Below are 144179 nucleotides of genomic sequence, written 5' to 3'. Positions count from 1 at the left end.
TTACTTCGATGTCGCACAATTTTAGGCATAACACTTCCCTCTTACGGAAAGTTATGGGGCTGTATCCTCTCTATTATGTGCTATCAGCGTCATATGAAATGTGAACAGCCGAGAGCGTGACCCAAAGATAAGTGAAGGTATAGTGCGCGCCGCCCAGTCAAGGCCGCTGACAGGCGCGCATATTCGATTTAGCAGCACGGCGCTTGGTAGGGAGTCAGAGGAACAACCAAACGTGCTCGGCCCGCTAGTGCGGGGCACAGTCGCGGCTGCCCGCGATACCACGATGGGCAAGTTCACCATTTAAATAATTAATATGGCGCACAAGCCACAAACCACGTGAGCGGATCTATGACGTTGACGGTGCAAGCTCTACCATGCGCACCGCTGTTCGTGCTCATACCATTTGTGGTTTTGGTGAGCTGCGCGTCAATACTCGCCGTAAACTGCAAACCTTGTGTTCTTGCAAAGCAAGAACAAAAGGGAAAATATATCAGTAAAGCGAGATCAGGCGGTGAGGAAAACCGGATGTGCGTTCGTCAATAATCATGACTGGACGGCGCGCACTACACCTTCACATATGCCTGGGTGACGCGCTCCTCTGTTCGCCTTTCATCTGACGCTAAAACTACATGTGTGTGTGCGAGTGTCTCTGTTTATGCGTGTGTATGCTTGGTCAACAAGCATTACGAAAGCTTCGCACACAGCAACGCTTGCGTACAAGATCGCAGCGGGTCGTGAAAAATTCGAAGTTAATGGAAGTGATGGTCGACATTTAACACGTGTGAACGTTTCGATGCTCGAAGAGGATAACATCAAGCGTATCATGAAAGCAACTGAAGACGACAGGCTCAAATATTGCTATCGAAGAGTCCTCGCACCGTCGTCGAAGTCATTGAGCTTTGACAAAGCTGCGACGGCTTCCGGAGGCAACGTGTATAAACCAGATGCCCTCCTTGTCCAGATCATGGCCTACTAAGCCATGGCAACGCAATTGACTACACGCACCTACTCTTTAAAGATGCAGGCGTTTGTTCGCACAGATGTTGCTTGCCAGCTATATGAGGACGGCGTCTTTTGCATGCCGCCATCCTCATACTCACTGAAACCTACGCTCCACAGCATGAACCTAAAGCAAGTGTCTCAAGCCATGCGCCATGTCCATGATCCATTATCAGTGACTGCATTTCTCACGTCAGTTTCTGCACCTAACCCTACCACCACCACGGACTTTCTCGCCGCTACATATGTGGCTACCAGAACGGCCGCATTTCCGTAACTTCCAGCCGTGAGTCGGAGCATACTCAGAAGTGGCGCACCTAGGATTGTCATCCGATGTGCTTTGGTTGTGGTTGTGCAGTTCACGTGACGCGCCACTGCTGCCGTCGCCTGCTCCCTTTTTTCGAACATGGGAGAGCGCCACCCTACCCCAGTCGCTCAGCTGTTCCTACCCGTCACTCGCCATGTCCACGTCGGCCCTCGCTTTCTTCGATGAGTCGCCGTACCTAGTAACTGAGCAGGAAACCTGATGGACAAAGTTCACTAAGCACGAACTTTGACCTCATCGTAAAATAAAAGTCCTCGGTCCTCCCTACACAACGTTACTGGTGCTCAGCAAAGCAGTCATCGCCCTTGTACTTGTCGATACCGTAGCCGCCGTATCTGTCATGAGCGCTAAACCAAGTCTCTTAATTCGCAAAGTTTTGACGCAGTTGCTGGACCTACTTCTTCGATCGGCGAGTGCGCAAAAAATGACGCCTCTGGCTGTCTGTACTCCTGGACACGTCATTCAAGGACTTCCGTATGCCACCCAGTTTACCGAGGGGCGCTGGTCCTCCCACGATATTATTTTAAGTTGGGACTCACTTGCCAACCACAACGTCACTACTGACTGTTGCCACGCCAAACTAGAACTTTCTGCGCACCGCGACGTTAATGGTGTCTACACCCATCCTGTTCCTGATAACCTCCTTGAATATGATGACACCGCCGTTACCCAGTGCTGTTCCGTCCTTCTGCCTGTGTCATGTGTCGCTACATCAAATGGCACTGTCCTCTTTACACCCTTCGACGTATTTATTCGCCGCAATCGTTCTGTGCTGCTCTTTGCTCTCCTCATTCTTCCCATTGAGCCCTGAAAATGCTAGTAACCAATATATTTGCGTGACCTCTAACTTTATGTCATGGGGAATGCATCGATCGCGTTCAGCGCGTAGACAGCCTTTGCATCTACGACGTTGCTGCCTGTTCAACGTCTGCGGACACTGGCACACTTGTGACCCCGCCGTATACCAGTCGCTTCTCCATGCTTTTCATCAATACATCGACGTCTGTCTTCTTCTGAACAGAGTCGACTTGTGACCTTCCTTCAGTAGTCTAGCGCTTTCTTCGACAGCCGTACTTAAGTTTGGGTCGCAGATTTGCCGTTTCTCATGAAATTGACATGAGAAGCCATGCACCTCAACGACAATTTCCTTATCGTGTGATTAATGACCAGGTTTTCGAGATGCAGAAGCGGAGCGTTGTGTGATCTTCAAAAAGTCCTTGGGGTCACCAGTCGTTCTTGTTAGAAAAAAGGATGGTTTCATTTGCTTCTGCGTGTGCTACCAACGTCTGAACAAGATCACACGCAAGGACGCTTATCTGCTGCCGCGCATCTATGACGGCCTAGTTTTTTGCAGGACGAGGAGTTTTTTCTTTCTTTTAGATTTGCGCTCCTGATACTGTCAAGTCCCCATGACACCATCTATTCGACCGAAAGTAGCACTTTCGATTTGCAGCGGATTATACGAATTCACCGTGATGCCTTTTGGAGTGTGAAATCCTCCGACCACTTTTGAGACCGTCATAGGCAATATTCTATGGGGCTTTAAATGATACAGTTGCCCCTGCTACCTCGATAAGGTATTGATGCATTGCATAGATGCCCACATACATTTCAGCCATCTAGGCCATGTACTGGAATGCCTCGTTGAAGCGGGCCTCCAACTGAATTGAACAAAATCTCATTTCACTGCACTAGAGCTCACCATTCTTGCTCATGTTGCATTGCGAGGTGGCATTTCCTTACGCAGCCAAGCTTCGCCCAGTTGCTGACTTTTCGAAACCAAAGAACCTAAAGGAACTTCTAAGCGTCGTCCACTTGTGCTCATATTTTGGCTGTGTTATTCTAAATATTGCGTCTATACGAAATCTATTTACCACCCTATTTCGCGGCAACACAGATATTTCTGCTTGGTCAACAGCTTAAGAAGATCACTTCACAACACTGTGTCGCGTGCTGACGTCACCATAGAACTGGCGCCATTTGGATCCTGTAGGCACCACGAGGTCCACATCGATGCCAGCGGCGTTGGACATGGTGCTGTCCTCGCACATTGGAAATCATAGCTCAATGAATATGCCGTTGCATGTGCCCGCCGCACTCTCACTGAAACAGTTTAATTACTCCGTTTCAGAGAAAGTGATTTGCCGTCATTTAGGCTCTAGGTAAAGTTTGGTCTTATTTGTACGGTCGACATTTCAACCGATCATAAGGCCCTTTGTTTGTAACCTACCCTCAAAGATCCATCCGGCGGCTTTTCCCGCTAGGCCCTGAAGCTACTGGAGTATGATATCCGCGTTTTGCCTTCGTCCTGCCGCAAACACACACATGCCGACGCACTCTCACTGTCAGTGGTATCGGCTGACAGTGCTTACTTCTCCATCCTTGAGCCTACAATTTCCTCATCTGTACTACTTAATATGGCTCCGGAGCCGCGCAAAGATCCTTGGGTTAGTCCTCTCCTCAACATCCTTTCTCACCCCTCAACCGCTTCACCGTTCAGCTCTCTTTGCCGTCAGGCTAACCACTTCGCCATGCACGATGGCCTTCTTTGCCGTCGGAAGTACTTATCTGATGGCCGTTAGAGGGTGCTTGTGGTAGGCCACCGCCTTCGTGTCAATATATGCGCCGCTGTTCACTCCGACCCCCAGTGTGCACATTCCGGTCTCTGCAAGACCTGCGCTAGACTGCGCCTGCGATTTTATTGGCATGGCATGTATAACAATGTGCAAAGTTCATTCGTTCCTGTGCAAAGCGCAAACTCCTGAAACCAGTTTCCAGACAACGTTCTCCGCCAAAGCCCCTTCTGTGCCCTAGTCGAACCTATGTTGGCTTTCCAGCAACATATAAGGCCCACTTCGATCAACTCCAGCTGGTAACCGCTGAATTATTGTCGCGCTGCCTCACTTGCCCCGATATCCGGAAACAATCGCTCTAACGTCTGCCACTGCCCGTGGCGATGAGTGGTTCATCTTACGCTATTTCGTTCTGTACCATGGTGCCCCTGGCGAACTCCTGAATGGCAGTGGCTGTGTTCTACTTTCCGATGCTTTGAAGGCCTTACTCGACGTATGCCCACTCTAGCACCGTACGAGTACAGCATACTCTTCCCAAAGCGACCGCAAGGCTGTGTGCTTCAAGTTCACTCTTGGAGGTATGCTGTCAATGTACGCCACGTCTGACCATTCTACTTGAGAGCAGATTCTTCCTTTCATAACATTTCTACAATACCAGCACTGTATCTAAGCTTGTGGCCCTAAACTAGTGCTATAATTGACAACTTTTATATCCAAAGGAAAGGCTTTAGGCGGATAAACGTGGCGTGAGCAGGTTTGGCCAACGTGAAACTTTTCCAGGTGTCTGTGCATAACCTTTACATCTCATTGGTATTCGCGAGAGTTACACGTAAGCCCACTTCACTCGCATGCGTAAAAATAACCAGTGGGTTTAACGAGCGGGGAAATGACCTTGACTATCTACATGTTCAACATGTTGTCGGTATTCGAGAGGATGTCGGATGTCGGCACTACTGCACCAGAATTTTAGAGCCTTGTATTTATTTGACACTAAGGTGGGCACTTGTGCTATCCGATGTGGCTCCTCCACTACATATTGCATTTGTACCTGAATATTCTCAAACTTGTGTGCCTCTGTATGATCATTGAACTATGTTCCATAAAAACTGCTTAAGTTTTGGAACAATTAATTGTTTGCAATTCCCCCTCATTCTATCTTATCTCTTCCTTACGTTTTCATTCGTCATAGGAGCATCACGAGATATGTTCAGCATTGAGACACTGCTATTAAACATTTTATTTCGGTTCATATTTTCCTCTTGTGCATTCCCCCCAATCCGGTTGCCCCAATATTCGATACGTACCAGTGACTAGCATCACCGATGCTGCCGAAATAGAGATGGCGCCAATACTTTGCTGAAACAAGAATGGCGAAAAATGAACAAACAAATACAGTGTGCAGGCAATAGTTCGGCTTATTTTGCAAAAGAGATCCGCTTAGGTCTTGAATCAGTATTTCGTTTGCGTGTCATTAGGCTTTGCGAACCTAAGACTTAGGAGCATGTGCGACCTTATTCCATCGGGCACGTTTGAAGTTGGCATCCAGTTTGTTTTTGTATGCTACTCGCCTTTATGCATGCAAAGTTTTGAAACAGAAGGGCCACTGTACATCCTTACTGAAATAATGCGTTCATCGAGACTTATTGAGGAAACGTGAGATTTTATTATTCCATTATTGTTGACATGAGCGCGTTGCTACAGACGAACCCACAGTGGTTGCTTAGTGGCTTGGTGTTGGGCTGCTAAGCAAGAGGTCGCGGGATCACATCCCGGCCACGGCATACGCACTTCGATGGGGCCGCAATGCGAGAACATCAGAGTACTTAGATTTAGGTGCACGTTAAAGAACCCTAGGCGGTTGAAATTTCCGGAGTATCCACTACGGCGTGTCCCATAATCCTAAAGTGGTTTGAGTGCGTAAAACGGCATACTATATTTTAATTTGCAATAGAAGAATATGATGGGCGCCGATTTTTTTCGTCCTGCGTAACGTCTATACAGTGCAAGTTCAACGATAAGAAACAATGATCGATGCAAAAAACGCAAACTATTGAGGCGTTGTTGCTAGTGTAACGTTCAATCACATGTAAAGAGCATATCAGCGTGAAAAGCTGCTGAGAAAATTTATTTTCTGTTTTTTTCCTCTCAGTGTACCATATGCGAAATGAAAATGATTTTATCTACTTACCGTGAGAAAAATGTAGATTACACACGCCGTCAGAGAAATGGCTCTGTTGAAGCGCCAACAAATGTACTGCATAAAAAGAGTGTTGTATTAAATATGTAAAATTAAGAGATAATTAACGATATTTGCATACGTTTGCGCCCCACGAAGAATACCATCTGGAAGGCTCTGCCTGCAGCGTTGTCTGAAGGCACGTGAGAGTGTCAAAGTGATTACTTCATTTTACCTCGGAACTTAGGTAATGAAGTTTGCCCGGTATTATCGACAACGATGCGAAAATGTTATATGCAACAACAGCTAACATCATATTCACAACTTTTGTGGTACTTGACACACACAAAAAATGTTGCTGCGAACGGCACAACAGATATTTCATAATTATTTATAGAAACCATGAAACATTACACATGCATCATATTTATTGTCATCATGAAGCGGTTTTTGGATCGCAGCATCATGAGAGCTGTTATTAATCGTACTGACGTATAACTTCTTTCAGCTCAATTTTACCTTCGCAGCCTCGAAGACTAAATGTGATATTGTATATTAACCACCTTAGTTAGGCCCTACAATTTAAATCTGCGTAATCTCCATGTCGACCTAATTCGTAAATTCTACACAGTTTCAGCTGGCCAGGTCTGCTGTTATCGTGGTTCCAAGCACACTTCTTTTTAGGAACCAGAGTTTCGCCCGAAGAACTCACCACCAACAGCGACAGCAATGTGTTACGATAATACGCGCAGAAGAGCTTGTAGTATTGGGGGTAGCATGAATTCCATTTAACATTTGGCTACCGATTAAATATGCATATATCGAGCGCTGAATAAAGCACGCGGAAAAAGTTCTCTAGAATAGCCGCAGGTGTTCCTGGTCATCTAGGGCGGTATCCTCGGGCGATCACTTTCAGAGATACTTTCACTTTCACGGGATTTTCACCGAACGCGCGCGGCGTCGATGGCCAACAGCGTTTTAGCCCCATGCGAACTGTGTTAGACGCCTGACAGTTCCTCACGGAATCAAGGAGAAGTTAAAATATATCCGAAAGTGATCGCCAGAGAATATCGCCCCTACAGCTACTTGCTATTCCGAAAGTAATGTAAAGGTTAGCGTGAGAAATGCGATATTCGAGTTGCTTCTGTTCGGATGAGGCACAACCCAAGTGTTTGCAGCTGGACCAATATATAGACCAAAGCTTCTCGACTCATATTTTGTCGGTGAACAGCTCTACGCTGTTCATAAAGCGGACAATCCGGCCTTCGGTATCATTAAGGCCTGCAGCCTTAAATACAAGCGAGCGCTCACAGTAATGCAGTTTGTTCATTTGCACGACTGAACAAAGGCGTGGAGTGGAGGTGATTAGTATTCGCTGATCATACCAAAATTATTAGTTGCCCAGATCCAAGTGAAGAATGTTCCAGATTACTCATTTGTTATCGCGAACGTCTCTTATAACAGAGCACAAAAAGTCTGACCTTTAAATATCGCTTATCGTGAAACCTAATTGTTTGTTACAATGCTGTGGTTTAAAGGGTCAAAGGAGCATAAATGCTATGAGCTCTGCAGGAGGGCACACAACGCAATGTGACCATCTAAGATTATTATTGCGATAGCCGCTATGGGGACAATCCCCGCCCATTTCTGCCGTAGGCGTCACCGTCGCGTGAGGTTCGGTATCAAGTCGATGATGCATAAAATGGTCGCCGAGTGCCGTATGTTGCATGTGTCAAGGAAAGCGTGAGAGGGTGAGCCGGTTATTGTGGCTCTATCTCGCGAATGCAATGCAGGAAAGCGAGGAATAAGCGCGCCGTCTTCCGTCGCTTGGTCGGTTCAGGAGGGAACGTAGGGAAGATAGGCGCATCCTACCCCGGGCGGCAGGGGCGACCGCGCGTGCACGAGCGGACCGCTGTATCTAAAAAGCCATCTGCGACGGGGACAGAGTCTGCCGCGCGCTGTAAGTTCGCGGCTTAGTTTGCATTGATGCGAGATCAGCCCGAAGGCCAGTTCCTTCGCTGCTGCTGCAGACCTTCCTCACTGCAGCGTTTTAACAACGAATTTCGGTGGTCATCGAATGAGATGTGTTCGTAATTGCTTGCGCCCGTGTGACACCGTGCTGGTTAATTTAGTTATTATGTCTATGTTTACAACTGTATATGTCCGATAAAACTGCTATCTTTAGTTTGCATAACTGTCCACTAATTTGATATCGTGCTCGATGCTTCACCGTTCGGGAAAAACAGCAACTTTCTAGACGTGCGCGCAAATCACAGAGCACGAACATTTTTTATGCGATTAGTATACTGGCGACACTGCACACACTTTCAGATATCCACCTACCTATCTATATCTATCACCGTTTTCACGCAAACATGAGTCACTGCGCTGTACCTGGACTATTTTGTAGAACATCGGGCTGCTATGCTGAGGGAAAAAGGTTCGAAAACAACCGTTAGGCCAACTTGGACTGCGGATTATGTGTTGCTTTTCACCAAAGCTCTTTCATGCCAACTTTGATCACTGGGTATGCGCCACACTTCAAAGATGCTGTGCGAGGCTGACCTGGCTCACTAGGTAACTACTATTTTTTCTCGGGGGAAGAAGAAGAGGTGCCGAGCAGTGCAGACGTATCCACGTCGGCTCCCGCGTTCTTAAATATTTTTGGGCGTCTTTCCAAGAAGAAGCCTGGATATATATACCTCATCGGAACCGCCAAGTTTCAAGGAATCCACCGATGCCAGAGTTTTATCGGTGGGTGGACTTTTCGTCATATTCTGAGGCTCTTGCTCTACGATCACGCCGACGAGGGAGCTAGCCCTAACGGGCACAGCCTGCTCTCGGCGCGGCGGTGCAAGCAGGCCTGCCTGTAGAGGCAGTCCCACGCTCGCGTTTTCCCGTCTCTGTGCGCGACTGAAGCGACGACACGTGCGTTCATCGAAAGCGACGCAATGCCCGAAGTCGTAACTGTGGAAGGCATGGACGTAACCCAAGAAGATCTCAACGGTGCGGGGTGGATCACTGCCCTCAGCAACCGTAAAAAGCAGGAGACGAAGAGGCCGCCATTACGAGATGGCCAACGTGGTACCGTGAACAAGACGGCTGGCTACCGCACTGCCAAGGGACCGGCTAAAAGTCTGTTGTCGCAAGTAACGGTAGCTTCGCGACTTCCGAAGCTCCCGAAGGAACATATCAAGGTTATCGTGCGCCCCAAGGGAGGCCTCGACGTATCAAAAGCCGACGTAGTACTGCTCGCTCAAGCCCTGGCCATGGCGGCGGCCCTGCCTGAACATCAAACGAAGGAAGACACCGTGTGCCCAAACAAGGTACAGAATATTTTAATCATCGCCACTCCGCACGCCTCTAATGCGAGGGCCTATGCGAGACTAAATAAGATCCATACCAAGTACGGCGCCTACGAAGTCTCGGCGTACGTCGCCGCCCCCGAAGATACGTGCAAAGGCGTAATAAGGCACATCGACCCCTGTCACGATGAAGGCACGCTTAGAAACATGATTGTGAATGAAAGAAATCCCACGGCACTAGAAGCCAGACGAATCAAGGACTCGCACGTAGTCGTGATTTTATTCAGAGGCATGCGCGTGCCCAACCACGTGATCTGCGGCACAGCCTTGTTGCCATGTTCTTTATACCGACGCCAAGTCGACGTTTGCCATGCTTGCGGCCACGTAGGCCACCGTGCCGACGTTTGCATCAGCAGCGAGGAAGAGAGAGGTAAATGTCGCGGTTGCGGAAAAGCAAAATCGGACAACGAAGAACATCAATGCACCCCCAAGTGCGAGGCGTGCGGCGGGCCCCACGTCACCGGAGACCGAACCTGCAAAAAGCGCTATCAAATCCCATACATCGTACGATGCCGACGCCGAAGACGCCGACAAAGAGCAAGGAAGGCACAACTGGACGAAGAATCTGACGTCACCGAAGTAATTGGCGACATCTCGTCGGCTGCACCAGCTGCGCGGAGCGGTTCCATCCTAGGTACCCGATCTCTATCCGGAGGGCGCTCACGCTCGAGAAGAAGAGAACCCAAACCGAGGCAAGGCTCCTCCAGATCGAGATCCCGGTCTCGCTCCCAGTCCGTCAAGCGGGCCACGTGGGCTGACAAGGTCAAGGGAGCGACACAGCCGTCTGGGAAGAAGAACGCATCAAGCAGAGAAACGACAGGTGAGGCACAGCCAGAGCATAGGATCGATCCCCGTATCCAAGCGCTCGAAGCAGAAAATAGGGAACTTAGACGCGAGCTCGCAGAGCTTAAGGAATCTTTTAACAGCATGAAAGGAAACCTTATAAACCGGCATGAGGTTAACAACAGTAACCCAGGCCCGTTAGCCGGGCAGTCGAAACGCAAGGCGCCCAACCCGGAACCCTTTAGCGACACAGAGGAGGAAGAAGAGGGTGACATAACCGAGGTCAACGAGACCCCGTCCGCCGCCTCGGCTTCCCCCGTCAAAAACGAGGGTAAACTGGAAAAGACCCTGAGTAGGATTATGGAAATGCTCTCCGCCATAGAGTCGAGAGTAACGCTATTAGAAAGACCTAGGGCTCAGCCCAAAAGTAGACAAACAATACCTACTGAACCGCTCCCGACCGGATCAAATACCGACGGGGGCGCCAAAGGTTTCTAAAATTTCACAGTAAACAAGATGGCTATCACAAATAACAATACCGTTAAAATTTGGCAGTGGAACTGCGCTAGCTTCCAGAGGCGCAAGGCTCCGTTAGGTCAGCTCGTCAGATCGGTGACAGACAAGCCACAAGTCATTTTACTGCAGGAGACGCTCGCGGAGAAGGAGATTACTCTGTCGGGGTATCGTGCAGTAGCGTACAAAGGCGAAACGGGGAGAGGCATCGCCGCCTTAGTTAAAAAGAGCGTTTCTTTTGTGGAGCACACCGTTCCAAAATATCGTAGCGGACTAGAAGCACAGCTGATCGAGCTCGTGCCCAGTAGATCGAGCAACGCGAATGTCTTTATTCTTAACGTCTACAGTTCGCCTGCAGATAAGAACAGGGACTTTAATGCACTATTCCATTCCGCAATCAGGACAGCCAGAGACGCGCCCCTCTTAATTGCGGGGGACTTCAACGCTCCGAACACGGAATGGGGATACGGGTTTAACAGCAAGAAGGGCACTAATTTAGCCGCATGTGCAGCCTATTTTAACCTCACGCTTGTAACAGATCCTAGGTTTCCCACTAGAAGGGGTAATTCGGTCAGTCGAGACACAACGCCAGACCTCACATTCTTCCGAAATATCGAGGGCACGTGGGATAATCTCCAAGAGGACTTGGGTAGTGACCACTACGTTCTCGATATCGCGGTGCGGGTCAAACCCAAACCTCCGGTCAAATACGAATACGTCGATTGGGATCTTTTCCGGAAAATTCGAGCCGAAACCGCCCCCTCAAGCGAATCCTACAAAGAACTAATTACCAATCTTAAACAGGCCGTCAAAAACGCGACCAAAGAAATTAGCACAGAACTGGAGGTCCCCAAAATGGACTCGCGGTTAGCGCATCTCCTGGAGGCTAAACACGCTCTTAGAGAGAGGTGGAAAATGCAGAAATTAAATCGCCGACTGCGAGCAAAACTAACATCACTAAACAAGGAAATAGAGTGCTATTCCAAGCAACTGGCCCTGCAACAGTGGGACGAAACGTGCAACGAAACGGACGGTCGCATGAGAAGAGGTAGTAAGTGGAATCTGCTTAAAAGCCTCCTAAACGATAAACAGTCCCGAAATGCGCTAAATCTCGCCGTCGATAGGGTCATACATAAACAGGCCACCTCGGGCCTCACAAACGATGTAATTGTCGACGACCTGGCGCGAACTTACCTACCCGTCAAGGAAGGAGATTCGCAAGGCATAAGCGCGAGAGCGATGTACACGGGGCTACACAGGCCAGAATTAGACGAACCTTTCACGATTTCAGAAATCAGAGACGTACTCTTCAACCTAAATGGAAGATCGGCCCCGGGGCCAGACGGGGTCACCAACAAGCTCCTCCGGAACCTGGACGACAAGGCCATCGAAACCCTAACGGCAGAGATAAACGAGGTGTGGAGCTCGGGGCAGGTCCCGTCGGAATGGCGCACCGCAAAGGTGGTGCTCATCCCCAAACCGGGGAAACCTCCGCACATAAATAACCTGCGTCCCATCTCTCTAACGTCGTGCATTTGCAAAGTGGCAGAACATGCAGTGCACAATCGAATCGTCGAACACGTAGAAAACCACGAACTATTTAGGCATAATCTAATAGGTTTTAGAAAGGGACTCTCGACACAGGACGCAATGCTCCTCCTGAAAAGATCTATATTCGATAACGAGACGCGGGACGTACGAGGTATCATTGCACTCGACCTCGCTAAGGCCTTTGATAGGGTGGCTCATGAACACATCCTGACCGAAATTTCCAATCTCAACCTAGGGAGGAAATTCTTTAATTTCACTCTCTCGTTTCTATCGGAAAGGAAAGCGTTCCTTCGACTGGGCACGATCTCGGGCGGTCCTTACGAACTGGGCAACTGCGGAACCCCTCAGGGCTCGGTCCTATCCCCGCTGCTATTTAATATCGCCATGCATAAACTGTCCGAAAGGCTGGCCGCACTCCCAAAAATAGGACACGCAATTTATGCAGACGATATTACAATCTGGTCCCCGGGGGGATCTCTGGCCGATCTAGAGCAATCTCTCCAGGCGGCCATAGATGTAACGGAAGAATTTCTTACAAACACGGGCCTCAAGCTGTCACCGACCAAATCCGAACTCCTCCTCTACAGACAGTCGAGGCAGGGCGTTAGGAACCTCGAGCCTCTGGAAACGCTGCCAGTCAAAATTACAACACGAGAAGGGCACCCCATTCCGAGGGTGAACTCCATCAAAATTTTAGGACTTCTAATCAACGCCAAAGGCTGTAATGCAGAAGCTCTAAACAAGCTGGGTGCGCAGGCGAAAAACATATTAAGACTCATAACTAGAATAGCAAACAAAAGGGGGGGACTCAAGGAGGACAACCTACTCAGGGTCTTCCAAGCTTTCTTCATCAGTCACATTACTTACACGGCACCGTACCTAAAATGGAGCAAAATTGAAAAGAACAAACTCGACACGCTCATCAGGTCCGGCATCAAAAGAATACTCGGTATCCCACAATCCGCTAGCACAGTAAAACTACTTCAACTCGGAATTCACAATACCACTGACGAATTAATTGAAGCGCAGTTTATTGCACAGATCTCCAGGCTTTCGTCAACTAAGCCGGGAATCAAAATTCTCGATGAAGCTGGTCAACTCCCTATACAGGCACCGCTCGACAGACACCCCCTGTCTAAATTAGCCCGTGAAGGTATAAAGGTTGAGCCCATGCCGAGGAACATCCACCCAATATATAACGAAGGTCGCAGAAGAGCGCGGGCTAGAACCATCCTTCGACGAATCGATCCTTACGGGGCAGACGCATTCTTCGTCGACGCTGCCAAATATGGCAGCGAAGACAGGTTTGCAATCACGGTCGTTGACGCGCGCGGGACACTTATCAGCGCCGCATCAATTTACGCTAAACACGCGAATGAGGCGGAGGAAACCGCGATAGCCTTGGCTCTTCAAGCCGCAAAAGGCCCGGCGACCATTTTCTCCGACTCGCGCACGGCGGTTAGGGCTTTCTCGTCCGCTCTAGTTTGTAAACACGCAGCCGACATCGTCAACAGATCCTTACGTATTACTACGCGAGAAGACATTGGAGGTCATACATTAGCATGGTTCCCGGCGCACGTAAACGATGTAACTAACCAAGCGGGTTGCAACCCTAACGAGCGGGCCAACTGCCTGGCGCGTGAATTCACGAACCGCGCCCGAGATAACGGTCCGGCTCTCCCGCAGGATTGCCCCTTCAAAGATAATCTTACGACCTTTCATGAAATTACATCACATTACAGACAAAGCAGGAGAAAATTCCCTCCCCCCAGCCCGAAACTGAACAGGGCTCAGGCTGTTACTTTCAGACTTTTACAGACGAGATCCTACCTAACCCCTAGAGCGCTGAGTTGGATAGACCCGAACTTTCCGCAATCGTGCTCCAAATGCGGTCACGCGTGCTGCTCCTTCGACCACATGCTCTGGCTGTGCCCGTACAACGCGGGCTCCGACTTTCATAACAAGTCCAAGTGGGACGCCTTGCTGAAGAGCTCGGATTTCACAAACCAACTACAGGCCGTCCAGAGGGCCCGCGACGTCGCGGAGAGTCACCACCTCCCTGTCCCGTCGTGGGCGGAGCCAACAACTTGATCGGGGAGCCTTCGGTCTCCCAATCGAGTTCCTCAGGACACTTAATAAAGTTCTTGTCACTGTCACTGTCACTATTTTTTCTCAAAACCGGGGTCTTACATAAGGGGAGGAAGGAGAAAAGCAGAAGGCAGGACATTAATGAGTGGGTAAGAATCATATACATAATAAGAAGAAAGACGAAAAAAGTGGTTAGTTATTACATCAAAATTGATTACTTACTTATATCCGGGAGCGATGATGTCTGATATGGCCGAACTAAACTTTGAATTCTCCTTGATAACAACAACTGCGTCGGGAAGGTGGTTTCATTCATGAGAGGCCACGTGAATAAGTTATTCGCAACAGGTTCTGGCGTCGCGGCGAATTATTTCAACGTTATGGCTTTGATTGTTGCGAGAGAAAATGTAGGTGGTAGATGATATAAGGTGATAGCGCAGGTATCGACTGTGGAAATATACTTTTTTATATAGAGCAAGGCGAAAGTTCTCACACCCGGCTGTGACTGGAGGAAGTAGCACGAAGATTCGCATTGAACTCACGCTTGCTGTGCGGCTATATTTACCATAAATGAAACGCGCGCCATTGTTTTGGATTAGATCAAGTGACTAAATAAGGATTCCGAGGCGCGGGTCCCAGATGAATGAGGCGTATTCCATCTTACTTCTATTAAGATTTTTGTATCAGATTAACCTTGATAATGCGGAAGTAGGAGAAGCATTTCGGCAAATATGAACGTGTGGTGTTCATTCGCGCAAGGGCCAGGTATGGCCACAGAGTGCCATGACCGTGATAGTGAGTTCGCACTGTAGTTATGAGTTCTATGAAGTTGATGTGACGTGACTGTAAAGGGTACTTAAAAATGGTCGCCCTAAGGTGCGTAAAATCAATCTCTAAGAAGATTACGACCATGACAAATGACCTTTACTAAGAGCATTAAAATGCATTGCGGAAGAATGATACGATATACAAAATATGTTAAATGCTAAAATTGCCTAGAGCACTACTGCCTTGTTAGAGCCCTTGAAACACAAGGGACTCGAGAATGTGCTATCCAAACCAATTATCAGACCGGCATCCTCTGGAAAGAGGATGCGCTATGAAGTTAATGGACCTATAACAAGTAGGATAAAATTATTCAAAGAACCGAGGATTGCTTTGGTTTTAAAGAGCGGTTATGACCAAGAAACATAGCCGGGTGAAGAAAGAAATAATAGCTGTATGCAAGAGGAACATCTTTCTTTCTGTCAGCTTCGGCCCCGCAACATTCCAGGAGGACGTGAAAGAGGGTCAGCCTCTCACCACATCTAACACAATTTGACGATTCATTTCCAGTAAGTACATAATTCCTCCTCATCATCATCATCAGCCTGGTTATGCCCACTGCAGGGCAAAGGCCACTCCCATACTTCTCCAACTACGCCGGTCACGTTCTAATTGCGGCCATGCTGTCGCTGCAAACTTCTTAATCTCATCCGCCCACCTAACTTTCTGCCGCCCTCTGCTACGCTTTCCTTCCCTTGGAATCCATTCCGTAACTCTTAATGACCGTTGCTTATCTTCCCTCCTTATTCCGTGTCCTGCCCATGCCCATTTCTTTTTCTTGATTTCAACTATGATATCATTAACTCGCGTTTGTTCCCTCACCCAATCTGCTATTTTCTTATCCCTTAACGTTACTCCTATCATTCTTCTTTCCATAGCTCGTTGCGTCGTCCTCAATTTAAGTAGAACCCTTTTCGTAAGCCTCCAGGTTTCTGCCCCGTACGTGAGTACTGGTAAGACACAGCTGATACAAACTTTTCTCTCGAGGGATAATGGCAACCTGCTGTTCGTGATCTGAGAATGCCGGCCAAACGCACCCCAGCCCATTCTTATTCCTCTGATTATTTCAGTCTCATGATCCGGATCCGCAGTCACTACCTGTCCTAAGTAGCTGTATTCCCTTACCACTTCCAGCGCATCACTACCTATTGTAAACTGCTGTTCCCTTCCGAGACTGTTAAACATTACTTTAGTTTTCTGCAGATTAATTTTTAGACCCACCCTTCGGCTTTGCCTCTCCAGGTCAGTGAACATGCATTGCAGCTGGTCCGCTGAGTTACTAAGCAAGGCATTATCATCAGCGAATCGCAAGTTACTAAGGTATTCTCCATTAAATCTTATCCCCAATTCTTCCCAATCCAGGTCGCTGAATACCTCCTGTAAACACGCTGTGAATAGCATCGGAGAGATCGTATCTCCCGCCTGACGCCTTTCTTTATAGGGATTTTGTTGCTTTCTTTATGGAGGACTACGGTGGCTGTGGAGCCGCTATAGATATCTTTCAGTATTCTTACATACGGCTCGTCTACACCCAGATTCCGCAATGCCTCCATCACTGCTGAGGTTTCGACTGAATCAAACGCTTTATCGTAATTAATGAAAGCTATGTATAAATGTTGGTTATATTCCGCACATTTTTCTATCACCTGATTGATAGTGTGAATATCGTCTATTGTTGAGTAGCCTTTAGGGAATCCTGCCTGGTCCTTCGGTTGACGGAAGTCTAAGGTATTCCTGATTCTATTTGCAATTACCTTAGTACATACTTTGTAGGCAACGGACAGTAAGCTGATCGGTCTATAATTTTTCAAGTCTTTGGCGTCCCCCTTCTTATGGATTAGGATTCTGTTAGCGTTTTTCCAAGATTCCGGTACGCTCGAAGTCATGAGGCATTGCGTATACAGGGTGGCCAGTTTCTCTAGAACAATCTGCCAACCATCCTTCAACAAATCTGCTGTTACCTGATCCTCCCCAGCTGCCTTCCACCTTTGCATAGCTCCCAAGGCTCTCTTTACTTCTTCCGGTGTTACCTATGGGATTTCGAATTTCTCTAGACTATTCTCTCTTCCATCATCGTCGTGGCTGCCACTGGTACTGTAAAAATCTCTATAGAACTCCTCAGCCACTTGAACTTTTTCATCCATATTAGTAATGATATTGCCGGCTTTGTCTCTTAACGAATACATCTGATTCTTGCCAATTCCTAGTTTCTTCTTCACTGCTTTTAGGCTTCCTCCGTTCCTGAGAGCATGTTCAATTCTATCCATATTATACTTCCTTATGTCCGCTGTCTTATGTTTGTATATTCGAAAGTTTTGCCAGTTCTATTCTAGATGTAGGGTTAGAGGCTTTCATACATTGACGTTTCTTGATCAGATCTTTCGTCTCCTGCGATAGCTTACTGGTATCCTCTCTAACGGAGTTACCATCGACTTCTATTGCACACTCCTTAATGATGCCCACAAGATTGTCATTCATTGCTTCAACACTAAGGTCCTCTTCCTGAGTCAAAGCCGAATACCTGTTCTGTAGCTTGATCTGGAATTCCTCTATTTTCCGTCTTACCGCTAACTCATTGATCGACTTCTTATGTACCAGTTGCTTCCGTTCCCTCCTCAGGTTTAGGCTAATTCGAGTTCTTACCATCCTATGGTCACTGCAGCGCACCTTGCTGACCACGTCCACATCTTGTATGATGCCAGGGTTAGCGCAGAGTATGAAGTCTATTTCATTTCTAGTCTCGCCGTTCTGGCTTCTCCACGTCCACTTTCGGCTATCTCGCTTGCGGAAGAACGTATTCATTTTATTATGAATACCTTCTTCGAATTATGAGTACAAAAATCTGTTCCGGACGGCCCAAAACGTAACTGCGGCCTTATCACGTCCAGCTTACTATTTCTTTCTGCGTCGCACATGCGTTGCCAGTGGCTTAGAAGTTTATCTCGTAAGGACGACTTCAGATCTGTGACAGGGACAGCGGCCGTAGGATTAACAGCATGCGATCCAATTAACGTGGCCATCTCGTCCGCCAGATCGTTACCCTCGATGCCCTTATGGCTAGGCACCCAGCATATAATGATATGCTGATTAGATTAATACAGTTTGCACAGGTAGGAATAGAGTTCAGCAAATACTGGATTTTTTGTGCTTACAGAATGACATCAACCACTTCACGACGCTTAGGGAGTCTCTATGTACAACTGCTTTTTAGAGTTTTGATTTCCTTACGTGCTTCACAGCCGACAATAGTGCGTAGGCTTCTGCAGTAAAGATACCTGTTTCCGGATGCAGTACATTGGATTCAGAAGGATGGAACTACGGCTGCATAGGACACCCCGGCACGTGACTTGGAAGCGTCTGTGTTGAACTCTGTGCCCCAGTGCTTGTACTGGGGTTCTAGGAAATGCATCCGGATTTCGATCTCTGGAGCGTTCGTTGTAACTTCCAGAAAGGGTATGTCACGCTCTACCACCTGCTACTACTCCCAAGGAGGTAACGGCTTGACTGGATGCATTAAGCGGTGCTAGAGGATTGGGAATGCATTTCATCACTAAGCCCCCTCACACGCAGTGAGAAAGGCTGTCTTACAGAGGGATTATTGCGGAAAAGTAGCATACGTCAGATCGGTAACGGTATTAAAACACGGATGTTCATGATGATAGTGTATTTTTAGAAAATATGTTAGGCTGATGTATGTTCGCCGGAAGTGGAGTGACCACTCATTTGATTCAGCGTACAAGCTTTCAATCGGGCTTGCCCTCAAAGCGCCAGTGGCTAGGCGGATACGTAGATGGGGGATAAGATCTAGCATGTTTAGCGCGCTCGGGGCGTCAGATCTATATATAGGATGGCACGATAGCCCAATCGTGACCGAATTAGGCTCTTCTAAAAATTCATTAAACAATTCCTGTCACCACCCCATGTTGTGTGGGATAGAAGTTTCAGTAAGGCCATTGTTTTTCGACATTTTTAAAGATATTTAATCTGTGGAATGAAAGTGAGCCTGGAGTCAAGTATAATACCTAGAATATTATGCCCTTTGTTGATAGGTATTTGTTGCCCACACAGTTCTACAAAATGATCCGGAACGAGGCCTCTCTTTCTTGTAAAGAGAACACAATCACTTTTGAGAGGGTTGATTTGAAATGCATTTCTGTCGGCCCACTTAGATACCTTGTTCAATCCATGCTGTTTCTGTCTCTCGCACATTGCCACGTTACAGGATTTCAAACCTACTTAAATGTCGTCCATGTAGACGGAATAAAAAATGGCCGGTGGTAGTGAAGTACGAAATGTGGTCATATTAAAAGAAAGTGTGCAGCTGAGCACGCCTCCGTGGGGTACATAAATTTTCTGTATAAATGGACGTGACAGTACATTTGTCGATTTTTACCCGGATAGTACAATTGGACAAAAATCTCTCTATTAGCTTTAGCATATGGCCATGAATGCCCTCTTTGGAGAAGTCTCTCAAGATTCCCTAGTGCCACGTTGTGTACTACGCCTTCTCCACATCGAAAAATACGGATAAGAAAAACTGCTTGTGGACAAATGCGTCACGGATGTTTCAATGCGAACAAAATGATCGGTTGTGGATCGCCCTTCTCTGAAGCCCCACTAATGGGGATCAAGCATTTTGCTCAGTTCAACGAAATGGATGAGCCGCCGATTGATACTTTTTTTAACTACATAACAAAGGCAACTTGTGAGAACTATCGGGTGGTAACTTGCCACAGAGCAAGGGACCTTGCCCTGTTTCATGACAGGTACCACAATGGCTTCTTTCCTTGCCGTTGGAAAGTACCTGACAGTACAAATAGTGTTCAAAAGCGCAAGTAGTGTAACTTGTGTGTCAGCGTGTAAGTTTTTCCTCATTTATTACATGACTGTGTCAGATCCCGGTGCGGAGCTCTTACATGCGATCAAGGCATCTCTCAACTCGGCAATACTAAAAGGACAATTATAGGGTTCATACTGTTGGTGTGATGCAGGTTCTTTTGTTCAAAGGTTCATACGGTTCTCTGAGGCGGAGCCTCCGAGAACCCAATTGAGAACGAAGCAGTTTGTTTAAAAAAGCACACAAATTTTAAATAAAACTAGAACGAAGATAAAAACGAGAAAATAAACATTCAAAGAGATATCACGGCAAGAAACGTGCTTAGAGCTAAGATGGTATTAAGAGTACGCGAGTCCCGGCTGACCACGACTATGAGGGCACATAGTAGTCTCGACATGGAGAAGCGGAGACAGGATGACCAGAGTAGTGGTGTCGGTATCACCAAAGGTCGGGGTGTTGGACCGTTGACCGGGCGAGCAGAGCGTGGCAGCTCTGGCTTGGAGAGGGAAAGCAGGCGGCTTGGTGGCACGAAAAGATGGTGACGGCGTTCTGGCCAGGCAGCTGGACGTAGAACTGGGGCCCGTAGCTGGACTGGTCTCGTTCTGCCCACGGGCGCTAAAGCTCGCCGGCCTCGGGCAGCAGTTCACGATCGGGTAGAGTGGCGACGAACAGGAACGGGTTGGCAGGAGGCCCCGGTCGGGTGAAGTCCTGGTGGCTCGGGTCTTGAACCCGACAGCCTGTCTTCAACTCCTGGTGCGGTTGCCGACCTTCTCCTGGCGTCGTTTCCTGGAACTCTCCCCGCGTCGCGGCTCTCCCCTCCAGCGCGCCTCGCTTTTCTGCCGCTCTGGCCGATTCGTGGTTAGCTCGTGGGCGGTTTGACGCTCCGTGGTTTCTTATGATTGAGTTGGCTTTTTTTTCTTTTAGTTAGTTTTCTTGCGCCGCGTGTTCACGTGCCAGACGTTCTTCGACGTTGTCGTTTTCCATCCAGCACGGAATTTGCCTCGGCGCGTGCACTACTTGTCGTCTGCTTCGCTCTTTTCCAACCACCGCACCGTGTAGCGCACTACACACATCACAGTCGGCATGTGCGTATGAATGGCTTACATTGTTCTGTTGTTTTCATTTGAGAAAGGATTGCGAATAATAGGTTAGGCTTGACACGCTCTCAAAGTTCTCCCCAAGTGAGTCTGCCTGGTCTTGCAAGGTATCGCCCTGCATGTTCACCAAAGGGGAGTTAATATGGTTCTCGCCCTCTTACCTTATTATCCCTGTTCCAGACTTTGGCCTTATCTGTATACGAGTTGATACCCGATAAAGATTTCTGTCAACTGTCTCTTCTGGCCTGTCGGCGCATTCTCCTGCCTTGGGACTTTACCTTGTTAAAATTAGCAAGATTCTCCGCAGTGGTAGAAGCGCCTTGCAACGCCTATGCTTTGTTGTTTCCTACGAGCGTTCCCACATTCGTCGTTCGGAAGCGGGAAACGCCATTTGCATGCCACACCACTTACTTCAGATATGCATTTAGAAGCGGCTTCTATTAGGAAGGTTGTAAAATACTTCACAGCAGCATCACCTCCGAACGAAGACATGTCAGCCCATGAGATACTAGTAGGAGTTCGGAATTTCCCCCAATCTGCTGTATCAATCTTCCACCGAGGAGTCTGTGATGATTTCATTCTTTGGATGTTCCCAGCAGTACGGGGAAGTGGTCGCTCCCGTAACGATTTCTGGTAACTTTTCGTTCAAGTTCAGGCAGTATAGTCGGGGAAACTCTGCTAAGATCAACTGAAGGAAAGGTTCTGTTTGCGAGGCAGTTATATGTAGGTTCCTTCTTATTCAGCAGACACGCACCAGAGGAGAAAAGAAACAGTTAAACAAGAAGACCTCGCGCATCTATACGAGAGTCACCCAACAGGCTGCTGTGTCCATTGAAATGGCCAGTAATGACATAAGGTTCTGGGAATTCATCTATAAAGGATGGAAATGCATGTTTGTCTAATTCGTAATATGGGGTATGTAAAGCGAGCAAATGGTGACGGGTTTGTTTAGAACAACTTGAACCGCCACTGCCTTCAAGGGGCGTTTTAGCTGTAAACGCTCACACGCTATGCTTTTATGAATTACAATGGCAACACCACCTGTTAATGCGAGAGCATCATCGCAAACGCTACGAAACGTAACTTACTGTGGGAGAAAGTTCTTATGTTTCGATTTTAAGTGCGTTTCCTGCACACGCAGAAAGGAACTTCTCTGAAAATCCGACGTGACGAGAGGGCCACCACAGGAGCACGTGCGCACCAGGTGAAAACTGTACGTCACGGTGGCGGGCGTTGTACTGACGCTGCTGAGTGATTTACGAGGCCGTCAGTCGAGTACGGGCTAGCTGGCGTGCCTGATAGGCGAGGGCATCGCGCGCATACTCGCTTGTTGAGATCGCAGCAGGAGGAAGTGCCGTGTCTAGGGGCAAGGTCGCTTCGCGACCGTACAATAGATAAAATGGAGAAAATCCGGCGGGGTCGTGCCGGGAAGAATTGCACGCAAATGTGACGTAAGGAAGGGCAATGTCTCAGTCGTGGTGGTCCTTGGAAACGTACTTGGACAGCATATCGGTAAGAGTACGTTTTAACCGGTCTGTGAGGCCCTTGGTTTGAGGATGGTATAAGGTATTCAGCTTGTGTTGAATGGAGCACGAACGCACAATGTCGGCGATAACTTTCGAGAGGAAGTTTCGACCATGGTCAGTAAGCAGCTGTCGCGGGGCGGCATGAAGCAAGATAATGTAACGCCAGAGAAAGTGCCTGACGTCAGTGGCGCAACTGGTAGGGAGAGCCCGCGTGATAGCGTATCGGGTGGCGTAATCAGTTGCGACGGCTACCCATTTGTTCCCAGAGGATGACGTGGAAAAGGGACCAAGGAGGTCTAATCCAACACGAAAGAACGGTTCTACAGGGACGGTGATCGGCTGCAGATAACCGGCAGGTAGCACCTGAGGCGTTTTCCGACGCTGGCAGACATCACAGGCAGGAACATAGCGTCGGACGGAGCGAGCAAGACCAGGCCAAGAGAAGCGGCGGCGGATGCGGTCGTTCGTGCGGGTTACCCCAAGGTCTCCTGCAGTGGCTGCGTCATGCATCTCAAAGAGCACAGTCTGTCCTAGACGTTTTGGCGCCACAAGAAGAAGATCAGGGCCATCAGAGAGGAAGTTGCTTCGGTACAGAATGCCGCCTTGGAGGACATATCGGCGAACGGATGCGTCGGTAGGTGTAAAGCGCAGACGCTCGATGAGTACTCGCAGCGATAGGTCTCGGTACTGCTCATCGGGGATGTAAGCGAAGGCAGACACAGAGAAAATGCCGTTAGCGGTTCTACTGTCGGCGTCGTCAGGCTCGTCTACCGGGTAGCGAGACAGGCAGTCAGCGTCCTTGTGTAGTCGGCCAGATTTGTAGGTGACAGTGAACGAATATTCATGGAGGCGTAAGGCCCAGCGACCAAGTCTTCCTGTAGGATTTTTCAGTGAGCATAACCAGGAAAGCGCGTGATGGTCTTCGACAACGGAAAAGGTCGGCCATATAAGTATGGGCGGAACTTCCCAACCGTCCAAGCTAGGGCCAGACACTCACGCTCAGCGATGGAATAGTTGCGCTCTGCGGGCGAGAGAAGCCAGCTGGCGTAAGCGATAGCACGGTCGTGGCCGCGCTGGCGTTGTGGCAGTACTGCGCTAATTCCGTGACCGCTGGCATCAGTACGGACTTCGGTAGGCGCAGAATGATCGAAATGGGCCAGAACGGAAGGCGTTGTGAGAAGGTCGATTGGAAGCGAGAATGCAGAGGCCTCGTTATAGCCCTGCTGGAAAGGGGCGTCTTTTGTCAAAAGCTCGGTTAGTGGTCGTGCTATGGCCGCGAAATTTCTAGCGAAACGGCGGAAGTACGAGCAAAGGCCGATGAAACTGCGCACATCTTTGACACACTTTGGAACAGGGAAGTGCGTAACAGCATGGATCTTGCCTGGGTCCGGTTGAACTCCGTTCGCGTCAACGAGATGTCCAAAGGCGCTAATCTGGCGACGGCCGAATTGGCACATCGATGCGTTGAGCTGCAGACCGGCTCGCCGAAAAACGTCCAGGACTCTGAGAGGCGCTGGAGGTGCGTAGCGAATGTTGGGGAGAATACTATAACGTCCTCCAAGTAGCACAGGCACGTGGACCATTTGAAACCGTGAAGAAGGGAGTTCATCATGCGTTCAAAAGTGGCAGGAGCGTTACATAAACCAAACGGCGTCACTTTGAATTAATAAAGACCGTCGGGTGTTACAAAGACGGTCTTCTCGTGGTCGAGATCGTCCACGGCAATCTGCCAGTAGCCGGAGCGAAGGTCAGTAGTGGAAAAATAGACACCACCGTGGAGGCAGTCAAGGGCGTCATCAATGCGAAGCAGCAGATACACGTCCTTTTTGGTAACCCTATTAAGGTGCCGATAATCCACGCAAAAGCGCCATGATCCATCCTTCTTTTTTGCCAGTACAACAGGTGACGCCCATGGACTACATTACGGTTCAATAATGTTCTTTGCAAGCATTTTGCGAACTTCGGCGTGAATACCTTGATGCTCAGCCGGTGATACTCGATACGGGCAGTGATGAATAAGAGGGGCATCCCCGGTATTAATACGATGCTTAACCGCTGTAGTTTGGGCCAAAGCGACGATCGGTAAAGTAAAAAATATTGTGGTAAGAAAACAGAACTAGGTAGAGCTCACGAGCGTGCTCGGACAGCATGTCGGGTGCAATCATTTTCTGTAAGTCGGCGATGGTACAAGCTGCCGACTCCGATGGTAGAGGAGGATCGGCTGAATTGTCGTCTACTGCAATCGATGCTACAAAGTGATCCTCGAATGAGCAAAGCTGGGCCAGAGACATCCCGCGTGGCAGCACTTATGTCATCAAGCCAAAATTGACCACTGGCAGGTAGACGCAATTCGCCGTTATAGATAAAACTGTATGAGGTACTGTGATCCCGCATGTAAGGAGGACGTCTTGTATAGGAGCCGCGATGTAGTGACCGTCGGGGACTGGTGTGGACGACACGAAGTCAACGTAAGTCAGTACCGAAGGTGGCAAGCGAACGAAGTCGACGGAACTGAGGCGAGTAGGGTGTTGTTCAGCGGGATCCAGAACAGGCAGGTCGAGGCGGAGAGTGCTGGCGGAACAATCAATGAGAGCAGAATGCGCGGAAAGGAAGTCTAAGCCGATGATGATGTCGTGGGGACGGTGGGCGATGACTGTGAATAGCATGGTAGTGGAGCGATCGGCGAAAGAGACGCGGGCGGCACACATGCCAATTACAGGGGCTGTTCCGCCATCGGCGACATGGACAACAGGTGTCGTGGTGGGCGTGATTATTTTCCTCAGCCGGTTACGAAGGTCAGCGCTCATTACCGACAAAAGCGCCCCAGTGTCTAATGGAGCAGACACAGAAACACCGTCGACTTGCACGTCAAGAAGGTTCCGATGAGTGGGCAACGTCAGTAGAGGATTTGGCGGCGTAGGGAGCAATGCAGCGTCACCTCTAGGTGCTGCATCGTCTAGTTTTCCGGCTGGGAGCGGCGTCCGAAGGGAGTCAGCGAATAGGAGCGACGGGGCTGGGGGGAGCGAGATTTTCGTCGTTGGGGCGAAAGCGAACGAGAATACGGGCGGTTCAGCGCAGGAGAATCTGTGGCGGCATTATCTGAGTGGGCAGCATAGGGACAAGAAAGGCCACCTGGGGGGCGAGAGTAGGCAGTATATGTAGACCAGTTCGGGGAACTCCAGCGACTGCGACAGTGCCGAGAAATTTGCCCGATTCGATGGCAGTGAAAACAAATGGGCTTGTCGTCTGCAGTGCGCCATTCAGAGGGGTTGTGGAAACGTGGTGAGTAAGAAGATGCAGGACGGGGCCGAATCGAAGAAGCCGGGTGGGTATCAGGACGATGGGCTGAGCAGATGGTGGGAATGCCCATGTTTGCGAACTCCTGGCGGACAACTGCCTGGATGAGGGAAACAGTGACTGCAGGTGCATTGGAGTGACTGGAGTCGAAGGCAGCCGAATAGGCGGCCTCGATCTCACGCCGGACAATTCTGGTAACATCGCCAGTGTTGTTGAGACGGGGAGCGTCGGCACAGGAAGATGTCGCTGGGGTGTTGGGCAGACGGGCAAACTGCTGGTCGATACGTCGGCTTTTAGCGAGTTCCAGGCGGCGGCACCCTTTTATAACTGCATCCACCATCCCCACATTGTTAAAAACGAACAAGCTGAAGGCGTCATCGGCAGTGCCTTTGAGGATGTGGGAGACCTTGTCGGACTCAGTCATGTGTGCGTCAACTTTGCGGCACAGAGCCAAGACGTCTTGAATGTACGTGACGTAGGGCTCCGTTGACGTCTGCAGATGACCGGAAAGCGCCTTCTGAGCGGCAAGTTGGTGACCGTAGGGGTTGCCGAACAAGTCTCGGAGCTTTTGCTTTAGCGAATCCCAACTGGTGAGCTCATCTTCGTGTGTCCGAAACCAAACTCGAGATGTGCCGCCGAGGTAAAAGACTACGGTGGCGAGCATGATAGTAGGTTCCCACCGGTTAGTGCAGCTGATGTGTTCGTACAGGCTGATCCAGTCCTCGACGTCTTCCCCATCTTTGCCCGAGAATACGCCAGGATCACGGGCAGCGGGGAGAGTGATGCAGGTCATCAAAGTGGCAGGAGGTGTCGGAGCCGGCGGAGTCGAGCTTTCATCGCCGGGAGCCATGGAGGAAGGGTCGACGTACCGTTCCCTGCGAAGCTCCGTGACGAGGTACAGGGAACGTCCACCTCCATCAGATATGTTACGTAGGAAGACGCCGACGAAAAGCTATATACAAGTATATTTACAAGGTAATACGCCGCACTTGGCCAAGAGGCAAGAGCCCGCGCTAGCCTCGAATCATCGTCGTCGTCTTCACCCTGCTCGCCTCTTTGTGATCGCAAATACTGTTCCGTAGCAATATCAACACAAAAGTAAAGCAGTAAATACATAGGTATGCATGCATAAAGTACCATTCAAGGCTAGATGGCGCGCGTCGCTGCTGCCCGATTCGAAGGGTTGAGCCTCATTCATCCATCCATCCATGGTGCTCCTGGTTGTCTGAACAGACCAATCAAATGCTTTTTTCGTTCATAGGAGGTCACTCTTGTTTGCTTGGAAAAAACGCATAACATTGCCTACACTAAGCGGCTTGTTTTATCTAATTGGCTGAAAAGAGGCAAGTAGCAGGCTCAAGTGGCTCAAGTAGCAGGCTCAGGGCGCTTTGAAAGTAGCGAGGCTTCTCTACTCAATTTCAGCAGATTGGTGTCAATTTTATTAATTACATTGAAGACGGCGTCGATCATTGCAAATGTGTGAATGCATCATTCTGCGCTAAAGGGGAGGTCCAGCATATATAGAAAAGAACACGGTGCATTCGAAATATTTTTTATCAAAGAGCCCTTGCACGGTAGTCGAATTCATTGAACTTTGTCGGAGCTTCGACGCGCTGTGTAGACAACGTTTTTGGACCAGACGCACCCCTGCGCCTGGCGATTATTCATCAAGCCCAGAGAACACTGACCACCACGCTTCCTCTGCTTGTACAGATTCAACATTTTTCAGGCAGAGGCCGCTGGACAGCTGTGTTTGGTCTATTGCGTCCCAGAGCCGTCACTTTCTGTCCCACCTACCTTCCGAAACCTCATGCAAGAGCAAGGCTCTCAAGCTATTCCGCGAGCTTCTATTTACAATGTCAGTCACTGCACCTCCCACCTACGCAGAAGCAGTTGCCCAGCTTTCAAGTCAAACGTTTCAGCCGTCACCTAAAACGCCACCAAACGACTGCGTTCTCTCCCCTTTAATCACCGGCTTAGAGTATACTTCAAGCAATGGCGAACTTTGGATGATCGTTTGAAATGTTCTGCTTGTAGCGGTGCTGGCGAAGTGGTGTGGCACTTACGTATTTCTATGCTTCCTTCTCCAAACGTACACCGAGTGCTACCTTATCCACATCGTTGATTCTTTGCGCCACTCCACCCTCCTATCTCATTATAGTTGACCGATCCTCCGCTTGTGCCTAGGCGTCGTTCGCCATCTCATTGTCGCCACTCGTTTTCCCGGCCGCCGCGCTGTAGCGAATCCACCAAGCAGGAAAACTGATGGCAGCAGCTTCCGAGGCAGTGAGTCCCCGTCGCAAGCGAGTCATCTTCCCCTCCAGCCAACGTCATAGAAGTGCTCGCTACTGTAGTCGCGGCCCTTCAACGTGTCAATAGAGAAGTTCCGGTCTACGTAGCGCTATATTATGTCGCTTATTTCAAAACCTTTCGGTGGCTATGTCCTACGTGTTTTTTAGAGCGGCAAGCGCCCAACACATGACGCCTCGGGATCATTACACTACTCGGCGTGTCATGCAATTACTTGTGTATACCATGGAGTTCGTGGTTTGCTCATGGTGTTCCAATGGCATCCTTTCAGGCTGGGACTTTGTTGCCGATCATAGCATCGGTACTGACTGTTGCCCCGCCGAACTTGAATTTACTGCACCTCCTGACGTTTAGTCTGTCCACTCTCGTTCTCCGGGTGATAACCTGCTTGCATATGACGACATTGCCGTTAGCGGGTGCTGTTCCCTTCTTGCGCCTGTTTCGTTTGCTCCTATTTCTGACGGTACTGTCCTATTTACGCCATCTCGCATATTTAATGACCGTCAATGCTATGCGTGCCATTCGCGTAATTCAGTCGTCAGAGTGGAATCTTGTCTGCAACGCACTTCATTTGCCTTTAACTTTATTTTATGAAGAACACCTCGGACGCAGTTAAGTCGTCGGCAGCATTGACACCTTAGACTGTTAGGGTGCTTCAGCTTGTCATATCCTTGGTGCACTTTAGATGTAATCAGTGGTTGACCAGTCGCTCCTCGACGCCTTCCAATGTTCAAATGACGACCGAGCTTCTTGTTCAGAACACTGCAAACTTGCTTTCCTCCTTTAAACGTTCCGTGCATATTTTTACTGCCATGCCTCCACCCTGAATCGCGCATCAACACTATCACGCCTGATGGACTCGAGACGCCATGCACCTTTACGCTATTATCCTTAACCTTTCTCCGTCTACAAACCCCATGCTATTGACAAACAGGATGCTGAGATGGTTGCCGAACGAGCCTTCAAACAATAATCGGGTGTGACAGGTATTTCTTACAGGAAATTACCTGTGCGTTAAGTACCCACGTCTGAACAAGACCCCACGCAAGAACGTTAGGCCGCTGCCGCGCGTCGACATTCCCTCGACTGTTTGCCGGGAGGCCAGTTCTTTCAGTCCTTGTATTTACAATACTGCCGCTCTCGATAAAGAGCATAACACGTGGGTATATCGGGTTCGGGTATACATAGTACTGTGACTAGAAGAATCGCTATATATCTATCTATATATATATGTATATATATATATATATATATATATATATATATATATATATATATATATATATATATATATATATATATATATATATATATATATATATATATATATATATATATATATATAATTGTGCAAAAACAGCAACATGCATATGCACCACTTATATGCGCGTGATTTGCACCATTTCATACAACATAAACCACTACAAATGTTTGAGAACTGCGTATGCTTAACTTTAACAAAGAACAAGAGAGTGTCTAATAAAATTTCCTACACACATGAAAAGTGATACCATACAAGATAAGAAAAGCAATCGCGCTATTTAAAAAATCCCTACGGGGAGATAGCGTGTTCGAGTGCTAGTTGTCAGTCTAGAGTTAATGCCTCTGTTTTCGCGCGTAGCTCAAGAAGAATATCATTACATGTTATATCGCGAGCTAATTGGTTACACTGCCAAGTTATATGTGTCGACTGAAGGAGAATATTCTACCAATGTATGCAGAGTCTTATGCCGTCTTTCACATGACTTGGATAACCTACATACTTCCACTGGTCAATTTTATAAGTACTGCGATGAATTCCGAATACAAACCTAACAGCCTTACGTTGAACAGTTCCTAGTACTTTATTGTTAGTTTTCGAATAGGGAATGCATAATGCATTAGCATGCTTTAAAACAGGGTCTCATGAAGCCCATAAAGTTGAGGAGTTTGATTTCGTTTAAGGTAACATTTAGGATAGAGCTGCGATGGTAGTGATGTTTGTGACCTGACTGCCTCATTTCAGATAAGTTATACATCATACGTAAGAAGTTGTTTTCACGCACTTGGGCTAAGGTTTGGCTAATATTACGATGCGTGCAGTAGGTTTGTTGATTTACGCTCTGAGGGACTTCTTGTTGTGCCCCGCCATCTTTGTGCCGGTATATGCGTAAGTTTTCACGCCTACCACAGTGCGAACATGCCAGCTCCTTCAAACCCTACACTTGACTATGCCTGTTATACAACTCACCTGGCATGTTTCCCTAGGCGCGAAAGCTCATTCGTTCATGTGCTCAGTACCGGAGCTGGAAATAATAACCCGGACCAGTTTACCTGTCAGAGTGTCTTCTTTGCCCGAGACAAGCCTTTTGTCATGATGGCAGTGAAATAAATGGGTCGCTTCCATCAAATCTAGCTTATAACCGATGGGTTAGCTTGGGTGTGGATCATTGGACCTAGTATGCAGAAACCGCCTGCCACTGCTCGTAACGTTGCATCCTTCATCTTACGGAATTTCCTTTCACGCAGCGCTGTCCCTCACAAAATCCTGAGCAATAAACATTCTTTTGCGATGCTTTGTGGGCCCTGGCCGATGACTCGCGTATAATTAACCGTACCACTACAGGATACCATCCGCAAACAAAAGGCACGAAAGAGAACTCTTGGCGATATGCTGTCAATGTACGTCGCGTCTCATTATTGGGATTGGAACCAAGTTCTTCCTTTCGACACCTATGCCAGCAATACTGCTGCAAAAAGTACTAGTGGATTTCTTTATTAATTTCTTTTATACGGACAAGAACCTTCCGATAATTCGGACACAATACTTTCTTACAAGAATGCAGAAGTATGCCGCTTTCTGAAGCTTCTCGACAGCAGAGATCCCGTCTACCTGACGATCATTGTCTACTCACTCTTTCCCCTGACTCTGTTTTGGCTTTGGTACCCGCTATAAAACCCGGCATTTCCTGTTAAATACGATGGCTGCTACAGCGTTCTGGAACTAACGTTTTCCGTTAATTACTTCGCGGAACCACTTACACCACCGACAGGCATGGTGCCATCGCCATCGCGAACTTGTGAACGTCCGACGCATGAAGCTGTACTATGATTCACTTTCTCTGCCTTCGTGTAAAGCCATCAGAATGGTGTATTTGCGTGTGCATGGAGGGTGATTGTGGCTTGTGCCTAAGCGACTTTGTTATCGGTATGAGCTTGTGGTTGCAGCGCTTGTGTAAACATCTAACATCTGCGACCGCTACCCGTTCGCCCCCCCCCCCCCCCCCCGCCTCCCGTTTCTCGTCGGAGTAAAGCTAATATCAGGACCTTTACGTTATTTTGATGAAGGCGTTTGTCATATTCGCAGCCATCTTCATTATTTAAAAAGCGATATTGGACACGATATGTAGTGCTGCACAGATGCCGTGCCGCATTCCAGGCTTTGCAGAACTAAGGCTTTCGTTTGATGCAATAATATAGAATAAACATGGTGTACTAACAAAGGAAGTGTTTCCCGTATTCCACCTTACAATGAATTTCATCTAAATCGTTGCTATGCACGCGACGGCGGGAATACATCTTGATTAAGGAAGGACTGACATGTGACACATGATAGTGCAAAAATCTTTTATATCAAATTACAAATAGTGTCATAACTGTCTGCTGTCCTTCTCCCAATGGCATCGTGTCATCTTTGCTTAACAATCTAGAACCAATTTCGGATTTTCTGAGCTAAAATGGTTCTGATATTGTTTTTGCTCGTGACATTAGCATTATTAAGATGAATAATTTTTCTTGCGCCAAATATTGACCCTTCCCTAAGAGCGCATGGCTTAGTGAATGTAGTTAACCTGCCCGCTAGAATCATTCAGCATTCATCTTTGAAGGGTAATTTTTTACAGTATTTATCACGCAAATGTTGAAGCACGTTGGACACGATATGCAAATCTTGAATATCGTGTTGGACACGATATGGTGTAGTGCACAGTGGCACTGCGCGAAGGGCAGATTTTTTCATCCAACATGAGACGTCTCTCAGGAAGAAGATGAAATTCAATGCACACATCCAGTCCAGGGCATATATAGCCACAAACATTTCATTTTGGTTACCTGTATGAAATTCGCTGTATTAGGAGCGTCACAGGTGCAAAGTTGTTCTAGTGGTTTATGGCTCTGTCAAATCTCCTGCTAGTTACGTGGCAATTTAGCCGCCAGTTTGAAAAGAACAAGAACATTTCTCGATTTGCTTCATTCCAGTAGCAAGTTATGAAATTTACAGTGTTACAATACGAAAAATCAAAAGACGTCATTGTTTACACAACCTCATTAGATACTGCTGCTGACAATCAAGCTGCCCCTGGGTTCACCACCAGTATCAGTTGATCTCGCCTTCGCAACATCTTCTTTGAAGTGTCCGTGTATTTTGTGGCTGTCTTACCAACGCGAACTTCCAACTAAACTTATCATGACGACATTCTTGAACGGAAGAGCGCAACACAGAACTTTCAATAATAGAGGTTGGTGACTGTCGACTTTTTCGAATACCAATCGGATACGAATATGTAGTGCCTAATATCTAATCAAATGTTGAATAGTCAAGCGCAGACGCCTGTATTTAAAGGAAGTATATTTATTTTGATATAGCTGGAACCTTGCCTTTACATACGTAGGGCAATAAATACAGTGAACTATCATGGACAAAGGAACCGTTCTGAAAACATGATCGCTGACTGTCACAGTAAACTGAGCTATTTTTTTTAACCAACTTTAGAGTCAGGTGGCAAATCAGCCTTCTTGCAAAGAATGCTGCCGTATGACTTGCTTTCCAAAAACGCTAAGTAAATGGATCCCGAAGAATGATTAAACAGTTGCGGGGGAAAATGGTGATTAAGCACTTGTGTGTCGTAGACACGTGAAAAAGCACCCGCTTCCACATGCCCACGGCGCACAAGTCGTTAATCAGCAAGAATAAACATCACAGGTTGTAGCGTAAAAGATAAAACTACTACAGGACTAGACTGCCAGAAACACTTAGTGGCACACAAGAAACAAATGAGAGACAGTCATGTAGACGATCACCGCGAAAGCGAACAAACTGCAGGTGTTACACATTGTGTCTCTGCATTAATTCGCAAACTTGTGCCATTGTCGCACTTCTGATGATTTACAATACTTTCTTTAGCCTAGGAAGAACAACCAAGCTTTACCATTCAGTTCTTGCAAAACATTTGATTGCCTACCAACCTACAAAAATGCCGAAAACTTCCTTTTCTAATATGAATGGTTAACTCTGCACCATTTCATTCGTATTAAAAAGTTCAAATATTCGACCACCACTATTCAATATCCTGACAGTTTCTTTCGAACACGCAGGCCTAGTTCAGCTATGTACTTTGCATTTAGAAGTTTTATTACAGTCGTAAGCAGAAGGTGGCTATGCCAGTGAACCTAGAAATTTTTGGGTTTCATTCAGGAAAGCGGAACTAACGTTCCGTGGGATACCGCAACAATATTATTCATGCTCTGTGGAGAAAATTGGATTATCTGACAATTTCTTTTTCTCTTGCACGGTTAGCCAGAGGAGTCGCAGAGGATTTCCCAAACTGGAACCCAGCTTTGACGATCCTAATTTTTTATCAAGGAACTTGTCGAGTATTTCAAGATTTCACTTTTTTTTTCAAGCCATTCTCCGTCGCGACTACAGGAGACGCTTGTTGTTATTCTTTAGAGTTTTTCTCACCTCAAACACTGACGTAATTCGTAGCCCGTGGAACATTGGTACGATCACTTGTGTAGCCAGAGGCAAACAGAGCAGGGGCGTCACGGCGCATAACGCGGTGTGCCAGCCGTAGGCGTAGAAGTGCGCCGGGAAGGCTATCAGTGCCGGCGATGAGAAGACAGAGGCCACCGACGAAGCCGCAAGAGGAAGAATGCCGAGTGCACGGTTTCCGAGGAACATTTCGTCCTTCGTGGCAATAGAATAAGCACTCTTCCGGAAGGAGAAATAGAGACCCAGCGATAAATTTGCTACCACCAAGAAGCCGAACAAAGCGTATTCCAGCAGTAGCAGCATTGCGCACGGCTTGCGCTTGGAGGTTCACTATCATCGAGGTAAAATTTGGGAATCCCTTGGTGGAAGGCATTCCTAAAAAGATATGCGAGTGCAAATTATATATGCTCTATGAAACTACAAGTTCATCATATTGGAGCGTCAAAGTTGTCAAGCTGGCTAGAGATGTGCAAGCTGTCGTTTGACCTAGTTCACCTTCAACATCTGTTATGGCGACTCCGAACGACTTTCTGCATGACACAAAAAATATGAAAGTTATCACAACGCTGTCCATCTAGTTGCAGAATTCCTAGCAAACGCTTGCGGGAAAGCTATATGTACTTCTCTGAAGTAGTTGCAAAATGTCAGCTCTTCTACGCAGCTAAATAAAAGTTCAACCTGCTTCTTTTCTTTTTTCTGTGTTTCTCATACGATAGTGGCACGGGTGCATATATTTTTCTGTCTAAATGACGCATTTATCTCGAGACACGCTTGTATAGGTTTAGCAGAAGAAAATGGCATTCACTACAGGCAGTAGTGACAGCCCATTGCATCTGTTAGTTGCGTTAATGATGTTTCTGTTAAATATTGCAAAACATTAAAGATGGGTTATGAAATTAAGAAATTCGCGAGGGGCTAGCTGGATTCGGCTGGCGCTGGACAGGGGTAATTGGAGATCGCAGAGAGAGGCCTTCGTCCTGCAGTCGACGGCTGATGATGATGAAAAGAATAATCGGGTTTTACGTTCCAGAACGATCTGATTATGAGGCACGAAATAGTGGATGAATCTAGAAATGTGGAAGACCTGGGGTTCTTTAACGTTCACCACAATCTAAGTGCAGTCGTGTTTTCGCATTTCCCCCCTCGAAATGTGGTCGCCATGGCCGGGATATTATCCGGCGATTTTTGTGAAAAGTCTATGCAGCTCAGAGCGTGGTGGGACTTGCAGTGATATGCTCTAATCTCGGTTGCTAAACGCAAGCCGACCTTTAGAACCGTGAGCGCAAAATTTCCTTTGGAGTCCTCCTGTTGATGCCCACACGACTGTATGAAGCGCAATGAAATCACCAAAGTGCGATTATTACTTCTGTTGCCCTTGCAGTACCTTTGCACGGTAACTATCTCTCGCTACGTGGCTTCGGCTCTGTCACCCTTCCTTAAATTTCGCGTGTGCTCTTTTGATTTACAGCCGTCGCATCGGTGAGTCCGTCTTCCTCTGTGTGCAACTACATTTAGTTTGCTCATGAGTGCAAGCGCGTTCCGTTGCAATTTTGGAGGTTGATATATTTAAAAATCTTATCAACATACTAATATGCTTACTTGCCCGCAATCGTTCCAAGTTGGAGGAAGTTTTTCTTCGTAGGATTTCGGCTAGGTTGGTCCTGGCGCCTGCTGTCCCCCTGCGCATGTTCATGTGCAAGTGCAAACCATTACAACGTACCATACGTTCCTGGGCCCTGCGTCTACGACGGACCGTGGCCATGTCTCGCTGCTACTATCTGTAACTAAGGATATGACACACACAATGCTTGGGAGGGGTGGGGGGGACTAGAGCCGAATGTGCCAGATCACTTTATGCGCTGGACAGCGAACTACACCTGAGCTAATTCATTGCTCGAGTACCGCTATCAACGAAGGCTGAATGTATATATTTGGCGCCATTGCCTTTTCTTGTTATTTACACCTAGCGGGATGTCAGCAAAGAAAAATTACGCTTCCATTTGTTATGGACTTTCTACAGGTCACGCCGCGCGCAATACAACGATATATATAAATAATAGCAAGCGCAAACATGGTTCTACGTGTACTTTTGTTGATCTCAATTCAACGTAGACTGCACAGCGGCATACAACAATTCGGTGACAAATGTTGGTAGAACGTACTCAGGCTACATTAGCAGGTCAAAGATTCTCCATACATTCTACTCCACGATCGTGATCCTTCCCATATCATCGATACGCTTTCGCCTTATACACCAGACACGTGAGAGTATGCTCTCGTTTCAGCCGTCGCCCAATACCCTGAGCAATCCCGTCAATTAGCCCGAACGTTCACCTTCCCCGACCAACAACGACAAAAAGGCAATCGTGATGGTAACCCTATGAATCCGAACTTCACTCCCGGCACACTTGTCTTGTTGTCCGTGCCTTCTACCACGCCTGGAATTTCGACAAAGGTTCTCTCGCAGTATGCTGGACCATACCGCTTCCTCGAACGCACTGCGCCCGTCAACTATATCGTAGAGCCGCTTACACAAACATGCGACAAGCGCCGCCGTGGACGGGATGTTGTTCACGTTCACAGGATGAAACAATTCTATAACCGGCTCGTCTCCACGTCGTAAGTCACCAGGATGCCTCCGCTTTTGCACCGGGGGTAATTGTATGAATAAGAGCTCAAGGACAAGGCCGGCCAGATCGTCTGTTCCATGCCTGCAGTGCAACCTATGGACCAGCCGGATGGCCAGTGCTTAGCACAAGTGTGAGCCGTTCGGGCAAACCAGCTTTCCCATCTCTGCGTCACCAGTTACTAACTCACGCCACCATCCTAACTGTTCAACGCACCCCATTACCATATAATCTTGTTATTTCGTGTATTAATTATAGCTGTACTGTAATCAAGGTTACATTTTTCTTAATCGTCTAACTTAAGACGAAACAATTTGTGCCGCTGAAAATATTTTAATATGGATTTTGAGGCTGCCTGGTATGTGATAAGTAAGTGATTGTATAGCGTACGTATATCTTGTTGATTTGCAGAAAAATGCTCCATGCCCTTGTTCATTGTGGCACCCTTAGTGAATATAACAAGTTCGAAATCCATTTGTCTTTTTTTATTATACTTATTATGAACATCGCTCAGCGCTGAGTAGACATATCACATATCATAGTGATCGTCATCCCGCCAGTGCCACCGTGCCCAGTGGACGCGGTGCGAGTAGGCAGGCTACTTAGAGGCTCGCTGCGAAGCGGCGCTGGCTGCTGGTGGCGTCGTTCGTCACACGTGGTCCTTGTCGCGGATTGGGGCAAGCAGTTCCAAGGTGCTGAACATCTTCTCCCTGTGAAACGAGCTAAATTTGGGTTTGTGCTCAGTGCAAGAAATTACTGGCAGTCACCTCACTAAGGGGCAGAATTTATTGCTTGGTATTCTAGCTAAAACCAGCGCTGAGGTGTGCAGTAAAGACACCAATGCAACCAGAAAGATTGCTCCTGAAAACGATGAATATCTAACAGGTAGTGAGGAGCAAGTTGCTTTCGAGGTTGAACCGAAGACGCGCGTTTGTAGCGTAGAGGAAGCACAGACCATGAGATTTGCCGATGAACAGCTGAATACGTCTAATGAACGAATAGTTAGCGTTCTGGGAAGCGATTTGCTTGCATGGAAAGTTAGCGGATGTGCACCGGTGCTTACCCATGAGGAACATTATGTGCCCTGAAATAAACCGTGTTTTGCTTACACAAGAAATTCGCAGGGGTCTCCGTTGCTTTGTCTTGACGTCTCTATACTGAAAATAGGAATGAATGAACAATTGATGTTTAATGGCGCAAGGGCCAAGTATGACCAAAGAGCGCCATGTCGGTGGTAATGAGTTTGCAGTGTAATTATGCTTTCTATGAAGTTGGTGTGACGTGGCTGTAAAGGGGCCTTAAAAATAGTCGCTCTAAAGTGCGTAAAATCTGTATAATAAAATTATGGCGATGACGTATGACTTGTACTCTGAACATTGTGATGTATTGAAAAAGAATGATACGATATGTAAAATATATCAGATTATAAGAAATGCTAGAGCACTACTGCCTCCTTAGAGCCATTGAAACACAACGGCCTGGATGCACGTGCTATACGAAACAGCTATCACAGCGGCATCCTCTGAAGAGAGGAGACGCTACGGACGTGTGGGGCTAATAACATGCAACACAAGATCTTTCAGAAAACCTAGGACTGCGCTGGTGTCAAAGAGTGGTTCGGGCCGAGTAACATTACAGGATGAAGGGGGATGTGATGCCGGTATGCTAGGGGAAAATGGTTCTTTCTCTCAGATTCGGCTGCCCGACACTCCAATAGGACGTGGAGGACGGTCAGCCTCTCGCCCCATCTACCACAGGTTGGAGTATGATTTTCAGTGAGCAAAACGTTATGCGTGCCGATTGTGTGTCCTTTTCTGAGACGACAGAATAGGACATCTGTTCGCCGTGATTTTGTTGCGGAGGGCCAAGAACGTAACTGTGGCTTTATCACGTGCAGTTTGTTATTTATTACTTCGTCCCACATGCGTTGCTGCAAGTAGGAATGACTCTTGACAGCCCGGAAAGCAGGCAGCTCTTTGAGAAATTAGATTGTATAGGGAACGACAAGAAAGTTGCACTGGATACTGGTCGTACCATCCTAGGTCTTAATACTCCCACTTCCAGACCTTTAAGAGACAATAAAGCTATAATAAAAAGCGCTGTAATTGAGGGAATATACATTAGGCACTGTTCAAAGCAATGGTTTATTCTAGCGGCAGATCCTGTTGTGCACGCAATTTACAAGTTCCCAGTGATTTTGCTTTGTGAAGGTATACGCCTGCCTGTTGATTGTCGCGGGGCATTCCTTGCAATACCTTCCTCCACCGGTCAGAGGAAATGTTCCATCCGTCTGAAGTGAGAACGAGTAGCTTAAACCAGTAGCATATGAATGATTGCATATTTGGCTTATGACATTGAAGTGTGCACAGTTCGCTTGCCTTGTCGGTATTGAGTGGAACTTGCTGATGTACCTACGGTGTGGCGCCCTGTGCTACAGCTTTTTTGAAAGCAAAAGGTTTTCAAAAGGAGTACTTTTGTCATGAGGGAGATTCCCGTATATTGCATGCGATCTTAGTTGACGTAGAAAGGAAAAGCAGGACCCCGGACACCCGCAAATGACACGAAAGAACACATAGCGAGGGTCACCACGAATATCCTGGCGTGGCACAAGCGAACACAGACGCGAAATAGCATAAATACTACAGCCAATAAGAAACTTACACAGTCTCTGACATATGAAGACAAGAAATATCGGAAAGAGAGGAGCTCGAGACCAGCGAGGCAAGAAAAGGAGGCTGCCGCTGCATCTGGTGCTGCAGGAACCTGTCGGGCTGCAGGCCTTAGTATCGAGACTCCACCCGACCCAAGGCAATCCCTACACTAACTGCGACGTTATCTTTGCTGCCTCCAGTCAAAATTGTACACCTGACGTGGTTACCTCTTGTCAACCTGTGGGACACCAGAGAACACTAGGAGCTCCATCGCCATGCTTCGTGATCTAGGGTCGCCGACCATCTTGGGAGTTAGTCCTTCGCAAGTCATCCTTTAGAAGACTAGTGACAAACTTTCTATCCGCACATACTCTATGCGGACCTCGCATGAGCTCGTAATTCTTTTCTTCTCCAATTTATTAGCGTGTGCGAGCATGACTGACTGAATTTCGCTCCCTTCTCGCAGTATTTTGTGATCAGTGTGTGCTCACGATTTGTTTCTCAAGACAAATAACTTTTCTTAACGGATTCACACGTGCCTAGACTCATGCACATCCTCCTCCTAGGTTGTTTAATGTAGTTGCCGGCTACTATGTTAAATTGCGGGTACTTGTGATGATGTGGATTTTGGCATGCGGTCCTGACAACACAAATATTTTGACCAGCCATGTTGGAGTTACAGGGATTGTGTGGCAGCAACAAGAGATGAATTATTTGTGCTGACTACGGAAGAAGACCTTGTGCCATTAACGAGGAAGCGGCGTGCGGAGAGCGCGAGAGCGAGGGCGTGGCTCGAACGGGAGCTCGCCGACCGGCGGTCGAGGTTTGGTCACTGGCGACCGGGTCTCAAGCTACCGAGCGGACCTGAGCGGAGGTCTCGCTCGTGCCTGTTCTTTTCTGTGCGCCAGCGGCCTCTTGTTATAAGGGCCTGTTGCAGTGCTTCGTTCTCGGAACCGACACGTTCGAGGAGTGTCTGGGAGCCGCTGGCCAGTACTGTAGTGCCCTGGTGCTCTCCCGGCATGCTGTTTCCCCTGTTTCCACGTAGAGTCCAGCTGCGGGGTGGTGCTCACCTGTTAGACGTGGCCGTCGGCAGCAACTCGCCAGCTGTGCTGAAGATTCGGAATGCGCAGCGACGCTGCGGCAACGACAACCGTCACGGGCACCTCAGCGACGACGGACACTAGCGAGTCGTGCTGCGTGAGTGCTAGGCGCATCACAATATAGACGGACAAACGTCGTCATAACTTTGGTCTAGTCGACATGCATGTAAACCGTTGTGTATCGTGTTCAAGTCCTTTGTATAGTTTGTGTTGTATGTAAAAGGCTCCCGTCTGCGGTGTCATTATTAAAAGGATCCTGAGCACAAAGGAGACTACAAGTTTTCTTCGAATGCACATTGGAATTAGTAACATAGAATTTAATTAACCCCCCACTGCATGAAATATTTCCTACAAGTCTATTCCAACAAATGCATTAGATAATCTTCATATTCTTTTGCTGATGCTGGATATCTTGGCTATTCCTGAGTGGCCATACTTTGTTCAGTTGCTACACAAAGTTGAATAAATATCTCTGGTGGAATACGTAAATAAAAACGCACACATCACTGCTAGTACCGCCGTCGTGAACATGATACATATACATGCGCATAATTAGATGCGCACGAATCATAAATACGTGCACAGACGAAATCAAACTGCGACCGAGTTACCCGCCATTTCTTTGCAAAATAAGCGCAGGGCAACGCTGCAAGAATACCACGCATGATAATGCCGCTTGCCGGGTCCATGGGACAAAGGTGAAATATAAGTGAAACATAGAAGTTTTCTCGAGGTAGCAGTTACGGACACTGTCGCATTCCGCAGCCGGCCACTCAGCCACTCAAGTATGTTCAGCCTCTACAATAGGTAGACAACATTTTTATGATCTATATCTTAAACACTTAATGTGGTATCCACGAAAGTTTTACAACGCTTCGATTTTGAAACTTCCAAAGTTAAACAGTGTTATTTCATTGTTGTTCATAAAGAAAAAATGATATAAAACCTTAGAGATATAGTCATTCCTTGATACTTCCTTCAGAACAATATGTGGTATGCTATTGAAATTATAGCAGCTTTTCAACGGCTAGGAAAAAGAATCAGTTTCCCCTGTTGTGAGTGCTAGATTAAAGCATGCAATTCACGCAAGCATAAAATATGGCGAATACCTTCCGTTCAGGAATACAAGATTAGGTTGCACGTTGACGCTTTCCTTGCGCTTTCTTATTTTTGTAGAGTAACGTGTGCAATTGATCCTATCAATATATTGTGACATTGCTCTAATAATGGCTAATTGCATGACTAGCTAAGCATATTAGGATACTTGCTGTAATTTCCAGCAACGGAACCATTACGTTCCAGTCACATAGGTTTTGTCATAATCTGGGCTTTCAGCGCCACATAAAGATACTGTGCTAAAACAAGTAGAAACATATGCACGTCAGCGCTATTTTCCGACCGTTGCAGTGTGTTCCAATTTTTCCCTTCGCATTACGAATACAAAAATATAGGGATCCATTATGTTAATAAACAAGCAAATGCACTCCTAACAACGTATTTATTGTTTGCCATGGGGCTACGCCACCACACTACGCATACCAGTATATTCATTTAAGCTTCTTGATAGGGATTCACAACATACTAAAAATGCGAGACACAAGACCAGAAAGTAGACGACGCCCATATCTATTAGAATTATTTGATGATACGTGCAGAAGTGACCCAAGCGCCTAGAAAAAAAGATGGCGTCGGTTTTTACGCCTGCCTAAATACTGAGAGAGCACTGCAATACATAAATACAGCACAGGCGCACTGATGGGCGAACCAGGATAGCGCAGTATGGAAGTTCGAAAGCGAATTTCAATGAACGACCACCTGCGAACAGCTGTTTAGCTCGTTCATATCTCCTCACCCTGACCTTCAGGAACTATTTGCGCACACGAAAACCAACTGCAACGTTGAAGCGCTTTTAGTTTACAAAGCACGTGTATTATTTGTTCATATAGTCGATGGTATTTTAACGCGTAGGATTTTTCCTTACGCGCGAGAAATTATGCGGCAAATGTCACAGAATATGGTAGCAGGCAACCTTGGGCGTCGCACCAGCTGCGTTGTAAAGAGCATCGTGTGGAATCAATCCTCTAATATTCGCATTGCGGGGCGTGCGGATGCAGACACTTTTTTTTTTCGCTGCAGCCGCAGCATGTGAAATAGCCTTGACCCGTTTGACAGTGCTCGCTACGCACCGGAGCGCCTAGAATTTTAGAGAGAGAGAATCAAAAGTGTGCAAAAGATCTCTCCAATAAAAATTTATTCGAAAATATAAATGATAGAAGTTGCGTAAAATAAGCGTACACTGTCTTGGAAATTTGTAGAGGTCTTACATGCTTGGAAAAAAATCAAACGCCATGTAAAGGAATGAGGTTATTACCTTACTTACTAACAGATCAACATTTTTCACTTTTCTTTTGTGAACACATAAGCTATTGCAAGACAAAGCCGGTGAAAAAATTTCGTGGTGGGTATTGAGGATGCCCGGTATTAGATAAGTGATAGCGTATGTATATCTTGTTGATTTCCAGAAAAATACTCCATATCCATGTTCATTGCGGCACCCTTAGTGAATATACGAGCATAGAAGTGCGCTTATGTCTTTTTTGATCATATTTAATATGACTATACCTAAGATCTGAGTAAATATATCAGAAGTGGACAAACTTTTTCTAGGAAAAAGAGGTAATGTAGGATTGTGCCACCCGAAATTGAAAGACCTATGTGAAATAAATGTCAAATTATTTCACTTTAGACCTGAATATTTTCTGTTTAATTTGCTGACAATGAAACCTAATATGTAATCCGAATGCCATCAGGGGAGTTGGGTCACTCAAGTATTTGCCTTGTCCATGACATCATTGAGGTTTGCCCCGTGAAAATACATGTTGGTGTTATCGGTACATAGCAGAATGTCACGAGTATTACGTATTGATGCAATGAACTTAACGTGTGCCAAGAACAAGAAGGACCCTAAATTCTAACCCTACGCAACTCAATACCTTATAAGTACTCAGACCTAATTGTTTTTGCTAAACCGACGTTCTTGAAAACGGTTGCCTTAATAGCTTTTATTTCGTTAAATGTGCAGCCATGGATGGCGTACTAATAAAGTTTATTAACAGAATGTCATGTGTTACCGATTCAGAAGCTTTCCGGAAGCCTAGGAATAAACCAATATTAAAGTTTTCAATGCTATTAACTATGCCTTCTTTAATGCTGAGGTGAGTGTTTTCTACGGACTTCCCTTTCTGGACACCAAACTGTTGTTTCGTGATTATAATTTCTTTTTCTCAACGAAACATACCAAACTGCTATTGATATTACGTTCTGCTACTTTTCAACAATGGGTAGAGCTGATATCAGCACATAGTTGCCGGCAATATTGTCTCCACCTTTGTTGGCTGCGCAGACGCGGCCTATTGTATTTTTTTCCAGGACATTTGCAATGCTCTATCGCGCTGTTTGAAATGTGGGAAATATGCAGCCAAAAAATATCCGGGCATACTTTTACTAGCTTCACTACGATTCTGTCCTAACAATTTGAACATGCGTCTTCAAAACTTTTAATGATTGCTTCTACTTCCCCTGGTGGTAGCAGTGACGAAAATGTGAGAGGACTTGTGCTGGATCATTCTTACATATTGATTTTACTGGTTGGGTACATTTTATTATTGGTGAAGTGAAAAAAAACGATTTCGATTTGTCTGCCAGAACTGCATAAGTGTTCGAAGCAGATCCCATCGACTGTAATTTCCTCGGCCACCTTTATGTGTTATAGCAATGAATATTGCGAAAAACAACCACGTTTTCCAAGAAATCCTTAATGTTCCAGTAAGCTTTGTGGGTATGCTCGACTCTTGCAGGTTTTCTGATGTTTTCCCCGCATTGCTCTCGCGTATCCAGCAATGCGTCTTCTCCACGTATGTAAGCACCGGCACCGGTCTATGTCGTTGCAGCATATTGCGAATTGGGGTGCGAGTGTTGCACTGCTAACGCCACCTAACAGCGGGGTTAGTCCAGCGCGACAGCGAGTAGAGAGTCTATAACCCAACGTGGGGCTCTTGGGGCGTCGGACGATACCTTTGAGTGCTTTACTCGGTTGGAGAAAACCTTTGCTTGAATGGAAGCATAGGTCTAGCCTGTCTTTGATCGCTAGCGCAGGCGGCGTGCTTTCTTCGGTGAGGCGACGGTTGCTGTAGTGTGTATGAACTTTTCAGCATGCTAAGTCTTCTTCGCACGTGTTTTTTAATGACATTAGTCGGTGCGAGAGCAACGTGGTCTGCATCCTGGGAGAGCAAGGTTTAGGGCCCGCGGAGCACTGGCAAGCTTGAAGCGAATCAGTACTGAAGCGTCGGGGCTGGTCCGATTTCCTTAAGTAAATAGCTTCTATTTCTTCGAATGTAGGAGTCGCGGCTCTCGGCACCGGGTGGCCGCAAGCCTCGGATGCCGCTACCGGCTGTCGGTTATTGCGGACCGGTACCGGGCGCTCCGACAGCGTGTGGGATGGTGGGCACGTCAACGACGATGCTGTCTGCACCAAGCGGGCTAAGACCACCTTATAAATCTGATGTCTCCTCACGGCTGCCTGTCTTGTTTCCATTTTGGGGCAGCCTTTGGATGCCGGTTGTCAGGGTAGCGGCTCATTAGGCCTAAAACATTACGACATCGCCTGTCGCACGTGGAATGACCCAACCTGGTGGACTTTGACGTTGAGGTGTCGGACTTTGCTTCCTTCATTCTAGTTAGTATCGAAAGGAATTCAAATTACTCGTTTGACACAAGAAAGTGAGCTTTGCTCACGTGAACTTAGGGTCTGAGTAGAACAAGGGGAGAGCGGGATTCAATCTTTTGGCGCGAGTTCACAATTTCCATTTCCCGTCTGCCTCTTGTTTTGCACTAGTTTGGTGTTTGTCGGGTGCGTTTAGTATATGCAACGTGAGCGGAGTCACCCGTGTTTACTGTTACCTGAACATTGTCTGCGCTGCTGCCCCGGAATACGATGGAGCCGCCCCAAACACTGGAGTTGCTGGTGGCGACTTCGGCGCAGCCACTTCGGTGGCCGCCTATCTCCGGCTCGCACCCTCGGGGCCGGCAATCACCAACGGCTGCGGCGGCTCTCGACAACACGGCGCGCCGGTGCGGACGACGCTTGCACTTGCGTTGCCCGCTAGTACGTTGGGAGCCAGAGCTGGAATCGTGCCATCGAACCTGCATAGCTATGAACAGTGCGTGAACATGTCCTCGTTGCGGCTAGTGCCGCATGTGCTACATCTTCTTCGCTAAGCAAGCGTTGATGTTGTACCATCTAACATGTTTCGGCGGGGTATGCAGTCCTTTAAGGTTAGGGTGATGTGGAGAAGTCCGATTACACGGGTTCCCGGATCTCGTTTTCCCCACATGACTATCGCGTGTCCTGTAATCCGGCTTCTCCCCGTAGCTAAGAACCGGTGGCGGTCGGTGCGGTGGCAGCGTATCACGATAGAGGGCTCGAGCGTTGCACTGCTAACGCCACCTAGCGGCGGGGTTAGTTGGGCGCGATAGAGAGTAGACTCTTCCTCTTCGGGCTCGGGGTTGGCAAACGGCACCGATGTTCCGCGCGTGCGCTGATGCACTTCGAGGGACGCCGCAATGCACCATTACGATCGTCCCAACGCGACGCTATTCGCGCCGCTGTACTCGCGAATAGGCATTGATGTCCAGGATGAGGGGGAACACGTTCACTCGCTATCCTGTCGGGGTGTGTTGGACTTCCCATATTTCTCGTGCGCCCATCGGAATGTGCTCTGTTTTAATGGCTCGCAGGCATTACTGTAAGAAAGTTCCAATAAATGCCCTTGTGATTACTCGCACTACTATGTTGTGGTTCCTTTGTCCCAACGGCACGTGAGAGACACCAAATTTGTCGCCGTGGTATGCCGTACATATTTTCTTTCAATTGACGTTTAGCTTCTGTATTATTTCTTATATTCAAAGAACATTCCAATGTTTTTCATTAGCGCAAAGATACGAAGCACCTAATCGCAATTCGTTATCCTGTTTAGCAATATTTGCGTGATCCATGCTTTACCCCATATTTTTGCATAATTTGACGTAACATTTTCGGAATTACACGTTCGAACATTTCTTTATTTTACTTGAAAGTATGTTTTACGTGTTATTCAGTTATTTTACGTCCCTTCAAACGTAGCGCAACCTAGCGTTATGGATGTTTGTACAAGGAGCCTTGTATAATTATCCACGCAGGTTGACCCAGATATAGTAGCCTGACTAGAAATCGAAGCTGAAGACTTCAAGGTCAGTGGTTACCTCACTCGCGTCGCCGACGGTAAGACGAGGACAACAATCCTGACCAAGAAGGCTATCAACGCTCAACGACACAACATCCAATACCGCATCGAACACACCCACTCGTCGAAATCTTGCCGGAGAAAAAACAGCAACAAAGCCAATTTGTGTTAAACGTGTACTGCCCGCAAACGGACCACCTAAAGGATCTAGACAACCTCATGTGAGAAGTGAAGAAGCTGAACAAGGCTAACGGGCTGATAGTCGTTGGAGATTTCAATGCTCCCCATGTGACCTGGGGTTATGCGGCCTCAACTAAAGAAGTAGAAGATGGGCACAACGTAGCCCAACAACACCTCTTCACACTACTCAACGACCTGCAGACACCCACGCGCATCGGCAACATTGTATCTAGAAACATTACATGGACTCAACCAGTATGACTAAAGCTGCAAAGACGAGAATGTGTGCAGCGACTATTATATAGTGGAAATGGCAATCCCGCACCACAAAACGACGATGAAGATCGAAAAAGCCAATATCACAGACTGGAGGCCTTTCGCGTGGACGAGAGCGCCATCAATGCAACGATAGACTACATAGATATATGGATAAGAGGAGTCGTGGAAAGAGCCGAGATGCATACACGGACAATCAAACTGTCGCAAGTCACCCCTATGGTCGATCCCCGCTTACTCCACCTGTGAGAGGCGCGGAGGGGACTCCCGAAATGCTGGCAGCGTAACCAGTGTAACCGGAGACTCTAAATTCGGATCTCCAAGCTGATTAGGAAACGCAAGGGTACTCTGAACAACTTGATAGAAAAAACTGGCGCGAAACATGTAACAAGCTTCAAAGGACCTTAAGCTGCAAGTGCACTTGGGCAGTGCTCAAGACTCTTCTATGAAAGAAGGAGAACAAGAAAGCCGCAAAACAAAGTGCAAAGACTCATACACAACCACCCGGGGAAAGAGGAAGACATCATCAAAGAAGTGAAGGGGAAGCTCCTCGGTACGGAGCGGAACATAATTGTAGATTCCCCCTTTGACGACTATAGAGGCAACCCAAATATAAGACTGGATCGGCCCTTCACAGAAGCAGAAATCGAGAGGGCCTTGATCAAGCTCACCCGCAACGCGGCGCCGGGGTACGACACCATAAACACAAGACACTCCGGAACCTTGGCGGACTTTCTGTAGAAGCACACCTAAAATACATCGACGAGTGATGGGAACGCGGTAAAGCACTACCGGAATGGAAACATGCCAAGGTAGCCGCGACACCTAATCCCCACAAGCCCATCAGCTTGCAGATCCTTCAACCTATATTCTTCACCTCGTGTGCTGGAAAATTCTACTAGCACATAGTGCGCAACCTCATGATCGAACATCTCAAAGACAACGGACACGTCCCAAACACCACGTTCGGATTTAGAGCTCAGCAGTCGGCGCAAGACATGTTACTTCAGTACAAGGAAAAAGTCATCGACAAACTGGACACGCACAGCAAAAGCGCCATCCTCGCACTTGACGTGAAAGCGGCTTTCGACAACGTGTCACACGAAGCCCTACTGCAACACCTCAACATATATAACTGCGGGGAAAAACATATTTTTACATAAGCGCCTTTCTGAAATAACGGACAGTCACAGTGGGGATAGGCAACTTATGTTCTGAGCAATTTGACATACCGCGAGAGGGAAAAGGCTCCATCATTTCGCCAGTGCTATTCGATCTGGCCATGAGCTCGCTACCCAAACAGCTGAAGCAAATACAACGGATTTGTCATGCAATACATGCTGACGACCTCATCATCTGGACTACTGGAGGGTCGACAGGTAAACAGCAAGACGCTCTGCAAGAAGCGGTTCACTCAGCGGAAAACGGAGAAGTACTTGGAAGCATGTGGACTGACGTGCGCACCAGAAAAGTCGGAGATCTTGGTACTAAGAAAGCGCACAAGAGGCCGAAATCCGCAGGAAATACCAGACCCGGAAGTAAAGGTGGGAGGCGTCATGATTCCGCAGGTTACGGCGCCCCGCATTCTCGTACTTCTGATTCAAAGGGACGGGACCGGGGGAACAGAGTTGGAAAAAATTCAGAGAACTGTGCAACAAATAACCCACCTTATTAAAAGAGTGACGAGCAAAAGTCAAGGACTCAAGGAAGAAGACTGCTCGAGACTGGTACAAGCGCTGCTCACGAGTACCATCGCCTACGGGACCTCATACGTTTACATTAGCGAGAGAAAAAATGTTATGTCCTTGACGGGCTCCAGGGGTGGCGGGGGTTGGGAGACTAACGCCCAGTCCCTCCTAAATGCCAACGAGATAATTAAACGCCCTCAAAAGAAAGTTCTCCAAAATTGCCTTGGGCCTGTCTCCCTCCACGTCCACAGTGAAACTACTCAAAATAGGAGTCCACAACACGTGGGAAGAGCTCGTGGAAGCGCCCAACGTCAACCAACTGGAGAAACCAAAACTGACAAAGTCAGGAAGAACCCTGCTCCAAGATCTGAGCTACCAAGTCGAGAGTGAGAGTGATCTACCTCAGTGTATCCCACACGAGGTCAGAGACAAGCGACAATTAAGTACCATTCCCAGAATCATGCATCCCGAGTAAGACAAGGAAAGGACAGAGGCGAGAATACAGGCGCTCTAGCACATACTAGAACGACCCAACAGCAAAGAACAAAATGTGAGATACACGGACGCAGCCACGTACTGAACTAACAACCGATTTGCAATCAGTGTGGTCGACGAGAAGGGCGAACAACTTACAGCCACATCCGTACGGCTCAAGGACGTGTGCACAGCGGTAAAACTGGGCATAGCCCTGCCCATTGCAGCGTGCAAGAAGACCCTGGTTACAGTGGTGATGGACTCGCAAGAAGCATGCAGATGGTATGTGAACAGAAGGATCGGAAAGGCAGCACTAGCACTTCAGGTCTCGAACAAAACCGAGATAGAATCAGCACAAATCCTCTTGACGCCGGGACACGAGTCTCTCGCGGTGAACCAGGTGGCGCACGCCGCGGCTCGATATCATGCACGCCGAGCCATCTCCGACGCGCAGAGAACACGGACCAACCACAGGGACGAGGATGAAACGGATATCCAAGAAGAATTTGGATATCTTGGTGCACTACAGAAAGCAGAGACGTTGCTACCTGCCCGCGCACGAGACGGTGAGTAGGGAACAAACGGTAACCTGGAGAAGACTCCAGGCTGGAACCTACCAGCATGGATACACTGGGCCACGCCATGTATCCGGGCACTTATGGGCGAGACTGCAAGTTCTGCCCGCCGGACACGCCCAACATATTGCGCCATATGGTGCGGGGGTACATTAATAACCGATGAGCAACACCGTTATCATAAGCACCAGGCGAAAACAAGCAGGAAGAAGCGGATTCAGAGGACGAATCGGAAGACCAGTGGGAGGCTCTGCTGGTTACGCAAGATCCTGACAATCAGCTACGATTGGTGAACAGAGCTCGGGCGTCTGCATCGAGCAATGGCTACCTAGACTGAGGAGGCCACCCACCTTTGGGCTGAAGAAGCCCGGTCTAGCAATAAAGTATATTTCTCTCTGTTTTACATTGAAGACCTCTCTCCATGTAGCCTTACTTTGGAGGTTATGTAATTCTGCAGTGCTATTATCATTATTCAGCCTTCGGTAGAAATATGACCCGAGTTCTTTCTTCGGTCTCTAATTAGCAAATAAGTGGCATGTGTCCGCATATTGGTCTCGTTAAGGCACCTGTACGATTGCTCTCATTTACGGAGTTCATAAACCCCAAGTCTATCAGTGCCTAATTTTCAGCTGTTACACAAGTTGATACAGTAATCATGTTAAAGAATGTGGTAGCATACACAATCTCAGGAAAATTGCTCGTCGTAGAATCTCATTGATTAGCGTAAGGTTGAAATCTGCTGTCTCGTGGTTCAAACAGCCAGAGGTGCAACCTATTCACATAATCGTTGAAAACATGAAATCCTTGGTGACAATCCGATGTGGGGAGGGGCAGTAAAACACCGCAACTGTAAAAGAGTGATTCGAGATGGTAAGCAACTCACAGTCATCCATAGATATCGAGTGCTCAGGTATGACATCATACGAAAATCCTTTCTTTGTATACAATGAGATGCCTCGTCATCAGAAATTGCCGTTACGCAATGACTCGCTGTGATAATTATTAAACTGCTATGCGTTCGTGTCAGCAGGCGCACGTGCTGTGTTACAAAAGACGAAGATGGCGGCGATGAAGGCGCGAGCATGATCGTGCACTGGCAGCCCAATAAGCAAAAGAAAACAGATTGCCGGTGAGCCTCGTGGTGCGAGCGTGGAACGCGGGAGTGGCGCCATTGCGAGGGAGGAAGCAGAGCGAAAAGGGCAGCATCAGCGGAATAATCAGCCTGTAGGACGAGTGGTCGGGGCGCCTGCCTATGCGTGGTGTTCTCGAGCCTACGACTGAACGTACAAAGCTGGTGTCTGAGCGTCCTACGGAGCACTGACCTTAGCTTTTATGCTCCGCGTATTCTTTCCTGGATTACGTTCATGTCCCATCGTGCCACGCCATCTCACCTTCCAACTCCAGCTATGGTACCTCAGCAGCAGCCCACCCGTCGTCTGCAATATTCCGGCCGTGACCACGTCTGACGCCCCACACCAAATCACATGGTCATGTGCGAACTTTGATGACCTAATTCTGTACTTTGCAGACTAATTAGACTCCATAATTCGCAATGGTTAATATCAATAATTGCTACCAGTTGTAATCCATTCTTCGATATAAAGCATTGTTTGTATGTGTGTGGCAGGGAGTATGCGCTTCGTATTTTATTTACTGAATTATTCTGTATTGAACACGCGAAAGAGCCAACTGGATGGAAAGAATTCTACACCGTGACAAATTGGCGTTTGCACGGCAGAGCGAAGCTACTCTCTATCGGACAAGCACCTAAACCAGGTGATGGAGATCCGTACACTAATGTAACTCTGGGTACGCTTCGGCTTGTCGGCGGTGGGGCTGAGAGTGGGTAGTGGTCACAGACAAGCGTCATTGCGATTAGACAGCAGTAGAGCGTGAGGCCAATATGGAGCGTGAACGTCTTGCTCCCGAGCGCACATTGTCTGAAAGAGCATGAGCAGAAGGTGAGGAACCCAGCCTTCAGCTACGCATTAAGCTCGATGAAATGAATGCAGCCCGAGGGAATAAACCACTGGCGGGGTAACCCCATCAAAATGCACAAGCGCTCCTTTTACAGACGATATACCGCGCGAGTTTCTCCCACAGTTTCAGGAGGCTCGAGACGAATTAGGCGCTTTAGACACTTGCTTCAAAAGACGTCAGTGCGTGGCTACCAGCCAAGGATGGGACACATCAATGTGGGACATTGCACCCAGCATGTGCCTCAGGCTAGAAGCATTGAAGCTGTATAGAAGACTGTCTCCGCAAGGCCATTTATATTGTGACAATGTCATAAAAGCGTAGGTGCAGCGTTTTCGCTTCGCGGTGAAGGTTATCACGATTGTTTTTGCGCATCCAAACCTCAGAAGGGAGAGACGGCTTCGCAGTATGCAGATAGGGTTAGAGGTTAGTTCGATAGGTGGACCGTACAGTCATAGGTTCATCATACGTTCCAGGGCCTTGCCGAAGTGATCATTATGGAACAGTTCCTAGGGAACGGCAAAAAAATAAAACACTTGTGATGTTTCTCCGCGAGTGGGATTGCCGTACCTTCTGAGCTGCCACAGAAGCAGCTGATGAAATTATTGACGCCTAGCAACAAATAACTTTGTATCACTTCAGGTTCGATTCAAAAATGGATAGCACTTCATGTCCGAAATTTGGCCGGGATGGTGGGGATACCACTTCGGAGAGCTAATTGTGTGGTAAACCTGAACAGGCCAGTCGAAATTGCTGGGACAAAAGAAAGCACTTTTTTCGTAATGACACCGACACAGCCATGAGGCAAAACTCTGCCCAGACGAAGGGTCGACGCAGGATCAAGCGTCTTGTCTAATAAATAACGTCCATCCTATTCCCAACGTTATTCATCAAATAAGGGATATCGAACATGTGCAGGCCGAAGGCATTCCAAAAGATTGAAGTATTTACAAGGACTGCTCAGACCGATCTGTTCAGCAGAGTACATGGCAGACACAATGAAAATCACCCTTCCGGGAATATGCCTGTGACAGAGGGAGCATTAGGCGGTGGCTGAGTTCCAGTTCTACGGGACACAGGCTGCAATACCGTAGTGGAACGCTGTAGTCTGGTTCCCTTGGATGCTTAGACCTGCGACTAACGGGCCGGGGTAATGGGTTATTGAACCACGCAACTTCTCCCTGAGGCCCGGTCGCGTTGTCATCTCCTTATTTTACTTGAGTAATGCTGGCCAGATGGACGGAATGATGCTGGCCAGATGTACGGAATGACCTATGTACGACGTCGTCCTGGGCCACATTGAGGGGGCACGCAACATGGGAGACCACTACTATGAATAGATAGGTCGAAAGGGGCCGGTCCCGCAAGATAATAATAAAGAATTCATTCCTCGGCGTAACCCCGGTGCAAAGGAAAGTTCGAGTATCCTCTAACGGGGCAAAAAGACTCCATTTATTCTGGTAACATTACCTGCAGCAGGGCATCCAAGGAGAGGATCACGATGGCCCAATCAGGTTGCCGTACGCAACAGAGACTTAAAGAAGCTGGAAGAATAAGTCAGGATATACGAAGGCGCAGTTCCTTGTCCAGATATACGCAATGTCAGTGTTACAGATCCCTAGACACAAAGGGCAAGCCCACATTTGGTTCGTTTTCTTTACAGCAGCACTTGCAGACAAATGACTCTTTATTAGAGCGTCCCCATAGCAGAGAAAAACCGGGTATTCAGGCCGATACAATTCGATGCGAAAGCCGGAATATTGTTAACAGCGATATATGACGGGTGAATATGGCAGGCGCCGTATACATAAAGAGTAGTAATCGGTACTTAGCATTGCTGTGTTCTTTTTGAAGCATTTGGTGCTTGATGTTGGGACGATACTTTTTTACTTTCAGTAGATTAAGTGCAAGTACCTGATATGCACAGATATTTTCGTTTTATTGGGGTGCGGGAATTTGAACTGCAGGGTAGTGTCATCAGGTGCACGTCCTGTAACGAACGGTGAAGACGGCAACGACAACAGTGAAGGCCCGAGTACGATCGCGCAGTGGCAACCGATGAAGGGAAAGAAAAGGAATTGCCCGTAAGCCTCATGGTGGGATCCACGGAAAGCAGGAGGGGCGTCATGATGAGGGAAGTAGCAGAGAGGAGAAGTCAGCAGCGGCGGAAGAAGTAGCCTCCTCTAGGACAACGGGTCCGGGCTCCTGCCTATGCATGCTGTTCCTGAGCCTACGGATGAACGTCTAAAGCTGGCGTTCGTCTGCGAGACGTCCAGCGGTGCGCGGACCACAGCTTCTATGCTCCTGCTCTTCTCTCTTGGCTTACGTTACTGCCACGTCGGGCCACGTCTCCTCGCCGCCCGGCCGCTCCCTCCTGGCTTACGCTCATGCCCCATCATGCCATCGTCTGGCGTCTCAACTCCTAGGGTACCTCAGCAGCAGCCCACTCGGCGTCGGTGCCATTCCAGCCGGGACCTCATCCGACGCCCGACACCAAATCACATAGTTATGTGAGAACTTTCGTGACTTAATTCTGTAGTTTGCAGACTAGTTTCAGATTCCATACATAGCAGTGGTCCATATTAATGTTTGCTAGAAGTTCAGTGTCGGTGAATAGATAAAAAACATTGTTTGTGTGTGTACAAGAGAGAGTATTCACTTCGTAATTTTTTTCCTTAGTCGGTCTGTATTGACCACATCAAAGAACCCGCTGGAGTGAAATAAAAAAAAAAACTACACCGGGACCTATAGTCACAGTCATTGAATCAAGTCCTTGTAAAAGCGAGTAAGTCAAATGCGAGCCCTCGCAGAGCCCAGTAAGAGTTAACTTCATTCTTTTTGTTTGGCACACAACGCGCATTCATATGAAAAAACGGTAAGACTTTATGTACGGTTAGTACGTTGTGCATGGCACTTAGGAATGACACAGTGTCATAGTAACGGCAAATCAAAGATGACTCATAAAGATTGTTTATAAATGTGTTAGGTTATGTTCAATAAAGCACTGCCATTACACAATTTTCGGCATGCTTTTTTTGGTCTTATTTGAATAGCCGGTTAACCCTGCTTTTCCTTAACAAATTTGGACATTCCTTTTTCGCGATTATGGGCAAGATTTCTCAGTCGTCCGTAATATAGTCAATGGTAACAGTTTTGCTATTTTAAGCAAACACTCTCGAGATGTCTCTGACATCTTGAGAGTGACCAAGGGCCCATTAATCCTATACGAGAGTCGTGAGGTGATGTTACCTGTTAGCTTGCATGCACCACTGCTGTTTGTATGCATAATTCACAGAAAACACAGTGGGACGTGTTTTCTTTGGGTGTTGTTGGGCGTGACTCTTCATAATGTCTCAGAAGGTTGAGCACTATCACTGCCTCACATGGCATATAGCACCATGGCAGAAATGTTAAGACTACGAGTGAATCAGGGGGCCGAACGTATTTGAAATAATATAATGGATATGTATACTGTCTACATGAATTCGTAGTCTGCACGACGTTTCGCTGTGTAGCGAAGACGCTCCTGTTTCGCGTGACGCTTCTTTTCCGCGTAGGTGTCCGCGACGCTGACCGCACGCTTTGGAACTTTCTTGCTAGAGCGTGTTTGCACGCTTCTTCTGCATACGTGGCCAGCACACTCTCGATAGGCGAGCGCTAAGCACCCTTACTTCAGGCTACGAACAATTGTATTATCTAAGCCCAGCATGCGACTTCCACAACCTAGCACCTTCATTTTGGTGCATAGGAAAACTAGTACATTACGTGCAATCCGGACAAACTGCAACAGTGCCGCAGTGGTGGCAGCGGGGATGCGCGCAGGTGAGTGCCGTCGTGTACTGTTGCAAGAAATCGATTTTGCTTCTTGGGCAGCGCGTACTCGACACGCAAGCAGTGCACGCGCTGTTCCCTTCTAGAAGCCTGCTACGCTGATTCTCTTGTTGTGATGCTGCGCGGTGGCCCCTCGTCGCCTAGCGAGAACATAACAGCGTTCGAAACCAACAATCGGACCAACTTGGGTGACTGAACAAATACGAATATGCACATGCGTGCTGCTCTTCAACGGCCCTTATTAACGCCGACATGAGTAACTGCAGACGCAGGACTCGGTCGCCACCACTGTTCGAAGAAACTATTTGAAGCGACAAACACCAGCTGTTTGCAACTCCACCAGTGCTCGTCTTCAATGAACATCTGTGGCGCCAACTTTGGTGAACAGGTATGTGTCACTGTCAGCTGGGTGCTCAGCGGAATCGAGCGCACATCACAAGGAATCGTTGAAGACAGCAACCTGAGGCATTACCAGGCTGCGTCAAAAAAAAGCACTTGGCGTGTAACGCTTCACTGCATTCCCTTCGCGTTAACGCTTTAGCGCGCTGCGCCATGAATGCAAAGGGCACGCGCCTCTATTCAATGAACCTCGCACCAACATGGGTCACTGACTATGTGCCACAGAGTTTGCGGCAAGCGAGAGAGCAACGCTCAGCATTCGCCAGCACCGGCACGCTACGTTTCCGTCCTCGGAAGGCACGTGCGCATTTCTCAGCAGTGTGACCAGATGGCGCCCTGCTTCCGGAAAGAAGCGTTAAAGCTGAATCCGAATGCCGCACGAAGCCCTTTTCACATAGTGCGATTTTATTTGCATCGTCGATGCGATTTCCCGGCCATTGATGATGCGACTAAATCGCAGTCGCAGCTGTGGGAGGAGCCGGATGGTCGTGCGTCGCAACGATCACTGTGATTTTTGGTTGAAATCGCGCCAAGACGCAGCAAAGCTGAATCGTGGCCTGTTTTGGGAAATGGTGTCGGACAGACAACACAACGTGTATGGATATTGTTTTGTAATAACTTTGGCTCAACAAGCCTTGAACAGAAACTAATTGATGATAGCTCTGGGTTGCCCAAGCTTGACGCTCTGCAGGCGCCGACACGCGAACAAGGCAGGTAAATACTACTAAGCCAGATTCGGTTCTGTGATTTCTATTCGTCATTTCGCAGGCTATGGCTGCTAATCAAGCGACGCTATATTTTCGTCACCTTGGCTTGAGGTGCCGATAGTAGGTACTTCTTCGTGCCTTTCCGTTATTTACATACTCTGCGAGGTATAAATACCACGAGGTCTCCTTCACGAGGAGACCAGGCCTTCGGATATCGTCCCAAGAACCTGGTTTATGGCGTACAAGACAGTGAGTGGTTGGGCTAGTTGGTACATGGCTATGCTCGGAGAATGCCCACTAACTTGAAAAGGGGAAAAATTGAGAGCTACCTTCGTGTCGTTTCTCCCACGTCTGCCTCTCAATTTTTCTTCATCTTCAAACTTGCTGGCATTCTCCTGGTATAACCATGTTTAGAGCATGATAGCCGCCATATGCGACAACGCCTCAGTTATAGCGTGTCATGTTTTAACGTACGGAGCAATGGAAAAAAAATTGCAGCTACGGTCATCTGCTTTGTCGGTTGGATGTGACATGATAGCAGAGTATGTGACGTTTAAAAGTCGCGCTATGCGCGTGACCATTTAACTCCGTTCTGTTTATTTGCGCTTTCATCCGTATTTTTCCCGGCGAGTCATATCATATCGAGGTTCTGGGTCGCGGCGGGACACGAATGCTTATGAAGCTTGCAAAGCGAATGTGCAAACTACATTCCGTAACCTATTTTGTACAACAGCATAGCGTTTTCACCGCTCTGACGAGAATGAAACGATATTGTGAATTTGTTTTCGAAGCGTTGGTGCGCAATGAGCATCATTTAAACACCTTGGTATGATCTTCTCATGTATTATTTTTTTCCTGTACATAAACGCGTAAGCCTTCAACGTGTTTCGGACCTTGTACCCTTAGTGCACCGGTAGTAACGCACACCTTGAATGTAATAGCATATCGTACTTACTTCAGCGCGTTGAATTTCTTTTGTTTGTTTAAACTAAAAGATTGCAGTACTCTAAGAAACAACTTGGCTTTAAACATCCCTGCCTTTTCCTGCTTCTATCTCTCTACGTCTGTAAAACACACGTAACAATCTAAAAAAACAGGCAAAAAATTCTTTTTAAGCAGTAGATAACAAAATAAACAAAAGCAAATTGAAATCGCGCTGTGAATTCAGCGGTTATATTCCTTCCTACATATGACAGCATCTTTCGAACAGCGAATAGTTCTTGTACATCCAAAGCTAATAAAAGGAGACGTATGACGAGGCATAGACCGTGCCTATCAAGACGCAGGCAATGTTGCTAATCAGTTTGCAATTACATGTATCACTCCATAAACTCTTAACCATATCCCGCAATTTGGCCTCTATGAAAAACGTATCTTGCAAGATATAGAAAGACAGGACGACATTGGTGTGTCTTAATCTTCTTTCGGTTAGATTGTGAGATGCAGCTGCTGACTGTTTTATTTCGTGTTGTGATTTAATGGTCTATGTGTGTAGACTGCTCAGCCAATTTTGCTTGGACTCATATTCACCAAAATTTTACTAAGCCGAGCTTGTTCCCGCTCATATTCACCAGACTTCTTCTCAGGCGAGCTTGCTCTCACTCATATTGTCCAATTTTTACTCAGCAGAGCTTGCTCTAACTAACATTCACAAATATTTACCTCACCCGAGCTTGCCTCTGCTCGTATTCACCAAAATTCTACTGACCCGAGCTTGTTCACACGCACATGCACGAAATTTTCACTCAGCCTATTTTGCTCTGACGCACATTCACCAAAATTCTGCTCAGCCGAGCTTGCCCCCACTTGTATTCTCTAAAATTCTACTCAGCCCATTTAGCTGGAAATCATATTCACCAAAATTCTACTCAGCCGAGCTTGCTGCTACTCGTATTCACCAAAATAGTACTCAGCCATGCTTGCCACCTCTTACAATCACCAAAATTGTACTCAGCCTTGCTTGCCCACACTCATACTAACCAATATTCTACTCAGCCGGCCTTACGCCCACTCGTATTCATCAAACTTCTACTCAGCCGAGCTTGCCCCCCACTCGTATTCACCATAATTGTACTGAGCCATGCTGGATCCCACTCGTATTTGCCAAAATAATACTCAGCTGAGTTTGCCTCCACTCGTATTCACCGAAATTCTACTCAGCCGCGCTTGCTCCCACTTATATTTGCCAAATTTCTACCCAGCGGAGCTTGCTCTGACTTATATTCACCAATTTATGCTAAGCTGACTTGCTCTCACTCATATTAAACAAATTTCTGCTCACCGAGCTTGCTCTGACCCATATTCCTCAAAATTGTACCCAGACAGGCACACGCCAACTAAACCTCACGGGTCGGTCCAAGTCTTAGTGAGCTGACGTTTGAGCGAGATCAGCGAGCTATGTTTACATTATATGACCATGAAGTTGGGACCTCTGCGGTGCCTAAGAAAACAGCGTGGCAGGCCGTGTTGCATCGGATGAAATAAATACAGTTGTACACATTCGGAATCACATTCATTTTGATTGTCAAGACGGGTTCTGCCCGGTCAGGTCAACTGAAACAGCTTTGTTACGTCAAAAAGAGCTAATAAATAATAACATCGATGCGGGAAAACTAACGTTGGGTATGTTTATTGATTATAGGAAAGCATTTGACCGTATAAGTCATCAACGTTTAATAACTAGACTGGAAGGATATGGTGTTCGTGACATCGCCGGTCAGTTGTTTCAATGTTATCTGTCCGGGCGGACGGGGTGCGTTGCTATCGAAAAATGGCGCTGTTGCCATTGCGAAATAATTGAGTACCCTTTTCGCCACGATATTGCTTAATAGGTGACGCATCCATTCTACTATACGCTGACGACATAAGCCTGTTTGTCTCTGGCAATGATCTTGCAGTAGGGATCTCACAGTGTCCCTAGCAATTTGCAGAGTTGGTCTGGGAATAACACAGTAAGAATTAATAGCTCCCAATTAAAGGCCATAATATTCAAAGCAAGAGGGAGGAAGTCCTATTGAAATCAAGAATTATTCTTTTGTATGGTGCGCTCATTCAAACTCTGAAAAAATACGGAGTATTTGGCGTTAGGTTATCAGAAGATATGAACTGGACATGACATCCAATTAGTTATGACGTCATTGTCATCTGCCGCAGATGAATTATCCCATTGCCGTCATTTTTTTTTTCCGGAGAATGTTGCAGACAACTTATGCCTTGTTTAAAGCGCATCTGAATTGTTCTTCGCTTGGGAGGGCTACCACCACGAAATGTAATCTCCATGCACATATTGAACTTGAAAAACGAGCACTTCGGCATGTAGCGAATGCACCTTATTTCCATTCTACTGGGCAACTATATCATAAATATAACATAATACGAGTAAATTACACTGCACAATTATCTGCACCGAAAATTGTAGAACCCTTTTAAAACATACACCACGACTTCACTGTTAAATTAATTTGGGAAAGAAAATGTTACGGTAAAAACATTGAGTTGAAAACAAATTATAGCGTATTTTACAGCGAAGCTGTGTACCTCTACCATCCAAGAAAATTTTCGTGTCGTTGTAAGCACAAAACGACCCATACGTAGACCCATCCCGAAAATAGCGCAGTGCGAGAGCGACCCGCGGTGGAGGTGAAGCAGGCGTTAAGTACTCCCCATACGTGTGCCTATCCGAAAGATAGTTCAAAGCCGAGCGCACTGGCGGCGGAGGTGAAGCAGGCCTTAAACACTCCCTGCACGTGGGCCGATACCGAAGATAGTGCAATACCGGCCCGACCCATGGCGGAGGTGAAGCAGGCTTTAGGCACTTTCCAGGCGTGGGCCGATCCCAAAGATAGTGACATGCTGCGCCGACCCGCGGCGCAGGTGAAGCAGGCGTTAAGCAATCCCCATACATGGGGTGATACGGAACATGGTGCAATGCCGGGCCGAACCGCGACAAAAGTGAAGCAGGCGTTACGCACTGCTCATACATCCGCCGATCCCGAAGATAGTGCCATGGCGGGCTGACCCGCAGCCGAGGTGAAGTACGGTGAAGATAGCGCATTGCCGGGCTCACCCGCGGTGGGGATGAAACAGGCGTTCAACACTCCTCATACGTGGGCCGATCCCAACCACAGCAACCGGACGCATAAATGAGCTGCTGCAAAAAATGCGCTAGGTGGGTGCCGCTTCACAAAATTCCTTTCGCGTTAACGCTTCAGCGCGTTCCGCCATGAAAGCAGCAAGTACTCGCCACTGTTCAGTGAACCTCTCGCCAACATGGGTCACTAACTATGTGCCAAGGAGTGTGCGGCAAGCGAGGGAACCTTTCTTTGAGTTCGCCGGAACTGGTGCGCCACGTTTCTTGCCTCAGAAGCCAGGCGCGCATTTCTGGGTGGTGTTAACAGATGGCGCACCGCGTCCGGGAAGAAGCGTGACAGAGGAACTGGGGATCCCGCAGGAAGCCTCTTCCACATAAGGCGACTTTCCTCGCACCGCAAGAGCGTCGGTTGCTCAACACGACGTGTATAAATACTTTGTTTCTTCTATAAAAGTTCGCTCAACAAGCCCTCAATAGAGCAAATAATTTAGTGTAGCCGTGGATTACACAAGCGGGAAATACCATTGCCTCCGACACGCGAACAGTGGATGACAAAACAACATGGCGCAGGTGGGGAACGATCCCACAAGCTTCGGATTTGAAGTGCGATGGTCTACCAATTCAGCGACGGCGGCGCCGTTTCCCATCCACTTTCTTTGGTATTTACGTTTCCGAAAACAAAGGTTGTCGGATCATTTCCCAGCTGCGGCAAGTTGTTTCTCCATCCAGTTTCGTTTCCCTTAATTTATCGTTTCTTTACTTCATTTAATAAGCGAAAGTAATTTCCTCTATGTTGTCCTCGGTGTCAGTGGGTGTTGGCTTTTTGTGATACGACTAATAAAAATGGGGCCCCTCGGTTAACCCCTTTCTTCTTGTTTTTGTACTAGGAGCTGTCGCTCACGAAAAGACAAAGCCTTCAGATGTCGTCCCGAATTTCCAGTTTCTTTTTGCGTACATGATAGCCGCCATATACGAAAACGCCCCAGTTGTAGCTATCCATGCTTCTACGGATGGAGCAATTAAAAAAAAAGTTCAACTTCGGTAAAATGCTGCGTCGGGGGATGTGACTTCACAGCAAAGTATGTGACGTTTGAACGACGCGCTATGCGCGCGACCGTTTGTTTGCAGTCTGTCGGGTTCGCTTTTCATGCGTATTTTTCCCAGTAAATCATTTCACTCACAGTTTTTTTCCGCGACGATACTGTACCGCTTATCAAGCTTGCAAAGCAAACGTGAAAACAATATACAGTGCCGTATTTTTTACTACAGCATAGCACCTTTAGTGCTTTGATGAGGGTTAAACATCATCGTCCGTTCGTTTTCAGTGATTTAAAGCGCGATAAGTAGAATTTAAACAATGTTTCCTCTTATTTGGGATGTATCACCTTTTACTGCACGAAAACAACTAAGCCTTCAATGTGTTGCGGACTTTTAATCCTTAACGCGCCTATATTAACCCTCACTTTCGAAGGTAATAGCATATAGCACCTAATTTCGTGCATTGCATTTATTTTGCTTGTTTGTATTGGTCTTAGCATATTGCAGTATTCTAAGAAACAAGTTCGCTGTAAATATCCGTGCCTTTCTCTGCTTATCTCTCTCTCTATCTCCTGTAAAACACATGCAACCACGGGAAAATCCGGCAAAAGCTTGTTTTATAAGAACTAGATAACAAAATGAACGAGAGAGAGAGAGAGAGACAACTTCATGTAGTCGCCTGCAGAACGACACCATGACTAAATGGCGCCGTGACGCGGGCCATGACGTCTTCTCAGCGGGTGGTCTCTACTCAACTCCAGCGCCTGTTACTCCCGCGGTCGGTCGCCCTAAGGGGCAACGTTCCGTCTGTTTCGCTCGGCCTTTGTCTTTCAAGAGCCGCCGAGACCTGCTGGACGGCCCAGGTTTGGCTTTCGTGGTCGTAGCATTTCGCCGCAGCCGCGAGTCGCGGCGGAATCGTTGTACTTGTCGAAGCTTCGTCGGGGAACTTGCGTCAGGGTGGCCCTCTCCCGCTGGCACACGCGGCACACATCACTCACATAAAATTTAGGGTATAGATGAGTCATTAACACTGGGGTGGGTAAAGAACCATTTGCAATTGTCTGAACAGCACCGCCTCCGCTCGGCTCAGCCCGGGGTGCGGGGGTGGGAAAGTCCTTCGAGCCAGGCGGTGGAACTGTGTAAGTTCGTTGAACGTCGTCCTACGATCCTTGGCACTACACCACGTTGGACCGTCGGTTGCAGCGGCGCGGTTGGTTAGCGCTCGCGCCACTGCGTGTGCCGTCTCGTTGTGGTTATCGTGCTTCCCGGACGCATCGTTGCCCGCGTGCGCCGGGAACCACTTGATTCTAACATACCGATTCTGTCGTTACAGGTCAGCCGAGCAAAGAACGCGCACAGCCTGACTACACACTTTGCCCTTTGCATAATTCCGCACTGCACTTCGCGAATCGCACAACACCGTCTGGCAGCCGGGGTCGGCAATGGCCAAGGCAATGGCCACCTCCTCCGCCTGACACGCCACGCGGACCCGTAAGCTCGCCGCTGCCCTCGTCGCGCCGGACGACGCCTCGATGACGGTAGCTACGAACGCCGCGCAGTCTCCCTGGCATTCTGCCGCATCCACGAACCTTGCGTGCTCGTCCTTGGCGTGAAAGTCGATGAGGGCCTTGGCCCTCGCCGCTCTTCTCTCCTTGTTACACTCCGGGTGCATGTTTCTTGGGATGAGGTCCACCCGAATCCGGCGCCGTGTTCCGTCCGAGACAGAAACGTCGCTACTCGCCGCTTTCGTTCCGGGCGTGAAGCCCAAGTATTGAAGTATGCGCTTGCCGGCTTCGGTCATAGAGAGCCGCTCCAGCTGGGCGCTCCGTTGCGCTTCCGCAATTTCCTCGAGGGTATTGTGTACCCCCAGGCTCAGGAGCTTGTTGGTGTTCGTACACTCGAATAGTCTGAGCGCCGCCTTGTAAGCTCGGCGTATCAGGGCGTTGATTTTATTCCTTTCACATTGCATCCAGTTGTGGAAGGCTGCAACGTAGGTGATGTGGCTGATTACGAAGGAGTGCACAAGCCGAATCAAGCTTTCCTCCTTCATCCCGGCCTTGCGGTTGGCAACGCGTCTGATGAGACGTATTGCGTTGGTAATCTTGGCTGTAAGGCGGGAAATAGTCTCGCCGTTGCCCCGTCGCTTGTCTATAATCATGCCGAGCACCCGGATTTAGTCGACCTCCGGGATCACGTGGCCGTTCCTCGTCACGATCTTGATGGCGTCGTAATCCCTCGCTTCGGTCTTCTTACGTCTGACGTACTTCGGTGGTAACACCAGCACTTCTGACTTGCTCGGTGAGCAGATCAAACCGGAACCGTTCAGCTGGTCTTCGATCGCATCGACTGCCTCTTGCAGCGTGCTCTCAATGTGACCATCGCTGCCTCCCGGAAATTAAAAAAATGTAGAAATTTTCGCCAATTTCCACAAAATGAACGAAGGAAAATCGAAATCGCGCAATGAAGTCAGCGATTGCGTCCCTTCCTGTAAATGATGAAATCTTTTCAACTGCGGATGGTTCTTTCGTCTCCACAGCTTACAAAATATGGTGACGTATGACGAGACATAGCCCTTGTCGAACAAGATGGAGGCAATGCTGCTAATGAGTTTGCAATTTTATGCAGTGCTGCATAAACTGATATAACCCTATCCCGTCATTACGCCCTCTATGAAATATGTATAATCGAACTTGCAAGATATAGAAAGACAACATGCCGGTCCTCTATCTTAGTCTTCTTTTTGTTAAATTGTGAGATGCAGCTGCTTACTGTTTTATTTGATAGTATGATTTGTTAGAATGTGTGCGCAGACTTTCCAAAATTCCTACTCAGTCTGAACTGAACTGAAACTCAGCCAAAATTCTACTCAGCCGAGTTTGCTTAGAATAATATACAGCATATACCTACTCATGCGAGCTTGCTTTCACTCATGCTTGCCAACGTTCTACTCAGCCGATATTTCTCTGAGTCATAATCACCAATAGGCATGTCGACCCAGTTTGCTGACTCATATCAACCAATGTTCTGTTCAGCCGCGTTTTTTCTGAGTCATATTAACGAAATTGCTGCTAAGTCAAGTTTGCTCTGACCCATATTAAAAAATATTGTACCCAGGCCGACTCATGCAAACCGTGACTCGCGGTTGGGGCCAAGCCTTAGTGAATTGATGTTTGAGTGAGCGCTCCAAGCTATGTACACTACATGACAATAAAGTTGTGAGATGGTATGTGCCTAAGAAACATTGCATGGGAGTCCGTGTAGCATCGGATGAAAATAAAAGCAATCACACATTCTGATGATGTGTAATGTGATGGGTGGACGTGACAAAACAAAGTGTTTGACCAGCCAGCTTGGGTCGTGGGAATTGTGTACCAACTAGAAGAGGTAAATTACTAATGGTGATTACGGAAGAAGAGGAACGCGTGCCTCTAACAAGGAAGCGGTTTGTGGAGCACGTGGGAACGAGCGGGAGGTTCGAACCGCAGCTCCCTGACTGGCGGTCGAGTCTCGGGCACTGGCGATCAGGTATACTGCTACCATGTCAACCTGGGCTGAGGTCTCGCTCGTGGCTTTGCTCACCTGTGCATCTGCGACGTACCTTCGTGCTGGGAACCAAGACGTTCCAGAAACTGCGGGCGTGCCACTGGCCAGTTAAAGCAGTGGTCTGGTGCTCTGCCGTGCTGCTGTGTCCCACGTTTCCACGTCGGGACCAGCTGCGGCGTGGTGGTGACCTTTAGGACGTCGCCGTCGCAAGCAAATTACCAGCTAAGCTGCAGACACGGAATACACAGCGTCGCAGGAGCAAAGACAACCGTCACAGGCACCGCAACGATGACGAACACTAGTGAGTCGTGCTGCATTAGTGCGAAGCACATCACTATATAAACGGACGGATGTCTTTATAACTTGTACTCTAGTCCGCAGCCATGTAAACCGTTTTGTATCGTTTTAACGTGCCTCTGTATTGTCTGCGTTGTATATCAAGGGCTCCCGTCTGCGGTGTCATTATTAAAAGGATCCTGAGCCTAAAGGAAACTACAAGTTTCCTTCACAATCTGGTGAGCCTGCGAGGGTCTGCCAATAACATCTCAACCGCGTAGTACGGCAGTCGGCTTTGTACACACAACTCTATATGACCGACATGGATTCACAGAAGTTAGCCGCCATGGCAGAACAGCTAGGCCTGTCTGCCGCAGAACGACGCGAGTATATCGAAAGATTAGGGAGAGGGAGGAACGAGCGGCTGACTGAGAGGCAGCCAGAAAGCAACAGAAAGTGATCCGTCAGCGGACGGGACGTAGCTACGAATATCACAGCTGAAGCTCAAGTATCGAGGAAGAGCGCGATTTCGAACCATGTCACTAGCCCAGATTTCCACTTTTCAGAAGTGAGCATAAGTCACTTATTCACGGTGGCGGAAAGTCTAGCGCTGCAAGGGGCGGAGTTGAGAAAGTGGGTCGATGATTGATGGATAATTATTTGTGTCCCAACGGAGACAGAACCTGAAAGACGTAGAGCCGATTGGGCAGCTTAAACGGAGCTCCTAGAGGAAGACATCCGTATGATGAACCTGCATGTTGATACAACATAGGCACCGAAGTCCAGCATTACTCACGGATGTCTCAACGGCTATGACTTGAAGGGATCAGTGCAAGAAATTACTGGCAGTCACCTCACTAACGGGCAGAATTTACTGCTTGGTATTCAAGCTGAAACCAGCGCTGAGGTGCGCTGTAAAGACACGAATGCAACCATAAAGATAGCTCCTGAGAACGATGAATATCTATCAGGTAGTGAGGAGCAAGTTGCTTCCGAGGTTGAACCAAAGACGAGCGTTTGTAGCGTAGTGGAAGAACAGACCGTGAGATTTGCCGATGAACAGCTGAATACGTCTAATGATCGAATAGTTAGCGCTCTGGGAAGCGATTTGCTTGCATGGAAAGTTAGCGGATGTGCACCGGTGCTTACCCATGAGGAACACTATGTGCCCTGTGATAAACCGTGTTTTGCTTACACAAGGAATTTGGAGTGGTCTCCGTTGGGTCATCTTAAAGACTCTATACTACAAGTAGGAATAAATGAATAATTGATGTTTAATTGCGCAAGGGCCAAGTATGACCAAACAGCGCCATCTCGGTGGTAATGACTTTGCAGTGTAATTATGATTTCTATGAAGTTGGTGTGACGTGGCTGTAATGGCGCCTTAAAAATAGTCGCTCTAAAGTGCGTAAAACCTGTATAATAAAATTATGGCGATGACGTATGACTTGTACTCTGAACATTGTGATGCATTTAAAAAGAATGATAGCATATGCAAAATATATCAAGGAGCTCCACTGCAAGAGCACCACTGCCTCCTTAGAGCCCTTGAAACACAAGGGCCTGGAGGCATGTGCTATACGAAACAGCTATCACAGCGGCATCCTCTGAAGAGAGGAGACGCTACGAACGTGCGGGGCTAATAACATGCAACACAACACATTTCAGAAAACCTAGGACTGCATTGGTGTCAAAGAGCGGTTCTGGGTCGAGTAACATTACAGGATGAAGGGGGATGGGATGCTGGTATGCTAGGGGAAAATGTTTCTTTCTCTCAGATTCAGCTGCCCGACACTCCAGTAGGACGTGGAGGACGGTCAACCTCTCGCCGTATCTACCACGGGTTAAAGGATCATTTTCAGTGAGTAAACACTTATGCGTGCCGAATGTGTGTCCTTTTCTGAGACGACAGAATAGGACATCGGTTCGCCGTGATTTTGTTGCGGAGGGCCAAGAACCTAAGTGTGGCTTTATTACGTGCAGTTTGTTATTTACTTCTTCGTCTCACATGCGTTGCTGCAAATAGGAATGGCTCTTGACAACCCGGAAAGCAGGCAGCTCTTTGAGAAAATATATTGTATAGGGAAGGACAAGAAAGTTGCACTGGATACTGGTCGTACCATCCAATACTCCCACTTCCAAACCTTTAAGAGAAAATAAAGCTATAATGGAAAGCGCTGTAAGTGAGAAAATGTACATTACGCACTGTTCAGAACCATTGGTTTATTCTAGCAGCAGATTCTACTGTGCACGCAATTTACAAGTTCCCAATGATTTTGCTTTATGAAGGTATACGCCTGCCTGTTGCTTGTCGAGGGACATTCCTTGCAATACCTTCCTCCACCGGTCAGAGGAAATGTTCCATCCCTCTGAAGTGAGAACGAGTAGCTTAAACCAGTAGCATATGAATGATTGCATATTTGGCTTATGACATTGAACTGTGCACAGTTTACTTGCCTTGTCGGTATTGAGTGGAACTTGCTGATGTAGCCACGGTGTCGCGCACTGTGCTACAGCTTTTTTGAAAGCAAAAGGTTTTCAAAAGGAGTACTTTTGTCATGAGGGAGATTCCCGTATATTGCATGAGATCTTAGTTGACGTAGAAAGGAAAAGCAGGACCCCGGACACCCACAAATGACACGAAAGAACACATAGCGAAGGTCACGACGAATATCGTGGCGTGGCACGAGCGAACACAGACGCGAAATAGCATAAACACTACAGACAATAAGAAACTTACACAGTCTCTGACATATGAAGACAAGAAATATCGGAAAGAGAGGAGCTCGAGACCAGCGAGGCAAGAAAAGGAGGCTGCCGCTGCATCTGGTGCTGCAGGAACCTGTCGGGCTGCAGGCCTTAGTATCGAGACTCCACCCGACCCAAGACAATCCCTACACTAACTGCGACGTCATCTTTGCTGCCTCCAGTCAAAATGGTACACCTGACGTGGTTACCTCTTGTTAACCTGTGGGACACCAGAGAACACTAGGAGCTCCGTCGCCAGGCTTCGTGACCTAGGGTCGCCGACCCACCTGGGAGTTAGTCCTTCGCAAGTCATCCTTTAGACGACTAGTGACAAACTTTCTATCCCCTTTCTTGCAGCGGTTCGCGCACATACTCTATGCGGACCTGGCATGAGCTCGTAATTCTTTTCTTGTCCAAGTTATTAGCGTATAAGAGCATGACTGACTGAATTTTGCTCCCATCACGACGTATTTTCTGATCAGTGTGTGCTCACGATTTGTTTGTCAACACAAACTTTTCTTAACAGATTCACACGTGCCTAGACTCATGCACATCTTCCTCCTAGGTTGTTTACATTAGTTGGGGGCTACTATGTTAAATTGCGGGTACTTGTGATCATGTGGATTTTGGCATGCGGTCGTGACAACACAAATATTTTGACCAGCCATGTTGGAGTGACAGGGATTGTGTGGCAGCAACAAGAGATGAATTAATTATGCTGACTACGGAAGAAGACCTCGTACCATTAACAAGGAAGCGGCGTGCGGAGAGCGCGAGAGCGAGGGCGTGGCTCGAACGCCAGCTCGCCGACCGGCGGTCGAGGTTCGGTCACTGGCGACCGGGTCTCGAGCTACCGTGCGGACCTGAGCGGAGGTCTCGCTCGTGCCTGTTCTTTTCTGTGCGCCAGCGGCCTCTTGTTATAGGGGCCTGTTGCAGTGCTTCGTTCCCGGAACCGACACGTTCGAGGAGTGTCTTGGAGCCGCTGGCCAGTACTGTAGTGCCCTGGTGCTCTACCGGCATGCTGTTTCCTCTGTTTCCACGTAGCGTCGAGCTGCGGGGTGGTGCTCACCTGTAGGACGTGGCCGTCTGCAGCAACTCGCGAGCTGTGCTGAAGATTCGGAATGCGCAGCGACGCTGCGGCAACAACCGTCACGCGCACCGCAGCGACGATGCACACTAGCGAGTCGTGCTGGGTGAGTGCTAGGCGCATCACTATAGGGACGGATAGACGTCGTCATAACTTTGGTCTAGTCCACATGCATGTAAACCGTTGTGTATCGTGTTCAAGTCCTTTGAATAGTTTGTGTTGTATGTAAAAGGCTACCGTCTGCCGTGTCATTAGTAAAAGCATCCTGAGCACAAAGGAAACTACAAGTTTTCTTCGAATGCACATTGGAATTAGTAACATAGAATTTAGTTACCATTGCATCAAATCTTTGCTACAAATCTATTCGAACAAATGCATTAGATAATCTTCATATTCTTTTGCTGATACTGGATATCTTGGCTATTTCTGAGTGGCCGTACTTTGTTCAGTTGAACACAAAGTTGAATAAATATCTCTGGTGGAATACGTAATTAAAAACGCATACATCACTGCTAGTACCGCAGTCGTGAACATGATACATATACATGCGCATAATTAGATGCACACGAATCGTAAATACGTGCACAGACGAAATCAAACTGCGACCGAGTTACCCGCCATTTCTTTGCAAAATAAGCGCAGGGCAACGCTGCAAGAATACCACGCATGATAATGCCGCTTGCCGGGTCCATGGGACAAAGGTGAAATATAAGTGAAACATAGAAATTTTCTCGAGGTAGCAGTTAAAATGATATAAAACCTTAGAGATATAGTCATTCCTTGATACTTCCTTCAGAACAATATGTGGTATGCTATTGAAATTATAGCAGCTTTTCAACGGCTAGGAAAAAGAATCAGTTTCCCCTGTTGTGAGTGCTAGATTAAAGCATGCAATTCACGCAAGCATAAAATATGGCGAATACCTTCCGTTCAGGAATACAAGATTAGGTTGCACGTTGACGCTTTCCTTGCGCTTTCTTATTTTTGTAGAGTAACGTGTGCAATTGATCCTATCAATATATTGTGACATTGCTCTAATAATGGCTAATTGCAGGACTAGCTAAGCATATTAGGATACTTGCTGTGATTTCCAGCAACGGAACCATTACGTTCCAGTCACATAGGTTTTGTCATAATCTGGGCTTTCAGCGCCACATAAAGATACTGTGCTAAAACAAGTAGAAACATATGCACGTCAGCGCTATTTTCCGACCGTTGCAGTGTGTTCCAATTTTTCCCTTCGCATTACGAATACAAAAATATAGGGATCCATTATGTTAATAAACAAGCAAATGCACTCCTAACAACGTATTTATTGTTTGCCATGGGGCTACGCCACCGCACTACGCATACCAGTATATTCATTTAGGCTTCTTGATAGGGATTCACAACATACTAAAAATGCGAGACACAAGACCAGAAAGTAGACGACGCCCATATCTATTAGAATTATTTGATGATACGTGCAGAAGTGACCCAAGCGCCTAGAAAAAAAGATGGCGTCGGTTTTTACGCCTGCCTAAATACTGAGAGAGCACTGCAATACATAATTACAGCACAGGCGCACTGATGGGCGAACCAGGATAGCGCAGTATGGAAGTTCGAAAGCGAATTTCAACGAACGACCACCTGCGAACAGCTGTTTAGCTCGTTCATATCTCCTCACACTGACCTTCAGGAACTACTTTTGCGCACACGAAAGCCAACTACAACGTTGAAGCGCTTTTAGTTTACAAACCACGCGTATTATTTGTTCATATAGTCGATGATATTTTAACGCATAGGATTTTTCCTTGCGCGCGAGAAATTATGCGGCAAATGTCACAGAATATGGTAGCAGGCAACCTTGGGCGTCGCACCAGCTGCGTTGTAAAGAGCATCGTGTGGAATGAATCCTCTAATAATCGCATTGCGGTGCGTGCGGATGCAGATACCTTTTTTTTTTTCGCTGCAGCCGCAGCATGTGAAAAAGCCTTGACCCGTTTGACAGTGTTCGCTACGCACCGGCGCGCCTAGAATTTTAGAGAGAGAGAATCAAAAGTGTGCAAAAGATCTCTCCAATAAAAATTTATTCGAAAATATAAATGATACAAGTTGCATAAAATAACCGTACATTGTCTTGGAAATTTGTAGAGGTCTTACATGTTTGGAAAAAAATCAAACGCAATGTAAAGGAGTAAGGTTATTACCTTACTTACTAACAGATCAACATTTTTCACTTTTCTTTTGTGATCACATAAGCTATTGCAAGACAAAGCCGGTGAAAAAATTTTGGGGTGGTTGTTGAGGATGCCCGGTATTAAATAAGTGATAGCGTATGTATATCTTGTTGATTTCCAGAAAAATACTCCATGTCCTTGTTCATTGCGGCATCCTTAGTGAATATAAGAGCATAGAAGTGCGCTTATGTCTTTTTTGATCATATTTAATATGAATATAGCTAAGATCTGAGTAAATATATCAGAAGTGGACAAACTTTTTCTAGGAAAAAGAGGCAATGTAGGATTGTACCACCCGAAATTGAAAGACCTATGTGAAATTAATGTCAAATGATTTCACTTTAGACCTGAATATTTTCTGTTTTAGTTTGTTGACAATAAAAGCTAATATATAATCGAAATGCCATCAGGGGAGTTGGGTCACTCAAGTATTTGCCTTGTCCATGACATCACTGAGGTTGGCCCCGTGAAAATACATGTTGGTGTTATCGGTACATAGCAGAATGTCACGAGTATTACGTATGGATGCAATGAACTTAATATGTGCCAAGAACAAGAAGGACCCTAAATTCTAACCCTACGGAACTCAATACCTTATAAGTACTCAGTCTGAATTGTTTTTTCTAAACCGATGTTCTTGAAAACGGTTGCCTTAATAGCTTTTATTTCGTTAAATGTGCAGCCATGGATGGCGTACTAATAAAGTTTACTAACAGAATGTCATGTGTTACCGATTCAAAAGCTTTCCGGAAGCCTAGGAATAAACCAATATTAAAGTTTTCAATGCTATTAACTATGCCTTCTTTAATGCTGAGGTGAGTGTTTTCTACGGACTTCCCTTTCTGGACACCAAACCGTTGTTTCATGATTATAATTTTTTTTTCTCAACGAAACGTACCAAGCTGCTATTGATATTACGTTCTGCTACTTTCTAAATTGGGTAGAGCTGATATCAGCACATAGTTGCCGGCAATATTGTCTCCACCTTTGTTGGCTGCGCAGACGCGGCCTATTGTATTTTTTGCCAGGACATTTGCAATGCTCTATCGCGCTGTTTGAAATGTGGGAAATATGTAGCCAAAAAATATCCGAGCATACTTTTACTAGCTTTACTACGATTCTGTCCTAACAATTTGAACATGCGTCTTCAAAACTTTTAATGATTGCTTCTACATCCCCTGGTGGTAGCAGTGACGAAAATGTGAGTGCACTTCTGCTGGATCATTCTTACATACTGATTTTCCTGGTTGGGTATATTTTATTACTGGTGAAGTGAAAAAAAAAACGATTTGGATTTGTCTGCCAGAACTGCATAAGTGTTGGAAGCAGTTCCCATCTACTGTAATTTCGTCGGGCACCTTTTTGTGTTATAGCGCATGAATATTGCGAACAACAACCACGTTTTCCAAGAAATCCTTAATGTTCCAGTAAGCTTTGTGGGTATGCTCGACTCTTGCAGGTTTTCTGATGTTTTCCCCGCATTGCTCTCGAGTATCCAGTAATGCGTCTTCTCCACGTATCTAAGCACCGGCACCGGTCTATTTCGTTGCAGCATATTGCGAATTGGGGTGCGAGCGTTGCACTGCTAACGCCACCTAACGGCGGGGTTAGTCCAGAGTGACAGCGAGTAGAGAGTCTACAGCCAAACGTGGGGCTCTTGGGGCATCGGACGATACCTTTGAGCGCTTTACTCGGTTGGAGAAAACCTTTGTTTGAATGGAAGCGTAGGTCTAGCGTGTACTTTGATCGCTAGCGCAGGCGGCGTGCTTTCTTCGGTGAGGCGACGGTTGCTGTAGTGTGTATGAACTTTTCAGCATGCTAAGTCTTCTTCGCACGTGTTTTTTAATGACATTAGTCGGTGCGAGAGCAACGTGGTCTGCATCCTGGGAGAGCAAGGTTTAGGGCCCGCGGAGCACTGGCAAGCTTGAAGCGAATCAGTACTGAAGCGTCGGGGCTGGTCCGATTTCCTTAAGTAAATAGCTTCTATTTCTTCGAATGTAGGAGTCGCGGCTCTCGGCACCGGGTGGCCGCAAGCCTCGGATGCCGCTACCGGCTGTCGGTTATTGCGGACCGGTACCGGGCGCTCCGACAGCGTGTGGGATGGTGGGCACGTCAACGACGATGCTGTCTGCACCAAGCGGGCTAAGACCACCTTATAAATCTGATGTCTCCTCACGGCTGCCTGTCTTGTTTCCATTTTGGGGCAGCCTTTGGATGCCGGTTGTCAGGGTAGCGGCTCATTAGGCCTAAAACATTACGACATCGCCTGTCGCACGTGGAATGACCCAACCTGGTGGACTTTGACGTTGAGGTGTCGGACTTTGCTTCCTTCATTCTAGTTTGTATCGAATGAATTCAAATTACTCGTTTGACACAAGAAAGTGAGCTTTACTCACGTGAACTTAGGGTCTGAGCAGAACAAGGGGAGAGTGGGAGTCAACCTTTTGGCACGAGTTCACAATTTCCATCTCCCGTCTGCCCCTTGTTTTGCACTAGTTTGGTGTTTGTCGGGTGCGTTTATAAAATGCAACGTGAGCAGAGTCACCCGTGGTTTGCTTTTACCTGAACATGGTCTGCGCTGCTGCCCCAGAATACGATGGAGCCGCCCCAAACAATGAAGTTGCCTGTGGCGATTTCGGCGCAGCGACTTCGGTGGCCGCCTATCTCCGGCTCGCACCCTCGGGGCTGGCAATCACCAACGGCTGCGGCGGCTCTCGACAACACGGCGCGTCGGTACGGACGACGCTTGCACGTGCTTCCTAGTACGTTGCCCGCAAGTACGTTGGGAGCCAGAGCTGGAATCGTGCCATCGAGCCTGCATAGCTGCTGGTGTGATCAACGGACGCCAGCGGTGTACTTCATGTACAATGTAGGCGCAAATGTTATGAACAGTGCGTCGACATGTCCTCGTTGCGGCTACTGCCACATGTGCTACCTCTTCTTCGCTAAGGAAGCGTTGATGTTATACCATCTAACATGTTTCGGCGGGGTGTGCAGTCATTTAAGGTTAGGGTGATGTGGAGAAGTCCGATTATACGGGTTCCCGGATCACGTTTTCCCTGCATGACTATCGCGTGTCCTGTAATCCGACTTCTCTCGGTAGCTAAGCCCCGGCGGCGGTCGGTGCGGTTGCAGCATATTACGATAGAGGGCTCGAGTGTTGCACTGCTAAAGTCACCTAACGGCGGGGTTAGCTGGGCGCGATACAGAGTAGGCTCTTCCTCTTCGGACTCGGGGTTGGCGAGCGCCACCGATGTTCCGCGCGTGCGCTGACGCACTTCGAGGGACGCCGCAATGCACCAATACGATCGTCCCAACGCGACGCTATTCGCGCCGCCGTACGCACGAATAGGCGTTGATGTCCAGCATGAGGGGGAACACATTCGCTCACTATCCTGCCGTGGTGTGTTGGACTTCCCAGATTTCTCGTGCGCCCATCGGAATGTGCTGTGTTTTAATGGCTCGCAGGCATTAGTGTAAGAAAGTTGCATTAAATGCCCTTGTGATTACTCGCACTGCTATGTTCAGGTTCCTTTGTCCCAATGGCACGTGCGAGACACCAAATTTGTCGACGTGGTATGCCGTACATATTTTCTTTCAATTGACGTTTAGCTTCTGTATTATTTTTTATATTCAAAGAACATTCCAACGTTTTTCATTAGCGCAAAGATACGAAGCACCTAATCGCAATTCTTTATCCTGTTTAGCAATATTTGTGTGATCCATGCTTTACCCATATTTTTGCATAATTTGACGTAACATTTTCGGAATTACACGTTCGAACATTCCTTCATTTTACTTGAAAGTATGTTTTACGTGTTATTCAGTTATTTTACGTCCCTTCAAACGTAGTGCAACCTAGCGTTATGGCACTTTGTACAAGGAGCCTTGTATAATTATCCACGCAGGTTCACCCAGATATTGTAGCCTCACTAGAAACCGAAGCTGAAGACTTCAAGGTCAGTGGTTACCTCACTCGCTTCGCCGACGGTAAGACGAGGCCAGCAATCCTGACCAAGAAGGCTATCAACGCTAAACGACACAACATCCAACACCGCATCGAACACACCCACTCGTCGAAATCTTGCCCGAGAAAAAACAGCAACAAAGCCTATTTGTGTTAAACGTGTACTGCCCGCGAAAGGACCACCTAAAGGATCTAGACAAGCTCGTGCGAGAAGTGAAGAAGCTGCACAAGGCTAACGGGCTGATAGTCGTTGGAGATTTTAATGCTCCCCATGTGGCCTGGGGTTATGCGGCCTCAACTAAAAAAGCAGAAGATGAGCACAACGTAGCCCAACAACACCTCTTCACACTACTCAACGACCTGCAGACACCCACGCGCATCGGCGACATTGTATCTAGGAACATAACATGGACTCAAAGAGTATGACTAAAGCTGCAAAGACGAGAATGTGTGCAGCGACTATTATATTGTGCAAATGGCAATCCCACACCACAAAGCGACGATGAAGATCGAAAAAGCCAATATCACAGACTGGAGGCCTTTCGCGAGGACGAGAGCGCCATCAATTCAACGATAGACTACATAGATATATGGGTAAGAGGAGTCGTGGAAGGAGCCGAGATGCATACAAGGACAATCCAGCTGTCGCAAGACACCCCTATGGTCGATCCCCGCTTACTCCACCTGTGAGAGGCGCGGAGGGGACTCCCGAAATGCTGGCAGCGTAACCAGTGTAACCGGAGACTCTAAATTCGGATCTCCAAGCTGATTAGGAAACGCAAGGGTACTCTGAACAACTTGATAGAAAAAACTGGCGCGAAACATGTAACAAGCTTCAAAGGACCTTAAGCTGCAAGTGCACTTGGGCGGTGCTCAAGACTCTTCTATGAAAGAAGGAGAACAAGAAAGCCGCAAAACAAAGTGCAAAGACTCATACACAACCACCCGGGGAAAGAGGAAGACATCATCAAAGAAGTGAAGGGGAAGCTCCTCGGTACGGAGCGGAACATAATTGTAGATTCCCCCTTTGACGACTATAGAGGCAACCCAAATATAAGACTGGATCGGCCCTTCACAGAAGCAGAAATCGAGAGGGCCTTGATCAAGCTCACCCGCAACGCGGCGCCGGGGTACGACACCATAAACACAAGACACTCCGGAAGCTTGGCGGACTTTCTGTAGAAGCACACCTAAAATACATCGACGAGTGATGGAAACGCGGTAAAGCACTACCGGAATGGAAACATGCCAAGGTAGCCGCGACACCTAATCCCCACAAGCCCATCAGCTTGCAGATCCTTCAACCTATATTCTTCACCTCGTGTGCTGGAAAATTCTACTAGCACATAGTGCGCAACCTCATGATCGAACATCTCAAAGACAACGGACACGTCCCAAACACCAAGTTCGGATTTAGAGCTCAGCAGTCGGCGCAAGACATGTTACTTCAGTACAAGGAAAAAGTCATCGACAAACTGGACACGCACAGCAAAAGCGCCATCCTCGCACTTGACGTGAAAGGGGCTTTCGACAACGTGTCACACGAAGCCCTACTGCAACACCTCAACATATATAACTGCGGGGAAAAACATATATTTAAATAAGCGCCTTTCTGAAATAACGGACAGTCACAGTGGGGATAGGCAACTTATGTTCTGAGCAATTTGACATACCGCGAGAGGGAAAAGGCTCCATCATTTCGCCAGTGCTATTCGATCTGGCCATGAGCTCGCTACCCAAACAGCTGAAGCAAATACAACGGATTTGTCATGCAATACATGCTGACGACCTCATCATCTGGACTACAGGAGGGTCGACAGGTAAACAGCATGACGCTCTGCAAGAAGCCTCTTGTGCTCTGCCGCAGAAGAGGCCGAAAACCGCAGAAAATGCCAGACCCGGAAGTAAAGGTGGGAGGCGTCATAATTCCGCAGGTTACGGCGCCCCGCATTCTCGGACTTCTGATTCAAAGGGACGGGGCCGGGGGAGCAGAGTTGGAAAAAATTCAGAGAACTGTGCAACAAATAACCCTCCTTATTAAAAGAGTGACGAGCAAATGTCACGGACTCAAGGAAGAAGACTGCACGAGACTGGTACAGGCGCTGCTCACAAGTACCATCGCGTACGGGACCTCCTACGTTTACATTAGCGAGAGAAAAAATGTTATTACGTCCTTGATGGGGTCCAGGGGTGGCGGGGGTTGGGAGACTAACGCCCAGTCCCTCCTAAAAGCCAACGAGATATAGTAAACGCCCTCATCAGAAAATCCTCCAAAATTCCCTTGGGCCTGTCTCCCTCCAGGTCCACAGTGAATCTACTCAAAATGGGAGTCCACAACACGTGCGAAGAGCTCGTGGAAGCGCCCAACGTCAACCAACTGGAGATACCAAAACTGACAAAGACAGGAAGAGCCCTGCTCCAAGATCAGAGCTACCAAGTCGAGAATGAGAGTCATCTACCTCAGCGTATCCCACACGAGGTCAGAGACAAGCTACAATTAAGTACCATTCCCAGAAACATGCATCCCGAGTAAGACAAGGAAAGGACACAGGCGAGAATACAGGCGCTCAAGCACATACTCGAACGCACCAACAGCAAGGAACAAAGTGTGAGATACACGGATGCAGCCACGTACTGAACTAAACACCGATTTGCAATCAGTGTGGTCGACGAGAAGGGCGAAGAACTTGCAGCCACATCCGTACGGCTCAAGGACGTGTGCACAGCGGTAAAACTGGGCATAGCCCTGCCCATTGCAGCGTGCAAGAAGACCCTGGTTACAGTGGTGATGGACTCGCAAGAAGCATGCAGATGGTATGTGAACAGAAGGATCGGAAAGGCAGCACTAGCACTTCAGGTCTCGAACAAAACCGAGATAGAATCAGCACAAATCCTCTTGACGCCGGGACACGAGTCTCTCGCGGTGAACCAGGTGGCGCACGCCGCGGCTCGATATCATGCACGCCGAGCCATCTCCGACGCGCAGAGAACACGGACCAACCACAGGGACGATGATGAAACGGATGTCCAAGAAGAATTTGGATTTCTTGGTGCACTCAGGAAGCAGAGATGTCGCTACCTGCCCGCGCACGAGATGGTGAGTAGGGAACAAACGGTAACCTGGAGAAGACTCCAGGCTGGAACCTACCAGCATGGAACACTGCGGCACGTCATGTATCCGGGAACCTACGGACGAGACTGGAAATTCTGCCCACCGGACACGCCCAACATCTTGCGCCATGTGGTGCTGGGGTGCAGGAATCACCGAGAAGTACCACCGTTATCATCGGCACCAGGTGATAACATGCAGGAAGAAGCGGATTCAGAGGAAGAATCGGAAGACCAGTGGGAGGCTCTGCTGGTGACGCAAGATCCTGACAACCAGCTACGGTTGGTGAACAGGGCTCGGGTGTCTGCATCGAGCAATGGCTACCTAGACTGAGGCGGCCACCCACATTTGGGCTGAAGAAGCCCGCTCTAGCAATAAAGTTTATTTCTCTCTGTTTTACATTGAAGACCTCTCTCCATGTAGCCTCACTTTGGAGGTTATGTAATTGTGCAGTGTTATTATCATTATTAAGCCTTCGGTAGAAATATGACCCGAGTTCTTTCTTCGGCCTCTAATTAGCGAAAAAGTGGCATGTGTCCGCATATTGGTCTCGTTAAGGCACCTGTACAATTGCTATCATTTACGGAGTTCATAAACCACAAGTCTATAAGTGCCTAATTTTCAGCTGTTACACGAGTTGATACAGTAATCATGTTAAAGAATGTGGTAGCATACACAATCTCAGGAAAATTGCTCGTCGTAGAATCTCATTGATTAGGGTAAGGTTGAAATCTGGTATGTCTCCTGGCTCAAACAGCCAGAGGTGCAATCTATTCACATAATCATTGAAAACATGAAATCCTTGGTGACAATCCGATGTGGGGAGGGGCTTTAAACCACCGCAACTGTAAAAGAGTGATTCGAGATAGTAAAGAACTCACAGTCATCCATGCATATCGAGTGCTCAGGTATGAAATCATACGAAAATCCTTTCTTTGCATACAAAGTGAGATGCCTCGTCATCAGAAATTGCCGTTACGGAATGACTCGTTGTTACAATTATTAAACTGCTCTGCGTTCGTGTCAGCAGGCGCACGTGCTGTGTTACAAAAGACGAAGACGGCGGCGATGAAGGCGCGAGCATGATCGTGCACTGGCAGCCCAATAAGGAAAAGAAAATAGATTGCCGGTAAGCATCGTGGCGCGAGCGTGGAACGCGGGAGCTGTGCAGTTGTGAGGGAGGAAGCGGAGAGAAGGGAGCAACGGCGGAAGAATCAGCCTGTAGGACGATTTGTCAGGGCCCCTGCCTATGCGTGGTGTTCCCGAGCCTACGACTGAATGTCCAAAGCTGGTGTCTGAGCGTCCTACGGAGAACTGACCTTAGCTTTTATGCTCCAGGTATTCTTTCCTGGTTTACGTTCCTGTCCCGTCGTGCCATGCCATCTCACCTTCCAACTCCAGCTATGGTACCTCAGCAGCAGCCCACCCGTCGTCTGCACAATTCCGGCCGTGACCACGTCTGACGCCCCACACCAATCACATTGTCATGTGCGAACTTGGATGACCTAATTCTGTAGTTTGCAGACTAATTAGACTTCATAATTCGCAATGGTAAATATCAATAATTGCTACCAGTTGTAATCCATTATTCGATATAAAGCATTCTTTGTATGTGTGTTGCAGGGAGTATGCGCTTCGTATTTTATTTACTAAATTAATCTGTATTGAACACGCGAAAAAGCCAACTGGATGGAAAGAATTCGACACCGTGACAAATTGGCGTTTGCACGGCAGAGCGAAGCTACTCTCTATCGGACAAGCACCTAAACCAGGTGATGGAGATCCGTACAAGTAATGTAACTCTGGGTACGCTTTGGCTTGTCGGCGGCGGAGCTGAGAGTGGGTAGTGGACGCAGCCAAGCGTCATTGCAAATAGAGAGCAGTAGACCGTGAGGCCAATAAGGAGCGTGAACGTCTTGCTCCCGAGCGCACATTGTCTGAAAGAGCATGAGCAGAAGGTGAGGAAGCCAGCCTTCAGCTATGCATTAAGCTCGATGAAATGAATGCAGCCCGAGGGAATAAACCATTGGCGGGGTAACCCCCACAAAATGCGCAAGCGCTCCTGTTACAGACGATGTATCCGCGCCAGTTTCTCCCACAGTTTCAGGAGGCTCGAGACGATTTAGACGCTTTAGACGCTTTAGACGCTTGCTTCAAAAGACGTCAGTGTGTGGCTACCAGCCAAGCGTGGGACATATCACAGTGGGACATTGCATCCAGCATGTGCCTCAGGCTAGAAGCATTGAAGCTGTATGAAAGACAGTCTCCGCAAGGCCATTTATATTGTGACAATCTCAAATTTGCGTAGCTGCAGCATTTGCGCTTCGCGGTGAAGGTTATCACGATTGTTTTCGCGCATCCAAACCTCAGAACGGAGACACGGCTTCACAGTATGCAGATAGGGTTAGAGGATAGTTGGATAGGTGACGGTACAGTCATAGGTTCATCATACGTTCCAGGACCTTGCCGAAGTGATCATTATGGAACAGTTCCTAGGGAACTGCAAAAAAATAAAACACTTGTGATATTTCTCCGCGAGCGAGATTGCCGTACCTTCTGAGCTGCCACAGAAGCAGCTGAGGAATTTATTGACGCCTAACAAAAAATAATTTTGTATCACTTCAGGTTCCATTCAGAAATGGATAGCACTTCAAGTCCGAAAATTGGCCGGGATGGTGGGATACCACTTCGGAGAGCTAATTGTGTGCTAAACCTGAACAGGCCAGTCAAAATTGCCGGGACAAAAGAAAAGCACTATGTTCGTAATGACACCGGCATAGCCATGAGGCAAAACTCTGCCCAGAAGAAGGTTCGACGCAGGATCAAGCATCTTGTCTGATAAATAACGTCCATCCTATTCCCAACGTTATTCATCAAATAAGGGATATCGAACATGTGCAGGCCGAAGGCATGCCAAGAGATGGAAGTATTTTCCAGGACTCCTCAGACAGATCTGGTCAGCGGAGTACATGGCAGACACAATGAAAATGACCTTTCCAGGAATACGTCTGTAATAGAGGGAGCATTAAACGGGTGCAGTGTTCCAGTTCTACCGGACACAGGCTGCAAAACCGTGGTGGTACGCTGTAGTCTGTCTCCCTTGGAAGCTTAGGCCGGCGAGCAACGGGCCATTGTAATGGATTATTGAACCACGCAATGTCTCCCCGAGGCCCAGTCGCGTTGTCATCTCCTTAATTTACTTGTGTAATGCTGGCGAGATGTACGGAATGACCTATGTACGACGTCGTCCTGGGCCACCTTGAGGGGGCACGCAACACGGGAGACCACTACTAAAAATAAATAGGTCGAAATGGGCAGGTCCCACAGGATAATAATAAGGAATTCATTCCTCGGCGTAACCCCGGTGCAAAGGAATGCTCGAGTATCCTCTAACGGGGCAAAAAGACTCCATTTCTTCTGGTAACATTACCTCCAGCAGGGCACCCAAGGAGAGGATCACGATGGCCCAATCAGGCTGCCGTACGCAACAGAGACTTCAAGTAGCTCGAAGAATAAATCAGAATAAGCGAAGGCGCAGTTCCTTCTCCAGATTTGCGCAATGTCAGTGTTACAGATCCCTAGACACACAGAGCAAGCCCACATTTGGTTCGTTTTCTTTACAGCAGCCCTTGCAGACAAATGACTCTTTATTAGAGCGTCCCCATAGCAGAGAAAAACCGGGTATTCAGGCCGATACAATTCGATGCAAAAGCCGGAATTTCGTTAACAGCGAAATATGATGGGCGAACATGGCAGGCGCCTACATTAAGAGTAGTAATCGGTACTTAGCATTGCTGTGTTCTTTTTGAAGCATTTGGTGCTTGATGTTGGGACGATACTTTTTTACTTTCAGTAGGTTAAGTGCAATTACCTGATATGCACAGATATTTCCGTTTCTTTTTTTTTTGGGGGGGGGGGGGAACTTGAACTGCAGGGTAGTGTCATCAGGTGCACGTCCTGTAACGAACGGCGAAGACGGCAACGACGACAGTGAAGGCCCGAGTACGATCGCGCAGTGGCAACTGATGAAGGGAAAGAAAAGGAATTGCCCGTGAGCCTCATGGCGGGAGGCGCGGAAAGCAGGAGGGGCGTCATGATGAGGGAAGTAGCAGACAGGAGAAGTCAGCAGCGGTGGAAGAAGTAGCCTCTAGGACGACGGGTCCGAGCTCCTGCCTATGCATGCTGTTTCAGAGCCTACGGATGAACGTCTAAAGCTGGTGTTCGTCTGTGAGACGTCCAGCGGTGCGCGGACCACAGCTTCTATGCTCGAGCTCTTCTCTCTTGGCTTACGTTTCTGCCACGTCGGGCCACGTCTCCTCGCCGCCCGCCCGCTCCCTCCTGGCTTACGCTCATGCCCCATCATGCCGTCGTCTGGCGTCTCAACTCCTAGGGTACCTCAGCAGCAGCCCACTCGACGTCGGTGCCATTCCAGCCGCGACCTCATCCGGCGCCCGACACCAAATCACATAGTTATGTGAGAACTTTCGTGACATAATTCTGTAGTTTGCAGACTAGTTTCAGATTCCATACATAGCAGTGGTCCGTATTAGTGTTTGCTACAAGTTTAGTGTCGATGAATAGATAAAAAAAACATTGTTTGTGTGTGTACAAGAGAGAGTATTCGCTTCGTATTTTTTTTTCCTTAGTCGGTCTGTATTGACCACATCAAAGAACCCGCTATAGTGAAATAAAAAAAACCTACACCGGGACATATAGACACAGTCATTGAATCAAGTCCTTCTTAAAGCGAGTACGTCAAATGCGAGCCCTCGCAGAGCCTAGTAAGAGGCAACTTCATTCTTTTCGTTTGGCACACAACGCGCATTCATATGAAAAAACGGTAAGACTTTAGGTACGGTTAGTACGTTGTGCATGGCACTTAGGAATGACACAGTGTCATAGTAACGGCAAATCAAAGATGACTCATAAACATTGTTTATAAATGTGCTAGGTTATATTCAATAAAGCACTGCATTTACACAATTTTCGTCATACTCTTTTTTGGTCTCATTTGAATAGCCAGTTAACCCTGCTTTTCCTTAACAAATTTGGACATTCCTTTTCGCGATTATGGGCAAGATTTCTCAGTCGTCCGCGATATAGTCAATGGTAACACTTTTGCTATTTTAAGCAGCCACTCTCAAGATGTCTGTGACATCTTGAGAGTGCCCAAGGGCCCATTAATCATATACGAGAGTCTTGAGGTGATGTTACCTGCTAGCTTGCATGCACCACTGCTATTTGTATGCATAATTCACAGAAAACACAGTGGGACGTGTTTGCTTGGGGTGTTGTTGGGCGCGGCTCTTCATAATGTCTCAGAAGGTTGAGCATTATCACTGCCTCACATGGCATATAGCACCATGGCTGAAATGTTAAGACTACGATTGATTCAGGGGGCCAAATGTATTTCAAATAATATAATGGATATGTATACTGTGTACGTGAATTCGTAGTCTGCACGACGTTTCGCTGCGTAGCGAAGACGCTCCTGTTCTGCGTGACGCTTCTTTTCCGCGTAGGTGTCCGCGACGCTGACCGCACGCTTTGGAACTTTTTTGCTAGAGCGTGTTTGCACGCTTCTTCTGCATACGTGGCCAGCACACTGTCCATAGGCGAGCTCTAAGCACCCTTACTTCAGGCTACGAACGATTTTATTGTCTAAGCCCAGCATGCGACTTCCATAAGCTAGCACCTTCATTTTGGTGCATAGGAAAACTAGTACATTACGTGTAATCCGCACAAACTGTGCAACAGTGCCGCAGCGGTGGCGGCGGGGATGCGCGCAGGCGAGTGCCGTCTTGTACTGTTGCAAGAAATCGGTCTTGCTTCTTGGGCAGCGCGTACTTTATGCGCAAGCAGTGCACGCGCTGTTCACTTCTAGAAGCCTGCTACGCTGATTCTCTTGTTGTGATGCTGCGCGGTGGCCCCTCGTCGCCTAGCGAGAACATAACAGCGTTCGAAACCAACAATCGGACCAACTTGGGTGACTGAATAAATACGAATATGCACATACGTGCTGCTCTTCAACGGCCCTCATTAACGCCGACATGAGTCACTGCAGACGCAGGACTGGGTCGCCACCACTGTTCGAAGAAACTATTTGAAGCGACAAACACCAGCTGTTTGCAACTCCACCAGTGCTCGTCTTCAATGAACATCTGTGGCGCCAACTTTGGTGAACAGGTATGTGTCACTGTCAGCTGGGTGCTCAGCGGAATCGAACGCACATCACAAGGAATCGTTGAAGACAGCAACCTGAGGCATTACCAGGCTGCGTCAAAAAAAAGCACTTGGCGTGTAACGCTTCACTGCATTCCCTTCGCGTTAACGCTTTAGCGCGCTGCGCCATGAATGCAAAGGGCACGCGCCTCTATTCAATGAACCTCGCACCAACATGGGTCACTGACTATGTGCCACAGAGTTTGCGGCAAGCGAGAGAGCAACGCTCAGCATTCGCCAGCACCGGCACGCTACGTTTCCGTCCTCGGAAGGCACGTGCGCATTTCTCGGCAGTGTGACCAGATGGCGCCCTGCTTCCGGAAAAAAGCGTTAAAGCTGAATCCGAATGCCGCACGAAGCCCTTTTCACATAGTGCGATTTTATTTGCATCGTCGATGCGATTTCCCTGCCATTGATGATGCGACTAAATCGCAGTCGCAGCTGTGGGAGGAGCCGGATGGTCGTGCGTCGCAACGATCACTGTGATTTTTGGTTGAAATCGCGCCAAGACGCAGCAAAGCTGAATCGTGGCCTGTTTTGGGAAATGGTGTCGGACAGACAACACAACGTGTATGGATATTGTTTTGTAATAACTTTGGCTCAACAAGCCTTGAACAGAAACTAATTGATGATAGCTCTGGGTTGCCCAAGCTTGACGCTCTGCAGGCGCCGACACGCGAACAAGGCAGGTAAATACTACTAAGCCAGATTCGGTTCTGTGATTTCTATTCGTCATTTCGCAGGCTATGGCTGCTAATCAAGCGACGCTATATTTTCGTCACCTTGGCTTGAGGTGCCGATAGTAGGTACTTCTTCGTGCCTTTCCGTTATTTACATACTCTGCGAGGTATAAATACCACGAGGTCTCCTTCACGAGGAGACCAGGCCTTCGGATATCGTCCCAAGAACCTGGTTTATGGCGTACAAGACAGTGAGTGGTTGGGCTAGTTGGTACATGGCTATGCTCGGAGAATGCCCACTAACTTGAAAAGGGGAAAAATTGAGAGCTACCTTCGTGTCGTTTCTCCCACGTCTGCCTCTCAATTTTTCTTCATCTTGCTGGCATTCTCCTGGTATAACCATGTTTAGAGCATGATAGCCGCCATATGCGACAACGCCTCAGTTATAGCGTGTCATGTTTTAACGTACGGAGCAATGGAAAAAAAATTGCAGCTACGGTCATCTGCTTTGTCGGTTGGATGTGACATGATAGCAGAGTATGTGACGTTTAAAAGTCGCGCTATGCGCGTGACCATTTAACTCCGTTCTGTTTATTTGCGCTTTCATCCGTATTTTTCCCGGCGAGTCATATCATATCGAGGTTCTGGGTCGCGGCGGGACACGAATGATTATGAAGCTTGCAAAGCGAATGTGCAAACTACATTCCGTAACCTATTTTGTACAACAGCATAGCGTTTTCACCGCTCTGACGAGAATGAAACGATATTGTGAATTTGTTTTCGAAGCGTTGGTGCGCAATGAGCATCATTTAAACACCTTGGTATGATCTTCTCATGTATTATTTTTTTCCTGTACATAAACGCGTAAGCCTTCAACGTGTTTCGGACCTTGTACCCTTAGTGCACCGGTAGTAACGCACACCTTGAATGTAATAGCATATCGTACTTACTTCAGCGCGTTGAATTTCATTTGTTTGTTTAAACTAAAAGATTACAGTACTCTAAGAAACAACTTGGCTTTAAACATCCCTGCCTTTTCCTGCTTCTATCTCTCTACGTCTGTAAAACACACGTAACAATCTAAAAAAACAGGCAAAAAATTCTTTTTAAGCAGTAGATAACAAAATAAACAAAAGCAAATTGAAATCGCGCTGTGAATTCAGCGGTTATATTCCTTCCTACATATGACAGCATCTTTCGAACAGCGAATAGTTCTTGTACATCCAAAGCTAATAAAAGGAGACGTATGACGAGGCATAGACCGTGCCTATCAAGACGCAGGCAATGTTGCTAATCAGTTTGCAATTACATGTATCACTCCATAAACTCTTAACCATATCCCGCAATTTGGCCTCTATGAAAAACGTATCTTGCAAGATATAGAAAGACAGGACGACATTGGTGTGTCTTAATCTTCTTTCGGTTAGATGGTGAGATGCAGCTGCTGACTGTTTTATTTCGTGTTGTGATTTAATGGTCTATGTGTGTAGACTGCTCAGCCAATTTTGCTTGGACTCATATTCACCAAAATTTTACTAAGCCGAGCTTGTTCCCGCTCATATTCACCAGACTTCTTCTCAGGCGAGCTTGCTCTCACTCATATTGTCCAATTTTTACTCAGCAGAGCTTGCTCTAACTAACATTCACAAATATTTACCTCACCCGAGCTTGCCTCTGCTCGTATTCACCAAAATTCTACTGACCCGAGCTTGTTCACACGCACATGCACGAAATTTTCACTCAGCCTATTTTGCTCTGACGCACATTCACCAAAATTCTGCTCAGCCGAGCTTGCCCCCACTTGTATTCTCTAAAATTCTACTCAGCCCATTTAGCTGGAAATCATATTCACCAAAATTCTACTCAGCCGAGCTTGCTGCTACTCGTATTCACCAAAATAGTACTCAGCCGTGCTTGCCACCTCTTACAATCACCAAAATTGTACTCAGCCTTGCTTGCCCACACTCATACTAACCAATATTCTACTCAGCCGGCCTTACGCCCACTCGTATTCATCAAACTTCTACTCAGCCGAGCTTGCCCCCCACTCGTATTCACCATAATTGTACTGAGCCATGCTGGATCCCACTCGTATTTGCCAAAATAATACTCAGCTGAGTTTGCCTCCACTCGTATTCACCGAAATTCTACTCAGCCGTGCTTGCTCCCACTTATATTTGCCAAATTTCTACCCAGCGGAGCTTGCTCTGACTTATATTCACCAATTTATGCTAAGCTGACTTGCTCTCACTCATATTAAACAAATTTCTGCTCACCGAGCTTGCTCTGACCCATATTCCTCAAAATTGTACCCAGACAGGCACACGCCAACTAAACCTCACGGGTCGGTCCAAGTCTTAGTGAGCTGACGTTTGAGCGAGATCAGCGAGCTATGTTTACATTATATGACCATGAAGTTGGGACCTCTGCGGTGCCTAAGAAAACAGCGTGGCAGGCCGTGTTGCATCGGATGAAATAAATACAGTTGTACACATTCGGAATCACATTCATTTTGATTGTCAAGACGGGTTCTGCCCGGTCAGGTCAACTGAAACAGCTTTGTTACGTCAAAAAGAGCTAATAAATAATAACATCGATGCGGGAAAACTAACGTTGGGTATGTTTATTGATTATAGGAAAGCATTTGACCGTATAAGTCATCAACGTTTAATAAGTAGACTGGAAGGATATGGTGTTCGTGACATCGCCGGTCAGTTGTTTCAATGTTATCTGTCCGGGCGGACGGGGTGCGTTGCTATCGAAAAATGGCGCTGTTGCCATTGCGAAATAATTGAGTACCCTTTTCGGCACGATATTGCTTAATAGGTGACGCATCCATTCTACTATACGCTGACGACATAAGCCTGTTTGTCTCTGGCAATGATCTTGCAGTAGGGATCTCACAGTGTCCCTAGCAATTTGCAGAGTTGGTCTGGGAATAACACAGTAAGAATTAATAGCTCCCAATTAAAGGCCATAATATTCAAAGCAAGAGGGAGGAAGTCCTATTGAAATCAAGAATTATTCTTTTGTATGGTGCGCTCATTCAAACTCTGAAAAAATACGGAGTATTTGGCGTTAGGTTATCAGAAGATATGAACTGGACATGACATCCAATTAGTTATGACGTCATTGTCATCTGCCGCAGATGAATTATCCCATTGCCGTCATTTTTTTTTCCGGAGAATGTTGCAGACAACTTATGCCTTGTTTAAAGCGCATCTGAATTGTTCTTCGCTTGGGAGGGCTACCACCACGAAATGTAATCTCCATGCACATATTGAACTTGAAAAACGAGCACTTCGACATGTAGCGAATGCACCTTATTTCCATTCTACTGGGCAACTATATCATAAATATAACATAATACGAGTAAATTACACTGCACAATTATCTGCACCGAAAATTGTAGAACCCTTTTAAAACATACACCACGACTTCACTGTTAAATTAATTTGGGAAAGAAAATGTTACGGTAAAAACATTGAGTTGAAAACAAATTATAGCGTATTTTACAGCGAAGCTGTGTACCTCTACCATCCAAGAAAATTTTCGTGTCGTTGTAAGCACACAACGACCCATACGTAGACCCATCCCGAAAATAGCGCAGTGCGAGAGCGACCCGCGGTGGAGGTGAAGCAGGCGTTAAGTACTCCCCATACGTGTGCCTATCCGAAAGATAGTTCAAAGCCGAGCGCACTGGCGGCGGAGGTGAAGCAGGCCTTAAACACTCCCTGCACGTGGGCCGATACCGAAGATAGTGCAATACCGGCCCGACCCATGGCGGAGGTGAAGCAGGCTTTAGGCACTTTCCAGGCGTGGGCCGATCCCAAAGATAGTGACATGCTGCGCCGACCCGCGGCGCAGGTGAAGCAGGCGTTAAGCAATCCCCATACATGGGGTGATACGGAACATGGTGCAATGCCGGGCCGAACCGCGACAAAAGTGAAGCAGGCGTTACGCACTGCTCATACATCCGCCGATCCCGAAGATAGTGCCATGGCGGGCTGACCCGCAGCCGAGGTGAAGTACGGTGAAGATAGCGCATTGCCGGGCTCACCCGCGGTGGGGATGAAACAGGCGTTCAACACTCCTCATACGTGGGCCGATCCCAACCACAGCAACCGGACGCATAAATGAGCTGCTGCAAAAAATGCGCTAGGTGGGTGCCGCTTCACAAAATTCCTTTCGCGTTAACGCTTCAGCGCATTCCGCCATGAAAGCAGCAAGTACTCGCCACTGTTCAGTGAACCTCTCGCCAACATGGGTCACTAACTATGTGCCAAGGAGTGTGCGGCAAGCGAGGGAACCTTTCTTTGAGTTCGCCGGAACTGGTGCGCCACGTTTCTTGCCTCAGAAGCCAGGCGCGCATTTCTGGGTGGTGTTAACAGATGGCGCACCGCGTCCGGGAAGAAGCGTGACAGAGGAACCGGGGATCCCGCAGGAAGCCTCTTCCACATAAGGCGACTTTCCTCGCACCGCAAGAGCGTCGGTTGCTCAACACGACGTGTATAAATACTTTGTTTCTTCTATAAAAGTTCGCTCAACAAGCCCTCAATAGAGCAAATAATTTAGTGTAGCCGTGGATTACACAAGCGGGAAATACCATTGCCTCCGACACGCGAACAGTGGATGACAAAACAACATGGCGCAGGTGGGGAACGATCCCACAACCTTCGGATTTGAAGTGCGATGGTCTACCAATTCAGCGACGGCGGCGCCGTTTCCCATCCACTTTCTTTGGTATTTACGTTTCCGAAAACAAAGGTTGTCGGATCATTTCCCAGCTGCGGCAAGTTGTTTTTCCATCCAGTTTCGTTTCCCTTAATTTATCGTTTCTTTATTTCATTTAATAAGCGAAAGTAATTTCCTCTATGTTGTCCTCGGTGTCAGTGGGTGTTGGCTTTTTGTGATACGACTAATAAAAATGGGGCCCCTCGGTTAACCCCTTTCTTCTTGTTTTTGTACTAGGAGCTGTCGCTCACGAAAAGACAAAGCCTTCAGATGTCGTCCCGAATTTCCAGTTTCTTTTTGCGTACATGATAGCCGCCATATACGAAAACGCCCCAGTTGTAGCGATCCATGCTTCTACGGATGGAGCAATTAAAAAAAAGTTCAACTTCGGCAAAATGCTGCGTCGGGGGATGTGACTTCACAGCAAAGTATGTGACGTTTGAACGACGCGCTATGCGCGCGACCGTTTGTTTGCAGTCTGTCGGGTTCGCTTTTCATGCGTATTTTTCCCAGTAAATCATTTCACTCACAGTTTTTTTCCGCGACGATACTGTACCGCTTATCAAGCTTGCAAAGCAAACGTGAAAGCAATATACAGTGCCGTATTTTTTACTACAGCATAGCACCTTTAGTGCTTTGATGAGGGTTAAACATCATCGTCCGTTCGTTTTCAGTGATTTAAAGCGCGATAAGTAGAATTTAAACAATGTTTCCTCTTATTTGGGATGTATCACCTTTTACTGCACAAAAACTACTAAGCCTTCAATGTGTTGCGGACTTTTAATCCTTAACGCGCCTATATTAACCCTCACTTTCGAAGGTAATAGCATATAGCACCTAATTTCGTGCATTGCATTTATTTTGCTTGTTTGTATTGGTCTTAGCATATTGCAGTATTCTAAGAAACAAGTTCGCTGTAAATATCCGTGCCTTTCTCTGCTTATCTCTCTCTCTATCTCCTGTAAAACACATGCAACCACGGGAAAATCCGGCAAAAGCTTGTTTTATAAGAACTAGATAACAAAATGAACGAGAGAGAGAGAGAGAGACAACTTCATGTAGTCGCCTGCAGAACGACACCATGACTAAATGGCGCCGTGACGCGGGCCCTGACGTCTTCTCAGCGGGTGGTCTCTACTCAACTCCAGCGCCTGTTACTCCCGCGGTCGGTCGCCCTGAGGGGCAACGTTCCGTCTGTTTCGCTCGGCCTTTGTCTTTCAAGAGCCGCCGAGACCTGCTGGACGGCCCAGGTTTGGCTTTCGTGGTCGTAGCATTCCGCCGCAGCCGCGAGTCGCGGCGGAATCGTTGTACTTGTCGAAGCTTCGTCGGGGAACTTGCGTCAGGGTGGCCCTCTCCCGCTGGCACACGCGGCACACATCACTCACATAAAATTTAGGGTATAGATGAGTCATTAACACTGGGGTGGGTAAAGAACCATTTGCAATTGTCTGAACAGCACCGCCTCCGCTCGGCTCAGCCCGGGGTGCGGGGGTGGGAAAGTCCTTCGAGCCAGGCGGTGGAACTGTGTAAGTTCGTTGAACGTCGTCCTCCGATCCTTGGCACTACACCACGTTGGACCGTCGGTTGCAGCGGCGCGGTTGGTTAGCGCTCGCGCCACTGCGTGTGCCGTCTCGTTGTGGTTATCGTGCTTCCCGGACGCATCGTTGCCCGCGTGCGCCGGGAACCACTTGATTCTAACATACCGATTCTGTCGTTACAGGTCAGCCGAGCAAAGAACGCGCACAGCCTGACTACACACTTTGCCCTTTGCATAATTCCGCACTGCACTTCGCGAATCGCACAACACCGTCTGGCAGCCGGGGTCGGCAATGGCCAAGGCAATGGCCACCTCCTCCGCCTGACACGCCACGCGGACCCGTAAGCTCGCCGCTGCCCTCGTCGCGCCGGACGACGCCTCGATGACGGTAGCTACGAACGCCGCGCAGTCTCCCTGGCATTCTGCCGCATCCACGAACCTTGCGTGCTCGTCCTTGGCGTGAAAGTCGATGAGGGCCTTGGCCCTCGCCGCTCTTCTCTCCTTGTTACACTCCGGGTGCATGTTTCTTGGGATGAGGTCCACCCGAATCCGGCGCCGTGTTCCGTCCGAGACAGAAACGTCGCTACTCGCCGCTTTCGTTCCGGGCGTGAAGCCCAAGTATTGAAGTATGCGCTTGCCGGCTTCGGTCATAGAGAGCCGCTCCAGCTGGGCGCTCCGTTGCGCTTCCGCAATTTCCTCGAGGGTATTGTGTACCCCCAGGCTCAGGAGCTTGTTGGTGTTCGTACACTCGAATAGTCTGAGCGCCGCCTTGTAAGCTCGGCGTATCAGGGCGTTGATTTTATTCCTTTCACATTGCATCCAGTTGTGGAAGGCTGCAACGTAGGTGATGTGGCTGATTACGAAGGAGTGCACAAGCCGAATCAAGCTTTCCTCCTTCATCCCGGCCTTGCGGTTGGCAACGCGTCTGATGAGACGTATTGCGTTGGTAATCTTGGCTGTAAGGCGGGAAATAGTCTCGCCGTTGCCCCGTCGCTTGTCTATAATCATGCCGAGCACCCGGATTTAGTCGACCTCCGGGATCACGTGGCCGTTCCTCGTCACGATCTTGATGGCGTCGTAATCCCTCGCTTCGGTCTTCTTACGTCTGACGTACTTCGGTGGTAACACCAGCACTTCTGACTTGCTCGGTGAGCAGATCAAACCGGAACCGTTCAGCTGGTCTTCGATCGCATCGACTGCCTCTTGCAGCGTGCTCTCAATGTGACCATCGCTGCCTCCCGGAAATTAAAAAATGTAGAAATTTTCGCCAATTTCCACAAAATGAACGAAGGAAAATCGAAATCGCGCAATGAAGTCAGCGATTGCGTCCCTTCCTGTAAATGATGAAATCTTTTCAAGTGCGGATGGTTCTTTCGTCTCCACAGCTTACAAAATATGGTGACGTATGACGAGACATAGCCCTTGTCGAACAAGATGGAGGCAATGCTGCTAATGAGTTTGCAATTTTATGCAGTGCTGCATAAACTGATATAACCCTATCCCGTCATTACGCCCTCTATGAAATATGTATAATCGAACTTGCAAGATATAGAAAGACAACATGCCGGTCCTCTATCTTAGTCTTCTTTTTGTTAAATTGTGAGATGCAGCTGCTTACTGTTTTATTTGATAGTATGATTTGTTAGAATCTGTGCGCAGACTTCCCAAAATTCCTACTCAGTCTGAACTGAACTGAAACTCAGCCAAAATTCTACTCAGCCGAGTTTGCTTAGAATAATATACAGCATATACCTACTCATGCGAGCTTGCTTTCACTCATGCTTGCCAACGTTCTACTCAGCCGATATTTCTCTGAGTCATAATCACCAATAGGCATGTCGACCCAGTTTGCTGACTCATATCAACCAATGTTCTGTTCAGCCGCGTTTTTTCTGAGTCATATTAACGAAATTGCTGCGAAGTCAAGTTTGCTCTGACCCATATTAAAAAATATTGTACCCAGGCCGACTCATGCAAACCGAGACTCACGGTTGGGGCCAAGCCTTAGTGAATTGATGTTTGAGTGAGCGCTCCAAGCTATGTACACTACATGACAATAAAGTTGTGAGATGGTATGTGCCTAAGAAACATTGCATGGGAGTCCGTGTAGCATCGGATGAAAATAAAAGCAATCACACATTCTGATGATGTGTAATGTGATGGGTGGACGTGACAAAACAAAGTGTTTGACCAGCCAGCTTGGGTCGTGGGAATTGTGTACCAACTAGAAGAGGTAAATTACTAATGGTGATTACGGAAGAAGAGGAACGCGTGCCTCTAACAAGGAAGCGGTTTGCGGAGCACGTGGGAACGAGCGGGAGGTTCGAACCGCAGCTCCCTGACTGGCGGTCGAGTCTCGGGCACTGGCGATCACGTATACTGCTACCATGTCAACCTGGGCTGAGGTCTCGCTCGTGGCTTTGCTCACCTGTGCATCTGCGACGTACCTTCGTGCTGGGAACCAAGACGTTCCAGAAACTGCGGGCGTGCCACTGGCCAGTTAAAGCAGTGGTCTGGTGCTCTGCCGTGCTGCTGTGTCCCACGTTTCCACGTCGGGACCAGCTGCGGCGTGGTGGTGACCTTTAGGACGTCGCCGTCGCAAGCAAATTACCAGCTAAGCTGCAGACACGGAATACACAGCGTCGCAGGAGCAAAGACAACCGTCACAGGCACCGCAACGATGACGAACACTAGTGAGTCGTGCTGCATTAGTGCGAAGCACATCACTATATAAACGGACGGATGTCTTTATAACTTTTACTCTAGTCCGCAGCCATGTAAACCGTTTTGTGTCGTTTTAACGTGCCTCTGTATTGTCTGCGTTGTATATCAAGGGCTCCCGTCTGCGGTGTCATTATTAAAAGGATCCTGAGCCTAAAGGAAACTACAAGTTTCCTTCACAATCTGGTGAGCCTGCGAGGGTCTGCCAATAACATCACAACCGCGTAGTACGGCAGTCGGCTTTGTACACACAACTCTATATGACCGACATGGATTCACAGAAGTTAGCCGCCATGGCAGAACAGCTAGGCCTGTCTGCCGCAGAACGACGCGAGTATATCGAAAGATTAGGGAGAGGGAGGAACGAGCGGCTGACTGAGAGGCAGCCAAAAAGCAACAGAAAGTGATCCGTCAGCGGACGGGACATAGCTACGAATATCACAGCTGAAGCTCAAGTATCGAGGAAGAGCGCGATTTCGAACCATGTCACTAGCCCAGATTTCCACTTTTCAGAAGTGAGCATAAGTCACTTATTCACGGTGGCGGAAAGTCTAGCGCTGCAAGGGGCGGAGTTGAGAAAGTGGGTCGATGATTGATGGATAATTATTTGTGTCCCAACGGAGACAGAACCTGAAAGACGTAGAGCCGATTGGGCAGCTTAAACGGAGCTCCTAGAGGAAGACATCCGTATGATGAACCTGCATGTTGATACAACATAGGCACCGAAGTCCAGCATTACTCACGGATGTCTCAACGGCTATGACTTGAAGGAATCAGTGCAAGAAATTACTGGCAGTCACCTCACTAACGGGCAGAATTTACTGCTTGGTATTCAAGCTGAAACCAGCGCTGAGGTGCGCTGTAAAGACACGAATGCAACCATAAAGATAGCTCCTGAGAACGATGAATATCTATCAGGTAGTGAGGAGCAAGTTGCTTCCGAGGTTGAACCAAAGACGAGCGTTTGTAGCGTAGTGGAAGAACAGACCGTGAGATTTGCCGATGAACAGCTGAATACGTCTAATGATCGAATAGTTAGCGCTCTGGGAAGCGATTTGCTTGCATGGAAAGTTAGCGGATGTGCACCGGTTCTTACCCATGAGGAACACTATGTGCCCTGTGATAAACCGTGTTTTGCTTACACAAGGAATTTGGAGTGGTCTCCGTTGGGTCATCTTAAAGACTCTATACTACAAGTAGGAATAAATGAATAATTGATGTTTAATTGCGCAAGGGCCAAGTATGACGAAACAGCGCCATCTCGGTGGTAATGACTTTGCAGTGTAATTATGATTTCTATGAAGTTGGTGTGACGTGGCTGTAATGGCGCCTTAAAAATAGTCGCTCTAAAGTGCGTAAAACCTGTATAATAAAATTATGGCGATGACGTATGACTTGTACTCTGAACATTGTGATGCATTTAAAAAGAATGATAGCATATGCAAAATATATCAAGGAGCTCCACTGCAAGAGCACCACTGCCTCCTTAGAGCCCTTGAAACACAAGGGCCTGGAGGCATGTGCTATACGAAACAGCTATCACAGCGGCATCCTCTGAAGAGAGGAGACGCTACGAACGTGCGGGGCTAATAACATATTTCAGAAAACCTAGGACTGCATTGGTGTCAAAGAGCGGTTCTGGGTCGAGTAACATTACAGGATGAAGGGGGATGGGATGCTGGTATGCTAGGGGAAAATGTTTCTTTCTCTCAGATTCAGCTGCCCGACACTCCAGTAGGACGTGGAGGACGGTCAACCTCTCGCCGTATCTACCACGGGTTAAAGGATCATTTTCAGTGAGTAAACACTTATGCGTGCCGAATGTGTGTCCTTTTCTGAGACGACAGAATAGGACATCGGTTCGCCGTGATTTTGTTGCGGAGGGCCAAGAACCTAAGTGTGGCTTTATTACGTGCAGTTTGTTATTTACTTCTTCGTCTCACATGCGTTGCTGCAAATAGGAATGGCTCTTGACAACCCGGAAAGCAGGCAGCTCTTTGAGAAAATATATTGTATAGGGAAGGACAAGAAAGTTGCACTGGATACTGGTCGTACCATCCTAGGTCTTAATACTCCCACTTCCAAACCTTTAAGAGACAATAAAGCTATAATAGAAAGCGCTGTAAGTGAGAAAATGTACATTACGCACTGTTCAGAACCATTGGTTTATTCTAGCAGCAGATTCTACTGTGCACGCAATTTACAAGTTCCCAATGATTTTGCTTTATGAAGGTATACGCCTGCCTGTTGCTTGTCGAGGGACATTCCTTGCAATACCTTCCTCCACCGGTCAGAGGAAATGTTCCATCCCTCTGAAGTGAGAACGAGTAGCTTAAACCAGTAGCATATGAATGATTGCATATTTGGCTTATGACATTGAACTGTGCACAGTTTACTTGCCTTTCGGTATTGAGTGGAACTTGCTGATGTAGCCACGGTGTCGCGCACTGTGCTACAGCTTTTTTGAAAGCAAAAGGTTTTCAAAAGGAGTACTTTTGTCATGAGGGAGATTCCCGTATATTGCATGAGATCTTAGTTGACGTAGAAAGGAAAAGCAGGACCCCGGACACCCACAAATGACACGAAAGAACACATAGCGAAGGTCACGACGAATATCGTGGCGTGGCACGAGCGAACACAGACGCGAAATAGCATAAACACTACAGACAATAAGAAACTTACACAGTCTCTGACATATGAAGACAAGAAATATCGGAAAGAGAGGAGCTCGAGACCAGCGAGGCAAGAAAAGGAGGCTGCCGCTGCATCTGGTGCTGCAGGAACCTGTCGGGCTGCAGGCCTTAGTATCGAGACTCCACCCGACCCAAGACAATCCCTACACTAACTGCGACGTCATCTTTGCTGCCTCCAGTCAAAATGGTACACCTGACGTGGTTACCTCTTGTTAACCTGTGGGACACCAGAGAACACTAGGAGCTCCGTCGCCATGCTTCGTGACCTAGGGTCGCCGACCCACCTGGGAGTTAGTCCTTCGCAAGTCATCCTTTAGACGACTAGTGACAAACTTTCTATCCCCTTTCTTGCAGCGGTTCGCGCACATACTCTATGCGGACCTGGCATGAGCTCGTAATTCTTTTCTTGTCCAAGTTATTAGCGTATAAGAGCATGACTGACTGAATTTTGCTCCCATCACGACGTATTTTCTGATCAGTGTGTGCTCACGATTTGTTTGTCAACACAAACTTTTCTTAACAGATTCACACGTGCCTAGACTCATGCACATCTTCCTCCTAGGTTGTTTACATTAGTTGGGGGCTACTATGTTAAATTGCGGGTACTTGTGATCATGTGGATTTTGGCATGCGGTCGTGACAACACAAATATTTTGACCAGCCATGTTGGAGTGACAGGGATTGTGTGGCAGCAACAAGAGATGAATTAATTATGCTGACTACGGAAGAAGACCTCGTACCATTAACAAGGAAGCGGCGTGCGGAGAGCGCGAGAGCGAGGGCGTGGCTCGAACGCCAGCTCGCCGACCGGCGGTCGAGGTTCGGTCACTGGCGACCGGGTCTCGAGCTACCGTGCGGACCTGAGCGGAGGTCTCGCTCGTGCCTGTTCTTTTCTGTGCGCCAGCGGCCTCTTGTTATAGGGGCCTGTTGCAGTGCTTCGTTCCCGGAACCGACACGTTCGAGGAGTGTCTTGGAGCCGCTGGCCAGTGCTGTAGTGCCCTGGTGCTCTACCGGCATGCTGTTTCCTCTGTTTCCACGTAGCGTCGAGCTGCGGGGTGGTGCTCACCTGTAGGACGTGGCCGTCTGCAGCAACTCGCGAGCTGTGCTGAAGATTCGGAATGCGCAGCGACGCTGCGGCAACAACCGTCACGCGCACCGCAGCGACGATGCACACTAGCGAGTCGTGCTGGGTGAGTGCTAGGCGCATCACTATAGGGACGGATAGACGTCGTCATAACTTTGGTCTAGTCCACATGCATGTAAACCGTTGTGTATCGTGTTCAAGTCCTTTGAATAGTTTGTGTTGTATGTAAAAGGCTACCGTCTGCCGTGTCATTAGTAAAAGCATCCTGAGCACAAAGGAAACTACAAGTTTTCTTCGAATGCACATTGGAATTAGTAACATAGAATTTAGTTACCATTGCATCAAATCTTTGCTACAAATCTATTCGAACAAATGCATTAGATAATCTTCATATTCTTTTGCTGATACTGGATATCTTGGCTATTTCTGAGTGGCCGTACTTTGTTCAGTTGAACACAAAGTTGAATAAATATCTCTGGTGGAATACGTAATTAAAAACGCATACATCACTGCTAGTACCGCAGTCGTGAACATGATACATATACATGCGCATAATTAGATGCACACGAATCGTAAATACGTGCACAGACGAAATCAAACTGCGACCGAGTTACCCGCCATTTCTTTGCAAAATAAGCGCAGGGCAACGCTGCAAGAATACCACGCATGATAATGCCGCTTGCCGGGTCCATGGGACAAAGGTGAAATATAAGTGAAACATAGAAATTTTCTCGAGGTAGCAGTTACGGACACTGTCGCATTCCGCAGCCGGCCACTCAGCCACTCAAGTATGTTCAGCCTCTACAATAGGTAGACAACATTTTTATGATCTATATCTTAAACACTTAATGTGGTATCCACGAAAGTTTTACAACGCTTCGATTTTGAAACTTCCAAAGTTAAACAGTGTTATTTCATTGTTGTTCATAAAGAAAAAATGATATAAAACCTTAGAGATATAGTCATTCCTTGATACTTCCTTCAGAACAATATGTGGTATGCTATTGAAATTATAGCAGCTTTTCAACGGCTAGGAAAAAGAATCAGTTTCCCCTGTTGTGAGTGCTAGATTAAAGCATGCAATTCACGCAAGCATAAAATATGGCGAATACCTTCCGTTCAGGAATACAAGATTAGGTTGCACGTTGACGCTTTCCTTGCGCTTTCTTATTTTTGTAGAGTAACGTGTGCAATTGATCCTATCAATATATTGTGACATTGCTCTAATAATGGCTAATTGCAGGACTAGCTAAGCATATTAGGATACTTGCTGTGATTTCCAGCAACGGAACCATTACGTTCCAGTCACATAGGTTTTGTCATAATCTGGGCTTTCAGCGCCACATAAAGATACTGTGCTAAAACAAGTAGAAACATATGCACGTCAGCGCTATTTTCCGACCGTTGCAGTGTGTTCCAATTTTTCCCTTCGCATTACGAATACAAAAATATAGGGATCCATTATGTTAATAAACAAGCAAATGCACTCCTAACAACGTATTTATTGTTTGCCATGGGGCTACGCCACCGCACTACGCATACCAGTATATTCATTTAGGCTTCTTGATAGGGATTCACAACATACTAAAAATGCGAGACACAAGACCAGAAAGTAGACGACGCCCATATCTATTAGAATTATTTGATGATACGTGCAGAAGTGACCCAAGCGCCTAGAAAAAAAGATGGCGTCGGTTTTTACGCCTGCCTAAATACTGAGAGAGCACTGCAATACATAATTACAGCACAGGCGCACTGATGGGCGAACCAGGATAGCGCAGTATGGAAGTTCGAAAGCGAATTTCAACGAACGACCACCTGCGAACAGCTGTTTAGCTCGTTCATATCTCCTCACACTGACCTTCAGGAACTACTTTTGCGCACACGAAAGCCAACTACAACGTTGAAGCGCTTTTAGTTTACAAACCACGCGTATTATTTGTTCATATAGTCGATGATATTTTAACGCATAGGATTTTTCCTTGCGCGCGAGAAATTATGCGGCAAATGTCACAGAATATGGTAGCAGGCAACCTTGGGCGTCGCACCAGCTGCGTTGTAAAGAGCATCGTGTGGAATGAATCCTCTAATAATCGCATTGCGGTGCGTGCGGATGCAGATACCTTTTTTTTTTTCGCTGCAGCCGCAGCATGTGAAAAAGCCTTGACCCGTTTGACAGTGTTCGCTACGCACCGGCGCGCCTAGAATTTTAGAGAGAGAGAATCAAAAGTGTGCAAAAGATCTCTCCAATAAAAATTTATTCGAAAATATAAATGATACAAGTTGCATAAAATAACCGTACATTGTCTTGGAAATTTGTAGAGGTCTTACATGTTTGGAAAAAAATCAAACGCAATGTAAAGGAGTAAGGTTATTACCTTACTTACTAACAGATCAACATTTTTCACTTTTCTTTTGTGATCACATAAGCTATTGCAAGACAAAGCCGGTGAAAAAATTTTGGGGTGGTTGTTGAGGATGCCCGGTATTAAATAAGTGATAGCGTATGTATATCTTGTTGATTTCCAGAAAAATACTCCATGTCCTTGTTCATTGCGGCATCCTTAGTGAATATAAGAGCATAGAAGTGCGCTTATGTCTTTTTTGATCATATTTAATATGAATATAGCTAAGATCTGAGTAAATATATCAGAAGTGGACAAACTTTTTCTAGGAAAAAGAGGCAATGTAGGATTGTACCACCCGAAATTGAAAGACCTATGTGAAATTAATGTCAAATGATTTCACTTTAGACCTGAATATTTTCTGTTTTAGTTTGTTGACAATAAAAGCTAATATATAATCGAAATGCCATCAGGGGAGTTGGGTCACTCAAGTATTTGCCTTGTCCATGACATCACTGAGGTTGGCCCCGTGAAAATACATGTTGGTGTTATCGGTACATAGCAGAATGTCACGAGTATTACGTATGGATGCAATGAACTTAATATGTGCCAAGAACAAGAAGGACCCTAAATTCTAACCCTACGGAACTCAATACCTTATAAGTACTCAGTCTGAATTGTTTTTTCTAAACCGATGTTCTTGAAAACGGTTGCCTTAATAGCTTTTATTTCGTTAAATGTGCAGCCATGGATGGCGTACTAATAAAGTTTACTAACAGAATGTCATGTGTTACCGATTCAAAAGCTTTCCGGAAGCCTAGGAATAAACCAATATTAAAGTTTTCAATGCTATTAACTATGCCTTCTTTAATGCTGAGGTGAGTGTTTTCTACGGACTTCCCTTTCTGGACACCAAACCGTTGTTTCATGATTATAATTTTTTTTTCTCAACGAAACGTACCAAGCTGCTATTGATATTACGTTCTGCTACTTTCTAAATTGGGTAGAGCTGATATCAGCACATAGTTGCCGGCAATATTGTCTCCACCTTTGTTGGCTGCGCAGACGCGGCCTATTGTATTTTTTGCCAGGACATTTGCAATGCTCTATCGCGCTGTTTGAAATGTGGGAAATATGTAGCCAAAAAATATCCGAGCATACTTTTACTAGCTTTACTACGATTCTGTCCTAACAATTTGAACATGCGTCTTCAAAACTTTTAATGATTGCTTCTACATCCCCTGGTGGTAGCAGTGACGAAAATGTGAGTGCACTTCTGCTGGATCATTCTTACATACTGATTTTCCTGGTTGGGTATATTTTATTACTGGTGAAGTGAAAAAAAAAACGATTTGGATTTGTCTGCCAGAACTGCATAAGTGTTGGAAGCAGTTCCCATCTACTGTAATTTCGTCGGGCACCTTTTTGTGTTATAGCGCATGAATATTGCGAACAACAACCACGTTTTCCAAGAAATCCTTAATGTTCCAGTAAGCTTTGTGGGTATGCTCGACTCTTGCAGGTTTTCTGATGTTTTCCCCGCATTGCTCTCGAGTATCCACTAATGCGTCTTCTCCACGTATCTAAGCACCGGCACCGGTCTATTTCGTTGCAGCATATTGCGAATTGGGGTGCGAGCGTTGCACTGCTAACGCCACCTAACGGCGGGGTTAGTCCAGAGTGACAGCGAGTAGAGAGTCTACAGCCAAACGTGGGGCTCTTGGGGCATCGGACGATACCTTTGAGCGCTTTACTCGGTTGGAGAAAACCTTTGTTTGAATGGAAGCGTAGGTCTAGCGTGTACTTTGATCGCTAGCGCAGGCGGCGTGCTTTCTTCGGTGAGGCGACGGTTGCTGTAGTGTGTATGAACTTTTCAGCATGCTAAGTCTTCTTCGCACGTGTTTTTTAATGACATTAGTCGGTGCGAGAGCAACGTGGTCTGCATCCTGGGAGAGCAAGGTTTAGGGCCCGCGGAGCACTGGCAAGCTTGAAGCGAATCAGTACTGAAGCGTCGGGGCTGGTCCGATTTCCTTAAGTAAATAGCTTCTATTTCTTCGAATGTAGGAGTCGCGGCTCTCGGCACCGGGTGGCCGCAAGCCTCGGATGCCGCTACCGGCTGTCGGTTATTGCGGACCGGTACCGGGCGCTCCGACAGCGTGTGGGATGGTGGGCACGTCAACGACGATGCTGTCTGCACCAAGCGGGCTAAGACCACCTTATAAATCTGATGTCTCCTCACGGCTGCCTGTCTTGTTTCCATTTTGGGGCAGCCTTTGGATGCCGGTTGTCAGGGTAGCGGCTCATTAGGCCTAAAACATTACGACATCGCCTGTCGCACGTGGAATGACCCAACCTGGTGGACTTTGACGTTGAGGTGTCGGACTTTGCTTCCTTCATTCTAGTTTGTATCGAATGAATTCAAATTACTCGTTTGACACAAGAAAGTGAGCTTTACTCACGTGAACTTAGGGTCTGAGCAGAACAAGGGGAGAGTGGGAGTCAACCTTTTGGCACGAGTTCACAATTTCCATCTCCCGTCTGCCCCTTGTTTTGCACTAGTTTGGTGTTTGTCGGGTGCGTTTATAAAATGCAACGTGAGCAGAGTCACCCGTGGTTTGCTTTTACCTGAACATGGTCTGCGCTGCTGCCCCAGAATACGATGGAGCCGCCCCAAACAATGAAGTTGCCTGTGGCGATTTCGGCGCAGCGACTTCGGTGGCCGCCTATCTCCGGCTCGCACCCTCGGGGCTGGCAATCACCAACGGCTGCGGCGGCTCTCGACAACACGGCGCGTCGGTACGGACGACGCTTGCACGTGCTTCCTAGTACGTTGCCCGCAAGTACGTTGGGAGCCAGAGCTGGAATCGTGCCATCGAGCCTGCATAGCTGCTGGTGTGATCAACGGACGCCAGCGGTGTACTTCATGTACAATGTAGGCGCAAATGTTATGAACAGTGCGTCGACATGTCCTCGTTGCGGCTACTGCCACATGTGCTACCTCTTCTTCGCTAAGGAAGCGTTGATGTTATACCATCTAACATGTTTCGGCGGGGTATGCAGTCATTTAAGGTTAGGGTGATGTGGAGAAGTCCGATTATACGGGTTCCCGGATCACGTTTTCCCTGCATGACTATCGCGTGTCCTGTAATCCGACTTCTCTCGGTAGCTAAGCCCCGGCGGCGGTCGGTGCGGTTGCAGCATATTACGATAGAGGGCTCGAGTGTTGCACTGCTAAAGTCACCTAACGGCGGGGTTAGCTGGGCGCGATACAGAGTAGGCTCTTCCTCTTCGGACTCGGGGTTGGCGAGCGCCACCGATGTTCCGCGCGTGCGCTGACGCACTTCGAGGGACGCCGCAATGCACCAATACGATCGTCCCAACGCGACGCTATTCGCGCCGCCGTACGCACGAATAGGCGTTGATGTCCAGCATGAGGGGGAACACATTCGCTCACTATCCTGCCGTGGTGTGTTGGACTTCCCAGATTTCTCGTGCGCCCATCGGAATGTGCTGTGTTTTAATGGCTCGCAGGCATTAGTGTAAGAAAGTTGCATTAAATGCCCTTGTATTTACTCGCACTACTATGTTCAGGTTCCTTTGTCCCAATGGCACGTGCGAGACACCAAATTTGTCGACGTGGTATGCCGTACATATTTTCTTTCAATTGACGTTTAGCTTCTGTATTATTTTTTATATTCAAAGAACATTCCAACGTTTTTCATTAGCGCAAAGATACGAAGCACCTAATCGCAATTCTTTATCCTGTTTAGCAATATTTGTGTGATCCATGCTTTACCCATATTTTTGCATAATTTGACGTAACATTTTCGGAATTACACGTTCGAACATTCCTTCATTTTACTTGAAAGTATGTTTTACGTGTTATTCAGTTATTTTACGTCCCTTCAAACGTAGTGCAACCTAGCGTTATGGCACTTTGTACAAGGAGCCTTGTATAATTATCCACGCAGGTTCACCCAGATATTGTAGCCTCACTAGAAACCGAAGCTGAAGATTCAAGGTCAGTGGTTACCTCACTCGCTTCGCCGACGGTAAGACGAGGCCAGCAATCCTGACCAAGAAGGCTATCAACGCTAAACGACACAACATCCAACACCGCATCGAACACACCCACTCGTCGAAATCTTGCCCGAGAAAAAACAGCAACAAAGCCTATTTGTGTTAAACGTGTACTGCCCGCGAAAGGACCACCTAAAGGATCTAGACAAGCTCGTGCGAGAAGTGAAGAAGCTGCACAAGGCTAACGGGCTGATAGTCGTTGGAGATTTTAATGCTCCCCATGTGGCCTGGGGTTATGCGGCCTCAACTAAAAAAGCAGAAGATGAGCACAACGTAGCCCAACAACACCTCTTCACACTACTCAACGACCTGCAGACACCCACGCGCATCGGCGACATTGTATCTAGGAACATAACATGGACTCAAAGAGTATGACTAAAGCTGCAAAGACGAGAATGTGTGCAGCGACTATTATATTGTGCAAATGGCAATCCCACACCACAAAGCGACGATGAAGATCGGGAAAGCCAATATCACAGACTGGAGGCCTTTCGCGAGGACGAGAGCGCCATCAATTCAACGATAGACTACATAGATATATGGGTAAGAGGAGTCGTGGAAGGAGCCGAGATGCATACAAGGACAATCCAACTGTCGCAAGACACCCCTATGGTCGATCCCCGCTTACTCCACCTGTGAGAGGCGCGGAGGGGACTCCCGAAATGCTGGCAGCGTAACCAGTGTAACCGGAGACTCTAAATTCGGATCTCCAAGCTGATTAGGAAACGCAAGGGTACTCTGAACAACTTGATAGAAAAAACTGGCGCGAAACATGTAACAAGCTTCAAAGGACCTTAAGCTGCAAGTGCACTTGGGCGGTGCTCAAGACTCTTCTATGAAAGAAGGAGAACAAGAAAGCCGCAAAACAAAGTGCAAAGACTCATACACAACCACCCGGGGAAAGAGGAAGACATCATCAAAGAAGTGAAGGGGAAGCTCCTCGGTACGGAGCGGAACATAATTGTAGATTCCCCCTTTGACGACTATAGAGGCAACCCAAATATAAGACTGGATCGGCCCTTCACAGAAGCAGAAATCGAGAGGGCCTTGATCAAGCTCACCCGCAACGCGGCGCCGGGGTACGACACCATAAACACAAGACACTCCGGAACCTTGGCGGACTTTCTGTAGAAGCACACCTAAAATACATCGACGAGTGATGGAAACGCGGTAAAGCACTACCGGAATGGAAACATGCCAAGGTAGCCGCGACACCTAATCCCCACAAGCCCATCAGCTTGCAGATCCTTCAACCTATATTCTTCACCTCGTGTGCTGGAAAATTCTACTAGCACATAGTGCGCAACCTCATGATCGAACATCTCAAAGACAACGGACACGTCCCAAACACCAAGTTCGGATTTAGAGCTCAGCAGTCGGCGCAAGACATGTTACTTCAGTACAAGGAAAAAGTCATCGACAAACTGGACACGCACAGCAAAAGCGCCATCCTCGCACTTGACGTGAAAGGGGCTTTCGACAACGTGTCACACGAAGCCCTACTGCAACACCTCAACATATATAACTGCGGGGAAAAACATATATTTACATAAGCGCCTTTCTGAAATAACGGACAGTCACAGTGGGGATAGGCAACTTATGTTCTGAGCAATTTGACATACCGCGAGAGGGAAAAGGCTCCATCATTTCGCCAGTGCTATTCGATCTGGCCATGAGCTCGCTACCCAAACAGCTGAAGCAAATACAACGGATTTGTCATGCAATACATGCTGACGACCTCATCATCTGGACTACAGGAGGGTCGACAGGTAAACAGCAAGACGCTCTGCAAGAAGCCTCTTGTGCTCTGCCGCAGAAGAGGCCGAAAACCGCAGAAAATGCCAGACCCGGAAGTAAAGGTGGGAGGCGTCATAATTCCGCAGGTTACGGCGCCCCGCATTCTCGGACTTCTGATTCAAAGGGACGGGGCCGGGGGAACAGAGTTGGAAAAAATTTAGAGAACTGTGCAACAAATAACCCTCCTTATTAAAAGAGTGACGAGCAAATGTCACGGACTCAAGGAAGAAGACTGCACGAGACTGGTACAGGCGCTGCTCACAAGTACCATCGCGTACGGGACCTCCTACGTTTACATTAGCGAGAGAAAAAATGTTATTACGTCCTTGATGGGGTCCAGGGGTGGCGGGGGTTGGGAGACTAACGCCCAGTCCCTCCTAAAAGCCAACGAGATATAGTAAACGCCCTCATCAGAAAATCCTCCAAAATTCCCTTGGGCCTGTCTCCCTCCACGTCCACAGTGAATCTACTCAAAATGGGAGTCCACAACACGTGCGAAGAGCTCGTGGAAGCGCCCAACGTCAACCAACTGGAGATACCAAAACTGACAAAGACAGGAAGAGCCCTGCTCCAAGATCAGAGCTACCAAGTCGAGAATGAGAGTCATCTACCTCAGCGTATCCCACACGAGGTCAGAGACAAGCTACAATTAAGTACCATTCCCAGAAACATGCATCCCGAGTAAGACAAGGAAAGGACACAGGCGAGAATACAGGCGCTCAAGCACATACTCGAACGCACCAACAGCAAGGAACAAAGTGTGAGATACACGGATGCAGCCACGTACTGAACTAAACACCGATTTGCAATCAGTGTGGTCGACGAGAAGGGCGAAGAACTTACAGCCACATCCGTACGGCTCAAGGACGTGTGCACAGCGGTAAAACTGGGCATAGCCCTGCCCATTGCAGCGTGCAAGAAGACCCTGGTTACAGTGGTGATGGACTCGCAAGAAGCATGCAGATGGTATGTGAACAGAAGGATCGGAAAGGCAGCACTAGCACTTCAGGTCTCGAACAAAACCGAGATAGAATCAGCACAAATCCTCTTGACGCCGGGACACGAGTCTCTCGCGGTGAACCAGGTGGCGCACGCCGCGGCTCGATATCATGCACGCCGAGCCATCTCCGACGCGCAGAGAACACGGACCAACCACAGGGACGATGATGAAACGGATGTCCAAGAAGAATTTGGATTTCTTGGTGCACTCAGGAAGCAGAGATGTCGCTACTTGCCCGCGCACGAGATGGTGAGTAGGGAACAAACGGTGACCTGGAGAAGACTCCAGGCTGGAACCTACCAGCATGGAACACTGCGGCACGTCATGTATCCGGGAACCTACGGACGAGACTGGAAATTCTGCCCACCGGACACGCCCAACATCTTGCGCCATGTGGTGCTGGGGTGCAGGAATCACCGAGAAGTACCACCGTTATCATCGGCACCAGGTGATAACATGCAGGAAGAAGCGGATTCAGAGGAAGAATCGGAAGACCAGTGGGAGGCTCTGCTGGTGACGCAAGATCCTGACAACCAGCTACGGTTGGTGAACAGGGCTCGGGTGTCTGCATCGAGCAATGGCTACCTAGACTGAGGCGGCCAGCCACATTTGGGCTGAAGAAGCCCGCTCTAGCAATAAAGTTTATTTCTCTCTGTTTTACATTGAAGACCTCTCTCCATGTAGCCTCACTTTGGAGGTTATGTAATTGTGCAGTGTTATTATCATTATTAAGCCTTCGGTAAAAATATGACCCGAGTTCTTTCTTCGGCCTCTAATTAGCGAAAAAGTGGCATGTGTCCGCATATTGGTCTCGTTAAGGCACCTGTACAATTGCTCTCATTTACGGAGTTCATAAACCACAAGTCTATAAGTGCCTAATTTTCAGCTGTTACACGAGTTGATACAGTAATCATGTTAAAGAATGTGGTAGCATACACAATCTCAGGAAAATTGCTCGTCGTAGAATCTCATTGATTAGGGTAAGTTTGAAATCTGCTATGTCTCCTGGCTCAAACAGCCAGAGGTGCAATCTATTCACATAATCATTGAAAACATGAAATCCTTGGTGACAATCCGATGTGGGGAGGGGCTTTAAACCACCGCAACTGTAAAAGAGTGATTCGAGATAGTAAAGAACTCACAGTCATCCATGCATATCGAGTGCTCAGGTATGAAATCATACGAAAATCCTTTCTTTGCATACAAAGTGAGATGCCTCGTCATCAGAAATTGCCGTTACGGAATGACTCGTTGTTACAATTATTAAACTGCTCTGCGTTCGTGTCAGCAGGCGCACGTGCTGTGTTACAAAAGACGAAGACGGCGGCGATGAAGGCGCGAGCATGATCGTGCACTGGCAGCCCAATAAGGAAAAGAAAATAGATTGCCGGTAAGCATCGTGGCGCGAGCGTGGAACGCGGGAGCTGTGCAGTTGTGAGGGAGGAAGCGGAGAGAAGGGAGCAACGGCGGAAGAATCAGCCTGTAGGACGATTTGTCAGGGCCCCTGCCTATGCGTGGTGTTCCCGAGCCTACGACTGAATGTCCAAAGCTGGTGTCTGAGCGTCCTACGGAGAACTGACCTTAGCTTTTATGCTCCAGGTATTCTTTCCTGGTTTACGTTCCTGTCCCGTCGTGCCATGCCATCTCACCTTCCAACTCCAGCTATGGTACCTCAGCAGCAGCCCACCCGTCGTCTGCACAATTCCGGCCGTGACCACGTCTGACGCCCCACACCAATCACATTGTCATGTGCGAACTTGGATGACCTAATTCTGTAGTTTGCAGACTAATTAGACTTCATAATTCGCAATGGTAAATATCAATAATTGCTACCAGTTGTAATCCATTATTCGATATAAAGCATTCTTTGTATGTGTGTTGCAGGGAGTATGCGCTTCGTATTTTATTTACTAAATTAATCTGTATTGAACACGCGAAAAAGCCAACTGGATGGAAAGAATTCGACACCGTGACAAATTGGCGTTTGCACGGCAGAGCGAAGCTACTCTCTATCGGACAAGCACCTAAACCAGGTGATGGAGATCCGTACAAGTAATGTAACTCTGGGTACGCTTTGGCTTGTCGGCGGCGGAGCTGAGAGTGGGTAGTGGACGCAGCCAAGCGTCATTGCAAATAGAGAGCAGTAGACCGTGAGGCCAATAAGGAGCGTGAACGTCTTGCTCCCGAGCGCACATTGTCTGAAAGAGCATGAGCAGAAGGTGAGGAAGCCAGCCTTCAGCTATGCATTAAGCTCGATGAAATGAATGCAGCCCGAGGGAATAAACCATTGGCGGGGTAACCCCCACAAAATGCGCAAGCGCTCCTGTTACAGACGATGTATCCGCGCCAGTTTCTCCCACAGTTTCAGGAGGCTCGAGACGATTTAGACGCTTTAGACGCTTTAGACGCTTGCTTCAAAAGACGTCAGTGTGTGGCTACCAGCCAAGCGTGGGACATATCACAGTGGGACATTGCATCCAGCATGTGCCTCAGGCTAGAAGCATTGAAGCTGTATGAAAGACAGTCTCCGCAAGGCCATTTATATTGTGACAATCTCAAATTTGCGTAGCTGCAGCATTTGCGCTTCGCGGTGAAGGTTATCACGATTGTTTTCGCGCATCCAAACCTCAGAACGGAGACACGGCTTCACAGTATGCAGATAGGGTTAGAGGATAGTTGGATAGGTGACGGTACAGTCATAGGTTCATCATACGTTCCAGGACCTTGCCGAAGTGATCATTATGGAACAGTTCCTAGGGAACTGCAAAAAAATAAAACACTTGTGATATTTCTCCGCGAGCGAGATTGCCGTACCTTTTGAGCTGCCACAGAAGCAGCTGAGGAATTTATTGACGCCTAACAAAAAATAATTTTGTATCACTTCAGGTTCCATTCAGAAATGGATAGCACTTCAAGTCCGAAAATTGGCCGGGATGGTGGGATACCACTTCGGAGAGCTAATTGTGTGCTAAACCTGAACAGGCCAGTCAAAATTGCCGGGACAAAAGAAAAGCACTATGTTCGTAATGACACCGGCATAGCCATGAGGCAAAACTCTGCCCAGAAGAAGGTTCGACGCAGGATCAAGCATCTTGTCTGATAAATAACGTCCATCCTATTCCCAACGTTATTCATCAAATAAGGGATATCGAACATGTGCAGGCCGAAGGCATGCCAAGAGATGGAAGTATTTTCCAGGACTCCTCAGACAGATCTGGTCAGCGGAGTACATGGCAGACACAATGAAAATGACCTTTCCAGGAATACGTCTGTAATAGAGGGAGCATTAAACGGGTGCAGTGTTCCAGTTCTACCGGACACAGGCTGCAAAACCGTGGTGGTACGCTGTAGTCTGTCTCCCTTGGAAGCTTAGGATGCCGAGCAACGGGCCATTGTAATGGATTATTGAACCACGCAATGTCTCCCCGAGGCCCAGTCGCGTTGTCATTTCCTTAATTTACTTGTGTAATGCTGGCGAGATGTACGGAATGACCTATGTACGACGTCGTCCTGGGCCACCTTGAGGGGGCACGCAACACGGGAGACCACTACTAAAAATAAATAGGTCGAAATGGGCAGGTCCCACAGGATAATAATAAGGAATTCATTCCTCGGCGTAACCCCGGTGCAAAGGAATGCTCGAGTATCCTCTAACGGGGCAAAAAGACTCCATTTCTTCTGGTAACATTACCTCCAGCAGGGCACCCAAGGAGAGGATCACGATGGCCCAATCAGGCTGCCGTACGCAACAGAGACTTCAAGTAGCTCGAAGAATAAATCAGAATAAGCGAAGGCGCAGTTCCTTCTCCAGATTTGCGCAATGTCAGTGTTACAGATCCCTAGACACACAGAGCAAGCCCACATTTGGTTCGTTTTCTTTACAGCAGCCCTTGCAGACAAATGACTCTTTATTAGAGCGTCCCCATAGCAGAGAAAAACCGGGTATTCAGGCCGATACAATTCGATGCAAAAGCCGGAATTTCGTTAACAGCGAAATATGATGGGCGAACATGGCAGGCGCCTACATTAAGAGTAGTAATCGGTACTTAGCATTGCTGTGTTCTTTTTGAAGCATTTGGTGCTTGATGTTGGGACGATACTTTTTTACTTTCAGTAGGTTAAGTGCAATTACCTGATATGCACAGATATTTCCGTTTCTTTTTTTTTTGGGGGGGGGGGGGGGGAACTTGAACTGCAGGGTAGTGTCATCAGGTGCACGTCCTGTAACGAACGGCGAAGACGGCAACGACGACAGTGAAGGCCCGAGTACGATCGCGCAGTGGCAACTGATGAAGGGAAAGAAAAGGAATTGCCCGTGAGCCTCATGGCGGGAGGCGCGGAAAGCAGGAGGGGCGTCATGATGAGGGAAGTAGCAGACAGGAGAAGTCAGCAGCGGTGGAAGAAGTAGCCTCTAGGACGACGGGTCCGAGCTCCTGCCTATGCATGCTGTTTCAGAGCCTACGGATGAACGTCTAAAGCTGGTGTTCGTCTGTGAGACGTCCAGCGGTGCGCGGACCACAGCTTCTATGCTCGAGCTCTTCTCTCTTGGCTTACGTTTCTGCCACGTCGGGCCACGTCTCCTCGCCGCCCGCCCGCTCCCTCCTGGCTTACGCTCATGCCCCATCATGCCGTCGTCTGGCGTCTCAACTCCTAGGGTACCTCAGCAGCAGCCCACTCGACGTCGGTGCCATTCCAGCCGCGACCTCATCCGGCGCCCGACACCAAATCACATAGTTATGTGAGAACTTTCGTGACATAATTCTGTAGTTTGCAGACTAGTTTCAGATTCCATACATAGCAGTGGTCCGTATTAGTGTTTGCTACAAGTTTAGTGTCGATGAATAGATAAAAAAAACATTGTTTGTGTGTGTACAAGAGAGAGTATTCGCTTCGTATTTTTTTTTTCCTTAGTCGGTCTGTATTGACCACATCAAAGAACCCGCTATAGTGAAATAAAAAAAACCTACACCGGGACATATAGACACAGTCATTGAATCAAGTCCTTCTTAAAGCGAGTACGCCAAATGCGAGCCCTCGCAGAGCCTAGTAAGAGGCAACTTCATTCTTTTCGTTTGGCACACAACGCGCATTCATATGAAAAAACGGTAAGACTTTAGGTACGGTTAGTACGTTGTGCATGGCACTTAGGAATGACACAGTGTCATAGTAACGGCAAATCAAAGATGACTCATAAACATTGTTTATAAATGTGCTAGGTTATATTCAATAAAGCACTGCATTTACACAATTTTCGTCATACTCTTTTTTGGTCTCATTTGAATAGCCAGTTAACCCTGCTTTTCCTTAACAAATTTGGACATTCCTTTTCGCGATTATGGGCAAGATTTCTCAGTCGTCCGCGATATAGTCAATGGTAACACTTTTGCTATTTTAAGCAGCCACTCTCAAGATGTCTGTGACATCTTGAGAGTGCCCAAGGGCCCATTAATCATATACGAGAGTCTTGAGGTGATGTTACCTGCTAGCTTGCATGCACCACTGCTATTTGTATGCATAATTCACAGAAAACACAGTGGGACGTGTTTGCTTGGGGTGTTGTTGGGCGCGACTCTTCATAATGTCTCAGAAGGTTGAGCATTATCACTGCCTCACATGGCATATAGCACCATGGCTGAAATGTTAAGACTACGATTGATTCAGGGGGCCGAATGTATTTCAAATAATATAATGGATATGTATACTGTGTACGTGAATTCGTAGTCTGCACGACGTTTCGCTGCGTAGCGAAGACGCTCCTGTTCTGCGTGACGCTTCTTTTCCGCGTAGGTGTCCGCGACGCTGACCGCACGCTTTGGAACTTTTTTGCTAGAGCGTGTTTGCACGCTTCTTCTGCATACGTGGCCAGCACACTGTCCATAGGCGAGCTCTAAGCACCCTTACTTCAGGCTACGAACGATTTTATTGTCTAAGCCCAGCATGCGACTTCCATAAGCTAGCACCTTCATTTTGGTGCATAGGAAAACTAGTACATTACGTGTAATCCGCACAAACTGTGCAACAGTGCCGCAGCGGTGGCGGCGGGGATGCGCGCAGGCGAGTGCCGTCTTGTACTGTTGCAAGAAATCGGTCTTGCTTCTTGGGCAGCGCGTACTTTATGCGCAAGCAGTGCACGCGCTGTTCACTTCTAGAAGCCTGCTACGCTGATTCTCTTGTTGTGATGCTGCGCGGTGGCCCCTCGTCGCCTAGCGAGAACATAACAGCGTTCGAAACCAACAATCGGACCAACTTGGGTGACTGAATAAATACGAATATGCACATACGTGCTGCTCTTCAACGGCCCTCATTAACGCCGACATGAGTCACTGCAGACGCAGGACTGGGTCGCCACCACTGTTCGAAGAAACTATTTGAAGCGACAAACACCAGCTGTTTGCAACTCCACCAGTGCTCGTCTTCAATGAACATCTGTGGCGCCAACTTTGGTGAACAGGTATGTGTCACTGTCAGCTGGGTGCTGAGCGGAATCGAACGCACATCACAAGGAATCGTTGAAGACAGCAACCTGAGGCATTACCAGGCTGCGCCAAAAAAAAAAGCACTTGGCGTGTAAAGCTTCACTGCATTCCCTTCGCGTTAACGCTTTAGCGCGCTGCGCCATGAATGCAAAGGGTACGCGCCTCTGTTCAATGAACCTCGCACCAACATGGGTCACTGACTATGTGCCACAGAGTTTGCGGCAAGCGAGAGAGCAATGCTCAGCATTCGCCAGCACCGGCACGCCACGTTTCCGTCCTCGGAAGGCACGTGCGCATTTCTCGGAAATGTGACCAGATGGCGCCCTGCTTCCGGAAAGAAGCGTTAAAGCTGAATCCGAATGCCGCACGAAGCCTTTTTCACATAGTGCGATTTTATTTGCATCGTCGATGCAATTTCGCTGCCATTGACGATGCGACTAAACCGCAGTCGCAGCTGTGGGACGAGCCGGTTGGTCGTACGTCGCACCGATCACTGTGATTTTTGGTTGAAATCGCGCCAAGACGCAGCAAAGCTAAATCGTGGCCTGTTTTGGGAAATGGTGTCGGCCAGACAACACAACGTCTATGGATATTGTTTTGTAATAACTTTGGCTCAACAAGCCTTGAACAGAAACTAATTGATGATAGCTCTGGGTTGCCCAAGCTTGACGCTCTGCAGGCGCCGACACGCGAACAAGGCAGATAAATACTACTAAGCCAGATTCGGTTCTGTGATTTTTATTCGTCAGTTCGCAGGCTATGGCTGCTAATCAAGCGACGCTGTATTTTTGTCACCTTGGCTTGAGGTGCCGATAGTAGGTACTTCTTCGTGCCTTTCCGTTATTTACATACTCTGCGAGGTATAAATACCACGAGGTCTCCTTCACGAGGAGACCAGGCCTTCGGATATCGTCCCGAGAACCTGGTTTATGGCGTACAAGACAGTGAGTGGTTGGGCTAGTTGGTACATGGCTATGCTCGGAGAATGCCCACTAACTTGAAAAGGGGAATAATTGAGAGCTACCTTCGTGTCGTTTCTCCCACGTCTGCCTCTCAATTTTTCTCCATCTTCAAAGTTGCTGGCATTCTCCTAGTATAACCATGTTTAGAGCATGATAGCCGCCATATGCGACAACGCCTCAGTTATAGCGTGTCATGTTTTAACGTACGGAGCAATGGAAAAAAATTTGCAGCTACGGTCATCTGCTTTGTCGGTTGGATGTGACATGATATCAGAGTATGTGACGTTTAAAAGTCGCGCTATGCGCGTGACCATTTAACTCCGTTCTGTTTATTTGCGCTTTCATCCGTATATTTCTCGGCGAGTCATATCATATCGAGGTTCTGGGTCGCGGCGGGACACGAATGCTTATGAAGCTTGCAAAGCGAATGTGCAAACTACATTCCGTAACCTATTTTGTACAACAGCATAGCGTTTTCACCGCTCTGACGAGAATGAAACGATATTGTGAATTTGTTTTGGCAGCATTGGTGCGCAATGGGCATCATTTAAACACCTTTGTATGATCTTCTCATGTATTATTTTTTCCTGTACATAAACGCGTAAGCCTTCAACGTGTTTCGGACCTTGTACCCTTAGTGCACCGGTAGTAACGCACGCCTTAAATGTAATAGCATATCGTACTTACTTCAGCGCGTTGAATTTCTTTCGTTTGTTTAAACTAAAATATTGCAGTACTCTAAGAAACAACTTCGCTTTAAACATCCCTGCCTTTTCCTGCATCTATCTCTTTACGTCTGTAAAACACACGTAACAATCTAAAAAACAGGCAAAAAATTCTTTTTAAGCAGTAGATAACAAAATAAACAAAAGCAAACTGAAATCGCGCAGTGAATTCAGCGGTTATATTCCTTCCTACATATGACAGCATCTTTCGAACAGCGAATAGTTCTTGTCCATGCAAAGCTAATAAAAGGAGACGTATGACGAGACATAGACCGTGCCTACCAAGACGCAGGCAATGTTGCTAATCAGTTTGCAATTACATGTATCACTCCATAAACTCTTAAACATATCCCGTCGTTTCGCCTCTATGAAAAACGTATCTTGCAAGATATAGAAAGACAGGACGACATTTCTGCGTCTGAATCTTCTTTTGGTTAGATTGTGAGATGCAGCTGCAGACTGTTTCATTTCGTGGTGTGATTTAATGGTATGAGTGTGTAGACTGCTCAGCCGATTTTGCTTGGACTCATATTCACCAAACTTTTACTAAGCCGAGCTTCTTCCCACTCATATTCACCAGACTTCTTCTCAGGCGAGCTTGCTCCCACTCATATTGTCCAAATTTGTACTCAACCGAGCTTGCTCTAACATTCACAAATAATTAAGTCAGCCGAGCTTGCCTCTACTCGTATTCACCAAAATTCTACTCACCCGAGCTTGTTCCCCCTCACATGCACCAAATTTTCACTCAGCCGATTTTGCTCTGACGCACATTCGCCAAAATTATGCTCAGCTGAGCTTGTCCCCGCTTGTATTCACCAAAATTCTACTCAGCCCATTTTGCTGGAACTCATATTCACCAAAGTTCTACCCTGCGGAGCTTGCTCTGTCTCATATTCACCAAACTTTTACTCAGCCGTGCTTGCTCCCTCTCACATTCACCAAAATTGTGCTCAGTCTTGCTTCCCGCACTCATATTAAACAAAATTCTACTCAGCCGGCCTTACCCCCACTCGTATTCGTCAAACTTCTACTCAGCCGAGCTTGCCCCCCACTTATATTTACCAAATTTCTACCCAGCAGAGCTTGCTCTGACTTATATTCACCAAATTATACTCAGCTGACCTTGCTCTCAATAATATTAAACAAATTTCTGCTCACCGAGCTTGCTCTGACCCATATTCCTCAAAATTGTACCCAGACAGGCACACGCCAACTGAACCTCACGGGTCGGTCCAAGTCTTAGTGAGCTGACGTTTGAGCGAGATCAGCGAGCTATGTTTACATTATATGACCATGAAGTTGTGACCTCTGCGGTGCCTAAGAAAAAACATAACGAGGGAGACCGTGTTGCATCGGATGAAACAAATACAGTTGTACACATACGGAATCACATTTATTCTGATTGTCAACACGGGTTCTGCCCGGTCAGGTGAACCGAAACAGCTTTGTTGCGTCAAAAAGGGGCAATAATTAATAACATCGATGCGGGAAAACTAACGTTGGGAATTTTATTGATTATAGCAAAGGGTTTGATCGTATAAGTCATCAACTTTTAATAACTGCACTGGAAGGATGTGGTGTTCATGACGTCGCCGGTCAGTTGTTTCAATGTTATCTGTCCGGGCGGATGTGGCGTGTTGCTATCGAAAAATGGCGCTGTTCCAATTGCGAAATAATTGGGTACCCTTTTCGGCCCGATATTGCTTAATAAGTGACGTATCCATTCTACTATACGCTGACGAAACAAGCCTGTTTGTCTCTGGCAATGATCTTGCAGCAGAGATCTCGCAGTATCCTTTGCAGTTTTAAGAGTTAGTCTGGGAATAACACTGTAAGAATTAATAGCTCCCAATTAAAGGCCATAATATTCAAAGCAATAGGGAGGAAGTCTTATGGAAATCAAGAATTATTCTTTTGGATGGTGCGCTCATTGAAACTCTGTAAAAATACGACGTATTGGGCGCTAGGTTATCAGATGATATGAACTGGACATGACATCCAATTAGTTATGACATCATTGTCATCTGCCGCAGATGAATTATCCCATTGCCGTCATATTGATCCGGAGAAGGTTGCAGACAACTTATGTCTTGTTTAAAGCGCATCTGAATTGTTCTTCGCTTGTGAGAGCTACCACCCCCAAATGTAATCTCCATGCACATATTAAACTTGAAAAACGAGCACTTCGACATGTAGCGAATGCACCTTGTTTCCATTCTACTGCGCTACTTTATCATAAATATAACATAATACGAGTAAATTACATTGCACAATTAATTGCACCGAAAACTGTAGAACCCTTTTAAAACATACACCACGATTTGACTGTTAAATTAATATGGAAAAGAAAATGTTATGGTAAATACATTGAGTTCAGCACAAATTATAGCGTATTTTACAGCGAAGCTGTGTACCTCTACCATCAAAGGAAATTTTCGTGTCGTTGTGAGCACAAAACGGCCCATGCGTAGACCCATCCCGAAAATAGCGCCTTGCCAGAGCGACCCGCGGTGGAGATAAAGCAGGCGTTAAGCACTCGTCATACATGGGCCCATCCCGAATGTACCGCAATGCCAGGCCTACCCGCGGCGGACGTGAAGCAGGCGTTAAGCAGTTCCCATACCTGGGCCGATCCCTAAGATAGTGCAATACATGCCCCACCCACGGCGGAGGTAAAGCAGGCTTTAGGCACTTCCCAGGCATGGGCCGATCCCGAAGATAGTGTCATGCTGCGCCGACGCGCGGCGCAGGTGAAGCAGGCGTTAAGCAATCCCTATACGTGGGGTGATACCGAAGATGATGCAATGCCGGGCCGAACCGCGGCAAAAGTGAAGCAGGCGTCACGCACTGCTCATACGTGGACGGATCCCGAAGATTGTGCCAAGCCGGGCTGACCCGCGGCCGAGGTGAAGTGCGCTGAAGATATCGCGATGCCGGGCCTACCCGCGGTGGGGATGAAACAGGCGTTTAACACTCAGCATACGTGGGCCGATCCCAACCACTGCAACCGGACGCATGAATTAGCTGCTGTAAAAAATGCGCTGGGTGTCTGCCGCTTCACTGAATTCCTTTCGCGTGGACGCTTTAGCGCGTTGCGCCGTGAAGGCAACGAGTAGTCGCCGCTGTTCAACGAACCTCTCGCCAACATGGGTCACTAACTTTTTGCCAAAGAGTGTGCGGCAAGCGAGAGAACCATTCTGAGCGTTCGGCGGCACCGGTGCGCCACGTTTCTTGCCTCAGAAGCAAGGCGCGCATTTCTGGGCGGTGTTAACAGATGGCGCACCGCGTCCGGGAAGAAGCGTGAAAGAGGAACAGGGGATACCGTAGGAAGCCTCTTTCACATAAGGCGATTTTCCTCTCACCGCACGCAAGATTTCAGTTGTATTCGACGGTAGTCGCAGGGGCACCGATCTATGTAACCTTTGGTCGAAGTTGCGCCGTGACCCACGAGAGATATTTTGTGGCTTGTTTCGAGAATCGCGTCGGTCGCTCAACACGACGTGTATATATACTTTGTTTCTTCAATAAAAGTTCGCTCAACAAGCCCTGAACAGCACAAATAATTTAGTGTAGCCATGGATTACACAAGCGGGAAATATCAATGGCTCCGACACGCGAACAGTGGATGACAAAACAACTTGGCGCCGGTGGGGAACGATCCCACAACCTTCGGATTTCATGTGCGATACTCAACCAATTGAGCGACGGCGGCGCCGTTTCCCATCCACTTTCTTGGGTATTTACGTTTCCTAAACCAAAGGTTGTGGGATCGTTCCCCAGCTGCCACAAGTTGTTTTTCCATCCAGTTTCATTTCCCTTAATTTATCGTGTGTTTTTTATTTCATTTATTAAGCGAAAGTAATTTCCCCTATGTTGTCCTCGGTGTCAGTGTGTGTTGGCAGTGTGTGATCGGGAGCCTCGGTTAACCCCCTTTCTTCTCGTTATTATACTACGAGCTGTCGCTCACGATAAGACAAAGCCTTCAGATGTCGTCCCGAATTTAGTTTTTTTTTTTTGCGTGCATGATAGCCGCCATATACGAAAACGCCTCAGTTGTAGCATTCCATGCTTCTACGGATGGAGCAATTAAAAAAAAGTGCAACGTTGGTAAAATGCTGCGTCGGGGAATGTGACTTGACAGCAAAGTATGTGACGTTTCTACGTCGCGCTATGCGCGTGACCGTTTATTTGAGTCTGTCGGGTTTGCTTTTCATGCGTATTTTTCCCAGTCAATCATTTCACTCACTGTTATTTTCCGCTACGAGACTGAAGCGCTTATCAAGTTTGCAAAGCAAACCTGCAAACTGTATACCGTGCCGTAGTTTTTTACTATAGCATAGCAGATTCAGTGCTTTGACGAGGATTAAACAGCATCGTTCATTTGTTTTCAAAGTTTTAATGCCCGATAAGTAGAATTTAAACATTTTTTCTTGTTAATTCGGATGGATCATCTTTTACTGCACAAAAACCACTAAACCTTCAATGTGTTGCGGACTTGGTACCTTTAACGCGCCTATATTAACGCTCACTTTAGAAGGTAGTAGCATATCGCACTTAATTTCGTGCATTAAATTTATTTTGGATGTTTATATTGGACGTAGCATATTGCAGTATTCTAAGAAATGAGTTCGCTGTAATCATCCGGGCCTTTCCCTGCTTCTCTGTCTCTCTATCTCCTGTAAAACACATGCAACAACGGGAAAATCCGGCAAAATTTTGTTTTATACAAACTAGATAACAAAATGAACGAAGGAAAATCAAAATCGCGCAATGAAGTCAGCGATTGCGTTCCTCCCTGCAAATGATAGAATCTTTGCAAGTGCGGATGGTTCTTGCGTCTCCACAGCCTACAATATATGGTGACGTATGACGAGACATAGCCCTTGTCGAACAAGAGGGAGGCAATGCTGCTAATGAGTTTGCAATTTCATGCAGTGCTGCATAAACTCATATTGTCACGTGGTCGTGACGTTGAATAACACAGTTGCAGTACTGTGAACGACAAAACTAACTTTTATTGGGCGAACCTGTGCCCACGAAACAGGCTACACTTATAGCACAACGATAGCGGCGAACACGCTCGGCGATCGTCGAAAATCTGCTCAGCGGGTCAAGCGCGTCGGCTTTTATACAGCAGTCGTCGAATGTTCCAGACTAATCGCTGGGACCCGCGCGTATTCCACAATGTTCTACGCCATTCGCGTCAGGCGATGAAATCAGATAACATAAGGTTCGGCGACAACAGACAGCCGGGTAGAATCATCGATAACTTTCCAGAAACGTCGGATACATGCAGGCGCGTCCGTCGCTGTGCGATTACAGTTGTTAAGCGGCGAAACGTGGTCGCCCGATAAAGATACGTACACGTGTCATTACCCCCCTCTTAAAAAGCATCGCCCCGATGCTGCTAACAAACGAAAGTAACAAAGAAAAGCACTCGTAGCAAAGAAAACAACAAACTAAGGAAGTTCATCAGCGTCCGTAAAATGGTTTAAGGCGCACCACGTGGACCACTTCAGATCGTGCGCGGCGCCGCTGTGAGTGCGAAATGCCGTCTGGCACGACCGCATAGTCTAGCGCGCCAATACGTCGGATGACCTTGTAGGGTCCGAAATAGCGTCGCAGCAGCTTCTCACTGAGTCCTCGCCGGCGTATCGGGGTCCATACCCAAACACGGTCGCCGGGCTGGTACTCGACGAAGCGTCGTCGGAGGTTGTAGTGTCGGCTGTCGGTACGCTGCTGGGTCTTGATCCGTAGGCGGGCGAGCTGTCGGGCTTCTTCGGCGCGCTGGAGATAGGTAGCGACGTCAAGATTCTCCTCGTCAGTGACGTGCGGCAGCATGGCGTCGAGCGTCGTCGTCGGGTTCCTGCCGTAAACCAACTTGAATGGCGTGATCTGTGTTGTTTCTTGCACCGCCGTGTTGTAGGCGAAGGTGACATACGGCAGGACCGCGTCCCACGTCTTGTGCTCGACGTCGACGTACATCGCTAGCATGTCGGCGAGGGTCTTATTCAGCCGCTCCGTAAGACCATTCGTCTGCGGATGGTAGGCCGTTGTCCTCCTGTGCCTTGTCTGACTGTAGTTCAGAATGGCTTGAGTGAGCTCCGCTGTAAAGGCCGTTCCTCTGTCGGTGATGAGGACTTCTGGAGCACCATGTCGCAACAGGATGTTCTCGACGAAAAATTTAGCCACTTCGGCTGCGCTGCCTTTCGGTAGAGCTTTAGTTTCAGTGAAGCGGGTGAGATAGTCCGTCGCCACGACAATCCACCTATTTCCGGAAGCTGATGTCGGAAACGGTCCCAACAAGTCCATCCCGATCTGCTGAAAAGGTCGGTAAGGAGGCTGGATCGGCTGTAGTAATCCCGCTGGTCTTGTCGGTGGTGTCTTGCGTCGCTGACAGTCGCGGCATGTCTTGACGTAACGGGCGACATCGGTGGTTAGGCGCGGCCAGTAATACCTTTCTTGTATCCTCGATAGCGTCCGGGAGAAACCGAGGTGCCCAGCGGTCGGATCGTCATGTAGGGCGTGCAGTACTTCTGCACGTAGCGCCGACGGAACAACAAGAAGGTAGTTGGCGCGGACTGGTGAGAAGTTCTTCTTCACGAGTAGGTTGTTTTGAAGCGTGAACGAAGATAATCCACGCTTAAATGCCCTTGGGACAACGTCGGTGTGCCCTTCCAAATACTCGATTAGGGCTTTTAGCTCCGAGTCTCCTCGTTGCTGTTCGGCGAAGTCTTCCGCGCTTATTATTCCAAGGAAGGCGTCATCCTCGTCATCTTGCGGCGGCGGGTCAATGGGGGCGCGGGATAGGCAATCGGCATCTGAGTGTTTTCGTCCGGACTTGTAGGTTACAGTGATGTCGTATTCTTGTAGCCTGAGGCTCCACCGTGCCAGCCGTCCTGAGGGGTCTTTTAGGTTAGCTAGCCAACACAACGCGTGATGATCGCTGACCACCTTGAATGGCCTGCCATATAGGTAAGGGTGAAATTTCGCTGTGGCCCAAACGATGGCGAGGCATTCCTTTTCGGTTGTAGAATAATTGCCTTCTGCTTTTGACAATGATCGGCTAGCGTAAGCTATCACATGTTCATGTCCATCTTTTCTCTGGACTAGGACGGCACCGAGGCCTAGGCTACTGGCGTCAGTGTGTATTTCGGTATCGGCGTGCTCGTCGAAGTGCGCAAGTACGGGCGGCGACTGCATGCGTCGTTTGAGTTCTTGAAATGCGTCGCCCTGTGGCGTTTCCCACTTGAACTCGACGTCACATTTAGTTAGCTGTGTCAGCGGCTCAGCGATGCGTGAAACGTTCTTGACAAATCGCCTGTAGTAGGCACACATGCCAAGAAATCTACGCACTGCCTTCTTGTCGGTGGGCTGCGGGAACTTTGCGATGGCAGCTGTTTTCTGCGGGTCGGGGCGTACTCCGGATTTGCTGATGACGTGGCCTAGGAATAGAAGCTCATCGTAAGCGAAGCGGCACTTTTCTGGCTTCAGAGTGAGCCCTGATGACTTGATGGCCTCCAGTACTGTGGCAAGCCGCCTAAGGTGATCGTCAAAATTTTCGGCGAATACAACGACGTCATCCAAGTAAACGAGACTGGTCTGCCACTTCACTCCTGCTAAAACCGTGTCCATCACGCTCTGGAACGTTGCAGGCGCCGAGCACAGTCCAAATGGCATAACCTTGAACTCGTAGAGGCCGTCTGGGGTGATGAAGGCGGTCTTTTCACGATCTCTTTCGTCGACTTCTATTTGCCAATAGCCAGACTTGAGGTCCATCGAGGAGAAGTATTTAGCGTTGCAGAGCCGATCCAATGCGTCGTCTATCCGTGGGAGAGGGTATACGTCCTTCTTCGTGATCTTGTTCAGACGACGATAATCGACGCAGAAACGAAGGGTTCCGTCCTTTTTCTTCACCAGCACAACAGGAGATGCCCACGGGCTTTTCGACGGCTGGATGATGTCGTCGCGCAGCATTTCGTCGACTTGTTCTCTCATAGCTTCCCGTTCTCGCGGCGAAACTCGGTAAGGGCTCTGGCGAAGTGGTCGAGCGTACTCCTCGGTGATTATGCGATGCTTGGCGACTGGTGTTTGTCGAATCCTCGATGACGTCGAAAAGCAGCCTTTGTATCGCCGGAGCAGACTTCTGAGCTGCTGTTGCTTAATCACGGGGAGACTTGGATTAATGTCGTAGTCTGGTTCGGCCACCATGGTCGTCGGGGTAGATGCGGCGGAATCCGAGAGGACAAACGCATTGCTGTTTTCCAGAATTTCCTCGATGTATGCGATCGTCGTGCCCTTGTTGATGTGCTTGTACTACTGGCTGAAGTTTGTCAGCAACACTTTCGTGTTTCCTCCGTGCAGTCGAGCGATCCCTCTTGCGACGCAAATTTCACGGTCTAGCAGTAGACGTTGGTCGCCTTCGATGACACCTTCTAAGTCAGCGGGTGTTTCGGTGCCGACCGAAATAACAATGCTGGAGCGAGGCGGGATGCTCACCTGATCTTCTAGCACACTCAAGGCGTGGTGACTACGAGGGTTCTCCGACGGTATCGCATGCTCTTCCGACAGAGTTATTGACTTCGACTTCAGGTCGATGACTGCGCCGTGTTGGTTGAGGAAGTCCATGCCGAGAATGACGTCTCGTGAACACTGTTGGAGGATAACGAAGGTGACAGGGTAAGTCCGGTCGTGAATGGTAATTTTTGCCGTGCACATTCCAGTCGGCGTTATGAGGTGTCCTCCGGCGGTACGAATTTGAGGGCCTTCCCACGTAGTCTTAACTTTCTTCAACTGGGCGGCGATGTGTCCACTCATGACGGAGTAATCAGCCCCTGTGTCGACTAAGGCAGTGACTGCGTGGCCGTCGAGAAGCACGTCGAGGTCGGTGGCTCTTTGTCTTGCATTACAGTTCGGTCTTGGCGTCGGATCACGACTGCGTCGCGTTGACTTGTGGCTGGTATGTGACGTCGTCAGGTCGTCTTTCGTCGTCGCATTCTTTCCTTCCAGACTTCGTCGGGACGGCGGCGTGTCGTTATGTCGTCGAGGTAGTTTCTTCGGCGTCTTCGTCGGCGGCGGAGGATCTTCGACAGTTCGACGGACAGCAACCGCACCTCCATCGGTTGCTGCTTTTAGTTTTCCGGATATGGGCTCGCTGACCGGCCCCGAGCTGGGCCAGTGTATGGTCGGCGCTGCGGCGACAGGTAGCGGCCTGGTGATGGTGAACGCGACGGTCGTCGAGAACTCCACTGAGTAGCCGCGAGGTAGTCAGCGATATCGCGAGGGCGTTCACCTTGCTGCGGGCGCGGAGCGTTGACGGCGAAACCTCGCAGTCCCATTTCCCGGTATGGACATCGTCGGTAGACGTGACCCGCTTCCCCGCAGTGGTAGCAGAGCGGGCGGTGGTCAGGAGCGCGCCAAACGTCGGTCTTCCTCGGGTAGCTCCGCTGGGCGACGGGTGGGCGCGCTGTCGGCGGCGGCGGCGCTGGTCGACGGAATTGCGGCGTTACAGGGCCCTGGCGCGGTCGCTGAGGAGGGCCTTGACGGCGTACGACGGCGGCGTAGGTCATCGCTTCGGGTTGGGGTTGCGGTAATTGAGGTTGCACCTCCGGAACTCCAAGCGACCGCTGAACCTCATCTTTGACGATGTCAGCGATCGAGGCCACTTGAGGCTGCGACGACGGGAAGATCTTCTGAAGCTCCTCTCGTACGACTGCCCTGATAGCCTCGCGCAGGTCTTCGGAGGCCAGTGATTGAACTCCGGCATAGTTTGTAGCGTTGGTGCGGCGGTCGAATTGCCGGTTTCGCATCTCGAGTGTCTTCTCGATGCTAGTGGCCTCGCGAAGAAACTCGTCGACAGTCTTCGGTGGGTTTCGTACCATACCGGCGAAAAGTTCCTCCTTAACACCACGCATTAGTAGCCGGACTTTCTTTTCCTCGGACATTTCCGGGTCGGCGCGGCGGAATAGGCGGCTCATTTCTTCTGTAAAAATCGCGGTGGTCTAGTTGGGCAGCTGCACTCGGGTTTCCAGTAGTGCTTGGGCTCGTTCTCGGCGTACGACGCCTGTGAATGTCTGCAGGAAGCCACTTCGGAAAAGGTCCCAGGTCGTTAACGTGGCTTCTCTGTTCTCGAACCACGTCCTGGCAGCGCCTTCCAATGCGAAGAAGACATGTCGCAGTTTGTCGTCGCTGTTCCAGCTGTTAAATGCAGCGACCCTCTCGTACGTCTCGAGCCAGGTTTCCGGGTCCTCGAATGTTGAACCGCGGAACGTGGGGGGCTCCCTGGGCTGCTGCAGCACGACGGGGGATGCTGGGGCTGCCATTGGGGAGGACTTGGTGGCAATCTTCCTGCACGTCTCAGGTAGGAGTCCGTGCTCTGGGGGCAGTCCTTGCAGCCGGCGGCTAGCTCGCTGGTCTTGGGCGACGTTGGTTTTGTCCTCGGGCTTCGGGCTTGGATCGCGGCTTTGCGGGGGCGTTCGGTACATGAACGCACAAGCACCTCCACCAGATGTCACGTGGTCGTGACGTTGAATAACACAGTTGCAGTACTGTGAACGACAAAACTAACTTTTATTGGGCGAACCTGTGCCCACAAAACAGGCTACACTTATAGCACAACGATAGCGGCGAACACGCTCGGCGATCGTCGAAAATCTGCTCAGCGGGTCAAGCGCGTCGGCTTTTATACAGCAGTCGTCGAATGTTCCAGACTAATCGCTGGGACCCGCGCGTATTCCACAATGTTCTACGCCATTCGCGTCAGGCGATGAAATCAGATAACATAAGGTTCGGCGACAACAGACAGCCGGGTAGAATCATCGATAACTTTCCAGAAACGTCGGATACATGCAGGCGCGTCCGTCGCTGTGCGATTACAGTTGTTAAGCGGCGAAACGTGGTCGCCCGATAAAGATAAGTACACGTGTCAATATAACCTTATCCCGTCATTACACCCTTTATGAAATATGTATAATCTAACTTGCAAGATAGAGAAAGACGGCATGCCGGTCCTCTATCTGAGTCTTCTTTTTGATAAATTGTGAGATGCAGCTATTTACGGTTTGATTTGATAGTGTGATTTATTAGCATGTATGTACAGACTTCCCAAAATTCCTACTCAGTCTACCTAACACGAACTCAAACTCAGCCAAAATTCTACACAGCCGTGTTTGCTTAGAATCATATACACCAAATACCTACTCATTCGAGCTTGCTTTCACTCATTTTTACCAACATTCTACTCAGCCGGTCTTTCTCTGAGTCATAATCACCAATAGGCATGTCAGCCCAGTTTTCTGACTCATATCAACCAATGTTCTGCTCAGCCGCGTTTGCTCTGAGTCATATTAACGAAATTGCTGCTAAGTCAAGTTTGCTCTGACCCATATTCACCAATATTTTACCCAGACAGGCTCATGCAAACTGAGCCTCACGAGTGGGGCCAAGCCTTAGTGAGCTGATGTTTGAGTGAGTTCTCCAAGCTATGTACACTATATGACAATAAAGCTGTGACATGGTATGTGTTCAAGAAACTTTTCATGGGAGTCCGTGTAGCATCGCATGAAAATAAAAGCAATTGCACATTCTGATGATGAATACTGTGATGGGTGGACGTGACAAGACAAAGTGTTTGACCAGTCAGCTTGAGTGATTGGAATTGTGTGGCAACAACAAGAGGTAAATTACTGATGGTGATTACGGAAGAAGAGGAACGCGTGCCTCTAACAAGTAAGCGGCGTGCGGAGCACGTAAGAACCAGTTTGCCCGAACCGCAGCTCGCTGACTGGCGGTCGAGTCTCGGGCACTGGCGATCAGGTATACTGCTACAATGTCAACCTGGGCTGAGGTCTCGCTCGTGGCTTTGCTCTCCTGTGGATGGATATGTGACGTACCTTCGTGCTGGGAACCAAGACGTTCCAAAAACGACTGGCGAGCCCCTGGCAAGTTAAAGCAGTGGTCTTCTGCTCTGCCGGGCTGCTGTGTGCCATGTTTCCACGTTGCGACCAGCTGTGGCGTGGTGGTGACCTGTAGGACGTCGCCGTCGCAAGCAAATTACCAGCTCTGCTGAAGCCTCGGAATACGCAGCGTCGCAGCGGCAACGACAACCGTCACAGGCACCGCAACGATGACGAACACTAGCGAGTCGTGCTGCATTAGTGCGAAGCACATCACTATATAGACGAACGGGCGTCTTTATAGCTTTTACTCTAGTCCGCAGCCATGTAAACCGTTGTGTATCGTTTTAACGTGCCTGTGTATTGTCTATGTTGTATGTCAAGGGCTCCCGTGTGCCGTTTCATTATTAAAAGGATCCTCAGCCCAAAGGAAACTGCAAGTCTCCTTCGCAATCTGGTGAGCCTGCCAGGGTCTGCCAATAACATCTCAACCGCGGAGTCCGGCAGTCGTCTGTGTTCACAGAACTCCAGACGACCGACATGGATTCATAGAAGTTAGCCGCCATGGCAGAACAGCTAGGCCTGTCTGGCGCAGAACAACGAGAGTACATTGAAAGATTAGGCAGAGGGAGGAACGAGCGGCTGAGTGAGAAGCAGCTAAAAAGCAGCCGAAAGTGATCCGTCAGCCTACCGGACGTAGCTACAAATTTCACAGTTGAAGCTCGAGCATCGAAAAGGCGAGCGATTTCGAACCATGTCACTAGCCCAGCTTTCCACTTTTCAGAAATGAGCATAAGTCACTTATTCAGGGTGGCGGAAAGTCTAGCGCTGCAAGGGACGGAGTTGAGAAAGTGGGTCGATGATCAATGGATAATTATTTGTGCTCCAACGGAGAGAGAACGTGAAAGACGTAGAGCCGATAGGGCAGCTCAAACAGAGCTCATAGAGGAAGATATCCGTATGATGAACATACGTGTTGACAGAACCAAAACACCGAAGTCAGGCATTACTCTCGGTTGTTTCATGGGCTATGACTGGACGGGCTCAGTGCAATAAATTAGTGGCAGTCACCTCGCTAACGGGCAGAATTTACTTCTTCGTATTCAAGCTGAAACCAGCGCAGAGGTGCGCAGTAAAGACACCAATGCAACCAGAAAGATTGCTCCTAAGAACGATGAATATCTATAAGGCAGTGAGGAGCAAGTTGCTTCCGAGGTTGAACCGAAGACGCGCGTTCGTAGCGTAGAGGAAGCACAGGCCATGAGATTTGACGACGAACAGCTGAATACGTCTAATGATCAAATAGTTAGCGCTCTGGGAAGCGATTTGCTGGCATGGAAAGTTAGCGGATGTGCACCGGTGTTTAACCATGAGGTAGATTATGTGCCCTGTGATAAACCGTGTTTTGCTTAAACGACAAACTCGGAGGGCTCTCCGTTGGGTTATCTTAAAGTCTCTATACTGCAAGTAGGAATGAATGAATGTCTGATGTTTAATGGCACAAGGGCCAAGTATGACCAAAGAGTGCCATGTCTGTGGTAATGAGTTTGCAGTGTAATTATGATTTCTATGAAGTTGGTGTGACGTGGCTGTAAAGAGGCCCTAAAATTAGTCGCTCTAAAGTGCGTAAAATCTGTATAATAAAATTATGGCGATGACGTATGACCTGTACTTCGAACATTGAGATGCATTTAAAAAGAATGGCACGATATGTAAAATATATGAGATTATAAGACATGCTAGAGCACTACTGACTCCTTAGGGCCCTTGAAACTCAAGGGCCTGGAGGCATGTGCTATATGAAACAGGTATCACAGCGGCATCCTCTGAAGAGAGGAGATGCTACGAACGTGTCGGGCTAATAACATGCATCACAACATCTTTCCGAAAACATAGGACTGCGTTGGTGTCAAAGAGCGCTTCTGGGCCGAGTAATAATACAGGATGAAGGGGATGTGATGCCGGTATGCTAGGGGAAAATGTTTCTTTCTCTCGGATTTGGCTGCCCGACACTCCAGTAGGACGTGGAGGACGGTCAGCCTCTCCCCGTATCTACCGCAGGTTGGAGGATCATTTTCAGTGAGTAAAAAGTTATGCGTACCGAATGTGTGTCCTATTCTGAGACGACAGAATAGGACATCTTTTCACCGTGATTTTGTTGCAGAGGGCCAAGAACCTAATTGTCGCTTTATGACGTGCAGTTTGTTATTTATTTCTTCGTCCCACATGCGTTCCTGCAAGTAGGAATGACTCTTGACAACCCGGAAAGCAGGAAGCTCTTTGAGGAAATAGATTGTATAGAACGACAAGAAAGTTGCACTAGATACTGGTCGTGCCATCCCAGGTCTTAATACTCCCACTTCCAAACCTTTAAGTGACAATAAAACTATAATAGAAAGCGCTGTACACACTAGGAGCTCCGTCACCATGCTTCTTCAGCTAGGGTCGCCGACCCACCTGGGAGTTAGTCCTTCGCAAGTCATGATTTAGACGACTAGTGACAAACTTTATATCCCCTTTCTTGCCACAGTTCGCGCACATCCTCTACGTCGATATCGCATGAGCTCGTAATTATTTTCTTGTGCAAGTTATTAGCGTGTGCGAGTATGACTCACGATTTGTTTCTGTAGACAAACAATTTACCATAACGGATCCACACGTGCCTACACTCATTCACATGCTCCTCCTAGGTTGTTTACTGTAGTCGCGGGCTACTATCTTAAATGGCGGGTACTTGTGATGATGTGGATTGTGGCATGCGGTCGTGACAACACAAATATTTCGCCCAGCCAGGTTGGAGTGACAGGGATTGTGTGGCAGCAACAAGGGGTGAAATGATTATGGTGATTGTGGAAGAAGACCTCGTGCCATTAACAAGGAAGCGGCATGCGGACAGAGTGATAGCGAGGGCGTGGCTCGAACGGCAGCTCGCTGACCGGCGGTCGAGGTCCGGAGACTGGCGACCCGGTCTCGAGCTATCGTGCGGACCTGTGTGGAGGCTTCGCTCGTGATTGTTCTTTCCTGTGCGCTGCGGCCTCTTGTAATAGGGGCCTGCTGCAGTGCTTCGTTTTGAAAACCGACACGTTCCAGGAGTGTCTGGGGAGCCGCTGGCCAGTACGGTAGTGCCCTGGTGCTACACCGGCATGCTGTCTGTCCTGTTTCCACGTAGCGTCGAGCTACGGTGTGGCGCTCACCTGTAGTACGTGGCCGTCTGCAGGAACTCGCCAGCTGTGCTGAAGATACGGAATGCGCAGTGACGCAGCAGCAACGACAACCGTCACGGGCACCACAACGACGACGCACACTAGCGAGTCGTGCTGCTTGAGTGCTAGGCACATCACTATATAGAGAGACACACGTCGTCATAACTTTTGTCTAGTCAACATGCATGTAAACTATTGTGTATTGTGTTCAAGTCCTTTGTATATTTTGTGTTGTATGTAAAAGGCTCCCCTCTGCCCTGTCTATATTAAAAGGATCCTGAGCACAAAGGAAACTGCAAGTGTTTTTCGAATGCACATTGGAATTAGTAATGTAGAATTTAATTGACCACTGCATGAAATCTTTACTACAAGTCTATTCCAACAAATGCATTAGATATTTTTCATATTCTCTTGCTGATGCTGGATATGTTGGCTATTTCTGAGTGGACATACTTTGGCCAGAGGAACCATATCCGAGCTGGCCCTAGGGATACTAGGAAACGAGGAGATCAAACCACACACATTGATGTGGTTTCCAGCCCATACGGGACAGATCGAGGGTGCCCCACCCAACCTCAATAAGTGGGCACACGGAGCTGCGCGAGGGATCATCAACCGCGTAGCTACCGGGCAGCGTGACACTGGGGGTACTCACAATCGGGACTCTCCTTCCTCGTACACTGAAAGTACTAAGTACTTTTGCTTCGCTCCGAGGATCTACCCCTTCTCACATTGCAAACTTAACAGACCTCAGGCTTTGACACTAAGGCTTCTACAGACGGGGGCATACCCAAACGCCTCACTTTTTCACAAGGTGTACCCCGAAATTGAGACATCAAATGCATGTGCACTATACAATGACCTAGCGAACTTACCTCACATGCTCTGGCGATGTCCCACGTTACGCGGCGATGAAAGCAACACTTTTTCACGCTGGGATGCCGTCCTACACAGCCCCAACCTCCAAGACCAGTTATGGGCTGTCCAACGGGCCCGCGACGCGGCGGAGAGGCTCGGCCTCTCTGTCCCGACGTGGGAGCGGCTCGCTGCGCGCTAGTGCGTGCCCCAAAGGATCTTAATAAAGTCTTTCATCCATCCATACTTTGGCCATACTTTGGCCATACTGTGGCGAGCCTGCAGTGGTGGCTAAGAGGTAGAGCATCCGCCTCGCGTGCAAGAGGACCGTGGTTCGAATCCCGGCGCCGCGAAATTTTCCACTGGATTAAAAAAATCCGCGGGTTGATAAAATTGCATAAACAGGCCTGGAGTGCGGCCTGATCCCGGTGACCAGAACCGGTAACGCACTCCCTCACCAGAGCAGGATTGGCCACCCTGGTGCAGTACTTGGCCACAACCTCATATATATATACAACAATCAAACCCTGGCCCAGCAGCTGCGAAGCGACTCACACGGTGGCGGTCAAACCTGTGACGCAGCAGAGGGTGCTAATAATCCCTGAATCCGGACAGGCCGCCACAGGAATCTGAACCTGGCAACGTTTAACGCTAGAACGTTATCTAGGTAGGCGAGTCTAGCAGTGCTATTGGAGGAATGAGAGGGCAGTATATGGAATATAATAGGGCTCAGTGAAGTTAGGATGTCAAATGAAGCATATACAGTGCTAAAAAGAGGGCACGTCCTGTGCTACCGGGGCTTAGCGGAGAGGCGGGAACTAGGAGTCACATTACTGATTATTAAGGATATGGCTGGTAACATACAGGAATACTACAGCATTACGAGAGGGTGGCAGGTCTTGTTGAGAAACTTAATAGGAGATAAAAATTAATACTTAATAGGAGACACAAAGCCACGTGGTCTGCATCCTGGGAGAGCAAGGTTTAGGGTCCGCGGAGCACTGGCAAGCTTGAACTGAATAATTACTGAAGCGTCGGGGCTGGCCCGATTTCCTTAAATAAATAGCTTCTGTTTCTTCGAATATCGGAGTCGCATCTCTCGGTACCAGGTGGCCGCAAGCCACGGATGCCGCTACCGGCTGTCGGGTATTGCGGACTGGCACCGGGCGCTCCAACAGCGTCTGGGACGGTGGGCACGGTAAACTAGGATGCTGTGTGTACCGAGCGGACTAAGACCACCTCATAAATCTGATGTCTGCTCACGACGGACTGTCTTGTCCCCAATTTGGGGCTGCCTTTGGATGCCGGTTGTCAGGGTAGCGATTCATTAGGCCTAAAACCTTGCGACATCACCAATACGATCGTTCCAACGCAACGCTATTCGCGCCACCGTACACGCGAGTAGGCGTTGATGTCGAGCATTAGAGCGAACATATTCGCTCGCTATCCGGTCGTGGTGTGTGGGACCTCCCACATCTTTCGTGCGCTTATCGGAATGCGCTGTGTTGTAATGCCTCGCAGGCATTAGTGTGAGAAAGTTGCGTTAAATGCCCTTGTGATTACTCGCACTAGTATGTTGTGGTTCCTTTGTCTCAAGAGCACGTGTGAGACACCAAATTTGTCGACGTTGTATGCCGTACATACTTTCTTTCAATTGACGCTTAGCTTCTGCCTTATTTTTTATATTCAAAGAACATTCCAATGTAGTTCATTAGCGCAAAATACGAAGCAATCGCGATTATTTATCCTGTTTAGCAATATTTGTGTGATCCATGCTTTACCCCTCATTTTTGCATAAGATGACGTAACATTTTCGGAATTCCACGTTCGAACATTCCTTTATCTTGTTTGAAAATATGCTTTACGTATTATTCAGTTTTTTACGTCTATTTAAAAGTCGCCGCAACCTAGCGTGATGGAAGTTTGTACAAGCAGCCTTATATAAACCTCCACGCACGTTGACCCTGATATTGTAGCCTTACTAGAAACCGAAGCTGAAGACTTCAAGGTCAGTGGTTACCTCACTCGTGTCACCGACGGTAAGACGAGAACAGCCATTCTGACCAAGAAGGCTATCAACGCTAAACGACACAACATCCAACACCGCATCGAACGCACCCACTTGTCGAAATCTTGCCCAAGAAAAAACAGCAACAAAAGCCTATTTGTGTTAAACGTGTACTGCCCTTCAAAGAACCACCTAAAGGATCTAGACGAGCTAATGAGAGAAGTGAAGAATCTGAGCAAGGCTAACGGGCTGATAGCTGTTGGAGATGTTAATGCTCCCCATGTGGCCTGGGGTTATGTGGCCTCAACTAAATAAGGAGAAGATGGGCACAACGTAGCCCAACAACACCTTTTCACACTACTCAATGACCTACAGACACCGACGCTCATCGGCAACATTGTATCTAGAAACATCACCCGGGCCTCACATCCGTACATGAACTCAAACAGTATGACTAAAGCTGCAAGAAGAGAACGTGTGCAGCGACAATTATATAGCGTAAATGGTCCCGCACCACAAAGCGACGATGAAGATCGAATAAACCAATACCACAGACTGGAGGCCTTTCGCGAGAACGAGAGCGCCATCAATGCGACGATAGACTGCATAGATATATGGATAAGTGGAGTCGTGGAAAGAGCCGAGAAGCATACGAGGAGAATACAACTGTCGCAAGACACCCCCGTGGTCGATCCCCGCTTATTCCACCTGTGGGAGGCGCGGAGGGTACTCCCGAAATGCTGGCAGCGTAACCTGTGCAACCGCAAACTGTAAATTCGAATACCCAAAGTGATCAAGGAAACGCAAGAGTACTCTGAACAACTTGATAGAAATAACTGTCGCGAAACATGTAACACGCTTCAAAGGACATTAAGCAGCAAGCGCACTTGGGCGGTGTTCAAGACTCTTCTATGAAAGAAGGAGAACAAGAAAGCCGCCAAACAGAAAGTGCAGAGACTCACAGGCAAACACCCGGGGAAACAGGAAGACATTATCAAAGAAGTGAAGGAGGAGTTCCTCGGTACAGAGCGGATTGTAGAATCACCCTTTGACGAGTATCGAGGCAACCCAAATATAGAACTGGATCGGCCCTTCACAGAAGCAGAAATCGAGAGCGCCTTGAGCAAGCTCACCCGCAACACGGCGCCGGGGTACGACAGCATAAACACAAGACACTCCGGAACCCTGGCGGACCCGCTGTATAAGCACCCCTAGAATGTATCAACGAGTGATGGGAACGCGGTAAAGTACTGCCGGAATGGAAACATGCAAAGGTAGCCGCGACACCTAAACCCCACAAGCCCATCAGCTTGTAGTTTCTTCAACCTATATTCTTCACCTCTTGTGCTGGAAAACTCTACGAGCACATAGTGCGCAACCGCATGATCGAACATCTCGAAGGCAACAGACACATCCCAAACACGAAGCTTGGATTTAGAGCTCAGCTGTCGGCGAAAAGACGCGTTACTTCAGTTCAAGGAAAAAGTCATCGACAAACTGGACACGCATAGCAAAAGCGACATCCTCGCACTTGACGTGAAAGGGGCTTTCGACAACGTGTCACACGAAGCCATACTGTAACACCTCAACATATATAACTGTGAGGAATAAAACATATATTTGCATAAAAGCTTTTCTGAAAAAGTCACAGAGGGGATAGGCAACTTATGCTCTGAGCAATTTGACATACCACGAGAGGGAACGCCACAAGGCTCCATCATTTCGCCAGTGCTATTCAATCTGGCCGTGAGCTCGCTACCCAAACAGCTGAAGCAAGTACAATGGATTTGTCATGCAATACATGCTGACGACCTCATCATCTGGACTACAGGAGGGTCGACAGGTAAACAGCAAGACGCTCTGCAAGAAGCGGTTCACTCAACGGAAAACGGAAAAGTACTTGGAAGCATGTGGACTGACGTCCGCACCAGAAAAATCGGAGCTCTTGGTACTAAGTAAGCGCACAAGAGGCCGAAAACCGCCGGAAATACCAGACCCGGAAGTAAAAGTGGGAGGCATCATGATTCCGCAGGTTACGGCGCCCCGCATTCTCGGACTTCTGATTCAATATGACGGGGCCGGGGGAACAGAGTTGGAAAAAATTGAGAGAATTGTGCAGCCAATAACCCTCCTTATTAAAAGAGTGACGAGCAAAAGTCACGGATTCAAGGACTGCACAAAACTGGTACAAGCGCTGCTCACGAGTACCGTCACGTACGGAACCTCATACGTTTACATGCGAGAGAGATGAAATTTTAATATTTCCTTGATGGGGTCTAGGGGTGGCGGGGGTTGCGTGACTAACGCCCAGTCCCTCCTAAAAGCCAACGAAACAAAGTAGACGCCCTCATCAGAAAATCCTACAAAATTGCCTTGGGCCTGTCTCCCTCAACGTCAACAGTGAAACTACTCAAAATAGGAATCCACAACACGTGCGAAGAGCTCGTCGAAGCGCACAACATCAACCAACTGGAGAGTCTAAAACTGACAAAAACACGAAGAGCCCTGCTCCAAGATCTGGGCTACCAAGTCGAGAATGAGAGTCATCTACCTCAGCGTATCCCACACAAGGTCGGAGACAATCTACACCTAAGTACCAATCCCAGAAACATGCATCCCGCCACACATACATGCCAAGGACGCGAGCACAGCGGCACACTTGGGCATGTCCCTGGCCATCGCAACGTGCAAGAGGACCCTGGTTACCATGCTGATGGACTCGCAAGAAGCGTGCAGTTGGTATGTAAACAGAAGGATCGGAAAGGCAGCACTTCAGGTCTCGAACAACACCGAGATAGAATCAGCACAAATCCTCGCCGGGACACGAGTCTCTCGTGTTGAACAAGGTGGCGCACGCCGCGGCTCGAGATCATGCACGCCGAGCCATCTCCGACACGCAGAGAAGAAAGACCAACCACTGTGACGAGGATGATGAACGGATATCCAAGAAGAATTGGGATATTTTGGTGTACTACAGGAAGCACAGGCGTCGCTACCCGCCCGCGCGCGAGACGATAAGTAGGGAACAAACGGTAACCTGGAGAAGACTCCAGACTGGAACCTACCAGCATAGAACACTGCGGAACGTCATGTATCCTGCCACCTACGGGCGAGACTGCAAGTTCTGCCCGCCGGACACGCCGAACATCTTGCGCCATATGGTGCTGGGGTGCAGGAATCACCGAGAAGTACCACCGTTATTATCAGCACCAGGTGACAACATGCAGGAAGAAGCGGATTCAGAGGAAGAATCGGAAGACCAGTGGGAGGCTCTGCTGGTGAGGCAAGATCCTGACAACCAGCTACGGTTGGTGAACAGGGCTCGGGCGTCTGCATCGAGCAATGGCTACCTAGACTGAGGAGGCCACTCACATTTGGGCTGAGGAAGCCTGGTCTAGCAATAAAGTTCATTTCTCTCTCTCTTTTACATTGAAGACCTCTCCATGTAGCCTTACTTTGGAGGTTATGTAATTCTGCAGTGCTATTATCATTATTGAGCCTTCGGTAGAAATATGACCCGGGTTCGTTCTTCGGTCTCTAATTCGCAAAAAAGTGGCATGTGTCCGCTTATTGGTCTTGTTAAACACCTGTACAATTGCTCTCATTTACGGAGTTCATAAGTCACAAGTCAATAAGTGCCTAATTTTCAGCTGTTACACGAGTTGATACAGTAATCATGTTAAGGAATCTGGCAGCATTCACAAGCTCAGGAAAATGGCTCGTCGTAGTATCTCGTCGATTAGGGTAACGTTGAAGTCTCCTATGTCTCCTGACTCAAACAGCTAGAGGTGCGACTATTCGCATAATCGTTGAAAACACGAAATTCTTGGTAAGAATCTGATGTGGGTAGGGGCGGTAAACCACCGCAACTGTAAAAGAGTGATTCGAGATAGTAAGGAATTCACAGTCATCCATAGATATCGAGTGCTCACCTGTGGCATCATACGAAAATCCATTCTTTGTGTACAAAGGGAGGCGCCTCGTCATCAGGAATTGCCGCCACGCAATTATTCGCCATTTTAATTCTTAAACTGCTGCGCGTTAGTGTCAGGAAGCGCACGTACTTTGTTACAAAAGGCGAAGACGGCGACGATGAGGGCGCGAGCATGATTGTGCAGTGGCGACCCAATGAGGAAAAGAAAATGGATTGCCGGTAAGCGTAGTGGCGCGAGCGTGTAACGCGGGAGCGGTGCCATTGTGAGGGAGAAAGCCGAGCGAAGAAGGGAGCAACAGCGGAAGAATCAGCCTGTAGGAGGATTTGTCGAGGCCCCTGCCTATGCGTGGTGTTCCCGAGCCTACGACTGGACGTCCAAAACTGGTGTCTGGGCGTCCTACGGAGCATTGACCATAGCTTTTACGCTCCGGGTATTCTTTCCTGGTTTACGTTCCTCTCCCGTCGTGCCATGCCGTCTCGCCTTCCAACTCCAGCTGTGGTACCTCAGCAGCAGCCCACTCTTCGTCTGCACCATTCCAGCCATGACCACGTCCGACGCCGCACACCAAATCACATGGTGATGTGTGAAATTTGATGACCTAGTTCTGTACTTTGCTGACTTATTAGATGCCCTAATTCGCAATGGCCCATATCAATAACTGTTACCATTTGTAATCCATTAATCGATATAAAGCATTGTTTCTATGTGGGCGGCAGGGAGTATGCACTTCTTATTTTATTTGTTGAATCAGTCTCTAATGAACACGCGAAAGAGCCAGCTAGGTGTAAAGAATTCTACATTGTGACAAATTGGCGTTCGCACAGCAGAGCGAAGCTACACTCTGTCGGACAAGCACCTAAACCAGGTGGAGATCCATACATTAATGTAAGTCTGGGTACGCTTGGGCTCGTTGGGGGCGGAGCTGGGAGAGTGGGTAATGAACACAGAAAAGCGTCGTTGCGATTAGAGAGCAGTAGAGCGTGACGCCGATAAGGAGCTTGAACGTCTTGCTCCCGAGCGCACGGTGCCTCAACGAGCTCGATCAGAAGGTGAGGAACACAGCCTTCAGCTACACATTAAGCTCGATGAAATGAACGCAACCCAAGGGAACAAACCACTCGCGGGATAACCCCATCAAAATGCACAAGCGGTCCATTTACAGAAGATATATCCGCGCCAGTGTCTCCCACAGTTTGAGCACACTCGAGACGATTTACACGCATACCTCAAAAGATTTCAGTGCATGGCCACCACCCAAGGTTTGGAATACATCACTGGGGGCCATTGCTCTCAGCATGTGGCTCAGGCTAGAAGCCTTGAAGGTTTACGGAAGACAGTCTCCGCAAGGCCATTATATTGTGACAATGTCGAAATAGCTTCGCTGCAGCGTTTTCACTTCGCGGTGAAGGTTATCGCGATCGTTTTCGTGCATTCAAACCTCAGAACGGAGAGACGGCTGCACAGTATGCATGTAGGATAAGAGGTTACTTTGATAGGTGGATAGTACACTCATAAGTGCATCATACGTTCCAGGGCCTTGCCAAAGTGACCATTATGTAACAATTCCTAGGGAACTGTAAAAAAACACTTGTGATGTTTTTGCGCGAGTGGGATTGCCGTACCTTATGGGCTGCCACAAAAGCAGCTGATCAATTTATTGACGCCTAGCAACAAATAACTTTTTATCACTTGAGGTACGATTCAAAAATGGATAGCACTACGAGTCCGAAAATTGGCCGGGATGGTGGGGATACCACTTCGGAAAGCTAATTGTGTGATAAACCTGAACAGGCCAGTCGAAATTGCCGGGACAAAAGAAAAGCACTTTGTTCGAAATGCCACCGACATAGTCATGAGGCAAAACTCTGCCCAGAGGAAGGGTCGACGCAGGATCAAACGTGTTGTCTGGTAAATAACGTCCATCCTACTCCCAACGTTATTCATCAAATAAGGGATATCGAACATGTGCAGGCCGAAGGCATGCCAAGAGATGGAAGTATTTTCCAGGACTCCTCAAACAGATCTGGTCAGAGGAGTACATGGCAGACACAATGAAAATGACCTTTCCAGGAATACGTCTGTAATATAGGGAGCATTAAACGGGTGCAGTGTTCCAGTTCTACCGGACACAGGCTGCAAAACCGTGGTGGTACGCTGTAGTCTGTTTCCCTTGGAAGCTTAGGCCGGCGAGCAACAGGCCATTGTAATGGATTATTGAACCACGCTATGTCTCCCCGAGGCCCAGTCACGTTGTCATCTCCTTAATTTACTTGTGTAATGCTGGCGAGATGTACGGAATGACCTATGTACGACGTCGTCCTGGGCAATGTTGAAGGAGCACGTAACACGGGAGACCACTACTCCAAATAAATAGGTCGAAAGGGGCAGGTCCCACAGGATAATAATAAGCTATTGATTCCTCAAACGTTTCCCTAGTGCAAAAAAAAATGATCGAGTATCTTCTGAAGGGGCCAAAAGACTCCATTTATCTTGGTAACATTAGCTGCAGCAGCGCCCCCAAAGAGAGGATCACGATGGCCCAATCAGAGTGCCGTACACAACAGAGATCTCAAGTAGCTCGAAGAATAAGTCAGAATAAACGAAGGCGCAATTTCTTGTCCAGATTTACGCAATGTCAGGGTTACAGATCCCTAGACACACAAGGCAAACCCACATTTGGTTCGGTTTTCTTTACAGCAGCCCTTGGAGACAAATGAAAAAAATATTATGGGGTTTTACGCACCAAAACCACTTTCTGATTATGAGGCACGCCGCAGTGGACGACTCCGGAAATTTCGACCACCTGGGGTTCTTTACCGTGCACCTAAATCTAAGTACACGGGTGTTTTCGCATTTCGCCTCCATCGGATTGCGGTTGGAGACAAATGACTCTTTAGTTGAACGGCTCCATAACAGAGAAAAACCGGGTATTCATGCCGGTACAATCCGATGCAAAAAGCAGAATTTCGTAAACAGCGAAATATGAACGGTGAACATGTCAGGCGCCGTATACATACAGAATAGTATTCGGTACTTAGCATTGGTCTGTTTTTTTTTTTTTGAAGCATTTGGTGCTTGATGTCAGGAGGATACTTAATACTTTCAGGATCTAAGTGAAGTGCAATTGCCTGATATGTACAGACGCGTCCGTTTTCGTTTTGCGGGAAAAAAACTTGAACTGCAGGTTAGTGTCGTGAGGTGCACGTCCTGTGTAGCAAAAGGTGAAGACGGCAACGACGACGATGAAGGCCCAAGCACGATCGTGCAGTGGCAACCGATAAAGGAGAAGAAAACGAATTGCCGGTGAGTCTCGTGGCGCGAGGCGCGGATAGCGCGAGTGGCGTCATGAAGAGAGGAGAAGCGGTAAAAAGAAGGCAGCAGCGGCGGAAGCAGCAGCCTGAAAGACGGCGGGTCCGGGCTCGTGCCTATGCATGCTGTGCCTGAGCTTGCGGCTGAACGTCTAAACCTGGTGTTCGTCTGCGGGACTTCTAGAGGTGCATGGACCACAGCTTCTATGCTCGTGGTCTTCACTTTGCTTACGTTCCTGCCCCATCGGGTCACGTCTTCTCACCGCCCGGTTGTTACCTCCTGGCTTACGCTCATACCCCATCATGCCACGTCGTTTGGCCTCTCAACTCCAGCTAGGGTACCTCGGCAAGCAGCCCACTCGACGTCGTCACCATTCCGGCCGCTATCCCATCCAGCGCCCAACACCGAATCAAATCCTGATGTGCGAACTTTCATGACTTAATCGTGTAGTTTGCAGACTAGTTCGAGATTCGATACATACCAGTGGTCCATATTAGTGTTTGCTACAAGTTTAATGTCCATGAATTGATAAAAAGCATTGTGTATGTACAACAGAGCCTATATGCTTCGTTTTTTTTCCTAAGTCGGTCTCTATTGACCACTTTAAAGATCCGACTAGGGTGAAAAAAATCTACACCGCGACATATAGTCACAATCATTGAACCAAGTCTTTGTAAAAGCCAGACCGTCAGATGTGAACCCTCGCAGAGCCCAGTAAGAAGCAACTTCATTATTTTTGTTCGGCAAACTACGCGCATTCATATGGGAAAATCGGTAACACTTTGTGTCCGGTTGGTATGTTGTGCAGGAATGGCACAGTGTCATAATAACGACAAAGGAAAGATGACTCAAATATAGTGTCCATAAGTGTTCTAGGTTATGTTCAATAGAGCACTGCCTTTACACAATTTTTGTCAGACCCTCTTCTGGTGTTATTTGAATAGCAGGGTAACCCGGCTTTTCCTGAACAAAATTTCGCCATTCCTTTTCGAATTTGTTGGCATGATTTCTCAGTCTTCTGTGATCTAGTGAATGGTAACCATTTTGCAATTTTACGCAGTCAAGTTGTGACACACCAGAAAGCAAGCTTACTTAGCGACCGTTCTTTCTGTTGCTACAACTGTTATTTCACGGAGAGCGCCATGAGCCTTAGCAGAAAATGACAGAATTGCTTCAATTTAGAAGACAACCTGTGTACTGCTTCAACATCTATTGATTGAAAGTCAGGAATATTTATTGTCTCATCTACGCCACTGCCGTTGCCTAATATATGCTCACCCTCATCCTGCTTTACCACATGTATTTCCAGAATTTGTCTCCGGCTGTGCTGATAAAGTTCATTAGCCTCTATTTTAGTTCCCTTACTTCCTGTTCTGAAGTCGCGCTTCTATTTAAAAGAACCTTGCCCTAGGCTCAGCACCTCTTTCAGACTGCGCAATGGTCAAGCTCATCAGTGTATGGACTGGTCTTTTAAATAGTTAGAACATCTCTTTTTTGATAATCACATCAACAATTTGGTTCAGGGGTGGCAATAACAAAGCTTTTGTTTGAATAATGATGGCTAGTTTGGCCATGTTATCAGTGTATTCCTCCCCTTTAGTTTTGACACCATTGTGACGGCGCCTTCACTTTGAAGCTTTGCACGCACAGCATAGACATGTTTGTTTTTCCTTGTGTCCGCTTTGAGTTTTACTGCTGTTTCTGCCACTTGTGAGCAATTTACATCATGGCAAGCGAAATCACGTCCAGAACACACGAAAACAAATTAGTCTTTCGTGACTGCCCTGTGATCAGAGTAACTATTTGGGCTTTTTGGTTGAACATAGTGGAAGGCTACAACGGAAGAACCGACGGTGACAGAGGAGGTACACAAAATACACATCACAGTGCTATGTCTGTGCCTTGTGATATTATAAACAAATGTCAGCTTTGCCAGATTTCGTGCGCCTTGAAAAATCAATGCTACAACAAGTACAGCATCAACATCATCAGCAGTGGAAAGGAAACGACGTATACTGAAGCTAATGAAATATAGAAAATGCACAGAGCAACCTGCGCATGTACAAGGCGAAAGGTAGTTTCAATGGCTCCATTTGCCGCTGCTCCTGCGTGCAATATGAAAAGCTAAGTGCGTGATTGTCTTATGTACAACTCACAGGTGCAAGTTTCTTGGGACATTACGGAGTTGCTAACGGGATGCCCTTGGCTAACAGCTTTGACGCCAGCTTAGGGAACTGGGTAGTCAATTACAGCAGCGGGCTGATCTGCTGAGACCCGGGATGGAAACCAACTGTCGGACCGAAATTGGTCGATGGGTATGGAAAACCACTACCTACGTGGTGCTCTCGAAGGAACCCCTTTCACGCCAACGTGGGCCACTCAGTACGGGAATGGCTGCAAGTTTTTATTGCCCTTAGGTAAAGAGCTCGCTTCCTGTCACAAGGAATGTGCCACTTGGTATACTCCACGAGTTATGGTGCCTAACCAGTCCATCATTTACATCAGATGCACAGCAGTAATAAGGAGTGTGCTAATGGCATATATTTATGTATCTTCTAGTTTTGAGTACGTAGTGTAAAATTAATTAATACAGGTGACAGAAAAAATACGTAATGGCTGTCATACAGATCAAGCAGACATGTCAGTTTAGACAATGCATCGTTTTATAAATAATAAAGGCGCACTGATTATTCTAGTTAGATACCTTCTAGGCGGTTGCAGCGCAGGATAAGGCCATTCGGGTGTTTTCATTACTTTTCCGTAACAATGTGATCGCTTTGAGGCTAATTTCTAGTTTTTTCTTCTCAATATATCTCAAATATGGAATAGTTGTTTATGATAATAAATAATGATAATAAATAACTGCAACATACAAAAGGTACCTCATCTTGTTGAGGTCAACATTTCAGGCCAGAAACTATATCGAAAGCAGGTTTTGGAGAAGCAGTTTGGAAATAGTTTTCCCGATTCTTGTGATGGGTCAAAAACAGCAAACCCAGAAAAACGAGCTGAGAAATTTCACGACGCCCTATTTTACTTTAACATGAAATATAAAAGAT

The sequence above is a fragment of the Dermacentor andersoni genome, chromosome 8, assembly GCF_023375885.2.
Source record: "Dermacentor andersoni chromosome 8, qqDerAnde1_hic_scaffold, whole genome shotgun sequence".
Lineage (NCBI taxonomy): Eukaryota > Metazoa > Arthropoda > Arachnida > Ixodida > Ixodidae > Dermacentor > Dermacentor andersoni.
Note: the sequence above shows the minus strand (reverse complement) of the source record.